Genomic DNA, 144,179 nt, shown 5'->3' with positions numbered 1-144,179 from the left:
GAGAGAGGTTTTAAGCTGCACTGCATCTTTACTCAGAAGGGAGTCCCACTGAATTCAACAGAGCTTACTGTAGTGGCATCATTCTGGCATCCCAGCTGACATGCTCTAGGACATTTTACTATGATGTTTTCATCGCATCCTTCCTCCAGGATCAAATTGTGGCTTACAAAGCTCTCCTCTGCCCACCTCCCTCTTGTCTTCACAACAACCCTAGGAGGTAGGTTGAATCAGGAAGCGCGACTGGCCCTGAGACACCCAGCTTCAGGGCAATGCAGGGATTTGAACCTGGCTCTCCCCAGTCCTAGTACAACCATAGTCACAACACCCACTGGCTGCCATTTCTTGAATTCTTAAACTTGAAGCATTCCTGGCATCCGTTTAGCCCCTCACTGGAAATGCTGCATTGTTTAAACCTTTAGATATCGGCATGCTATCTGTAGGCGCTCAAACCCTCGTCAGGATTCTTGGAGAAACTCCTGTCAAATGACTTTTCCACTAAAGCAGCCACACTGCATACTCCCTCCCTTTCTCATTGCAAATACTGCCCATGCCAAGGCGGTATTTCCCGTAACCTCAATGCCCCCCACTCACCCCCCCACCCCACATACACAACGTTCATCATTTCCGACATTGCTATCAATATAATCATCAGCTACCATTAAGCATTCCTAAGGACAGATGTCAACTCCTAATTGTATAAAGCTGTTAGCTGGATCACACTGGCTTGTTGAGATCCGATACAGTGACATTTGTGGAACCCTTTTTGCTTCATCATTGCCATGTGCACAAGATATGGTGGTGTGAGCTTGGTACATTGCACACCCCTTCAAGCAACATCATGCTGGCACAGATGTCTGTACGCATTACAGTGGGTCGGTTTTTGTTCACTGGAACACTGTGGTTTTTTTTCAGCTGTAGCTAGCAACATGCTACCTGTAAGCACTGAAGCGGAGGCAGTTCAATCCAAAAAAGGGAAATCTAAACTACTTCACTCTAACTGCAGGGCAACACTAAGGAGGCAGGCTAAAGCAAAGCAGTGATCCTGTGCACAGTGACTGGAGAATGAGCCTCACTGAGGTCAGTGGCACTTCTGAGGAAATATAGACCCGATCAAGCTCTAAGGAGTTCAGCAAAAGAGGGAGTATACATAAAGGAGTCCAAAACCTTCATGTGCCAGTGGGCACATTTGGAATTTAGAAGTGTCATGGAAACTGTCACAAAATGGCTGCCATAGCAGAATATGCCTTTTGACAAAATGGCTGCTGTGAGGGACACAGCCAATCACAAGCCACCCATTTCTCAGAAGGCCAGCTGAGGATGCTGGAAGACAGGTAACTTGTCCCAGAACCCGAGTACAAGACAGAGGTAGGGGCTGAGCCCCAACACAAGCAAACTACTCCTCTGAATGCTCACTTTTGCATACCCATACCCATTTCTCAGAAGGCAAATTTGCCCTTTCTTCTTTCTGCGAGGGAACTTGCTCTCCACATATCGCTCCCACCCTGGATCATGACTGACCGCATTCATCCACACTCCACAGGCACCTGCCCCACGCATGTGTCACACAGGCAGACACACACCCATCCCTTCTCCTCCACTGCCCTTTCCAGGTCCATTTTTTTTTAACTTTTTTTTTTTTTTAAAGCAGCCAGCCAGTCTGCACTGCAAAACCAAGTATGGGGCCACAACCAACTTGGTTTTCTAGGAGTGGCTCTGGGTCCCATGTCAGCCCAGACATCTTCTAGGGAAGTTAGAGATGGCCAGCTGAAGGGCAGCACTGTGCAGTGTGTTCAGCCACCACGTAGACATAAATACAAATAAATGATAACCGAGGTCATTCAGTAGGTGCTGGGAGAGGAGTCTGAGCCTACATACACCAAAACTCTCCCTTGAACCCATCACCATGCCCATTTTAAAGAAGTCAAACTTTTCTCTCCCCTCTCCCATTTTCTCTCACTCTGCCAACCAACTTGCTCCCCCAACCCAGTCTCTCTAAACACTGACCACCATCCTGTGACAGCCCCATCCATCCATACCTGACCCTCCTCTCATGGGCATCAACAGGAAAGGGCAAGGGGTGCAGTTGTCTGGACGAGCCATGATCTCCAGATTTCCAGCTTCCTTAAAAAAAAAACAAAAAAAAAAAACACGCTCCTAGCCCTTGTAGAACCCAAAAAATGAGGCAAAATGTGCAGCCACTATTCTGCTACCTCATTTGTGTGAAAAACTAGCTTGCTCCCAGTCTTTGGTGTTTTTAGCCAATGAATGAAGCCCTAGCAATGGTTAACACACCGACTATCGTGGTGTGTTAATCTTTCTGGATGTGTTAAGCCAGGGTGGGGTGGGAGGTTTCCTGTTAGGAAGTAATTACAACATCATAAAAGAGAATTTAGATATCTAGGATTTTAGTACAGCTGAGTTTGGGCAGTAGTGTGTCTGAAAAAAAGAGAGAGCAGCAAAGACAGGAGTTCATGTTCTTTCTAACTCAGGTCTCGTGAATAGTTCTTTTTCCTGAGGTTAATAACTCCCCCACTCCCCAGTTTGTAAACAAGAGACAATGAGGTTAGATAAAGCTCATTATTGTTATACCTAGATTGTGGGAGGAAGGGATGTGGCCAAGAAAGTGCGGGGTACACCAGTCCTGCAAAGTAGCCTAGTGTTGTTATTCCCATTTGGGAGGGCGGGCGGGCTGGAGTAGTGCAAGCCAACTCTGCAGTGTAGTCCAGTGTTATTCAGTCCCCTGGTGTGCGGGTGTTTTAGGGAAATGCAGATGGGGCTGTGAAGTTGATTGTAGCAGAGGGGGTTGCTTGTATGCATATAGCTCTAAGAGAACTTGCTATTTTAGCTGTTGCCGGAGGCCCAAGTGCAGCTCCCTGCATTTCTCTCCTAATGCAAGCCTTGGCACCGAGCACCATGCTGCTCTTCAGATGTTAGTGTTTGTATTGCATTGTAGCACTAAATAACCCTGTTGCAAAGGCACCTGGATCTATTGTGCGGTTCCTGCACAGCCTAGGAGGAGACTGCAAGCTGAGCAGTTCACACACAATAGTAATCATGCCATTCACCCATGTATGGGCCATTCGCCCAAGGGCCATACAGGGGTAAAAGGAGTCAAAGAATCATAGAAGAGTAGGGTTGGAAGGGGCCTACAAGGCCATTGAGTCCAACCCCCTCAATGCAGGAAACCAAGTCAGAGCATCCCTGACAGACGGCTGTCCAGCCTCGTCTTGAATGCCTCCAGTGTGGGAGAGCCCACCACCTCCCTAGGTAAGCGGTTCCATCGTCATATTGCTCTAGTCAGGGAAAGAACTGTGGGTTTCAGTTGTGAGAAACTCATTGTTCAGACACCAGGTCTATCCACGGAGAAACCGAGGGTAGACCTGGTATACAGATTTCAGACCCATTTCTCCTCCCACTGCTAAAGACAGACTCCACTGCTTCTCCAACCTGAGGCCTGCCAGAGGTTTTGGGCCAATTCCCATCAGCCCCAGCCAGCAAGGCCCATGGTCAGGAATGCTGGTTGTAGTCCAAAACAGCTGGAGGGCACCAGGTTGGGAAGACCGCCCTGGAGAGTTTTCACCAATGAAGGAAATGACCCCAGGCAAGTTATGTGAAGTTGTCAATATTATAATGGCAGGATTGGCATAAAATATCCAGTATGCTTTTCTTAAAGCAGCTGTACTATGTCTGTGCATTAGGGATTGTTCTCTTGTTCTTAGGGTTTGTTTTTAATCCCTCACTCCAAATAAAGTTTGTTTGGAGTTCTTGAGACTTTTTGAATGCAACACTCTTCTGCATTAATGCTGTTCAGTTCCCAGGCTCTTCTACTACTCTGTGTGGGCTTCTAAAGTTCATGGAAAGTGACGCTAAGCAATAAAGCACGCATGCGAGGAGAACACAGAGGTGTGTTGTAGCGGTGCCAGGGGCATCCCTCAAGAGGCTCACCGGGGCACAGGCCCTGGATCTTTTTTGAGCTGTGCCCCGGATCTTTTGAGTTGTCCTGACTTTTTTTTACATTTTCCCATTTACTTGCATTGGAAAACAAAAACGGCCATACCTTTTTTAGTTTGTATGATAAATATATGAACTTTGGAGGCTTAGTAGCTCCCATGGAGCTGATTGAATATTTCAGATAGTTAGGCCTGGTGGCTGTTGTGCTAACCACAGGTAAAATTTTCTTTTTTCAAAAACATGTGTAAAAGCAAAGAGCTATATTTTCCTTGTTCTTCCACATACATGCATGGAATTTGGAAACTTGGCAGCCCCCATAGAACTGATGGACCATACCAAATTTCAGGCAGTTCAGTCCAGTGGTTTATGTGCTAGTCACAGGTAAAATTTGCTATTTTCAAGAAAATGTGTCAAAGCGAAGAGCTATATTTTTTTTGTGCTTCCACATATGCGCATGGAATTTGGGGACCTGGCAGCCCCTATACAGATGACCGAGCCTGCCAAAGTTCAGACAGTTAGGTCCAGTGGCTTTTGCGCTAGCCATGTGTAAAGTTTCCTTTTCTCAAAGTCTCAAACAAGAAGTAAAAACTGTCAAGTTACCTAGGGGATTAGAGATCCTAATCAGAAGGTGTTTAAGGTGACCATTAGAAGGTCATTATCCCTAATCTCTGGTGTAGGTTTTTGAGGTGCAACCCCCCGCCTTTTCTTTTCTGCTCTTACATGCCCACTGTTGGGATCTTGACTGCAATGAAATTTTGAAGAGGGAGAAGGGAAGGAAGAAAGAGCTCCATGTGAAATACTGGTATTTCACACAGCATCTAATTTTACTGCCCCAAACTGGATAAATATTGCTAATTTATGCAATCCTATATATGCCTACTGAGAAGTCCCATTATGTTTAATGAGGCTTACCTTCAGGAAAGTGTGCATAGTGTATTGGCCCCAGGAGCATAGCCAAGTCATTTATAGTGTTAAAGGGGCCTAGAGATCCATAATGCTTGCTTAAGTTCATTATTGGTGCAATGCCCATGCTAGTAAGCCTCTGAGCATGTGCAGATGAGTCAAAAGGCCAACAACAGCCTTCTTGGTGCATTCCTTGCTAATGAGGAGAGTCTTTATCTCTGATGTGCCTGGGAAGCAGTTTGTTTACCTTAAAGCTGCAGGTGGCTTGAGAACCAAGTGCTGTTAGTTTATGCTGAGAATGAACGCTAGGGCCGCGTGCTGCTTTTACACTGCTTATTGCTAACCTGTAGAGTATAAGACCCATTGTACCCAGTGGCTCGGGGTTCAGAGAAGCTGTCTGAGCCGACCACTGGGCATGCCTATGTGCTGCAAGTTACCCTATAAAGTACTCCTTGTAAGTAAACCTTTGAGTCTGATTTATCACTATCTTGGCACTTCTAACCTAAGAGTTCAACGCCCACTGCAGGGGCCACACACATAGGATTCCAGCACATGTTACTTTTGCTGGGAGGTTTGCACCCTGATGTTCTGCATGTTTACTCAGAAAGAAGTCCTGAGTTGTGAGTATGGTACTGCAAGCTTAATACAGTGCCTACCCAATTTCGTCTAATGAACTGACTACCCTTTCAGCTCAGTCCTATGCATGTTGTGTCATTTGTGGGTTTGGGGTGTGAGGGAAAGGCACTGAGTACATGCTCAGAGTTTCTCCATAACTTAGCCCTAGTTTTAAAAACAGACTAATTGGCTGAATCCTGGTGAAGTCTTGGCACAAATGCAATTATGGGGAGGAAGATACAATGAGAGCTTGTGCGTAACAAGGAGGAGGGAGACAGCAGTTGCACAAAACAAGACATCTGCGTTTATGAAGAGTTGCTGCAGGATGGTAGGATGAGGAAGGATGGTTGCATGGAAGGGAATAGAATTGGTAGGGGGAGAATGTGGCGCATCTGGTTGGCCGCTGTGTGAACACAATGCTGGACTAGATGGACCTTGGTTTGATGCAGCACAGCAATTATGTTCTTAGAGAGTGCCTCTGAGCATGCGCAGTGGCAAAAGAAAAGCATTCTGTGCATGCTCAGAGGCACTGTGGGGGACACCTCTAATGACCTGTGCATTTTCATACAAATTACCCAAAAAACTATTGGGGAAGGGGTGAAGGGAAGTGAAAGCAAATCACTCCCTCCCCAATTGGAGAACTCCCCTTCCACATGAACTGCTGCACCTATCCTTCTGAACCTTTGCTGGTTTCTTACTTAGGGACAACTCTAGGCTGTCTGTAATTTTCAGAACAATGGTCCACAAGGAAAATAGGGCGATAAGTATGTCGGCTTTTGGAGACCTCAAAATGTCAAGGCCACCCTTGCACAAAACCCCTTGTGGCTAGCATTCTGAAATTTGGCAGACATGACCTCCTCTGATGTGGCAATGAATCCTGAAATTTTTATCCAATTCTTCCAAGGAATTAAAATGTTATTGGTAGTTCCCTTTAAAAGAAAATAAAAATATAAACTCTGCACTTATTTTTCTGACATTGGGCAGGTGTAATCCCCTTCTCTGACATTGGGCAGGTGTAATCCCCTTCTAGGAGGCTACCATGCCTGACGTTATGATCCAGTTCTGACCAAGAGAAAAAAATTAGTGCTTTTCTAATTTCCCATGGTAGTCAACAGGAAGCATAAAGACTCATTTTTCTAAACCTTGACTCAGGTTTGGTGCTGAGCTGTAGTGGTCCGACTACGAACTGGCCAGAGCAGAAGCAGGATGTTTTCCAAAACACTGAATCGGGGTCTGAGTTGAAGGGGGGGTCAGTGCACACTTCTTATGTATGTATGTGAGTAATCTATACACACACGCAAGCACACACCACACACACACACACTAGATGTGTGCCTAGATATGTGTGTGTGTGTGTGTGTGTGTGTATATATATATGCAAATTTGTGTTATGGGCCTGTGCCGGGGATCTTTTAAGCAACGCCCCTGAGCAGCGCAGTGAAGAACAACCACAAACTCCTGCAGCTGCCTGTGTCACCACCTCCTCCCACCAGTCCGAGTTACCAGGCAGCCACCAGGGGCCCTTCTAGGGCACAATCCTAGTTACGGGGCTTTTTTCTGTCTAATCATAACTCTTAGCATTCGCTGCAGCTGGTGCAGAGCACTGCGGCTCACCTGATTAAGGGCAGCTGAAGGAGTTGCGCTGGTTACCAGTTGTTTTCCGGGCCAAATTCAAGGTGTTGGGTTTGACTTTTAAAACCTTATATGGTTCCAGCCCAGCCTATCTCAAGGAGCGCCTCCAACAGCACCAGACAGGCGGCTCAACAAGATCAGCCTCGGATGGCCTTCTCTCCATCCCATCAGCCGGGACAGCCAGGAACTCCCTCCCTGGGGAACTCCGCCATGCCCCCTCTTCAATGAGCTTCCCCCACGCATTAAAAACGTGGTTGTCCAGGCAGGCATTTGGGGTGAGTTGGGGTATTTTTAGAAATACGGTGTTTTAATGTGGAATTTTGTTCTTTTAAACTGTGGTATTATTGTGCATCGCCCAGAGTGGCCGGGTGACCAGCCAGATGGGCGATTAAAAAAATTAATAAATAAAGCATTCCCAGCCAGCATGCTGGCGGGTGAACACGGGGGGTTCCAGGGCTTTCGCCTGTCTACACACGCCTAGGACTGCGCCCTAGGCGTTCTGGCCAGACTGCATCAGTATCTGCTTGGTTCGGGTTTACTAGCGTTATGGAAATGCGGTCTTTAACGGAGTACAGGAGACGCCGCACGTTTCCTTCTGCAGGGAATGAGCGCGGGGTTCGATTGTTTTACTTCTCAGCGGTCGCAGCAGCCCTCCAGGCACATTAACTTCCCACACAGACCCAGCAACTCCCTCAGTGGCGGGGCTACAAATACGAACCGTGTTCCGCGTCTCTGCCAACACCCAGCCTGCCTGGCTCCTCTTCCTCGCTTTCTGTCTTGGCCGACGGCCGCCTCCCGCAAGACACCGACAGAATTTTCTCCCCGGAGTCCGGCAAGTTTCTGGTCCTCAAGACTCGGTCGCGACACTCTCTTGTCTTCGGCCACTCAGGGGTTGGGAGGCACCCAAGAAGGGCCCCGCTCTGCCGCTTCGCCCCGAGCAAGGAGAGCCCAGGGTGCCGCTAGCGGGAGCCGTCGCCGCCTCCTCGGCGCGCAGAAACGGAGGCCCGTCCGTCGCGCGGATCCACGGCGACCCTTGAGAGCGCCTGCGAGGAGAATATAAAGCCGGCCGCGCAGCCACGTGAGGGAGGCCGCCAAAGATTGGATCCAGGTGCAGGGACGGCGGGGCGGGGCGCCCGGAAAGTGGGCCCGCTTCTCCCAAAAGGTCCTTGTGCCGCCGATCGCTCGCCATCGGCAGGGTGTTCAGCGGACGTCGGGATGGAGCGCCTGGGAGCTAGCCCGAGGAATACGCGCCAGGGGGCACGTGGCTGCTCCCTTCCCTTCCGGCTGTCCAGCGTTTGCTTTTAGCCCAGGCGTCTCGTCAGTGGCCCGAGTCCGAGCGTGTTCAGCGCCCCCACCCCACCCCACCCCACCCCACGGGGCTTCCTCCCAAGTTGAAGCTTGGCCGGGTGACCAAGCTTCCTCCCAAGCCTGGGATTGCAGCCTTCAACGCACCAATGTTAAGCACATTTGAGACGGGGAAAAACAAAAACAAAACCCGTTCGCGTTCCTGGGACCAACTCCCGAGTAAGCCCGCTTAGCATCGCGCTGTTGGCTTCTTGCTCTGCCGGCGGCAGGTCGGCTGGGGCTGTCCCTAGGGTGGCCAGGTAGGAGAAAGGGCTGGGCTCCTGCGCCCTTTGTTGCGTGGAAGAGAGGGAGTTTTAGTAGGTCTAGTAGCTTGCCTCTGGCCGCCGAGTTGCACCTCCAAAGCGATCTGAGTACGCGGAGCGGTACAGGCACGTAGCCAACCTAAAAAGTCGCGCCGGAGAGGGGCGATCGCGTCCCCAAAGTAGAGGCGGTAATTAATCTGGTTGGCAGGCCTTTTAAAGACAAAATCATAAACTTGTTGTTAGTTATTTGTGAACAATTTAGAGGGGAGCCGAGGAAATTTAGGGGAGCAGCACCACTCCCGCCCACCGGCCTGGACCGGTAGAAGCTTCCCTGCTGAATTTCTGACTGTCAAGCAGGACAGGAACCCTGCTAGGGAAGAGTTGGCAACTCTTGCCGGCGGATGAAGAGGCCTGGGTTCAGTGGGAAACACTTAAGGCAAATGGAAGGGTGCCTTGTATTAGTGAATGTGTTGAAAGCCGCTTGACTCTTAAGAGTCCTTTTGAAGTGAAGAGCAAGATATTAACACCGAAATTTTACACATCTCTGCTCAACGGTAAGTCCCATTGAGTTCAATAGGGTTTACTCCTAGCTCAGGGGGTATCAGATTGCAGCAGTGTTTACTCACAAGACTTGCTACACTCAGTGGCACTTACTCCTAGGTGTGTATAGGATTGCCGTTTAAAAATCTGAAACATTATATATAATACGCTTCTTAAGTAGGCATTCCAGATTAAAGAAACATATATATTTTAGAACAAAAAACGCCACGTTTGGGTCTTTTCTTGATTTCTACTTCTTGTTGTTCATACATTAAATGCAAGTCCTTCTATTTGAAAAATGAGATCCAACCTACCTATGGTGTGCAGCTCCTCCCCCTCCCCAAATTCCAACTAGTCTTGAAGGGTGCAAATCTGTGCATGTTTAGACAGATGGGAAAAAATGCTGGCTGGGGAATGCTGTGAGTTGTGGGTCTTTTTTCAGTCTAAACATGCATAAAATTGCACCATAAAATGCTGAAAGTGGATCTTTGGAACTAGATGATTTCTGAAAGCAGGCTTTGGTGCTTTCACAAAAATTAGAGACTCTCATATCTATGCTGGTTATCACCATCTAGCAGCTGGATGTGGATTTCCACTACCAAGAAGGAGGATTAGAGTAGATCCTAACGATTAGGGTCTAAAGCTGTGATTGGGGGCTGTTTATTTTACCTCTTCAGAAGAAAAGGAGGAGGGTTGAGAAGACAAATACCCAGCACGAAGAGAATTTAACAGGTGCTTCACAGCTGCTCAACCCAAAGTTTTAAAAGGAAACTGGGGAGGAGAGAATAAAGAGTTGCTTAACTATGTATAACATGTAATTCTCCCCTCAATGCAATCTTATTTACACTTGGCGGCGGCGGGGGGGGGGGGGTAGCCCACCTGCACCTGCACCTGCACCTAGAGGGGTTTGCTTTCAGACTAGGCCCAATGTAGATTGGGGCAGGGGACAAAAGTGCCCTTTCTTTTGGGGCACTTGTTGTGTCCCTAATTCATATGTATAACCTACATTTAGAAAATGGCTCTCTTCTGTTTGCTGCCACATAACTTGCTACCACAGTTATCAATCCAAATGGTTGGGGTCCAGACAGCATTTTTCTTATGCAAAAACAGCAGTTGCAGTCAGATCCTATGCCTTTCATTTAATGGAGCTAGGAGCTTACTCTGATATAGTCTGTGTTAATAATGGTCTCATGCAAAATGAGATTTCCCTAGTTGTAGGATATTCACTACCACATGCTGTGGCATCTAGTGGTATGTGTATTTCAGCCCTTTTGATATATGTCTGTCTTCAGGCTGAGAGACTACTGGAGAAGCCCAATTTGACAAGAACCTTTGATGTTGGTAGAGGGCCCTGGCTGCTGAACTTCCCCAGATGGGAATGCGAGGCCTGGTCTCTCAAGTCTCCTGTTTGGCTTTGTGCGGGTGGGGCAAGGCAGAGAGGTGCTATCTGTGTGCAATTTGGATTTCAAGCATTGAGATCTAGATTGTAACTTAGGATGCGGCTTTTTGGCCTTCGGAATGTTTAGAGATAACATATCAAATAGCCTGATTTCACTCTCCTAAACTGAATCAGATAACGACTAGCTGAGATGGACTATTTTAAAATATTTTGAGATGTAAAAATTAAGACAACTTGTCAAAGAGAACATAATCACCAATATACACATTTGGTGTATGTACTGAGGCATTTTAAGGAGCAATTTCCAAGAGAATCTGAAAGTAACAATACAGTATTATAGTAATACTGGTTAATGAAGACTACAGTCTTGTACATACCTACCTGTGAAGAAGTCCCATTTAATGTAGTGGGACTGTCTTCTGGGTAGATACGGATAAGATTGTACTGTTAATATAGCAAACCCCATCCAGCATTTTGAATCTTCCGTCTTCCTGTTTGGGTGGCCAGTTGTAAAAGAGGACAAGGATTTATTTAGTTGTGGAGAAGGGGGAGTTTCAGCAGGTGCAGCGTGTCAAGCTACACCAGCTGAAATTCTATCTTCCCCACAACTCTTAAAGGTGCAGGAACCCTGTCCTCCTTTGCTTCTGGTCACGTCACATCCACTGAATATTATTCAAAAAGCTTTATGATCAAAGGGCAGTTTCTTAAGGCTATAAAGATGGTGGGGCTACAGTAGCTGAGTTGTACTGCAATAATACAAGCTGTGCAAAGCAGATAAACTCTCAGGAACTCTGCTGCTAAGTGAGCTGTGCAGTTTCTCATTCTATTTGCATGTTAGCATGTCTGTAACTCAGATGTTAATGTGACTAGTCCTCATTATTAAAGAATGCCCTTTCTCAAAACAAGTAATCTCTGAATTGCACTTTTAAATAAGAGTTTTCACAACCTTTTCCGGAGATTCTACAAAAACAGGTCTCACAGTCTGCTAGGAACAACCTTTAAGATATTTGAAAAGACAGTCATTACTTTTCCATATATAGGGATTTTCTTGCAAATTAGGAGAAAGGAGGAGGTATTAAACTTTAAAAATATTGTGTGTTGGGGGTAGCCCTATGGAACCTAGAAGGAGGTTGATATGTTTATGCAGAATAGTATATTACAATGTTATTTGCAAAGGGAACCACTACTTATGGTCCAGACAAGCAACAAAGAACCACATTGGAGGCTGTGTTGTAAGGAATGTCCAACTACTCCTACAAAGCTCATGGTGAACTTACAACAGACTTCTTAACCATCTGAGACTATAAACTATCTTTATCTCACACACATCTAGCAGCTAGATTCTAGCATATGGTAAGGAATTAAAACACATTCATTCACAGGTCACAACCAATTCCAACTAGTAGCACCATTGCAACATTGGGGACATGTAATAATTTGGTTTGTCGGAAGCAGAGATGGGAAATGGATACATTGAAGAAATACTATTGTGAATAAGATGCGGATTCCACACTAACGCATCAACCTAGATCTCTACAGAAGCTATTATAACATTAGCCAAGGAAATTAAAAAGTGTCCATCAAATCAAAATGGCTAATTCACAACCAAATAAGGAGTAAATCCTGGCATTTTTAAATTACTGTACAAAAATATCTATCAATCCTCTTGGCAAGAGGACCTGAAGCTAGGAAATCATCCAAATTTGATACAGTAATAATTTTAAACTAAGCCTTCTACACCCCCACCACCCACATCACCTGGCCAAAATGCCTTTCTGGAAACATAGTAACTAAATACCTGAAAACGTTCAGGACTACTTTTCATATTTAAAATGTTTTGCCATTTTTGTAAAACATTGCAACATACATACGTCAATGAGAATAAAGATTTATGCATTTCTTAAAAGAACAGGCTTTGCTAAATATAGACTCTGCAGTTAAGTTTTGAAGCAGCACAAATACAGACACAGAATACAGAGGCATTTTTAAAACTATACAAAATTTTAAGTTGAAAATAATTGTTTATATTTTCTTTATACAGTAACATACAAAAGACCTCATTTTATGAGGCAAAGAATCAAAACATTGCTACAGCTATCTGAAAATTCAAATCTGGAAACAATTTATTACACTGAAGCTTTACAGGACTATACTAAATGAACAACTTAATACACCCTTTTTACAAGATTGACAGTTTTGTATACTCCTCAGGTCTTTGTTTTTTATTTTTTTTTAGGCAGTTTAGAGGACTGGCTATCCAACTGCATTGTAAAACTCTGTTAATTGCTTGATAACCTGGTACTTAGTTTAAGGTTGTGCAAACAAATCAATGGAAAATATTACCAGTTATTTGTGTGAAATATCTTAACTAGAACACTTTTTGCCCATTATGGAGGGAAAAAAGCAAGTCATATCAATTTCTGGGAATTTAGCAGTCCTTTTTCTACTCCTTCATTAGATTACTTTTTTATAAGTTACGATAAATTAAACATTCCAAAGATATGAACTGATTTACAGGGACTCCCAGTATCCACAAGTGTACAATAGCTATCTACCCACTACCATTCCTTTGCATATCCCATTCTGCTGCTACTTCCCAAGAACAGGAATAGACACACTGCTCTATCAATCACCACACTGTTCAGAGACTAAAATCAAAAGGCAGTAAGACACTAGTACTGTAGCTTTCAAGAACAAGAGATTGCTAACACAACCCCTTGTCTGTGTCATTTCCTTTTCACTGTTTTCAAAACATCTGTTAATAGTTGACAGAATCTGCTGCAACTAAATTTAAAATAAAGTATTCTTACTTTACATTATATGAAAACATGTCCGTATAACTTTCAGTGTAAAACAACGTATGTACTTTTATAACTAAAGATTAGCTGTTAAAGAAGATACCATATGTGCATAGCAAGTGATGAAGTCTATAGCAATGCTGGTAGTTTTATGCTGGTTTCTTCAGAAGCAGTTCAATGGATCTCAAAATATCCTTTTCTTTTCTTTTGTCTTCCAGTAGTTAGGATATTTGGTGAAGCTTATATAAGAAGGCGTTTCCACAACTACATTCTGTACACTTGGACTAAGGTAAACATTTCTCTCAGTCTCTGTTGGTGTTATTTGCAGCAAAGGCATGTAAATTTCCCATCTGGCTGAGGCCACTCTGGATGTGTGCAACATGGATCTCAACATTGTTCTGAAAACAACTAAAGGAAGAAAAACAGTTTTCAATTGTCAATGTTTCTAAAATGGTCAGCATCTTGAATGTAGTAATGTCCTTAGTTATATATAAAGATATGTGAAATGTGTTTTACTACAAGATATTACCTGAGGTTGGTGGGATCTATAGAATTCTTGATGTCATTTAATGAATCTGTTAGTGACTTAAATTCAAAGGAATTTAGATCACCTCCTTCTGCTAGGCACTAGGAGAAATTATTTTAGAAGATTAGAATTTCGAGATATAATACATATTTAGCTGTTTTACAGAATTCATGCAACTACAATAATTTTTCTGACATGTACATATGGATATATATGTCATATGGCTATATGTGACAGGGAGGCACCCCTCCTGCCCCCCCGAGAGGCAATTGGGGATGATTCTGTCTCCCAGTGCATCCTGCACAGGAGAGGGGAAACTGGCAAGATGTTAGCTGACACTGATACTCAGAAAGTATAAATGGTGGGGACAACTACAGACTAGACTTCAAGGACGAAAGCTGAGGACAAACCAGTTTCCCTCCACGAATATTGTCAGGGGTGGTACAGACAGTATTTTTATTTTAGTTATTTGTTACATTTACACCCCACCTTTCTTCCAAGGAGCCCAAGTGGCATATATGTTCCTCCTCTCCATTTTATCCTCACAATAACCCTGCGATGTAAGTTAGGCTGAGTCAGTAAATGGCCCAAAGTCACCCAGTGAGCTGCACAGCCGAGTGGGGAATAAAACTGGGGTATCCTGAGTCCCAGTCCAACACTAACTGCTACACCACACTGGCTCTATGTATGTGGGGTTTAGTTATCAGGTGTGGCAGTTGCCCATGTTTCTGAGCCCAGCTTCACTGCTTCAGATCAGCGGCGACGGTGGGCCTCAGCGGCATTCCTGTCCCCCAGTATGGGGAGTGACCTTCTTAAAGTATGTGCTTTTATTCTCTCAGTACCACTTACCTTAATCTGCAATAATATTGCTGTAAGTCTAGCAATCAAATCGGTCAGGTTTTCATTTTGAACACAAGGCTGTCCTGTTGTTGATGTATTCGACTGTCTGACAATCTCCTGAGCTTCTTCCTCACATCTCCTTCTCAGATCTGTGGGATGGTCTGCAGGCTGGAGACCTTGATCTGGGGCAAGCTGGGATATAAAATTAATACAAAATGGATTACATTTTAAGTGCTGGGTATCCAAGGGCTCATAAAGTAAGTAAGCCAATCACACACAGCAGAAAATTTAGTCTGACCCTTATGTTCCATTCAAAACAGAGGGGTTATGTCTATCTAATGTAGCTTCATCTGACTAAACATTTTTTCACTTCGACATAAATAAGAAACCTTATTGGGGTGGTAGCAATGGCCTGGTCTTAAACATACAGCGGAATGAGACAGTAAAGTACAGAGGTGATAAAAAAAATTGCATCCCTTAAGACTGCAGGTGGCAGATGCAATTTTTAATGTCCCCTGCATTTTAAAAATCCCTTTAAATAGAAAACTAATATGGAGTTGGCTGGGCTAGTGACTTTCTCCCTGATGTGCTCACTTTTTACTTGTGGGGAAGCAATTAAAATGCTCACCTACAACCTGACCTATAACAGTCCATTTTACCAACTCCTTCTCCTGCATGTGTAAATCAGTTAAGTGTTTTATCTGACTACATGATAGTGAAGTGACAGCGGCCTTTCAACAGTTGAGGGAATGTTAATAATGTAGAAGTGGAAATGTGTCATTCTGAATACACACACACACACACACACACACACACACTAGAAGTAGAGTTCTAAAATAGAACTGCAACAAAATGTTGCGGTGTGGAGTGATCCTGTTCAGGGTTGCAGCTAGCCAGCCATGCCTTCCTACCAGGATACTCCATTCAATATCACACCCCTCCCTTTTCTGCCCCGGCCCCATTCCGTATTCTGTGGTCTAAAGATTTTTTTGTACTTCTAAAAGCCTTGGGGTTCCCCCACATAGGCTAGTCTCTCTCTTGCTTCTCAGCAGCCCTGTTTTGGGTATGATTGTGTCAGCAATAACCAGCTATGATGGCTGTTCATGAGAGTGATAAAACCTGCAACATTGTATAGCACCAGATTTCCAAGAAGTGATTTGCTTTTAAGCACATTATAAATCCTTTGGCAAATTTAACTAGTTCTTTTCTCAAGAGATACTGGAGATGATGGAGAGCACAGAACTGACGTAGTGAATGGGAAAGGTGTCTGTGTGGTGGCTAGGAGGCTACTAACCAATGCATTAATTATTAAACTACAAAAGCTGCACTTGCCTACTCTCTGTCTAATTCATTCTCTAATACTAGGAAGTATTTGGGGTTGTTGTATAGTGAGAAAGGCACTCTTTTCATGCCCATGTGTACTCTCTTCAGCTGGCATTGAGAAGACGGCTTATCTTTGGCTCACATTTATTTAGACTGCACTTGCTTCTGTAGTACAACTGCATGGCTATTATGCTCTGCTTTGCACAGCTTGTATCATTGCAATACAACTCAGCTACTGTAGCCCCACTATCTTTATAGCCTTAAGAAACTGCCCTTTGATCCTAAAGCTTTTTGAATGATATTTGGTGGATGTGAGGTGACCAGATGCAAAGGAGGACAGGGTTCCTGCACCTTTAAGAGTTGTATAGAAGAGAGAATTTCAGCTGGTGTAGCTTGACAAGCTGCACCTGCTGAAACTCCCTCTTCTAAACCAGCTACACCTGATGAAATGTCCTCTTCTCCACAACTAAATCCCTGTCCTCTTTTACAACTGGCAACTTGAACAGGAAGAGGGAAGATTCAAAATGCTGAATGGGGTCTGCTATATTAACAGTACAATCCTATGTGTATCTACCCAGAAAAAAGTTCCACTACATTCAATGGGACTTTCTCACAGGTAGGTGTGTACAGGATTGTAGTCTTAATTCATTAACCAGTAGTACTATAATATGGTATATAAGGGTAAAAACACAGAAAAATGGGGGGTGTGGGCTGGAAAAATTCAGGAAAAAACATTCCCCTGCACAATCTTTGGAAAAAAACAGTTAATTTTTTTCCCACCCCCAATTTTTTTCTGGTTTTTCCCCAGGCCTTCACATCTCTAGGAGGTAAAGACAGGGTCTTGAAAGTAGTAATTCACTGGTGAGTGTAAGGAATTCTGCATCTGCCCAGAGGCACACCTTCCTTCACAGACATGTTGCAGCAAGGTATCTTTCAATGAATGATTAAGAGCAGGACACTCATTTTTCTCCTCCTGGGCTTCCTGTCACGGCCAACGTAGCCCTGAGGCAAATTCTCCACTGCAAATAGAAGGGCAACTCCAAAATAACATAGGTCTCAATTTTCTATGCAACTGCTCTCACTTTTCACTGCTGACATTAAGGAAGAGAGGAAGCATACAACAAAAAGAAAGAAGTAAGAGAGGAGGTTATGGAAAAGGACATGGAGCTCATTCTCACATGTCCTGTAAAGGGTTAACTGATTTGGGAGGGTAGTCAGTTCCAGCTTCCCCTCCCACATCTCTTGAAGGACAACTAGTTAGGATATTTCTTGTACAGTTTCCCTTTGTACCTCCATAAGACCTAGAGATTTCATTTTCTGTTTTAATGAAAGCTAGATGTTCAGAGGAGCATGTGTGTCTTGTGTAACCCTAAGGGGGGGGGGGGAGTTAGGCCTGCCTAGGCTCTCCTATGGGCATGGTCCTTCTTATTTGGGAAACATAAAACCAGAGTAACAACATTTTACCTCATAACAATACTGTTGAACTTTATGCAAAACTTTGTTTAGATCCTTATTCAGCTGTTCAAGATCTAAAACAATAGTTGCATATCTTCTCTGGAATTCAATGCCAATAGGCATAGAATAGGATTTCTGTACAAAAGACAAGGAAAACTAAATAAATGCACAAAGCAGCAATTTGATACATTTGCTTATTGTAATGAACCTTTATTGAACAGTGAAATGGGGATTTTCTTTTCTTAAAAAATGTTACATTACATTTTGAAATATTTTTTGTTTACCAACACTTAAATATGACATGATGATTTCCTAAAAATACTTGTGGCATCAGCTAGCTGCCCAAAGAAAAGCGTGAGAATACATTTGAGATCTTCAAGAGGATCTGGTCAACCATCAACCTGATGGTCCTCTCAAAATCACTTGTTGCAAATAAACCTGAATTGCTAACACAGATAATCTCTGAGCATATACTTAAACATTTTAAACCATTTATTTTCCTCTCTGTGCCAATCAGACTGATGCCCAAGAAATCCATGATTAAGTCCAAACTGATTAAGGTTCCAACCCTGTACATGCTTACCTATAAGCTCCAGTGAACTTAATCTAGTTCACATGACATGATAGCCCACGGGAGCAAGTCACATTGTGCTGGGTGCCCAACGTGCTGTGACTTGTGAACCCAGTTGACATGGGTTATTTGAAGGTTAGACAACCCTCAAATAACCCATAGCTTGTTTTAGGGTTATTTTAGGTTTGTCTAACCCTCAAACAACCCCTGTTGCCTGGGTCTGCACAACAAGCCAAGCATCTGCGGAAGTCATTCAAAAATGGCCTGACATGACAGCCCCCACAGGTAAATTAAGCCACAGTGGGCTGTCATGTTGTGCGAACTAGGTGAATGTATCTTAATTTTTGAGTAGACATGCATAGTGTTGCACTGTAAGTAGGGCAGCCATGTAAAAAGAAGAGGTCCTGCACCTTTTATAGTTGTGTAGAAGAGGGAATTTCACCAGGTGTAGCTTGTCACATAAGGAACATCTGCTGAAATTCTCTCTTCCACACAACTATTAAAGGTGCAGGAGCCCTGTCCTCTTCTGCATATCGCCACTCTAACTAAGGCATTTTAAAAGGAGGAAGATACCTATCGAGCCTTGTTACAAACTTTTATTTGTACCAAAATAGGAAAGTTAACCACAAAGGAACATCTTATATTTCTTTTCTTTTTGTGAATACTCATAAAAGCAGCTGTTTATGGAAAATTTATTTCCAAGTAATCTTGCATCATTACCTAGACTCAACGTTAAACTGAACAGTGATTATTCAGGTCAGAGGGGAGCATGGAACAATGGACATGAAATGACCATGGAAGGCTGGGGGGCGGGGAAGAGAAATTGTGGGCACCTTTAGTATTTCTAACAGTCTCTTGGATGGTTCAGACTTTTGACATTTCTCCATTCAGAGTGGTCCTGTGGATGTAGACGCAGAGGAAATAAGATCTGACATGAATGTCAGGAAGTTCCACCTGTATTCATGGACACATCAGGACAGACATTACTCCCTTCATACCGCTACTTCCATGAGATTGCTCTGTATAGAGAAGTTTCTAGCATTTTAAGAAGTGGTGACTCCTTGTTCCAGTTGGCTGACAGCATCCCCTAGTGCTCAGAATGGTTCTTAAATATTTTTTTAAAAATGTATAGCAGCCTTTGCCAACCTGGCGCCCAACAGATGTGTTGGATTACAACTCCCATCATCCCCAGCAGGCACGCCCATTAGCGTTATAGTCCAAAACATCTGGAGGGAACCATATTGGGGACAGCTGATGTATAACATCGTTACCTGAGCCAGACCTGAAATCCATTCTGTTCTGTGATTTACAGCTCCCTAGTACTTGACTGAATTTATGTTGTATGTGAAACAAGGGTATTTACCAATTTTTCTGCTTCTGTGTTCATCTCCCTTAATTGCTTGATGTGTTCCTTTTTGATCATAAGAATTTTTGATAATCTGGTCTACGGAAAAGCAGAGAAAATATTTCAGAATCAATTTAATCATTTTACTCCATTTTAAAATACATTAAGAAGTGGAAAGTTAGTAATTATAGAAAGTGTACAAATCTGGTTTGTCACAGAGATGATGCATAAATTTCTGGTATTCAAGTAATGCTTTCAAAGGTCCTGGCCTCAGCCTTGAAGAAACAAAACTACAGGTATACACAATTTTCTACACAAACGCTGATCCATGGCTCCACATCAGCCACCTCATGTCAATCCATAAGTGGGAAGACTTTTGATGTATTAAGGGCACAATCCTATGCATGTTTAGACATAAGGAAGTCCTAAAACCCCAGCATTCCACAGCCAGCTTTTTTTCTGTCTAAACATGCATAGGATTGTGCACTGTAAGTTTGGAAGATATAGCCGGAGTCCTCTCCTTTCAGTTAGTTACCACCTTTCCAGCTCATCTCCTGGATCCCAAAGGTTGAATGCCTTTGGACACATGCAATTCATGCCTTTCTGGACACATGCAATTCATTTGATTGGTTAAAGGTACAATCCTATGCATGTTTAGACAGAAGGAAGTCCTAATCATTTTGTAGGACTGTTTCTGTCTAAACATGCATAGGATTGTGCCCTAAGCCTGTTTGACTTAGATCCTTAGTCCCCATCTGAAGATGTTCTGTGTTGAATCAACCCTGTTGACCCCATGTTGTTGTAGTTTCCTTTAATAGGTTTAGCATAGGCTAGAGCTTCTTAATATTTCCTTTATTGTCAAAGCACTTTCTGCTTTCTCTTTGTCCCTTTAATAAATACCTCACTTTCAATCTGGACCTGAGGTTTTGGGGTGAGTTTCTGACAAACCTAAGGGAGTGTCTCCCACTTGCCTACCTGCCTGGACTCCTTGTGTCCAGGCTTTAAGCTTATGGAACATAAGGGAGAGAGGAGCGTCTGAGGCTTGACCAGCAGGGGACTTGGGGCGTGACTGGCAATTCCCATTCTCCTGAGTAAATATGGTACACATCAAGAGAAACACTACTTGCTGAGTAAGACTGTGTGGTGGCAACTGTAAAAAGGAGAAGGACACATTTTCAGTGGTCTGCCTTAGAGGGTTGGTGCTGGAATGGGTATCACTTACCCTCACATGGCCATCTTAGCCCTTCAGATGTATTGTCACCTCTTTCTACACAGTACCTTCAGCTTGTCTGGAACATGCATGGATTGTTCAACAACCCATAGTTTACATAATTGATAAACTATATGTTTAAAAATACACTACATGGAAAAATCTATTGCTGCAGCCACCTGGGGAAAATATTGTATGAGCTTGTGTGTCTATGCTGATGCCTGATTCTCCAGAAGTTTTACTCCTGTGATTTCTCAAAATGGGAGGGGGAAGAAAAAGCATATGAATGAGACCTCCTGGAGACTGAGTATAGTGATGTCTTGCTTCATGTTACTTCCCCCTTGTGGCTATGACTTCGTGTGGGGGATTATATATGGACCTGGGCTAGGATGCCACAAACCAAAATTAAAACAAAAACACCACATATATGTAAAAACATAAACTTTAAATGCCAGAAGAAAATGGAAGTTAATGTTATCACAAATGAATGTTTCATCTATTGTAAAATAACCTATTTTCCATTGAAACAACCATTACTTTGCTTGTAACACGTGTATAAAAAGGTAATGCTAAAAAAATGAGAAAAGTTTTAAATATTTCTTAGTGAAACATAGTTCTTATTTCTAGCTGAATATCTCTAGCTGGACTCATTTCTGTACACGTGGACAATTACTCAAAAAGTTGAATGTTACAGATCTTGATAACCCTAGACCAGAGGTGCAGAAGCTCTGGCCCATGGGCAGGCACCCCAATCCATCCCACAGAGTCTCTTGGGCTTCCTCCAAAGGGCGGGCTTGGCTCCAAGTCCTGCCCCCTGGAGAAAACCTTTGGAGGGCATTTCCTTCTGTTATCTCTACTCTGCAATTGGATACAACGGTGGAGAAGCAGGCTGGCAGGACTCGCCAGACTGGAGATAACAGCTGGGATGCCTGACTCAGCCCATGCTGGGAAGAGTGGCTACTCTCCCTGGCATGGGCCAAGTGGCTTTGTGCTGTGCTCAGGGAGGAGCTGTGAGAAGCCAGGGACTCAGCTGGCACAGCTGCTCTTCCTGATGCCAGTCAAATATCCCTTTGTCTGTGCTCAGTCCTTATTGGGTTGTTTTGAGGGGGTTGTTGGTTTTGCCCCTTAGGCTCCCCGCCCAGGTTTTTCTACTTCTGCAAATCTTGGGGTTTGAGACCTCCCCTCTTGTTTCTCAGTAGCCCCATTTGGGTTACATAACCATTGTAACTCAGCAGCTTAATTTGCTAACAGGATATATGATGACATAGAAGCCACGTCCTCTTCTTCCGTTGCTTGTCACACTGAATTTAGAATATGGTCTACCCTCTTATCTGGCATGGGACACACGTTTCCCAACAAAATAAAAGAAGAGGCATTTACAATGAGTGTCTCTGGATTTAACGATGCAAGGCCAGAGCACATCAAGGAAAGAAGGCACAATCACTCCCTGCATTTGCATGTGGGAAGTTGGGCTGTTCTAGGGAGAAAGTGCAGCCCAACTTCTCCATTCCCCTTTGTTTGGAAACAGAGCAACATTGACAATAGTGGGGAAATACTGGGCAGAGCATCAGGGAGAAGCAGTAATATTGCGAGGGTGGGGGGAAGCAAAAGGTAAGAACAATTTTTACACTCATCCACAGATCTGCAACTCTGGTATTTGTTCAAAATGCATCTCAACATGGAAAAGCAAGTGCTTTTCTTCCTCATCAGCAAACCTGGTACCAGTAAACTGAATTATCCAGCTCCTTAATTATAGGGATATGTGATATGTAATGCTAAACATACTCTTTCCTCTTTTTTCTTCTTCCCCTTGCATGCAGCAATCCCCTCCCTGCTTTCCTGGATTGAGGCAAACTAGAGTTTGCTGCTTTGTCCAAACTGGATAATTAAGGTTCAATGCTTGCCCGGCAAATCAGACTGGAAATCAGGACAGGACACTGGTTTCTAAGCCTGATTTACAGGGCGAGCACAAATCTTAATCCACCAGTTCAGATGGAAGAGCACTCTATGGTTTGCCTCAAACTAGGAAAGGAAGGAATGGCTGTGGGAGGTGGCAAAGGAAGGAGGAAGCATAAGTAAGAGCCTAAGGTTCAGGCACATAATGCCAAACCATGGACTGGTGCCATGTCTGAACCATCCCATAGTTTTAGCTAGTTATTCTAACACAAAGTAAAGTCTAACATGAGTTTAAAATGAAATACCCTCATTATTATTTCAACAGGAAACTGTGTGGAATAATCCAGAAGAGGTTGGTAAAGAAGACATAACAGGAAAAAATCAGAACAGTCCTATGTTGCATGTTTCCATTTTATACATGTTTCTACATTTATAGATAGAATAATAACCCCCGCTCCTGCCCCCAAACACTGGGCAGTATCCAACAGTGACATTCTGCAATCTCAAATAGTGCGAGTGGGGGTCTGCTGAATGTTTCCATTGCGCAAGCAGTTGCCCATTACTCTTGCACAACTGGTTGCACAACTAGTAGGTGCCAAGCAACTGTGCAACTGGTTGCACAGTGGTTTGCACAACAGGTGCAAGCAGTTGCATAACCCAAGCAGAACATGCAACCGGTCACACAATGTACTGCACAACACGTTGCACAATGCATTGCATACACATAATGCAAAACTGCTTGTGCAACCAGTTCAATTTTTGTGAACCGCCCAGAGAGCTTCGGCTATTGGGCAGTATAGAAATGAAATGAATAAATAAATAAATAAAACCACACTTGCGCAAACGTAGCTTTAGTTAGATTCTTCTCTTGCGCATAGTTCAGAACCTAGTTTCCACTAGTGCAACATCATTTGTGCTAACGGAATGACACAGTTGGATACTGCCCATTGATATATTAATATTGTACAATGGAAAATAAAGTATTTTTATAAGCAGAAATTTAGGCCTTGGAAATGTCAGAACAAAATATTTCAATTATTTATTATGGAAACATCATTTTGAATGTTTGACAGCCATGTGTGAACTAACATTGATTTAACTAACTATATTGATCTTTGAAATCAATACAGGTAAAACTGAAAGAAAAAGATTTGATACTCACCACTTGGATAAGGAATTCTACTGGAAAACCACCTAATGTCTCACTATCAGAGCCTGAAATTTTGTTTTTCCAAGAAGACTGTCCTAGTAAAGGATCGCTATCCTATACAAGAAAAAAAGTTGCATTTAACAACTTATTTCTTAAAAAAACTTTAACCTTGAATTAACTAAAACTTTAGAATGTAATGAACTGCTAGTTTTTAAAGGATTTGCTTCAAATCCTTTAAAATACAACAAATTACTAAATGAAGCACAATTTCCACTTTATGTCACTTACTGTAATTGGTGACTGGAGGGAAGGTGTATATTGTAACCGAGGAGGAGTCATAAAGAATCTAGAAGGTCGTTGTTTTTGTCCAAAGGCAGCAATTGGCATGGTTTCATGAGGTTCATTACTCTTAAGTCACAAAGGGAAAAAGTTAATGATTATTCTCTACAATTAAGAGAATGAACAAACATTTTAGTGGCATTTTGAGAAATAAATAACATATTTTAGAAATATTACTAAAGTTGATAATAGTACCATATGTATTTCATTCCTGAATTGTTTTGTGCTTAATTAAAAATATGGAAGTCATTATTTTGGAAAAAAGTATATGTATGCTCAGACACTTAAAAAAAATGAACAAACAATACTTACGAGGACTTCATAATCTGGGATTGTATGTGTTCCAAGCCCTGTCCTCTCAAAAGTTACTCTGTACGTAGCATTAAGAGTGTCAACAGCATCTATCTGCCCAGTGAAGAGTCCATCGTGGGCACCACGTAACCGCGCTAGAATCAATAATAAATATCACAATCTTAATTAGAGGAAAATAATATTTTATATCCTGCCAAGCTATTGCATACAATAATGCTACTATGTAATGGAGAAAAGCAAAGTTCACTCTGTTCCCCTGCAAATAATTCCATGCCAAGAAAAGCTGGATTCTCTTATGCAAATTAAGTAAGTTTGAGTATTACATGTTTGATTATTTTTTACAATTCAAATGAGAGGGAGAGGGGCAAGGATGTAGGATAGCGAGCTCCATCCCTACATCCTCTCTGGCTTCAGATTTCACTAGTTATTGCTTACTTAATGTAAAAGCCTATCTTCACATAGCTATAAAAGGGCAGAAGCCTGCCTTTTTAAAGGAAAAAGTCGATTATGAGGATGCTAATCTTTTGCTTAAAGGAGAAGGGTACGGCTGAGGATGAGATGGCTAGATAGTATCACCGATGCAATGAATATGAACTTGAGCACACTCCGGGAGAGAGCGCAGGACAGGAAGGCCTGGCGTGCTATGGTCCATGGGGTCACGAAGAGTCGGACACGACTGAACGACTGAACAACAAATCTTTTGCTTGTGGACCACTGCAGAATACAAAACCCTCACTGTAAACATGCACACTCAGAATTTTGGACGTTTTACAAGACAGCTACTGCTCTAGAATATTGGACAATGTTGGGATAACCCCATTCTAGGTGGCTGGTAGCAAGGCTGCTGGATACCAGCAGCGCAGAAAGCTCCCCATATTAGTGTAATGATATAATCACACTGTGTTAACTGTTGGAAATTGATTGAATCAGGTATGGCAGCTAAGTAAAGGAAACTCTGGAAGACGCTGGTCATGGACATCACAGAGAGGGATAATAGGGGCCATATAAGCTAGCACTTGATTTTAAGGTATGGACTCTCTTGTCAAGGACTAGAGAAGACTTGCAAGGGTTTGTCATGTACCTTATGGTAAGTTAGATCACTTTAGATCCCAAATCACCCAGGGAAGGTAACCCAGTGGATATGTAAACACTTCACTCCCTTATTCAAGTTAAGCTACACCTTCAGAACTCAACATCAATCAAGACATTAGCCACGTTCAGATGTCAAGGTAAACCAGATTTAAAAAAAAATTCTGGCTTACCGTGAGCAAGCCTACTTGCTATTGCTCCCTTCTGTCAGCAGAAGTGGCTAAACAAGCCAAGGACTCTCTGTCCTTGGCTTGTTTAGTGTGATGTCTGAACTGGGAACTTTGGCTTGTCTCTCCGCTGACAAGTCAGAGTCACAAGCCAAGAACAACCCTTGTCTTACAACTCTAGCTTGTCGGGGGAGAGACAAGCCAGAATTCCCAGTTCAGATATCACACTAAACAAACCAGGGATGGAGGGAGCCTGGCTTGTTTAGCCAGTCCTGATGGCAGGGGGAGCCAAACGGGAGTGATTGAGCCAAGTGCACCAGTCTGCTGGCTCGCTCATGGTAAGCCAGAATTATTTTAAAATGTAAAATAATTGTGGCTTACCATGACTTGTGAACCAGGAGATACATTTTATTTAAAGATGAAGAAAGGTACCTGTGACTTTTGTTCCTATAACTAGTGGCAATGGAATTTCTTCTGGAAGATCTTTAAACTGGGATATATCTGCCACTTTTCGCTGTTGCAGAAGTCTAATTTTTTGCCGTTTCTGTTTTAATGCAGATCTTTCCTCTTCAAAGAATGCAGAAGAACATCTACAAAACAGTAAGCAGAACTATTTTGATGTTTTTCATCTGTACTCATTTATTCATACGAACTATAGCTTGTTCCCCAAAATGTAAGACAGATTGCTTTTTTAACATTTGCATATTTGGAGAAAATAAATCAACATAATAGAGAGTCAATGGTAGGCAGAGGACATCTTACAGGACTTAAATCTGCATGTTCTGAAGATAATTGTTTGGCTTAATGTTGCTGGTAGTTCATGTATTCAAACTGAATATGTTCATGCTTTCTCCACAAACTGCAAGCATGCCAAAAACAAGTGCACCACCAAAGAAAGAGCAGTAATAGCTAACTAACATCACTATAGGCATAAGACTGTAGGTACAGCGACTAATGTTTACGATTTGGCTGTTAAAAGTGCAGTCCAATGCATGTTTACTCAGAAGTAAGAACAGAGGAGGGTGCCTCTGAAGATTACCTCAGTGCACAATTAGGTAGATATGGAAGCTTATGATCCTTCTGGTACCCCAATCTGAACCCACAAAGTACTTTAAAAGTAACCATCAGCATTTTGAATTTAAAAAGACTGGAAGCTTGTTGAGCTCTATAAGCTGAGATGGTGAGATGTTGAGCTCTATACAGGTGAGATGTATTCCCAGCAACCAGTCCTAGTTAATATCCTAGTAGCTGTATTTTGTACCTATTGCTGTTTCCAGGTGGTATTCAAAAGCAGCCCCATGTACAAAACATTACAAGAGTCTATGGTGGAGGTTACAGGGCATGGATAACTATAGCCAGGCGATCTCTGTCCAAGAAGGGACCACAGTGGGCACACCAGCCTTAGCTGTGACCCAGGTCACTTAAGACATCTGGGCCTCTAGCGATAAAGCTGGATCTGAACATCTCCAAACTGCAAACCTGATCTTTTAGGATGACTGCAGTGCCATCCAGAAGAGGTTGATCACCTCCTTCCTGAGCAGACAAACCATCCACCTTCAACTTGTTTATTGGTCCTCATTCAGTCCATTACTCATCCCGATCACCAATTTAGCACTTCCACTGCCTCACCTGAATCAGATGAAAATGAGAGAAAGAGCTGGGTGTCATCAGCATATTGATGACACCCACTTCAAACTGTGGGATGACCACACTCAGTGGTTTTATATAGATGTAAAAGACATCGAGGACAAATAGAAGCCTGTGAGACACCATAGCATAAATGCCAAGGGGCCAAACAGTAGTCCTCCAGCACTGTCTTTTGGAATCAACCCTCTAGGTAGAGATGGATCCACTGGAGGAGCACAGTGTTTTAGTTCTCAAAGCAGACAGCCTATCCAAAAGGATCCCATGGTGAATGGTATAGAAATCTGCCGAGATAGTAAAAAAAAATTAACAGGGTTGAGCTCCCCGAGTCCTTCTTCCAGCATAGGTTATCCACTTGGGAGACCAAGGCAGTTTTGATGTCACTCAGCCCTGAATCCAGATTGAAGTGGATCCAGATAATCAGTTTTATTCACGATATCTTGAAATTGTGCTGCAACCACTTGCTCAAGTACGTTGCCTAAGAAAGGGATGTCTGCGATCAGCTAATAGTTATTGCAGTCCCCAAGGAAGGGTTCTTCACAAGTGGCCTCCTAACTACCTTTGACGCAACTGGAACCGCTCCCCATTGTAACAAGGAATTTATCACCTCATGGACCCAGCTGATCCATCAAGCTAGGTGTTATAAGCCAGGACTAGCAAAGATTGAGCAGTCATGTGCTAAGCTGTACTCCTCCAAACACTTTGTCCATAAGTATGCTGTACTGTCCAAGCATTTTGTCCACAACCTCAGGGTGCAACATTTGAAATTTATCCCATAAAACTTGAATAGGTGTTGCTCTGGACACACCCCTTCATTGATCTGCAGAAATAATAAGTGTCCACGGTGAGGTGGATATGAACAATTTTATCCTTGAAGTGCTTAGTAAACATGGCACAGTGCACCTGAGGGTTTCTTCACTTCAGTCTGCAGGCCAAACCATAAATTTTATAATTCACTATGCAAATTTGCAGAATTCATTCACATAGCAGTTCCCCTAAATAAATAATTTTCATTTGGGTGCAGCAGCCTTCTCCAGTCTGGTGCCCTCCAGATGTTTTGGACTATAACTCCCAAGATTCCTGACTACTGGACATACTGGCTGGGGCCAGTGATGTGGGATGTAAATTTTTCCAGTGCTTCATTTTTCTGCAGAAAATTTTCTGTTTCATAAGTTCACAATGACTATTAGGCAAGCTTGGCAGTTTTGAATACTTTTATTTAATACTTTTCAGGTGATTATCCCTATCAAGTACAGGACAGAATACATACATATTATTGAAATACATATATGACTCAGTGAGAAATGGATCTAATAAGTAGTGACAGAGAAACTGGAGGTGCCCCAACAACTTTAGCGAAAGAGAGTTGAACTCTGTTGAAATAGGTGAGTCGTTCTCAGCACATCATGCACCATTTTTTGGGTTTCTAAAATTAACTAGTGTAGCCTTTCCCAACCTGGTGTCCTCCAATGTGTCAGACTACAACTCTCAGCAGCCCAAGCCAGAACGCTGAGTGAGGTGTGCTGGCAGTTGTAGTCGAACATATCTGGAGGGCACCAGGTTGCCCTCCAGATGGCTGAATTAGTGTGTCAGCAGTGTTCAGTACCTTTGTTTCTTTCTTACATGTAAACAATTATTACTATTAGTATTATTATTATTATTTCTATGCTGCCCCATAGCGGAAGCTCTCTGGGCGGTTTACAAAAGTTAAAACATTAAAATACAATATACAAAGTTTAAAAACTATTTACATAAAATCATATAGGCAATATATACAAACAACATATAACTAAAACCAACTTTGAACTAAAAACATTTTTTTTAAATCCAACAATAAAACACAGCTTAAAACAACACTGCTTAAAATAGTATACAAAAGTCAGCAGAAGGAACAAGAGTTCTAAAAAGGGAAGGCCTGCTGGATTAATAGCGTCTTAAATGCCTGCTTAAAAACCTTCAACGAGGTCAGCAGGCGTGTTTCAACCGGCAGGTTATTCTACAACTGAGGGGTGGCAGAAGAAAAGGTCCTCTGGCGTGTGGCTGCCAGTCTCACATTAGGCAGCTGCAGCAGAGAGCCCTCCGAGGACCTTAGGTAGCGGACTGGGACATAGGGGAGAAGGCATTCCCTAAGGTACCTTGGCCCTAGACCATGTAAGGCTTTAAAGGTAAGAACCAGCACTTCATATTTTGTTTGGAAACTAATTGGCAGCCAGTGTAAAGATTTTAATATGTAATATGATCTCCATGGGATGTCCCAGAGACCAACCTGGCTGACATTTTGTACCAGTTGGTTTCTGAACTAAATATAAAGGCAACCCCAAGTCCAGCGCATTGTAGAAATCAAGCCTAGCGGTTACCAGCACATGCACCACGGTTACCAGGTCCACATGTTCCAGGAATGGGCGTAGCTTATCAGCTGAAGTTGATAACAGGCACTTCTCACCGTTGCCTCCACCTGGGATGCCTGGAGTAGGGTCAGGTCAAGAAGCACCCCCAAGCTATGAACTTGCTCCTTCAGGGGGAGACCAACCCCATCCAGAACTGGTTGACAAACCGCAGTACCTGAATTAGGACCTTTCATGATGAGCACCTCTGTCTTGCCTGGATTCAACTTCAGCTTGTTCTCCCTCATCCAGCCCACTACTGACTTCAGGCAGTCATTCAGAGGAGTCATACTTTCCTTGGATAAAGATGTTAAGGAGAAATAGATTTGGGTATCATCAGCATACTGATAACACTCAGCCCAAAACCTCCTGATGATCTCTCCCAGTGGTTTCATGTAGATATTGAACAGCATCAGGGATAGAATGGAGCTCTGAGAGACTCCACATAAAAGTTCCTTTTTCAAGGAACAACTATCCCCGAGTGACTGGAAAACTATCTGGAACCATCCTGAGAGAAAGGAGCAGAGCCGCTGCAGAGCAGTGCCCTCAACCCCCTCAGGTGTTCCAGAAGGATACCATGGCGAATGGTATCAAATACCTCTGAGAGATCCAAAAGAATCAACAGGGATGCACTCCCCCTATCAATTCCCAGGCAAAGATCATCCACCAAGGCAACCATGGCAGTCTCAACTCTGTATCTCACTCTGAAGCTGGTTTGAAATGGTCCAGATAATTAGTTTCATCCAAGATTGCTTGGAGTTGAATGGACATTGCCTTTTTGATTACCTTGCCCCAAAATGGTAGATTACTTACCGGCCTATAATTATTGAAGTCTAGGGAGTCAAGGGTAGGCTTCTTCAGAAGCGGTCTAACAATTGCTTCTTTTAGACATGATGGAAAATTACCTTCCCTTAGGGAGGCATTAATAATATTCAGCAAAAGTTGCTTTACCAATGTAAGGGACGTACATGCTATTGTCTTAAAATCTGTACAAGTATTCCAATAAACATGTCTATATAATCGCGTTAAGTGTGTTTTAATTTTCCCCCCTCAAATATTTCAGGTCAAATACTTGCAAGCGCACCGGGACAAAAACCTGTCCCAATACATAACAAGAAATTGGGACAAAAAATTAAAATGGGGTACTTTTTTTAAAGCTTATTTGTTTATTTGTATTTAGTAAACATGCTAAATTAGTTCACTCTCTAATCATTTTCTGATGCAAACTGGAAATTTTGTGACGTGCAAAGGCCTCTAGGAAAATTAGCCTAATTTGCATATGAACATTTTCTGGAAAACCCACACCACTGACTGGACTGACTGAAGTTGAAGTAAAGAACATCTGAAGGGAACCAGGTTGGGAAGGCTGAGATACAGGACCCATATATAGTTATTTGATGTAAAAAAATAAGAAAAAAAATCACATTATTTCATTTTCAATTATAATTATAGAACATATCCTGCATTCTAAAATCTAACCCACAGCTTTTAAAAATGAATAATGCAGAAAACTTTCAAACTGTAGCCACACACACAAGAACCCACTGCCTAAAAATGTTTAACATAGCAATCCTATGCATATCTACTTGGAAGTAAACCCCACTGAGTTCAATAGGACTTACCCCCAAGTAAATGTGTATAGGACTGCAGCCTAATTCTTCAGAACACAGTAATGTTTTACCTTCGTGGCTTCCCCATTAATCGTCTGATTTTCCCCCATTCCACTCTTGTTAATTTTCTTGTTTTCAGGTTAGGAAAAGATTCTTTCAGGCAAACACAGAAGTCATTATCACCTTCAAACAGTGGCCTGTTAAAAACAGTTGATATTCTGTCACAGTATGTTCTAGTACTTTCAGAACATGTATTATGATATATTAAGATAATTTTACGTCTACATTTATAAAGACTTTTAAACATACTTAAATTTCCCCATTGAACATCAGAGAATTTTGCTACCTAAATTTGTCAGGTATGACCAATTACCAATTTGGGGTTAAGATGAATAGGTCCGAAACTACTATTTCTTCATTATAACTACAGGCAAAAAAGTTAAAACGTTAGGATGAAAAAATATTTTGAGGTTGATGCAATCTATTCAGAAATAAAACATTTTTACAGAACACATACACATTCCTATTTTTATGAGTATTACATGCAAGTTAAATGCGTAGTTTAACTTTTAAAACTCTCACTACAATAACTGTACCACTTTAAAATAAAGATAATCATCAGTGTGATATTAGAAATAATTTCAAGGTGAGATATGCTGTAATTTATCACCAAAATATGGTAGGCTAAAATGATTATACGAATCAGACCGAGAAAAGTATTTTAGCAACTGGAAAACAAATGGCAATTATTTTCTTAACTCTCTCAAATGTACGACACTGCAAAGCATTTTGTAGAAAAACAAGCAAGTTACCAGCCAAGTCAATGGTTTAAACAATATTAAGTACTGACAAAGTTACTTTTACCCATTCTTCTTAAAAGCAACCTTTACTGCATAGAGTATAGCCATGAGAGTGTTCTACCCTTAAAAGTGGCCTAAAAATAACTTTAAATAAATAAATATGAAACTGCTATATGAAAATACATATAGCTTAATTCCCGTTAATTACTTTAAAGTAAGAGAGGAAAAGTCACACATACTTATCTATATTTGAGTAGAACCACTCATATATACACCATTTGTGCGCTTTAGGAAGCTTAAGTAAATTACGTAGCCTCAAACCAATCTTTTGCGATGCTTTTTTGTCTGGTGTTGGCATTGTTACAGTAAACTTCTAGGGAAAAAAATGACAAATAGAGGTTACTAACAGATGAAAATTTAATTTAAAGTGAAATCTGTAACTTAAAATATAGTTTATTTGAATGCATATAAAGCAGTGGTGGGCAACTTCAGGGACCGTACCACTGCTACACACTGCTAAATTTCGGCGGTGGCAGCAGCAAAACAACCAGTGTTTTACTGCCCCAAATGACCCCCTATCAAACTCAAAAATATAGTATAAGACACATTCACCCTGATCTAGTTAGGGAGATCCTCACATGTAAGCAAAGATAAACTCATGATTAAGAAAATGTTCACAACAGTTTCAGACTAGTTTTTCAGTTCAGAGTATATTGGAGATTTACATCAGATCAATAGTATTTCATAGCATCTACTTTATGCCAGTTATGGATTTTTAGTAACTGTAAAGAGACTGTGGACTGGTTAAGATGTAAAAGGAAACTACAGTTTTCAGTTATGTGAATGAGCCTTGGCTCACAATGACTCTTGGGCTCACACACTCCCCCTTGCCATCCTTCTCTTTCATGCCCATGAGATCAAAAGCTTTCACTTCCAAGTAGTTCCCCATGGTATTCAAACTTGAGGAACTGGTTTGTTTTAACTCTAGTAAGCAAGAATAAGCCATAATCAAACCACTGTTTCAGATCCTGGCTTGTTTTCACTAACCATAGTTCAAGAAAACCACAGTTCCCGGAGTTTGGACATTAAAAGGAACCATGTTTAGTTTAAAAATTGGAAGCAGAAGATCTCTCCATCTGGTGTGTGAAAGAGGAGAGTGGAGGAAAAAGATGTGAGCCCAAGGCTCGCAGCAGCTCATTCAGTTGGGGGGAAACCATGGTTTCCTATTATGTCTGAACCTAACCTATTTCTCTGGTTCAGAAAAGTTTGAATTTTGCATTATATGAATAGTATGTCACAGCATCTATGTTGAGCAAACTTTGGATATTTTGCCAGCAGTTAAGATTTCTGAAATGTGGTAAAGCTTTTGATCCAGTGCAGGAATCCCTGTGGTGGAAGGGTGGGTGAGACAATTTTTGCTTATTTCCCTCCTCCCCCTTCAGCCTCCCCCACTCCATGTTCCAGAATATCTCTCAATTCTATGGAATGGTTTTTTGGGCAGTGGAAATGGCTGCAGGCAGAATCGGCAAACGTTGCTTCCCCACTTCCACTGCCAGGAACATCCCTGGAGCTCTTCTCAGGGAATGCTCCTGCCAGTGAGAGCAAAGTCTGGATCCAAGGCATAGTCTTTAATGTAATATAAATATTTTTATGATACATTACATTTTATGCTTTATTGGCTTGTTAGTAACTTATCCTGGGCCCTTAGGACAGGCTCAGCCAATCCTAAGTGGAAACTGAGAAGGTGCAGCCTACCTATCAATGAATATGACAAGTTTATAGATGAACATACCTGTGGAACCATTGTAACTCTCTGATTTCTCTTGGGTGATCTTGTACTCATTTGTCTTTCTTCTTCTTCACAAAAGGAACGACTTCGTTTTGAACTTCTGAAGGGCTGGAGCAAAAAAATAATCTGACTCAGTAGACTGAAACATTTCACAACGTGTCAGGTCAGCCCTGGTTAGTACTTGCATGGGAGACCGCCTGGGAATCAGGCTTCCTGCATTGAGCAGGGGGTTGGACTCGATGGTCTTGTAGGCCCCTTCCAACCCCATTATTCTATGATTCCTGCAATACAGCAAATGCAGGACAAGCAAGGAGATGTTTCCTTTCAGGTCATCTTCCTTGACCTACATAGTACAATTACTGTTTAGAGGCCTTTACTTCCCCTCTTATTTTACTCATTTTGTTCTTAACTGAAAGAAGTATGTCTTAAAATTTATCTAAACAGCTTGCTCTCCAGTGTAATGTCTGGTACTGGTACCAATGGTACTGGTGTAATGTCATATTTTATGCTGTTGCATTGGAATAGCTATTGGTACAAACAGCCCTCAATCATTTCATTGTGGCACAACAAATTTTAAGGCTGGGCTGTAAGAGGAGTTAAATAGGGGTTGCCATATTGAGACTCAGATTATTGGTCTGTCTGATGTGCTGGCAACAGAAAATCAAGTTGCTGGCCAACCAGTTATCAACAGGAAACCCACGAGCAGGACATGAATGCAACAGCACCCTCTCACCCATGTTCCCCAGCAACTGGTATACATAGGCATACTACCTCTGTTACTGGAGGTAGCATATAGCCATCAGGACTAGTAGCCATTGATAGCCTTCTCCTCCAGGAATTTGTCTAATCCCCCTTTTAAAGCCATCCAAATTGGTGGCCATCACTGCGTTTTGTGGTAGTGAATTCCATAGTTTGACTATGCGCTGTGTGAAGAAGTGCTTCCTTTTATCCATCCTGAATCTCCCACCAATCGGCTTCATGGGATGACCTCAGGTTCTAATATTATGAGAGAGGGAGAAAAACATTTCCTTAACCACTTCTCAACACTATGCATAATTTTGTACACCTTTATCATGTCCTTTATCTAATCCTTCTCAGATATTTCTCAGACCTAGTATGCTTCAGCTGAAGATGCTAGAGGCAGAACATCTGAGCTTTCAAAAAGCAGCTATACAAACAGTATAAAACAGGAAATGTGCTGTACCGCTACAGCCTCTCCTCAAAATCTTACGGCTGGCCTCTACTTCTAGGTTTCTAGTGACTTTCAAAAGTTCTTAAATTCTCATGTACCTAAAGCACTAGACTTTATGAAGTGAGATTAGATACCTTTTATTACTTCATTGTAGCTATTATCAAGAGGCCAGAAAAGACCTAATATATCCCATCACAGTTTTTTCTTGGCCACTCTTTTGAGTCCCTTATGATTATTTTACTCCAAGGTACCAACAAGAGAGCGGAGGACAGGAAGGCCTGGTGTGCTATGGTCCATGGGGTCACGAAGAGTCAGACACGACTGAACGACTGAACAACAACAACCAACCAGTTAATTATTGAGCAAGTGGCTAAATTCCTGAACCTGGTTATCCTCACTAGACCACTTATGATTGTTTTATATTCCTCATGGATACGAATATGATGTACTTATGGTCTGTGGACTGTAAATAAAGTTTGACTGATACTTCTCAATGAAAATCTTGACTCCTACGGATAGATTCCTCTCTACTACAACTATTAGCCGATAATGGCACCTACTGAGCACTATTCAAATTATGTGATTTTATGTGAGTCAAAGGGAAAGCAAAGTGCTTTCATGTCAATGGGAAAATTAAGCATGGATTTTACTTATCTCCTTCCACTCTCGTTTCATCAACAGCTTTGGCTGGGTTGCATCCTATTGTCAGAATCAACTTATTTAGCTAGATGTTTAGTTGTTTATTACACCCTGACCAGCTGCTGCCCAATTAGCTGCTACAACTATTTAGCAAGTATCCTGGGGAAATGAAGTAGCCTTTGCTTTATATGGTAGTATTGCTGGTTTTAGACTGCAGACCATTCCTTGTTTGTCTGGCTCTCCATCTCTGCCTGATCCACCTGGCTACTACATCTTGGGGCTACCGTTCTGACTTAGTTGCTTGCTGGAGTTCCTAAAAGTTGCTCTGGAAAGAGTGCTGGAGTTGCTCTAGCAAATATAGATGCCTTCATATGGACTGATATTATAATATCGCAGCATTGTCTGAAGATTGCGAATGTGATGTAGGAACTTGAGATACTTCACAGAGGGTGGTAGGGGCAGGGTAGGAGGAAGTTTTTCTTTGCAGAAGCATTCAGTGACTACTGTTGACAGTGCCATAATGCCACTCATGCCTGAGAGAACCTAGGTGCAGCAACACAGTGGGAGCAATTGTAGCAGGCTCTTTAGTTCCACTAGTTTCATGAAGCTAGCAGGCTGAAGGATCGAATGTTCTCCACAGCTGGTGCTTTGAAGCTGCTTACCCTGGATGTTGTGATAAACTGATGTAATATAGTGTAATGGCTAAGTGCATGAGCTAGGAAGACTTTGATTAAAAAAAATCTCAGCCATGAATTTACAAGGTGGTCTTAAGCAAACCACCACCTCTCAGCCACAGCCATTTAATCTACAAAAGGCTATTCTCAAGTGTGCACAGGATTTCTTAGGTTTCATTACAAATGTGAAATGTTCAGAGTCTCTCAAATATTTTTGCAAACATGACTGCACTATATGTCCATGAACCCAGGAAAAATGTTTACACCCTCAAAATGTAAAAAAGGCTAAAGAAAAACAAGTCTGGGTCTGGTCAGTGCCTAGATAGGAGACCACCTGGGAACCCCATGTAAACCACCTGGAGTTCCAAAATGGAAGAAAGGTAGATATAAATGTACTGAACAAATAAAATAGGTCAAAGTTGCTCCTTACCATTTCTACAGTAGCTCCTGCATTCTTGCCCTTCCAGATGGGTGTTTTCTGCAAAGAACTGAATTTTTCATTCCATGTATTGGATAAACTTCCCTCTGTTATGAATACATTATAAATTATAAATGTGGTTTCTCTCATATTTGTAAAATCAGGACAGGATGATATTCTCTAAAATCCTTTACAAATGTAAAATCAATATTCATAATATAATAATTCTTAATATTAAAAATATAACTGCATGTTATAAAATATTAATATTTAAAATCGTAATTATACTCCCAATCTAGGATTTTCTTTTAGCATATAAGTAATTTGAAGTTGTCATGTTTCGTTTTTAAGATAAGTTTACCTCTCAATGAGGCCATTTTTGCTTGAGCACTATTTGCCAAGCCCCATAGGACAGTAATAAGAACAATGGAATATAAAAAAGAGCATATGTAGGATTTAAATATTCTTCCATTTCAATACATTTTTACAAGTAGTCCCTGAGTGTTCTTCCCTCCTCACCCCAATCAGGTCTATGTTCTGGTTATATTTCCAAACTGTATTTTCAGATATAATTTCTAACTGAGAAAAGAAAAATAGAAAAGGGAATAAAACAACTGTGTTGTTATATAGCACCTTTTGAGATCTGTCCCCAGAACAGACATATTTTCATGTGTGTCCAGAACCCCAGATTTGCCATCTAAGTACTACAAACAGGTTATCAATAGGTAACAGCTTTTTTATATGCCCCCAAATGCGAAGACATGGGTTGTAATAAGGAAGGCATGCATTTGGGCACTAATTTCCACATGAGACCACCTCTTATTTAGGTTCCAGTAAGATCTTTCAGAGGGGCAAAGAGTACCTCTTTACTAATACTCTCTGAACACCAAATTAGGGTATCAATGGCATACTATACTGGTGTAGGGTATAAGTGAGTATTTTGGGTTAAAATATGGGTTGTATTGTATTATCCCCTTGTTTGTTATATTTATGAATTTAACTGTATTAAATTCTATTATTATTAACTGACCTGCTGTTTAAGTTCTGAACTGAAAGTTTGTTTACTGCAGTATTATTTACTGTTAGATAATTTTTCATATTGTTGTCTTTTGATATTGTATTTGATATTAATTCTGCATGATACTGTTAGCTTCTTTGGGCTTCCTTCAGAAGGAAAAGTGGGATACAAATGAACCACAATGATGATTATGATTTTAAAAAATAATGGTGCAGCCCCACAAAGTTAGAACTTGCTTTCCTGGAGACTCATTCAAGCATCTTTCTGAACCATTCCAATATACTTATATAAAAATAAATACATATGTACAATCAGCTCTGGGCCTCTTTCGCAGAAGTGTAGTGAAACAGGATTTAGCCTAAGGGCTTACTCACACAAGAAAATTTTCCTAAACAGACATTGCTTCTGTGTAGAACTAAAATTTCCAGAAACTTTGAAGCCATGGGGAAAAAAATGTCCCTACCCTCCATTTTTGCAGGGAGTGTGTTTGGGGGTAGATTGGACATTTGGATTTCACACTGATGAGTAGAATGCTTTTAAAAGCAGAGCTTTAAAATATATTACTGCCAGTTCTCACTACTGCAAGAAAAATAATTCGTAAGAGATTTCACTTCTCCTCATTTTTTTTTCCATTTTAAGATTGGGAGAGCCCCCAACCCCTTTCCGGAGTTTTTGTTTTGTTTTCCTGGTCTTCACATTACTACTTATGTACAGGAAAACATGTGCCATGGTTAAAACTTTATTTGGAATGGGTTTGTGGGTTAGTTTTATCTGCTGTGTTTTCTTCTGCTGGTTTTATTAATTTTATTTTCTCTGCTGTTTAGCTTATTTTATGATTGTTTAATTTTGCTGGGTAGTTTTATGCATATTATGATTCTTGTTAGTAATTTTGGATGACTCTTTTAATAGAAGAGTGAGATACAAATGTTTTAAAATTAAATAAATATAAATATTTCATTGTATACATATGGCAGAATAAACCCATGCATATTTGTCATATTATGTGCACATATTATGATGTATACTTCTGATTTTCCTACACAAAGGCTTTCTTCTTTGTAACTTTCCCTGAATCTGTTGGGATCTACTGCCATTCTCTGTGGCCAAATTTCAGCAGATTTGACTTTACCTCCTTACAGAATGAAGCGCTCTTTGAATGTGCATTTATATCAGGAGTTCATTTTCACGAATTCTACAATTTAAGAAATAAATGGGATAGCTTACCTTTCAAACTAACCAGGGCTTTTGCTGATGAACCTAAAATAACAAAACTCAATATGGTGATAAAATTTCTCACAGTGTACTCACAGTTCTTGCTGCATTTACATCTTAATTATCTTACAGAACACTCCTAACTCCCAAAGGTTGATGGCTGGAGAGTGGAGATGGTTAGGAAGGCCTGTTGGTGGCCCTCTGCAGGCCTCTGCTGGGAGTTTCCCTGCAGTAGCAGGAGGAACAGCCCTAAACTGGGTATTATGTGGTAAAGCTGAGTTTGGATCTGCATGATCCAAAGCCCCAGCTATGCCAACCCTGAAACTGGCACAGAAAATCCACAACCACTGCCGTAAGTTGTGTGTGTGTGTGTGTGTGTGGGGCGGGTTTTTTTTAGAAAAATATGGATCCACCAGTCTGAAAACTCTAGTGAAACCACCCTCCCACACCATCTGCCCTGGCCAGCATGAGACCACAGGGCTGGGGATGAGGCAGTAGATCTCCAAGTCTGCTTTTCCCTTCCACAGTTAGGATTGCTTTTTCCTTCATTTTCTGTTAATAAGGAAACATTTGGGGATGTCTACCTTACTGATTTAAGCCAGTTTCAAAGCTGTTCAACTATCATGGCTCACAACCAAGGCAGTATAATTCTAGGAATCTGCAATTCTGTGAAGGGACAGGATTTTCTATGAAAAAAATCTGAGCATCCTCACAAAGCATCCATCAGATGACTGTAGCTATGATAGTTAAACATAGTTTGAAGTGTAGTATAGAAATACCAGAAGAGTAGCAGCATTAGGGTCAATTCACACGTAATGTCAAATCACAGTTCAATCCTACAAGAGCAAACCCTAGTCCCCCATCCCTTGCCTACTCTGCTTAATTAGTTACTTCCTGGTCATGGTCAAACACTGTTTGTGATTACATCTGAACCATCAAACTATAGTTTTCACTTGCCCTACAAACCAAGATCAAATCTACGCTGGACTAGACTGTCAGTCTGGATTTATATTGCAAATCCATTTCAAAATTAAACAACTGAAGTAACATTAACTTTGCCACAATCACATCCAGCTTTCAATAAGATGCAACAGAACAATATATTGTTCTTCCATTAAAGGTACAGTACATGTGTTAAAGTGGGAAGTCTCTGTTCAGCTACTTCAGTACTACAATTTTGCAAAAATATTTCCAGTACATAGGCACCAGGTGCCAGTCCTCCAAATGGCATATTTTGCATTATTAGGGAGCTGACATGGTTCAAGCCTAATTTAATATAGACTTACATAATATGGCCTGCAACAGTTGTGGTAACGACTTTATTTATGCACTGAGATCCGTTTTTCATAGTAGAGGATGCAACAGAAAAATGCTTTTAACATCCACTGTACTCCCAACAGAACTATTTAGGTTATGTCTTCTTCAAGCTTCCCAACATATGTCCTTTGATATGAACTAAGATATGATTTCCCCTTCATGGATCACTGCCTTGTTGTGGCGAAGGGGTTTGTGTAACTCAGTGAAGCCATAAGCTATGCCGTGCAGGGCCACCCAAGACGGACAGGTCATGTGGCAACCCACTCCAGTATTCTTGCCAAGAAAACCCCATGGAACGTATCACAAGGCTAAAAGAGATGACGCCGGAAGATGAGCCCCTCAGGTCGGAAGGTGTCCAGTATACTACTGGGGAACAGCAGAGGGAATTTCCAAGTAGCGCCAGAAAGAGTGAAGCGGCTGGGCCAAAGCCAAAAGGACACTCAGCTGTGGATGTGTCTGGTGGTGAAAAAAAGTCTGATGCTGTAAAGAACAATATTGTTTAGGAACCTGGAATATAAGATCAATGAATCAAGGTAAGCTGGAGGCAGTCAAACATGAGATGGCAAGACTGAACATCGACATCTTGGGAATCAGTGAACTAAAATGGACAAGCATGGGCGAATTTAATTCAGGTGACCATTATATCTACTACTGTGGGCAAGAATCCCTTAGAAGAAATGGAGTAGCACTCACAGTCAACAAAAGGGTGGGAAAAGCAGTACTGGGGTACAATCTTAAAAACGACAGAATGATCTCAGTACGAATCCAAGGCAAACCATTCAACATCACAGTAATTCAAGTCTATGCCCCAACCACGGATGCCGAAGAAGCTGAGGTTGATCGGTTCTATGAAGGCCTACAACACCTTCTAGAACTAACACCAAAAAAAAGATGTCCTCTTCATCATAGGGGATTGGAATGCTAAAGAAGGAAGTCAAGAAATAACTGGGATAACAGGCAAGCATGGCCTTGGTGTACAAAATGAAGCAGGACAAAGGCTAATAGAGTTTTGCCAAGAGAACACGCTAATCATAGCAAACACTCTTTTCCAACAGCACAAGAGGCGACTCTACACATGGACATCACCAGATGGTCAATATCGAAATCAGATTGATTATGTCCTTTGCAGCCAAAGATGGAGAAGCTCTATACAGTCAGCAAAAATAAGAGCTGGAGCTGACTGTGGCTCAGATCATGAGCTGCTTCTTATTGCAAAATTTCGGCTTAAATTGAAGAACGTAGGGAAAACCACTAAACCATTCAGGTATGACCTAAATCATATCCCTTACGAATATACAGTGGAGGTGAGGAATAGATTTAAGGGATCAGACCTGATAGACAGAGTGCCTGAGGAACTATGGACAGAGGTCCGTAACATTGTTCAGGATGCAGCAACGAAATCCATCCCAAAGAAAAAGAAATGCAAGAAAGCAAAGTGGCTGTCTGCTGAGGCTTTACAAGTAGCTGAGGAAAGAAGGGAAGCAAAAAACAAGGGAGAAAGGGGAAGATATACCCAACTGAATGCAGAGTTCCAGAGAATCGCAAGGAGAGACAAGAAGGCCTTCTTAAATGAACAATGCAAAGAAATCGAAGAAAACAATAGAATGGGAAAGACTAGAGATCTCTTCAAGAAAATCGGAGATCTCAAGGGAATGTTTTATGCAAAGACGGGCATGATAAAGGACAAAGAAGGCAGGAACCTAACAGAAGCAGATGAGATTAAGAAAAGGTGGCAAGAATATACAGAAGAACTATAGAGGAAAGATCTGAATGTCCCTGATAGCCATGATAGTGTGGTCACTGAACTTGAGCCGGACATCCTCGAGAGTGAAGTCAAGTGGGCCTTAGGAAGCATTACTAACAACAAAGCTAGCAGAGATGACATTATTCCAGCTGAGCTATTTAAGATCCTAAAAGATGATGCCGTTAAAGTGCTGAACTCAATATGCCAACAAATTTGGAACACTCAACAATGGCCACAAGACTGGAAAAGGTCAGTTTACATTCCAATTCCAAAGAAGGGCAATGCCAAAGAGTGCTCAAACTCCCGTACAATTGCGCTCATTTCACATGCCAGCAAGGTGATGCTCAAAATCCTACAAGCTAGGCTTCATCAGTACGTGAACCAAGAACTACCGGAAGTACAAGCGGGGTTTCGAAGAGGCAGAGGAACTAAAGATCAAATCGCCAACATTCGCTGGATCATAGAGAAAGCAAGAGAATTCCAGAAAAACGTCTATTTCTGCTTCACTGACTACGCTAAAGCCTTTGATTGTGTGATTGATCACAACAAACTGTGGCAAATTCTTAAAGAGATGGGAGTACCAGACCACCTTACCTGTCTCCTGAGAAACCTGTACGAGGGTCAAGAAGCAACAGTAAGAACCGGACATGAAACAACCGAGTGGTTCAAAATTGGGAAAGGAGTACGACAAGGCTGTATATTGTCGCCCTGCTTATTTAATTTATATGCAGAGTACATCATGAGAAACGCCGGGTTGGATGAATCACAGGTCGGAATTAAGATTGCCGGGTGAATTATCAACAACCTCAGATACGCAGGCGATACCACCCTAATGGCAGAAAGCGAAGAGGATCTAAAGAGCCTCTTGTTGAGGGTGAAAGTGGAGAGTGCAAAAGCTGGTTTGAAACTCAACACTAAAAAAACTAAAATCATTGCATCTGGCCCCATCACTTCCTGGCATATAGAAGGGGAAGAAATGGAAGCAGTGACAGATTTTACTTTCTTGGGCTCCAAGATCACCGCAGACGATGACTGTAGCCATGAAATTAAAAGATGCTTCCTCCTTGGGAGGAAAGCTATGGCAAACCTAGATAGCATATTAAGAAGCAGAGACCTCAACTTGCCAACAAAGGTTCGTATAATCAAAGCTATGGTTTTCCCAGTAGCAACATATGGCTGTGAGAGCTGGACTATAAGGAAGGCTGAGCACCGAAGAATTGATGCTTTCAAACTGTGGTGCTGGAGAAGACTCTTACAAGTCCCCTGGACTGCAAGGAGGTCAAATCAGTCCATCCTAAAGGAAATCATCCCTGACTGCTCATTGGAAGGACAGATACTGAAGCTGAAGCTCAAATATTTTGGCCACCTAATGCGAAGAGAAAACTCACTGCAAAAGACCCTGATGCTGGGAAAGACTGAAGGCAAAAGGAGAAAGGGACAGCAGAGGATGAGATGGCTAGATGCAATGAATATGGACTTGAGCACGCTCCGGGAGAGAGCGCAGGACAGGAAGGCCTAGCGTGCTATGGTCTATGGGGTCACGAAGAGTTGGACACGACTGAACAACAACGACAACAAGATATGATTTCAGCAGCACCAGTTCTACCAAAGTAACAAATTTCACACTGTGCAGCTGAACAAATTGCAAAGAAAAATATTAGTATCATTTCTTTATTTTACATTATTTTAGGCCACCTTTAAGGGTAGAACCTTCTAGAGATAAGGTTAGTACAGATCAGACCATAGCCTGATGTAATTTATAACAGAAGGCCAATAGCCCAATAAGAACTGGTAAAACTATGCTATTTGTTTCCTGCCTCCCACTCTCTTCAATCCCCAATGTTTCCCCAGTGTTACAGTAGACAAGTGACTTGCCAAAAGGAAAGTGCTTTAAGGGAGCAATCCAATGGCCCCTAGACAGTGTCTGAGGGGCCACAGGATAGTTTGGATACCTGGATTGGAGGTTGAAACTCCTCTCCCCCTCACAGCTGGCGCAGAGAGAGCTGTGCCAGTGACCTTGGAGAGGAGGGAAAGGAGGCAGTTCTGTGGGCAGGGAAGGGACTGGGGAGGCCAGCTTATGAAGAATCCAGCCTCCCCAATCTCCTTCCCTCCTGCTCCGCAGAGCCCTAGCTAGATGGGTGGAAAAGCCTGTCTAGGAAAAATGGAGGGTGGGAGGAGCACAGAGGCTCTGCATAGGATGCCGGTCAGCCTCCAAGTTCGAAGGCTGACAGGCATCCCTATAGGATTGCACCCTAAAAGCATTATGTCACCACTGCTGTTCTCAGAATAGATACAAAATCAGAATGATAAATTACTTTTAGGTGACTGAAGGCCAATAGGAAGAGATGAATATGGTGATGTTTCTACCAGTTAAAAGCATACTGTGATGACAAATACAACTGATTTGTGAGAATCTTCATAGACTATTTAGGTGAATAGGAGTTTAGCCTATTCCTGTAGACCCCAAACGAATACATTTCTGCTTATATAAAAAGAGATCTGCTACTTTTCTAGGTGGGAAAAAGTATATAAGCTGTCCAGTGCTATGGTTATCTATACAAGGCTGCAAGTAAATAGGATCAGGTATAAGTCTTGCTGCTTCACAGAAATGTTGCAAACTGTGGCAATGCGCCAGTAAAGCACAATACCTATCACACTGCACCAGTGTAGCAGCTCAAGACAATGCAGCTCCAGTAGCACAGAAGTCTAGATCTAGGCCCAACATGAGCCAAATCTGAGCAGGGAAATTGGGTAGCAGAAGCAGAAGGGGAAGAGGGGGACTGATGACCCTAAGCAAAATCCTATTAAGATCAACATAGATTCTCCCCCCTGTTCCCAGCCCTGTGCAAAGCTGCAATGAAAAAAGATGAGTATTACTCAAAAATATTAGCACTAGGTCCCAAGACCCACAGGTTATAATGCAGCACAATACGATCGATCCATTTCCACAAATGGAAAAGAAAGAGAAAAAGCAGCAAGCCAGAAACATGCTGAGCAAACATCAGTCTAGCACAGACCTAGACTAAGCCACTTAGGAAGACATTACCAATTAGTTTGCAATGCTGCAAGTACTAGTACAGCAGTCATTCTTCGCTAGAACCAAAGAATCAGACTTCCAGGTTCAAATCTTAGATCACTTTCTGGGTGGTAAGTTCTATTTAAATTAATGGGACTTATTTCCAAGTAAACGTTTTTAAAGTCAGGATGCAAAAGTGGTAGACAAATATTTATCCAGTTGAATAAGTACTCTATCTTTTAAAGCAGGAAGGGAGTTACAAAAAGTGGGGTGCTGAAATTTCATATAAAAATCTATCACAAATAAGGACTGGCTAAGAGGATAATATCAGCACTGTGTGCATTCTATGTTTAAAAAAATATAAATTCTGTACCAATCCCCCCTGCAAACTGAATACATTATGTAAATTATGTATATACTGCCTTTGCACAAGTGTCATCAAGGTGGCAACATTTCAACCACTTGAACTATGTTTATCTTCCATACTTCATTCCACTCCTCCTACCTATAGATTGGGCAAGTGGGAGCCCCTGGCCTGATTCAGATTTTCATACAGAGCATCCCAAAGATACAGCTTTGTAGAGGAAGTTCTGGCCAGAATTATCATGAGTACCACTTCATGTGAATGTAGCAGTCATGTGAACTACTGCTGGAAAGCAGCACCTGTCAGCATGGTTGTGTCATTTCAGACATTACTTCATCCATGTGGCTGTGCCCATGGGGATGGTTTCAGTTTAGAGCAGAATGCTCCATTTTGTGAAGGTCAAGCATTATCTTGTTATATGCCATACTGCTGATGATTCACCCAATATATCGTCGTGCAACAACTGTGTTGTTTAAATAAATATTCATACATTTTTGTAATAGGCAAACTCCACGCTTCCCTAAGCAACCCAGCTTTTCTCAACCAGACTCATTGTTTGGCTGGGCCAACCATAAGACCCACTGCAGCAACAAAAGCCTAACAAACATTTATCACCCAATGCTTAAAAGCTAACAGCACAATATTATGCATGTCTCCCCAGAATTCCAACTGACCTTAATGGGACTTACACCCAGGTAAATGTATATAGGATTGCTGCCAAAGTTAGAAGACTCTGGCAGAAGTCCATAGAACTGTGGGAAAGCAAGACAGTTTTTGATAGAAAAGTACATGAACTCTTAAACAGATCTTTATACTGAATATGGAGGGGGCAGGGAGAACTGGGCCTAAAAAAAAAAAAACACAATACCTTACTGGTAACTCTCTGGGATCAGAAAATTCCTCAGAGATATTCCCCTGAACACTCTTCCTTTGAGCTTAGTTTTCATACCAGTCGATGAAGTAGTAAACCTGAATATGAATTGCACAACTTCAGACTGCAGATGGGAACTCACATGGCAGAATGCTCATCCGTGAGAAAAAAAACTTTTAAAATCCTACATAACCTAGACTAGAAACCTTCTCTTCGACATCTAGTTTTCCATGGGCAGGGATATTTTTTTTGTACAGGAATCATTCCATTGTATGAATCCCCACTTACAATCTGAACTGCTCAAGTGGAACACCACAGATAGTTTTAACACCTTATTTGCCATTTGAGAGAATGACTGGTTCACACAACATGATAACCCACTCTCAAGAGTTGAATGTATGCTGTCGTTGAATCGTGGGTTGTTGTTGAACTATGGGTTATCGCGTTGTCTGTACCTAGCTGTGCTAACAAACCATGGCTTGTTAACCACAAACAACCCACAGTTCACAACCCAACAAACCATGGGTTCTCTTCATTGGTTGTCTGTGGTTAACAAACCATAGCTTGCTGGTGTGGCTGGCTTCAGACAACATGCTAACCCAAGTTTCAACAACAACCCATGGTTCAAAGACAACCCGTACTCAACCCTTGAGAGTGGGTTATCATGTTATCTGAACCTAGCCAATGAAGTCTGATGCATTTCTGCACCCTTCCACAGCTGGTACCCTCCAGATGTTTTGGACCACAACTCCCAGCATTCCTGACTATTAGCCATACTAACTGAGACTAATGGGAGTTGAAGTCCAAAATGTTTGGAGGGCATCAGCTTGGGAACGGCTGCATTACAGGGACAGGAAATCTGTGGCCTTCCAGGTGTTGTTGAAGTACAACTCCCATATTCAATTACTACTGACAATGCTGACTGGGACTGATGAGATTGGAGTTTAACAATATCTGAAAGCCACAGGTTCCCAGCCCCTGCATTAAAGACTGCCAGAGCTACAATGATATGATGTTGGAAGGGTGATTGTGTGGTCCAATAAAATATCTTGAGTTTTCCTTCTTACTTAAAGCATAACTGATTATCATTCTTGGGGTAGGAGCAAATTTTGTTCTAGGTCAGAGTAAACAGCAAGCTGTGATTCCTTTCCTCTGTAACATCAGGCTTGGATGGGCTTCTCAACCCATTTGGATATAGTTTCACTAAACAATTCCATGCCACTCATTTCTGACATGGTGTTCATGCCCTCTGCTTGATGTACACATCCACCTGCTTTTGCAAGTTATTACATACCTAGATTAGGGCAGGGGTGGGCCACATGTGGCCCTCCGTATGTTTTCGCTTACAACTCCCATCAGCCCTAGCCAGCATAGACAATGGTCAGAGATGGTTATAGGCCAAAATGTATTAAAACTATTTTAACCCAGTACAGAGTTTTGATATGTGATAGTTTCTCTCTATGAAAAAGCATATCCTTCAACTATTATGTCATAACACAGAATCAGTCCAGAAACTAGCTTTCAGAATGATCCTAACATTGTAAGAAGAAAAACACATATTTTGAACACGTTTTACTAATCATAGTAAAGAGTATCCTCAAATCTTGCTTTGCTGTACAAAGCATTCCAACAGCTACACTACAAATATGGTAACTTGAAACAATTTTATTAAGCTTCTATTCTGCAGTGTGCTTGCATTCCTGGCCTCCTGCCTTTCTACCACACACATATATATGTTTGTCTATTAAATAAATATTTTAGAGTTTTCTCACTTGCTAAGGGTTTCGCTTTGTCTAAACATTTATGTTTCACACTATTCATGTACACTTAAAACCAATTTATAATTTGCCAGTAGATAGTATTTTATTATATACCTCAGTTTTCTCTTAAAGTTTGAACTTGTGTAGCACCAACATAGTTTTAGAACTGAGCATGTGGTGTGCATATTGTTTTGTATTATTACCAGATATTTTAATATATGTCTTCGGCTACCACCTACATAATGACTTTGTCATTCATGTTTATATTCATCTCCTTGATTCCATATGCACTTTACAGTGTACGTATAAGATTTGCTTTGCAAGTCTGCATCATACTTCACCAAATTCAGTAGAGTGGACTGTATAAAGGGCCACCCCAGTATCCCTGTTCCCCAGGAAGAATTTTACATTAACCTCTATTGCTGTTCAGTCTGTGCCTTCAGTTAATACTCTGTATGTCCTTTTACATAAACTTAACGAAAAGTCAAGCAAATCTTAACCAGCCCCAGGGGTGCATGGTTCTGTGGCAGTTCTCAATCCACTATGGAAGATATGCATTGGAGGACACACAGACTCCCTTGATTGGCCACCAGTGCTCTATCTAAATCAAGTGCTATTCACTCATGACACTTCTGAACACAGAATGTGCCACCTGTCCACCAGATTCAGTGCAAGTACCACCACAGTGAAAATATATTCCTGTTTTTGCTTCCCAACAGTGTCCATACAACCCATGTGGATCATACATATGGCATAACTCAAGATACAATAAATTGCCCTGGTGCTTGCCCTGGCCAAGCCAAATAACAGGAAACATATTCATCCCCACGAAGTGAACACCCACAAAAACATGCACTACCAGCCTTGGCTCTGTACTCATAGGTATTAGTATTTATTAAATTACTTCTTGACATATACAAGAAGGAGAAACTGGGAACGTGCCCTGTGTCATATTCTGTTGGTATGATCAAGAGTTAGAAAGTAAGCTTTATTTATCCCAGTTAGAAATGGTCTCCTAAGCAGCAATATGTTTCTTAGTGTAAAGGGAGAGCACATAAGCCTCCCCAAATGCACGGAAGGCTAATGTCATGTCAAGGCACAGGGTGCCCATGGCAGGACAGGGATCCCCCTCCTCAACAGATCTGCGCTGTGGTGGTGGTGGTGCTGTATTCTGTTTCACTGTCTACCTTGGATAGGTGCGATGCCAGTGCAATGCCGCCCACTGCCCTGTACATAACGCTTCTCTGCCGGGCTTGGAAAGGCGTGCTCTACTTCCTGCCCATCACGGGCACTGCCCCGGCCTGCGCCAGGTCTCGGGGTACGGCTCATCCCCGACAGGAGAAGGGGAGATTACATAACAGAGGCTTCCGGCCCTGCTCTGTTGGTCTCCCCCCCCCCCGACCCAACCCCTTCAACGCCTCCCAAAGGGAGTAGCTGAGGGGAGCGACTGGAGGGGAGGACGCTGGAGAACAGAGCTAGGCCGGCCCGGACACGGAGGGAGGAGACTGTGACTCCGGCCCCGCACAGCTCCCGCCCCGGCACCCACAACAACAGCAGCAGCAAGAGCAGCAGGCGCCGGCGGCAGCAAGAGCGACCCGGCCACTGCGGCTCCAGTGAGGGGAAACAGGCGGAAGGTCCCGCACGCCGAGCCGCGGCTTCAAGAGCGGCCGAAGAGCAAGGGCCGGCAGCGGGGCAGAGTCGAAGGGGCACAGGTCGCTACTCACTCTCGTCAGGCAGCTGATCCAACTCCGCCATCTTGAAGGAGCCGCGCCGCTTTTTCAAAGGCTGCCTGTCGCGGTGCATTGTGGGGGAGGAGACGGAGTCCTCCAGCCTGCCTGACTGGAGAAATGGGGGGGGGGAGGGGGACGCGCCAGCGGCTCGCTCAGCCTGCCCGGGCTCCACGAAAGCAGGGGCGGGAGCTCGCTCCCTCGCGCGCGCCTTGTTTTCGCAACCCGCCGGGAGGTGGGAATTGTTGGAGCTCCACGGGGAGGGCAGCTGCCGCCCTCTCACACAGGAGCGGGGAACTTCAGGAGCAGGACTGGGCAGAGCCGACGGTGGGCTGCAGCGGCCGCACCTGGTGCGCGGCTCCCTCGGGCAGCGGGTGGCACTTACCCACGTCATTCGGGACCGGCTTGTGACCCTCCCGGGCTCTCCAGTGGGAGTTGGGCAGTGTGGCGCGGGGCATGAGAGCCAGCTGCGCCACCGTAGCAACTTCGTAGTCACTTTCCTTGCTTTTTTTCTTTTATAATTTCCTTCCTTCCTCCCCGTCCTTTTTCTGACACCTGCCGTTTCCGCTATTCTCACAGTTTTTCACTTAAGAATGTTTACAGCGCAAGCATTTGTGTGTCTACTCAGGTTCCATTTTATGCTGTAGGGTGAGTGTGGTGGCAGATTTAACCAGCTTTCAATACTACTCCTGTTTCCGTATTCACAAAGCAGGGCTTAGAAGCCCTAGTCTATACATGGAAATAATGGGAATGTCTACCCTTTCCCTCTCTTAAGGCGCAATCCTATGCATGTTTAGACAGAAAAAAGTCTTTCTGCCTAAATATGCATAACATTCCACCCTTCATAATCCTGGATACGAGAATTTAAAAGCACATATAAAGCAAAAATAGCCACCGTTGCATTGTATAGTAGCCTCTGTGCATTGATCATGGAGGGAGGGGTGGGTGGTGGTAGTGAATCCAGAATCCACCGTTGGACAATGCCTTTATTAAGACCAATCAAGCTGTCATAAAAGAGTAAGCAGGCTGTTGAGTTCCCCATCAGGCTAGGATCTAGCCGCTACGTGGTACAAAAAGTGGAGAAACAATGACAAAAACAGCCCCCAAATGAGGCGGGAATGCAGACCTCATGACCAAAAACATCAGGCCACATTTTTAGACTTTTTTCTTTTCCTTGCCCCTGCTTTTTGTAGCTCCGAGCCTGCTGAGGAGTTACGGAGAACTCAAAAGTTTGCACATACTCTTGGGACATTTTGCTTGGTCCTAATAAAGGTATTGTCCAACAGTGGACTTTTTTTTTTTTATTACATTTATTAATCGCCCATCTGACTGGTCACCCAGCCACTCTGGGCGATGTACAACCCACCATAAACAATTTAAAACAATAAAATTTTACCATAAATTTTTTTTAAAAAAAATACCCTAACCCACCCCAAATGCCTGCCTGAACAACCATGTTTTTAATGCACGACGGAAGCTCATTAAAGAGGGGGCATGACGGAGTTCCCTAGGGAGGGAGTTCCACAGAGTGGGGGCCACCACAGAGAAGGCCCTCTCCCTCGTCCCCACCAGTCTAGCTGTCCTGGCTGATGGGACAGAGAGAAGGCCATCCGAGGCTGATCTTGTTAAGCGGCCTGTCTGGTGTTGCTGGAGGCGCTCCTTAAGATAGGCTGGGCCGGAACCATATAGGGTTTTAAAGGTCAAAACCAACACCTTGAATTTGGCCCGGAAAACAACTGGTAACCAGTGCAACTCCTTCAGCACTGGAGTGATGTGATCTCGCCGGCGGCTGCCTTTAATCAGGCGAGCCGCCGAGTTCTGTACCAGCTGCAGTTTCCGAACCGTCTTCAAGGGTAACCCCACGTAGAGCGCATTACAGTAGTCTAAACGAGAGGAGACCAGGGCATGTACTACCGATGGGAGCAGATGGTCGGGAAGGTAGGGGCGCAGCCGCCGTATCAGATGGAGTTGATACAGCGCTGTCCGGCTCACAGCTGACACCTGAGCCTCCATGGACAGCTGGGAGTCCAAAATGACCCCCAGGCTGCGGACCTGGTCTTTCAAGGGTAGCTGTACCCCATTCAACACCAGGTCAACATCCCCCAGCCTCCTCTTGTCTCCCACCAAAAGTACCTCGGTCTTGTCAGGGTTGAGCTTCAGCTTATTCCTCCCCATCCAGCCACTCACCGTCTCCAGACATTTGGACAGGGATTCTACGGCCAACCTTGGTGAAGATTTGAATGAGAGGTAGAGCTGAGTGTCATCTGCATATTGATGACACTGCACCCCAAACCTCCTGATGATAGCCCCCAGTGGCTTCACATAGATGTTAAATAGCATCGGGGAGAGGATGGAACCCTGTGGCACCCCACAAGTAAGTGGCCACGGGTCCGAAACCTCCTCTCCCAGTGCTACCCTCTGGTACCTGCCAGAGAGGAAGGACCGGAACCACCGCAATACAGTGTCTCCAATGCCCAACCCCTCCAGGCGGTCCAGGAGGATACCGTGGTCAACGGTATCAAAAGCCGCTGAGAGGTCGAGGAGAACAAGGAAGGAGCATTCACCCCTATCCAGAGCCCTCCTCATATCATCCACCAAGGCGACCAAGGCCGTTTCTGTCCCATGCCCAGGCCTGAAGCCCGACTGAAATGGGTCTAGATAATCAGTTTCTTCCAAGTGTGCCTTCAACTGCACCGCCACCACCCGCTCAATCACCTTGCCCAAAAATGGCAGATTTGAGACTGGGCGAAAGTTGTTCAGAACTTGAGGATCCAAGGAGGGCTTCTTTAAGAGCGGTCTTATCACTGCCTCCTTGAGGGCTGATGGCATCACTCCCTCCTCAAGGGAGGCGTTCACCACCGCCTTGATCCCCTCACCCAGTCTCTCTCTGCAGCTCATAATGAGCCAAGATGGGCAAGGATCAAGTAAGCAGGTGGTTGGCCTTACAGATGAAAGCACCTTGTCCACTTCATCAGGAGGAAGAAGCTGGAACCGATCCCACAAAACCGGTTTGCCACAGGCCGCCTCTTGCTCACTAACTGTATCCACAGTGTGCAGAGTAACACACCTAATCTGATCAATTTTATCTGCAAAGTGCCTTGCCAAAGCCTCACAGGAGGCCTTAGAATGCTCCAGTGGTTCCGGAGCCACAGGACCGACCAGGCTCCGGACCACTTGGAACAGCCTCCTGGGGCAGCACGCTGCAGACGCGATGGAGGCAGCATAATATTCCTTTTTTGCTGCCTTCACCGCCACGTGATAGGCTGAAGATATAGCTCTAGCCTGTGTCTGATCGTCTTTGGAGCGAGACTTCCGCCACCGGCGCTCTAGCCGTCTCACCTCCTGTTTCAGAGCTCGTAACCGCGGATTGAACCATGGTGCAGTCCGAGCCCTGTTCAGGGGGAGAGGGCGTTTCGGAGCCACCCGATCTAATGCCCCAGTGATTGCGGCATTCCAGCCACCCACCAGGGTCTCGACCGAGTGGCCGTTGGCATGCCCCAGAGAATCCCCAAGCGCGTTCAGGAATCCATTTGGATCCATAAGACGCCTGGGGCGGACCATTTTAATGGGTCCTCCACCCCTGCGGAGGGGTTGTGGAACCGAGAAGTCCAATATCACCAGATAGTGATCTGACCATGACAAGGGGGTGGTGGATATACCCCCGACTTCCAGATCACTCCCCGCTTCTCCAGAAACAAACACAAGGTCTAGTGCATGACCGGCTACATGGGTGGGCCCAGTTAGAATATGGTGCAGCTCCCAGGAGGCCATGGTCTCCATGAAGTCCCGAGGTGCTCCTGTGAGGATGGCCTCCGAATGTACGTTGAAGTCCCCCAACACCAGTAAGTTAGGGGACTGTACACGCACATCAGAGACCACCTCAAGCACCTCGGCCAGGGAGTCAGTCGTGCAGCGGGGTGGACGGTACACGAGCAGAATCCCCAGACTGCCCTTCGGGCCCAACCTCCAGTACATGCACTCAACAACCTTGGTCTCCCGGAGAGGGGGTCTGGTGAAGACCAAGGACTCTCGGTAGATAACAGCCACTCCCCCTCCCCGATCCCCAGCCCTCGGCTGCTGTCCATACGAAAATCCAGCTGGACACATGGCTGCAAGGGTTGGAGCAGCAGCCTTGGCCAGCCAGGACTCCGTAATACATGCCAGGTCTGCACCCTCATCCAGGATCATGTCATGGATGAGGGAGGTTTTCTGGGTAACAGACCTGGCATTGCAGAGCAGCAAACGAAGGCCAGAAGATGGGGTCACGCCTCCCCCAGCCATCCTTTGGCTCTGGACAGGCCCGGAGCAGGGGACAGATACTACACATCTCTCCCTTGTTCCCCTTACCTGGCATGGCCTGCCCCTAGCGCTCCACCAGCGCCTGCCGCCCAGCCTCGGTATGTTCTGGCCCCCAACACTCCCCCCACTGCCTCCATCAGGTGGACACATGCCCCCTCGCTCCCGCCTATCAGGCAGGCTACCCACCCCTAAAAACACAACAAAATCCCCCCCAACAAAATAAAACAAACAAACAAAAACAATTAAAATCCCCTTAAAAATGCCAGGCAGGAGTCCACAGGGAAGGCCTGGTGGCGGTGGTAGCGGCGACGGCGGCAGCAGGCCCAGCGGCTGCAAGCACGCCTCTTCCCCGGTGGTGGTGGTGGTGGCTTCTCCTGCAGGCCCTGGCTCTCCCAGGCCACCTCAGCCAGCCAGCTTATGAAGCCCCTCCAGGGAGGGGCAGGTGGAGCAGCACAGCTGGCTCGGTACCTGGGGGCCTGGTACCCCATTTAAATCCATTTAAACTTTGGATTTAAAAGCATGTTATTTTGTGATTGTAAGCCTGATTCCTCAGAAGCAGTTATTTCCTGGTAAGTGCTTCAGCACTGCACCCTTCAGTGCGCTGAGTTGCCACTAATGCACAATCGTGGTGGTTCCCTTCCCAAAATGGCAGATTTTATGTCAAATCCGCCCCCACCTCCGCAAAACCATTTCTGAAAACAAGACCAGCACTGCTGGATCTGAGCAAGGCCTATCTATTCCAGCATCTTGTTTCCAACAGTGACCAACCAGATATTTCTGGGGAACCTACATGCAAGACAAGAGAGCAATGACACCCTCCCACTGTTGTTCCCCAGTGAGTGATATTCAGAGGCCAGCTGCCCTGATCCTGGAGGTACTATATAGCCCAATGGGTCAGAGAATACAGCTCAAGCCCCACATGATATACATAAGATTATATGATCCAGGACTTAAACATGTAGAAGATTTCCTAGAAAACATTTTAGCGATGGGGAAGGTGAGGCTAAAGCCTGAGAGATAATACACAACCTAGGCACACATCCCTCCCTCCAAATATTAGATGCTAGAGTCAAAGAATATGAATGTTGCTGCTCCCATGGCCTGTTTGTAAGTTTCTCAGGGGTATTTGGCTTGCTACTTTTTTATGCTGGTCAGCTTTGGAATGATTCTAGGATTGCTTTATTCTGCAGATGCTGTTTTTAGTTGCTGCTATGTTTTTAAATGTTTCAGTGTTTTACATTAAGATTGTATGTTTGTTTTGTAATCTATCATGAGATTTGGGTTCTATTGGAAAGGGTAACCCTGAAAGGCAGTCTATAAATAAGTAAATACAAATACTGTTGAAGAGAGTGTGGCATTATATGGAGATACATGACTTGCCTATGGCCCAGACTACACTGCGGAAGTGTGAGACCAGAGTACAAAAGACCAAGTTACTTCTTTGAACCCACATTTGCTACTGCAACATAACACCCATTTCACAAAAGGCAAGCTGGTTAATTTTCTCAAGAACCATCCCTGAAAATCAATTCCTTCCATTAATTCCTGCCCCCCTGACCTCCCCCAGAAAATCACCATATAGGCAACTTCCTATATTAGATCATCTTTCTACAGTGTTTGATGCTGTAAAATATTGGTGACATGTCTTCAGGACTTGTCAGGTATTCATAGGACATATTTCCTAGCAGGAAGAGTTATGGTAAGTAACAATACCTACATACAAAATTTGTAAATCCAAATATGTCACTGTTATTCAGAAGTAATTCCTACTGACTTCAGTGGAACTTACTTCCAAATAAGTGTGTAGCGTTTGTGTAATATGCAGCAGGAAGGGAGAAACAGCTGTATCGTGGTGTTGAGCATTGAGCATTCTAACCCTTGAGCATTCTAACCATTAGAAGGCATGAAAATTCTATTTATCAAATTGATAACAGGACATTTAATACAGAGAATTGCCTTGGTGAAGTATAGATGCTGTCTATATTTCAGGTAAATGGACTAGATGCTGAGACTCAGTCCAGACAAGATAGTTTGAGGGTGGTTTGTCTGTCCAGTTCATGGTATTCAGCCTGCTCTGGAGGGGGTTGCACTCCCCTAAAGCTTAAGGTTTGTAGTTTGGGGATGCTGTTGGATCCATTGTTGTCACTAGAGGCACAGGTGGCCTTCAAGTGCCTTTTATCGGCTTTGGCAACTACAGCTCTACCTATACAAAGACAACCCTGCAAGTTATTCACACTCTGGCAACTCCTACTTGGATTACTGTGATGCATTGTATGTGGAGCTGCCTTTCAAAATGGTCCAGAAACTTCAGTTAGTATAAAACAGGATAGCTTGACTGTTAACTGGGACTGATTGACACCATACTATGCCAGTGCTCTCTAATCTGCATTGGTTACCAGTGTTTCCAGGCACAATTCAAAGTGGTTTTAACATTTAAAGCCCTAAATGGCTTGGGGCAGGTTTCCTGAAGGAGTGTCTCTTCCCAAATTTACTTACCTGGACTCTAAGGGCATCATCTGAGGCCCTCCTCCAAGTGCCCCCAACAAATGAGGTTGAGGCAGGTGGCTTTAAGGTCTTTTCAGTGGTGGCAACCTGTTTATGGACTGCTCTCTCCAGAAAGGCTCGCCTTGCGCCTGTATTATGGTCTTTTCAGGATCAGATGAAGGCATTCCTATTTCCACAAGCATTTTAAGAACTGCTTTTAGATCTCTATAACTGTTTTATTTCTTGCTGGTTTTGTTGTTGTTGTTCAGTCATGTCCAACTCTTCGTGACCCCATGGACCATAGCACGCCAGGCCCTCCTGTCCTCCTGGAGTGTGCTCAGGTTCATATTCATTCATTGCATCAGTGATGCTATCTAGCCATCTCATCCTCTGCCCTCCCCTTCTCCTTTTGCCTTCAATCTTTCCCAGCATCAGGGTCTTTTCCAGGGAGTTTTCTCGTTGCATTAGGTGGCCAAAATATTTGAGCTTCAGCTTCAGTATCTGTCCTTCCAATGAGCACTCAGGGTTGATTTCCTTTAGGATTGACTGATTTGACCTCCCTGCAGTCCAGGGGACTCGTAAGAGTCTTCTCCAGCACCACAGTTCGAAAGCATCGATTCTTCAGCGCTCAGCCTTCCTTATAGTCCAGCTGTCACAGCCATACATTACTACTGGGAAAACCATAGCTTTGATTAGACGGACCTTTGTCGGCAAGGTGATGTCTCTGCTTCTTACTATGCTGTCTAGGTTTGCCATAGCTTTCCTCCCAAGGAGCAAGCATCTTTTAATTTCATGGCTACAGTCACCATCTGCGCTGATCTTGGAGCCCAAGAAAATAAAATCTGTCACTGCTTCCATTTCTTCCCCTTCTATATGCCAGGAAGTGATGGGGCCAGATGCCATAATTTTAGTATTTTTAATGTTGAGTTTCAAACCAGCTTTTGCACTCTCCACTTTCACCCTCAACAAGAGGCTCTTTAGATCCTCTTCGCTTTCTGCCATTAGGGTGGTATCGTCTGCGTATCTGAGGTTGTTGATAATTCTCCCGGCAATCTTAATTCCGACCTGTGATTCATCCAACCCGGCGTTTCTCATGATGTACTCTGCATATAAGTTAAATAAGCAGGGCAACAATATGCAGCCTTGTCGTACTCCTTTCCTAATTTTGAACCAATCGGTTGTTCCATGTCCGGTTCTTACTGTTGCTTCTTGACCCTTGTACAGGTTTCTCAGGAGACAGATAAGGTAGTCTGGTACTCCCCTCTCTTTAAGAATTTGCCAGTTTGTTGTGATCAATCACACAATCAAAGGCTTTAGCGTAGTCAGTGAAGCAGAAATAGATGTTTTTCTGGAATTCTCTTGCTTTCTCTATGATGCAGCGAATGTTGGCGATTTGATCTCTAGTTCCTCTGCCTCTTTGAAACCCCGCTTGTACTTCCGGTAGTTCTCGGTTCACATACTGCTGGTTTTACTTGAGCTTTATTATGTGCTGCACTGTTCTTTGGTACTACTTTGCTAATGTTTTATTGTGATTTTATATCTTATTTTTTTATGTACTCGCACACCACCCAGAGAACTTTGGTTATTGTGTGGTCAAAAAGTTTAAGTAAATAAGATGACAAATGCCACAGTTACCACCCACCACCCCACTTATACCAGTTACAACACTGATTTCCAGTAATCATTTGAATACTACCATGTGTGGTGGGAGCAGGAGAGCCCTGTCTGTGATGGTCTTCAAATAGAAGCTGGAATTGAGAGTTGTAGCTTTTATTTTTTAAGTCAATGGTACATGAACATTAAATTTGCCTCTCAGTTTGGAATACCTCTTCTAAGGGATCCTCTATATCACATCTCATACCAAGAACAAATTGTCTTGGGCTAGGGAGACCCAGATTTTTAAAACTGGGCCACTTCCTAATGGTTGGGATTAAGCAGGTGTTTTGTTTATTTCAGATGTACCATAGTTCTTTAATACTTTATTTGATATGAATTGATTTTTACCTTATGTACTCTGAGTCCTTGAGACAGACCAGCTAGAAATCCAAATATACCTTAATATTTGAACCCAGAAGTCCTACTACCATTCTCCTCAGGTTTCAGCAAAACATTTCGGTACATTTCAGTTTTCAGCAATACAACACAGTTTCAGGAATACATTTTCCCCACATAAGAAAAAAGCATGCTCCCTTGGTCATACTGACCCAAGGATCAGGCCCAGCCAATCTGGAGAGACTCTAGCACTCCCCCAAAATGAATCCAATCTGAAACCTCCCAGATACCAAAATGTTGAACTAGCTGTTTGGAACACTGGAAAATAGAGCCAAGGGAGCCATTCCTGAACCACTACTATGTAAGACATGAATGGGTGGTACACCACTAGTTCAACAGCTGTTGCTTGGCTATGTATGCTCTGCCCATCTCATGGTTTATTACTCCGGCTCTCACAACTTTTTTTCTTGTCTGCTTGTGACTGACTGGCTTAGGCATTCCAGCAGTCAGCCATGTCCTGTGTATATGCTGCAATTCTGCTGAAGAGCATCAGAATCTCAGCCTTTATTTTTAAGATGTTTCTAGGCCATAGGGTTGTAAACAGTAGTAGCTGGTGCCCATTGGCGTGGATGGGGCAGAAGGCAGCTACAGTAGGAGAAACTTACAGTAGGAGTCACTGTCATCTGAAGCCACATTTCTCTGCTTCAGTGCAGGAACCCATTAAACAGAAAAGAGAAATTGCATGGAGAGAAGACTTAATAAAAAATGAAAAGGACATGGGGTAGGAATTAAAATATGTTTTAGAGTTTGGTAAGTACACATCCCCCGCAATTGCTCCCACTCATCTAGGCCACCAGGTAAAAAAGAAAATTCTGTTCAAACATTAAAACAAACCAAATTAGATAAATAGTGAGGGCATCCAGAAAACAATGTACCTACCTTAACAGTGTTGACTACTGCCTCCTGCAGTATTTCTCTCCTCTAGTTTTATGCACATGTGGTTAGTATTTTAATAAAACAAACACAGATGATTGGGCTATGGCCATCCATTTCCCAAAGTAAAAAGCTGCTGCTGTCCTTTAATAACTCTGGGGGGTGATTATGCCCATATATGGGAATGAGATGAGCAGTCTGGGAAGACACCCTACCTTACTGCCTGTTGCCAAATGGCTTCAGGGTACATTCTAAACATGTTCCATAGCCCAATGTGTAGGAAATGAGAACACAGCCAGCTAGAACCGAGGATTGGCTGGCTTCGGAAAGCTGTGCGTGTGCTCTGCACTCAAACGTGTAAATTATTTTCGGGGGGGTGTGTCTCTTTTGGGAGGGTCATTGCCTTCCCTGCACAAGCTGTAGGACCACCACTGGCTGTGCAGATAAGTTTGAAAGTATGTGGCCAATACTTAGTGAAATCTAAGAAGCTGAAAGCCTTGTGCAGTAAGATTTTCAGAGGGCTTCAGTTTCCATGACATAGTTCTTTATTCTACTCCTGCTAAACACGTGGAAAGGCAAAGTTAAGAAAAGGTCAGAGACAGAATAGAAAAAAAATAAAAATAAGAGAAATCATACATGCTTGCATAGTTTATACAAGTCTCACCACTCAAGCTTTCATTGTTATTTGAGCAGAATTCTAATTTCTTGTAGCACACAGCCCTGACCTGCGAGTAATCAGTTTAAATGTTTGAAGCTTTTGTGTTGCACATAGATGACAGTTGTGCGATGAGGGATGTAGATCTTTTCCAGCTTAAAACAAAAGGTAAGTGGAATGCTCAGGTTGCTTAGATCTTTGCATGTGTGAAGCCATTTTTGATAAGTATGCATTAGTTTATTTACTTCAGTATTAGCCTATTAGAAAAACAAAACAAGCATAAAACTGTCACATCATTTTTTTTGGTAAGTGCTATCTCCATTTGCAAAGAGTGGTGTTTCCCCCCCAGTTTTTAGTCATACACACATGAGCCAGTATCCAACAAGCCGCTTACACTCCAGCCGATTCTCCTGTGCCCCACCAATTCCATTGCGCAAGTGGCCCTCAGTGCTTGCGCTACAGCGATTTAGCATTTCCTAGAGGAAGACCCAAAACGAGCTGAAACACTCATTTCTGCTAGTTTGAGCTTTTTCCAGGAAGTGCTAAATCTCCCTTGTAAAAGCAGTGGGTCCCAATTACGCAATGGAATTGGCGGGACCCACTGCTTGCAGAAGGGAATCTGTGGGGTGTAAAGAAAACAGCAGGGCATAAGCGCCCCACTGGATACTGCCCCTAGAGTATGATGTGACTGGCTTAGGCAGGTGTGTGGAAAACCTTACAGCAGTATAATATCCTCCAAATTCTCTACCCCAAGTTGTGAAGATAAATCCAGCAGTTGAGCTCTATCAAGCGGAGAGGAGGTACGATCGATCACAAGGTGTCCTGAGTCAGTAACCAACAGACAGCCAATCATCCTAAACGAAACTGCGGTGGTGTTATGTGGCTGCGCTGAAAGAAGTGGGCTGGGCAAAATGAAAGGCATTGTCTATCTGCATGAGTCTACTGGCCCACAGACCAGTCACTCAGATTGGCTGTCATGCTGCATTTGGAGGTTCATACATACGTTAATGTCCCTCTTCCTATACCTTTTCTCTAAGAGACTAGCTGACGACTAAGCCTTCCCCTGCACTCCAGTTTCATGTGGTGTCCTTTTGATCTAGAATGGGAGCTCTCCCATGCATAGGATGGATGGACCTGGCCCCTGCAAGACTACAAAGGCCCCATAACATCAGCTCCTGTGACTGTGTGGTCAGACTGTTGCTCTGTGGAAGTTCCAGTCCCAACGTGACTTATGAAAGGGGAAGAGCGGAGGTATTTTTGGCAACCTTGTTGTGAGTGGTTGGTAGAAGGGATATGGGAACTGTGTTTGGGTGATGTCATGGGGTCACCTGTTACTGACTGCTGCTGGTTGAGCGTAGGATCATGACTGGGTTACACAAGCATTATTCCTGGTACAACACTGGACATACAAGGGCCACAGAACTGCATTGAAAGCAATTAAAGTTTTGTAGTATAAAAGTAAAGATTTAGTATGAAATTAGCTTTTATTTTTACTTCAAAATAAACACGTTTAACATTTATTCATAATAGAAACTAAGGAAGATTTGTTTTTTTAAACCAAAATGTTTGTAAACAGTTCTAAATTTCTTCTCCCTGCCTCATTTACAAAAGGCTAAAATCAAGGGGGGTGTTGTTTTTTGGTCTGTCAGTTAAAGGACACACAATAGCCCCAAAACTAGAATGGGCCAAATGAGTGAAAGGCGGGGGGGGGGGGGACCAACAGAAAATGTATCATACTATTCAGTTTCATGTGTTGTTGCACATGTGTGTTAAAAAGTCCTTACTAAACTCAGATTCAGCAAAGCCCTGTAACTTCTTTCTTATATCTCAGCAGTGGGAGTCAATGCTTAGGTATTTCAAAAAGTTTTGCCATTATTAACTCTTCAACAGATTTATATTTTGTTCACCAGAGAGATGTCTTATAGTTGAACTTCAGTTTCAGCAGGTACTTCAGATTTACCTGAGCAATATCATAGACAATATATCTGAAGGAAACAGCAAGTTAAGGAAAGGCATCTTAAAAGAAGTTTTGTGAAGAACATTCATGTCATGTGGATGCTTCAAGTGTTCGTAGCACCAACAAGAACAAACAGCTGCTTACTTTAACTACTGCTTTCTTTTGTGTATCCACATATACGAGCAGGTGCACACACAGGCCACTTTTCAGACCTTTCTAAAAAGAACTCCTGATGAGTTCTCCTGCTTCTTCCCTTAAAGTTTGATGTATTTAATTTGTACTGTTAATTTGTATTTAATTTCATGCAGTGCATACAAAAGTGGTGTACAAATATAAAATATTAAAACTTTAAAAATACGAATAAAAATAATTAAAAGCCTCATTACAAACTGTAGCTCAGCCACTCCCCCAAACAAATGTGTTTTACTAGTCTTTTGAAGTTGGGGAAATGAGGCAGAGTGGGGCACACTGAGGCGGCCATTCCATAACTTCTGGTGTCACAGCCAAGAATGTTCCACTCTAGGTTGACATACACTCTCCTGGGATAGGGGGAAGAAAGAGTGGAAAAATATTCCCTTTGGTATGCCAGACCAGAATGTTTAGGATTTTATAAAGATCAAAACCATCAATCTGAAAGGGGCCTAGAAGCAAACTGGCAGCTATCGTAACTGCAAGAGGACTAGCGTTTTGTGTTCCCTATACCCAAGTCCCAGTCAAGATAAAGGTTGAAACCCTGCCAGTCAGCATAGAGAATACTGAGCTAGATGGGCCAGTCACCTGTCTCAGTGTAAAGCAGCTTCCTATATTCCTAAAGGATGATGCATTCTTACCATTGTCACCAAGGGAAGCCCCATGTAGACCACGTTGCAGAAGTCAATCCATGAGTACCAAAGGATGGTTGATTGCAGGACGGTCCCTATGTCCTCCAGGAAGGGAGGGAGCCAATACATCAGCACAATTGATAAAAAACCCACTAAAGTTGCCTCCTGGCAAGCTAGCACAGCTGGGTCTGGAGCACACCCATTGTCTAGGTTCAGATGACATGCTGTGGCTCGTCGTGGATGATTTAACCCATGATGTGTCACGGCGCCTGTAGGTGCCACATTGTATCTTGAGGGCTGTCTTGTCCTAAAGCACACCAGCACATGGTACAGCCTCACTATGGGTTAAACAAGCTCATTGAGAATATGTTCTCATTTTGGGTGCAGGCATGGGTATGGGGGAAAAGAGTGCCTATCTCCTCAATTTCCTTTCATACCAAGCTTTGCATGGAAGCTCACATACCAACATTAAAAGGTCAACATTCCTTACGGATGGCAGCCTTCAGCTGCCTGGAACCAGCCAACATCTGGGGACAGACTGGCAGTGATTATGGTACAATCTACACTCCTAGAAAGATGCTGTTCAAAGGATACTCGTTATACAGAAGACAGGTATTGCTAACTCCAGATGGAATTCCATTGCCTAAAGGAACATCTATGCCATCAAGAGACACAGTGGCTGAGGGATCTGGTGCCGTTTTGCCCAAGCCTACATAGGATGAAGAGCAAACAAAAAAACCCCACACAAATTCAACTTGACAAATTCACATTTCCATGAATAGCCTTATAAACTTATCTGATCTGTAAGGCAGTATTTATTATTCTGGCAGATAGTAAGGGCATTGGGAAAGGACTATGTTCTTGCTTTATAACAGAATCTTAGTGCAGATTCAGCCAATCTAAGCCCTATTCAGGCACTCCAAATCTGAGGATAGTAAACATATGAGAAGGGAGAGTGTACTAGCTAAACCTTCCTCCATTGTTGCTTTCATCGCCCTCTACAATGGAGGGAGACTTTGTGAAGAAGAGAGCCTCCTTTATTTGTGGGGGCTCTGTACACTATTCAGAACACACTGTCTAGCATTTCAGATCTCTCCTCTTCACAGTTGCCCTCCGTGTGTAGAGGGATGAAAGCAAAGATGGAAGGGGGTAGGGCTCCCTCTCCTCATGTGTTTACTGTTCTCAGATTTGGAATGCCTGAATAGGGCTCTAGTCTTAGTAAATAACCACTAGAACCGTTTGCCAAGAATGTCTATTTGTATGTTCTGTAAATACCCCCCCCCCCCAATTTCCATACACATTTTCAGCTGTCATAGAAGCTGCTGGGTTATGGATCAAACACTTCAGGCACTATTCAAACTGACTCCGCTTGAGCTCCCCACAACAGGTTATGAAAAAAAATCCTTCAAAGAGACACTTGCAATGAAAACATGTGCATATTTACTCATAAGGAAGTCTCACTGCTTTGAATGGGGCTTGCTACCTAGTAAGGGTGTTTAGGATTGCAGCCTTATAACTGAATTTCTAAAATTATTTTACCTAGCATATTCAATATTATTTTGGATTGGTTTTTACTTCTTTCCTCCTCTATCTGAAAAATGAAAACTTGTTTCCCTCCTTCCTAGGAACCTGCGTGTTTCGCCTAAGGATGGAGGCAGTTCTTAGTGACAGCTGGTTTTTATATTTTCCAAAGTGGGGGCTCAATCATGGTTTGTCTTTTCATCCTAGCAGTCCTAGGTGCAACCCGAAACTATCACAGCACCTGGTAGAGACTAATTTGAATGTCTGCAGCCTCCTCTCACATCCTATCTTACATCTGTCTAAACGCAGACTCTGTGGCTTCAACATGTATTTTAATATTTATTGTGAACCGCTGAGGGATTTTATTATATTCAGCAGTATACACATGTCACAAATAAATGATAAACATCTGCCGCTTTATCCTTCTCCCCTCACCTCTTTTGTTTACCACATAGCCTGACAGGGAGAACAATCCTATGGCTCCTAGACAGCATCTGGGGGGCCATATAATAGTTCGGATTCCTGGATCCGAGGTCAGAGTCAGTGCTCTGACCTCGGACCCAAGAGTCCAAGCTCCCCTCCCTGCTGATGTGGAGAAAACCATGCCAGTGACCTTGGAGAGGTGGGAAAGGGGGCGTTCTGTGAGCAGGGAGGGGACTGGGGAAATTCGGATATGAGTTGTCCCCTGCCTTCCCCAGCTCCCTTCCCCTCCTCAAAGCCCTAGCTACATGGGCAAAAACACCCGACTAGCAAAAATGCAGAGTGAGTGACACGCAGAGTCAACAATCGCCTCTGTGTTTCTCCCACTCTGCCCGTCAGCCTCCAAGTTCAGAGGCTGATGGGCATATGGATAGAATTGCGCTATCAGAGTTTTGGAGAACTTGAAAGCTTGCATGCTATTTTGTGACCTTTTGAGTTGGCCTAATCAAGGTTAAATTACCCCAATATGGATTTTGGAAATCTTTCTAATACAGAAAGGCATGTCAAGTTGTGATTGTTAAGTCGTCTCCAACTCTTCGTGACCCCATGGACCATAGCATGCCAGGCCTTCCTGTCCTCCGCTCTCTCCTGGAGTGTGCTCAAGTTCATATTCATCGCATCGGTGATGCTATCTAGCCATCTCATCCTCTGCCGTCCCCTTCTCCTTTTGCCTTCAATCTTTCCCAGCATCAGGGTCTTTTCCAGAGAGTTTTCTCTTCGCATTAGGTGGCCAAAATATTTGAGCTTCAGCTTCAGTATCTGTCCTTCCAATGAGCAGTCAGGGTTGATTTCCTTTAGGATTGACTGACTTAACCTCCTTGTAGTCCAGGGGACTCGTAAGAGTCTTCTCCAGCACCACTCTCGGGTTAAAAAATGAATAGATCAAGGATACCCAGCTATCTTTGTGGCTGAAGAGGGGATCTGAACTTGTACTTTGCCATATTTTCAAATTCCCAGATCTCTGTGGGACACCATGTAACCTTTGATGTGCTAATAGTATTACTTTCCATTTCTGTCATCTCTTTGGTTAAAGTTGATTTGCTCTCAGCTGAAATTGCCTATTCAACTATCTTCATGGGAGGGGTTAATGTAAGATCATATTAACTTAAATAATTATAGAAATTACTCAACAGTGCACAGTAAGGCATATCTTTTTTCACAGTGCTTAAATAATTTAGCTGGAAGTCCAGCACCAGCCTTGGATACTGCATCAAATTTGTCACTCACACTCTCTCAGACAAAGTTTGCAGCAGTATTTTCAGTGGGGTTTTACCTTTGACACTGTGTTTTCCTTTTGGTAGCTTGGTTATGTGGGAAGCGTTTTTCAGTTCATACCTAGAAAACAGAGAAGAAGAGGATTTAAAGCACTATATCAAAGAAGTTTAAACAAAAAGGGCTCTCTGTGGGTAATACTGGTTTCACGGTTACATCTGACAAACAGGTTTAGCTTAATGAAGTTATTTTATGTTAGAATGCAACACATCAGTACGATTTGCCACACTTTAAAACTGGCATTTTGTTGAAGTCAGTACAAGCATTTGTACTTCCCAAATAATCCACTGCACAGATATACAGAATAGAAACTTTCTTAAAAGTAAATCAAGCTCCAATTGCAGATTAAGAACCTTTGAAGTTATGGGTTACCACGGCATATTTAGAAAAATATTCAAAAACATTTTACTCACATGTTCCCGAGGGCAACTTCTCCCAGCATGATTAAGCCTATTGGGTCAGTTTGAGAAGTATGGCAATAGTTGGCACTCTTGGACACCATATCCGCAAAGTAGATACCTTTACCAAACATGTAGCCCGTCTAGAAGGAACATAAAATGTGCAGCTTAACAGGAATTTTTTATTTAATTTATATTCAGTCTTTCTGTCCCCAAATATGGCACTCAAGGTTGGTTACATTGCTTTCCCAAAAACCACCTAACCAGAAAAGTCTGATGAGAAAACAGTGCTTAAAGACAGACTGCAAATCCCTGTCCAGTGAAATGTAGTTGAAAATATATGGCTAGTATATAAAGTGACAGGGACAGGATTTGAGGCAGCAGGAAATTGTGCCCAGAAGCATCCCCCACAATAGTTCTGTGGATATGTTTGCTCATTCTTGGGGTCTGACAGATTACCACATTGGAAGTCAATAATTTTTTCCCCTTCTAGATCAAATTAGGCAACGATTCTGCATTTAATGTTATTTACTTTCACCTCCACCTATGGAACGCAATGCAGCTTTCTTGATTCAATAATCTGGATCTCTTATGTCTGGTTTGCCATAATCGGGATTTCATAGAATGATGTGTCAGAGGCTGGTGAACAGATATTATTGCCTCGTAGCTGGGAGTTGGATGAGGTTTCCTTTTGGTCCCTTGCAAGTCTATGAATATATGTAAAGAGTTGTTCGGGGATGGTGGGGAAGAATATATTGCATGTTTCAGCGGAGATGGGTCTCAGTTTCCCCACGCAGCATGATTTAGGAGGTGACGAGAGGAATGCTGCAATTAAAATATATATATTTTTAAAGGTTCTTGTTTCTAGTCTGAAAAAATGTTTACTTGCTTTCCTTTTATAGGAGGGGCTGACAAAGCAGGGGCAGACCGCTCAGTCCATCCTCCACCAGACCCTCTTATAAATAAAAAGCTGGCAAGAATTTTTTTTTGTAGGTTCATATATTTTGGGACCCCTTCATGGATCACTGCCTTGTTGTGGCGAAGGGGCTTGCGTAACTCAGTGAAGCCATAAGCTATGCCGTGCAGGGCCACCCAAGACGGACAGGTCATGGCAGAGAGTTCTGACAAAATGTGGTCCACTGGAGAAGGAAATGGCAACCCACTCCAGTATTCTTGCCAAGAAAACCCCATGGAACGTATCACAAGGCTAAAAGAGATGACGCCGGAAGATGAGCCCCTCAGGTCAGAAGGTGTCCAATATGCTACTGGGGAAGAGCAGAGGGTATTTCCAAGTAGCGCCAGAAAGAGTGAAGCGGCTGGGCCAAACCCGAAAGGACACTCAGCTGTGGATGTGTCTGGTGGTGAAAAGAAAATCCGATGCTGCAAAGAACAATATTGTTTAGGAACCTGGAATGTCAGATCAATGAATCAAGGTAAGCTGGAGGTGGTCAAACATGAGATGGCAAGATTGAACATCGACATCTTGGGAATCAGCGAACTAAAATGGACAGGCATGGGCGAATTTAATTCAGGTGACCATCATATCTACTATTGTGGGCAAGAATCCCTTAGAAGAAATGGAGTAGCACTCATAGTCAACAAAAGGGTGGGAAAAGCAGTACTGGGGTACAATCTTAAAAATGACAGAATGATCTCAGTACGAATCCAAGGCAAACCATTCCACATCACAGTAATTCAAGTCTATGCCCCAACCACTGATGCCGAAGAAGCTGAGGTTGATCGGTTCTATGAAGACCTACAACACCTTCTAGAACTAACACCAAAAAAAGATGTCCTCTTCATCATAGGGGATTGGAATGCTAAAGTAGGAAGTCAAGAAATCACCGGGATAACAGGCAGGCATGGCCTTGGTGTACAAAATGAAGCAGGACAAAAGCTAATAGAGTTTTGCCAAGAGAACACGCTGATCATAGCAAACACTCTTTTCCAACAGCATAAGAGGCGACTCTACACATGGACGTCACCAGATGGTCAATATCGAAATCAGATTGATTATGTCCTTTGCAGCCAAAGATGGAGAAGCTCCATACAGTCAGCAAAAACAAGACCTGGAGCTGACTGTGGCTCAGATCATGAGCTGCTTCTTGCAAAATTTCGGCTTAAATTGAAGAACGTCGGGAAAACCACTAAACCGTTCAGGTATGACCTAAATCATATCCCTGATGAATATACAGTGGAGGTGAGGAATAGATTTCAGGGATTAGACCTGATAGACAGAGTGCCTGAGGAACTATGGACGGAGGTCCGTAACATTGTTCAGGAGGCAGCAACGAAATCCATCCCAAAGAAAAGGAAATGCAAGAAAGCAAAGTGGCTGTCTGATGAGGCTTTACAAGTAGCTGAGGAAAGAAGGGAAGCGAAAAGCAAGGGAGAAAGGGGAAGATATACCCAACTGAATGCAGAGTTCCAGAGAATAGCAAGGAGAGACAAGAAGGCCTTCTTAAATGAACAATGCAAAGAAATCGAGGAAAACAACAGAATGGGAAAGACTAGAGATCTCTTCAAGAAAATTGGAGATCTCAAGGGAACGTTTTGTGCAAAGACGGGCATGATAAAGGACAAAGAAGGCAGGGACCTAACAGAAGCAGATGAGATTAAGAAGAGGTGGCAAGAATACACAGAAGAACTATACAGGAAAGATCTGAATGTCCCTGATAGCCATGATAGTGCGGTCACTGAACTTGAGCCGGACATCCTAGAGAGTGAAGTCAAGTGGGCCTTAGGAAGCATTAGTAACAACAAAGCTAGCGGAGATGACAGTATTCCAGCCGAGCTATTTAAAATCCTAAAAGATGATGCTGTTAAAGTGCTGCATTCAATATGCCAACAAATCTGGAACACTCAACAGTGGCCACAAGACTGGAAAAGGTCAGTTTACATTCCAATTCCAAAGAAGGGCAACGCCAAAGAGTGTTCAAACTACCGCACAATTGCGCTCATTTCACATGCCAGCAAGGTGATGCTCAAAATCCTACAAGCTAGGCTTCAGCAGTATGCAAACCGAGAACTACCGGAAGTACAAGCTGGGTTTCGAAGAGGCAGAGGAACTAGAGATCAAATCGCCAACATTCGCTGCATCATGGAGAAAGCAAGAGAATTCCAGAAAAATGTCTATTTCTGCTTCATTGACTACGCTAAAGCCTTTGATTGTGTGGATCACAACAAACTGTGGCAAATTCTTAAAGTGATGGGAGTACCAGACCACCTTACCTGTCTGCTGAGAAACCTGTACGAGGGTCAAGAAGCAACAGTAAGAACCAGACATGGAACAACCGATTGGTTCAAAATTGGGAAAGGAGTACGACAAGGCTGCATATTGTCACCCTGCTTATTTAACTTATATGCAGAGTACATCATGAGAAATGCCGGGTTGGATGAATCAGAGGTCGGAATTAAGATTGCCGGGAGAATTATCAACAACCTCCGATATGCAGACGATACCACCCTAATGGCAGAAAGCGAAGAGGATCTCAAGAGCCTCTTGTTGAGGGTGAAAGAGGAGAGTGCAAAAGCTGGTTTGAAACTCAACATTAAAAAAACGAAGATCATGGCATCTGGCCCCATCACTTCCTGGCATATAGAAGGGGAAGAAATGGAAGCAGTGACAGATTTTACTTTCTTGGGCTCCAAGATCACCGCAGATGGTGACTGTAGCCCTGAAATTAAAAGACGCTTGCTCCTTGGGAGGAAAGCTATGGCAAACCTAGACAGCATAGTAAGAAGCAGAGACATCACCTTGCCGACAAAGGTCCGTCTAATCAAAGCTATGGTTTTCCCAGTAGTAATGTATGGCTGTGAGAGCTGGACTATAAGGAAGGCTGAGCGCCGAAGAATTGATGCTTTCGAACTGTGGTGCTGGAGAAGACTCTTACGAGTCCCCTGGACTGCAAGGAGGTCAAATCAGTCCATCCTAAAGGAAATCAACCCTGAGTGCTCATTGGAAGGACAGATACTGAAGCTGAAGCTCCAATATTTTGGCCACCTAATGCGAAGAGAAAACTCTCTGGAAAAGACCCTGATGCTGGGAAAGACTGAAGGCCAAAGGAGAAGGGGACGGCAGAGGATGAGATGGCTAGATAGCATCACGGATGCAATGAATATGAACTTGAGCACGCTCCGGGAGAGAGCGCAGGACAGGAAGGCCTGGCGTGCTATGGTCCATGGGGTCACGAAGAGTCGGACACGACTGAACGACTGAACAACAACAACATATTTTGGGAGTTAATACACAAGACTGAGGCAACTGTTTAGTTTTCATCACTGTGTCTGCTTCATTCTCTGTTATGCTTTTAGTTTTTAAGCTAAAAGCTTGTCACTTGGATTTTATCTGCTGTTCTGTTCTTTGATGTTATTGCTTTTTAGTTGGTTGTTTTTATATTCTTATTTGCTGTTAGCTACCTTTGGCACTCTCTGTGAAAAGGCAGGATGATGCTTGCAGTAATAAACATGGGGTTGGATTCAGAGTTACATGTGCCTAACGGGGCTGGCGGAAGCAGGCTTTCCAGCCACCTCTCTGGCGGAGCTTGACCTCCAATGTTACACAGAGAGTCAGAGGACCCTGCTGAATGGGGCGGGCTGTGGTGCAGGAAGCTGAGGGGAAGATCCCACAAAACTGGGCAGAGGCACCTTCCATGAGCAGAAAAGGTGCCTCTACCCAATTTTAGGGGATCTTCCCCTACCTACCCAGCTTACTCCATTCATCAAGGTCCTCCAACCCTCTGTGTAGCACTTTGGGGAGGCTGCTATGGGGAGAAGGGAAGTCCAGTTCCACCAGCCCCATTACACACAGGTAATTCTGAATCCAATCCATAATAAATTTAACTTTCTTGCTGGTTTCAAATGTCAGATGAAGACTGCTTTCTTTTTTATAAAAAAGGTGGAAAAGAATGGTTTTAAATAAACAAAAACAAACTTTGCCAGGTTCTAAATCTTAAGGGAAAGGACCTATTTCTTATGGCAAAGACACGAGGTGAGCCCTTACGAATGCATTATCCATATGCCTAGTTCTTCTTCCACTCTAATGGAGACGGGCTATGAGTCCGAAGACTAGAGGAGTAACTTCTTGAGTATAGCTTACTGAAGCATGGAGGCTGGGGATGATGGGGGTTGTAGTCCAACACATCTGGAAGGCACCAGGTTGAGGAAGGCTGACCTAGTTGTTTAGTTATTTAGTTTCTTGCTATTGGTGAGGCTACAGACCAAGAGTTTCAAGGTAGAGAATTTAAAACTTACTGCTTCTCCATGCCACCAATTAGCAAAGTAGCTTTTTACATACCACAGGAGCTTCAGGTGGAGCTATTCGGAGACCTTGTGACAAGATGCCAGCGAAGTTGGTAGCACGAGAACCATGCCAGAGCAACTGACGATTGTGTAACTCTTGGAATGGTTTATAACGCTGACTTTCTCCCTCACGCTCTATCTTGAAAATCTTTGGAAGGGGTAATAGAAAAGAGAAGAAGGATTTAATGTGTGTCAAGACAGCATTCGTTGAAAAAGAATTTGATCTGTAAAAAAACCAGAACTACAGACTGTTACCTGTGCTGGGTATTCATGCATGTGTGTAGACACAAACAAACACGCACACGTGTGTGTGTGTGAGAAACGCAAATTCACATTTTGTAAATAAAATTTAGACTTCAAACACTCCCTTCTCTGGGAAAGTTAGGATTTTCACAATTGCTTTTGGCAGGGGGTAGCTGAAAGATGGAAATGTTTAATGCCATATTTAATTTTAGCCACTTTACAAAAAGATGGATCATAAGGAGGGTGTTGCTTGCAGGGACTTCTAACTTGTCTTATGCTAGCTTTGATTTTAAAAGTCTATTGCAGACCCCCAAGGAGAGCCTTAGGATGGGTTCAGGTCTGCACTCTTGACAAATTTCATCAAATTTCACTTTTGTCCTTTACTATCCCAGGACTAGCAAGGACCAAACTGGACCTTACACTAGAGACCTGTAATTGAATGTCCCCACTTAATTTCTTCTCTTAAAAGCAGCCAGAGGGGGGCTGGGGGTTGGATTGGGGATGCAAGGTGAAAAAAATTATGTGGGGAGATCCAATCACAGATGTAGAGTCTAGCCTGGCCCCACATTTCCCATACATGTCTACTCACTTCTCCAAGAACTGTAAACTTAGGCTTAACTCCCCCCTGCCCTCCGTTCTGCTGGTTTGTACCTATTCTGCTCTACATACTTCAATACATTTGATACAGATTTCTGGGGAAAGGGGGGGGGGAACCTCAAGGCAGAGTTTTGAATGACCCTGGTTTAATTTTGACTAAAAGAAACACGCACTGAAAATTAACACAGTGTCAAGGTGGATAGATAGATAAGTGCAACAACACACACTCACTTATTCAAGGAAGAAAAGGAAAGGACAAAGCTGAAGAGGCAGTGCAGATGTTACACAATCCATCCTTTAGCCTTGGACAAGGGATGGGGTTTGGAATTATGTTTCCTCCTCATAGACTGCCCCTTCTTAACTAAGCACAGATTGTCTTGACTTGCCAGCCCTAATAACGGGTTACAGCAGACCAGTACACACATAACGAGGAGCTACTGTGGGTGAATGTTGCCATGCCAGCCGCCATTTTGAAAATTCAAGCTGTGGCACGGGCACACCACAGCTTGTTACATGTGAACCTGGCAGGGCTGGGTAGTTGGGGTGGTTAACAAGCCACCCACAACCTTAAAACAGGCCATGGGTAGTTAATCCATGGCCTGAAACAGGCCATGCGTTAACTACTCCAACAACCCAACCCCACTGGGTTCGGATGTAACAGTAAGGTGCAGTGGACCCGCACTGCAGCATGAATTTTTAAAATGCAAAACGGCAAGCCCTGAGGGGAAATTCACCCATGGTGGCTTGCCGTCATGTGCGAACCAGGTCAGTGGCTGGATTGAACCGTGGGATGTTGTGCTGTGTGAACCCGGCTGCGCTAACAAACCATGGTTAACCACGAACAACCCACAAAGGTTTGTTGGTTTGTTCTTTGGTTGTGAACTATGGACTGTTTATGGTTAACAAATCGTGGTTTGTTAGTGTGGCTGGGTTCACGCAACACAACAATCCACGTTTCAATGACAACCCACATTCAACCTGTACTCAGCCATAAGAACATAAGAAGAGCCATGCAGGATCAGGCCAAAGGTCCATCTAGTCCACCATTCTGTTCACACAGTGGCCAACCAGCTGTCAACCGGGAACCCACAAACAGGACATGAGCTCAACAGCACCCTCCCGCCCATATTCCCCAGCAACTGGTGTACATAGGCTCACTGCCTCTGGGACTGGAGACAGCACATAGCCCTCAGGACTAGTAGCAATTGATCGCCTTGTCCTCCAGGAATTTGTCCAACCCCCTTTTAAAGACATCCAAATTGGTGGCCATCATTACAACCTGTGCTTGCGAATTCCATAGTGTAACTATGTGCTCTGTGAAGAAGTACTTCCTTTTATCTGTCCTGAATCTCCCACCACTCAGCTTCAGGTGATGACCCCTAGGTTCTGGTATTTTGGGAGAGGGAGAAAAATGTCTCCCTATTCACATTCTCCACACCATGCAAAATTTTGTACACCTCTATCATGTCTTCCGTTATCCTCCTTTTTTTCCAAGCTAAACAATCCCAGCTGCTGTAACCTTCACTCATAGGGGAGATGCTCCAGCCTCTTGATCATTTTAGTTGCCCTTTTCTGCACTTTTTCCAGTTCTACAATATCTTTTTTTAGGTGTGGTGACCAGAACCGCACACAGTATTCCAAGTGTGGTTGCACCACAGATGCACCATAAGGCCAGTATGATATTGGCAGTTTTATTCTCAATTCCTTTTCTAGTTATGCCTAACATGGAGTTTGCCTTTTTTTACAGCAGCTGCAGACTGGGCTGACATTTTCATCAAGCTGTCCACCACAACCCCAAGATCTCTTTCCTGGTCAGTCACCACGAGCTCAGATCCCATCGGGTTATACCTGAAGCTGGGATATTTTACCCCAATGTACAGCACTTTACACTTGCTGACAATGAACCGCATTTGCCATTTAGATGCTCATTCTCCCAGTCTGGAGAGATCTTTTTGGAGCTCTTCACAATCCCTTTTTGTTTTAGCCACCTTGAATAATTTGGTGCCATCAGCAAACATGGCCACTTCACTGCTCATTCCTAATTCCAGATCATTTATGAACAGGTTGAAAAGCATTGGTCCTAATACAGATCCCTCTGGGACCCCACTATTTACTTCCCTCCATTGGGAGAATTTACCATTTATTCCTGCTCTCTGTTTTCTGTTCTTTAACCAGTTACTGATCCATAAGAGGACCTGTCCTCTTATTCCATGACTTCTAAGTTTGCTCAGGTGTCTTTGGTGAGGGACTTTGTGAGAAGCCTTCTGGATGTCCAAGTAAACAATGTCTACCGGATCACCCCTGTCTAACTGGCCTGTAATTTCCTAGATCCCCCTGGATCCCTTCTTGAAAACTGGTGTTACGCTGGCCATCTTCCAGTTCTCCAGTATAGAGGCTGATCTTAGGGACATTTTGCATATTTTGGTTAGAAGATCAGCAATTTCATATTCGAGTTCTTTGAGAACTCTAGGATGGATACCATCTGGGCCTGGTGATTTATTTGTTTTCAATTTATCAATGAGGTTGAGAACTTCGTCTTTTGTCACCACTATTTGCCTCAGTTCCTCAGAGTCTCTTCCTGAAAACATCAGTTCAGGCACAGGTATCCGTCCTGTATGTTCTGTAGTGAAGACAGATGAAAAGAATTCATTGAGCTTCTCTGCAACCTCCATGTCCTCCTTCAGTACTCCTTTAACTCCATTGCCATCCAACAGTCCAAATGCCTCCCTAGTTGATTTTCTGCTTCTGATACATGGATGGATGGATGGATGGATGGTCTTCTTGTGTGAAGCCAGCTAATGGCATGAGTATTAACCATGGTGAACACTAACTAGGGTTCTATCTTAACCAGGATTTGACACCATCTGCAACACACTATTTCAAATCCTGCTCAAGACGGAATCCTGGTAAGCACTAACCATGGTGCCAACAAAAACCTTAAGCATGGTTAAGACTCTGTGGGTGTCTGTAGTCATGGTGGCCAATTCCTCCACATTCCTATTTTCCTCTCCAAGCCTCAAGGCCTCAAATCTGGGGGGAGGACCTTTAAATACCCATTCCCAGTTCCTTAAGCATGGTTAAGGAGCATAGTTTGCGCCAGCCGCAACGTATAGGATAGTGTAAGATCAGATCAAATCACAGAAGCGCTTGTATTCCTTTACTACAAGTTTTCACACAAATAATACAGTTTACAAAGGTTAGCTGCTCTGCACACTGTTTAAAGTATCAAACAAGAGAGTAAAAATAACCAGTTCTAAATTTTAAATTCCAAATGTCTTCAGAACTTACCTCCATGACTTTCAAGTCATATGCATTGTGGGTACTTGCATGAGTGTTCTTAACGTACTGCTTTATGATCTTGGCTTCTTCTGAGTCTTTGTCTATTACCTATGAAGGAAGTTGACAAGAAGAAAAATTGTCTTTGTACAACTTAACAATGATTTCACGATGCCATTGAACTGGGCGGTTGGGTCTTACCTTCTCAATGACCAAAAACTGTCTGGTTTAAGAAGTGCATAATCAGTATGAGACTGGAGTGGATCCTGTACAAGCAAGTTCAGAATCCAGTCAATTTCACTTTGCTTTTAGTGTGTGACTCTCAGGGTAAAGTACTGTTCTAACTGCTAATTCGGGCTTTGAACATCACGGCATGGACAAAGTTGTTTTGTTTTTTTTAATGCTGGAAGGACAAATGAGGAACAGACATAAAAGTGCAATATTAAACATGTTCACTCAGAAGTAAATGCCAGTGTGTTCAATAGGGCATACTCTCAGATAAGGCTGTACAGGACTGTAGCCACAGTCAGGTAAGAAGATGGAAAGAGGTCAAAGGAAAGAAAACAGAGAACCTGTAGTGTCTTGGAGAAATTTGGAGTGGCTATGGGGAATGTCCATGCTTAAAAAACCAAGGGGTGTGTGTGTTTTCCAGTGAGATGTCAAGAGAAGATGGACCTGAAGCTGTCTTCATTAGATTTAAGGGACAGCTGTCAGGTCAAAAATGTGCAACCCGGTCCTATACGTTTTTCCCCCAGATATAAAATTCCCCTGTGTTCAAGGAAGCTTACTCCTAGGGGAAATATACATAGGATATCAGTCTTAAGAGACCACTGGGTGGGGACTTCCATCCATGCTGTGTAGAACTCTCTGACCTCTTACTTAAAAGGAATTAGATTGATTAAGAAAAGCCAAATTGCCAGAAGAGCTCCAAAACCAGCTTAGCTGCAGTAGGAAAGCTGGTTCCTTTTACAGATTAGTCTTTGCTACTCTTTGGATACTCAGCTGGGCTTTCAGGGCTGACAACAGCATACCTCAGAGGACCAAGGCCCTAACCCTCACTGGTTCTGTTTCTTTTGCTTTCTGTCTCTTGGAGAGAGCAGTCAACCCAGTGCTGCCCAGAGGGAAACCCACTGAGATGCACAATGGAAATAAAAAGCTTTACAGAGGTGTTGTACTGTAATGAAGATGGACAGGTTTGAAACGACAGGGAGCACAAAAAATAAAGTAAAAATAAAATGACAGAATGCAAAACGGTTGACTTAGTGTTGAAAATGAAAATGCTGGAAGGTAAACTTTGTCAGCCATGGGTAATGAAGTGAATGGACCCAAGCTTCTAGGTAATAATAGGAAGTTTTCACCACACACGACCACAGGTTGAAATTGTTACACATGTCTGGTATCTTCAAGCAGGTAATGAAATACACTCTTCAGATTTAGCCACCCAAACCTGCCTGGTTAAGTTGGAAATAAAACAGTTGGTATCGAGAAGAAGACCTTTCCACTGCCTTCTTTCCCATCTTTTTTTTTTACCTTGATATCTGTTTTGAGCTTTTCATAATTCACATCAATTGGATCTTTATCTCCATCCTGACCACCGCTTCTGAGTAGGCTGTAGGCAACCTCAATGTCAAGCAGATTGTCCAGCATGTCCACTTTGGACTTGATAAACAAGAAGATATGGTTATGGTTGGCAACGCACTCGTCAGCGCAAATGGATACTCTGCTTCCTCATGACAGCTAAGAGACTGATATTACAACACTGGAAGGATAAATGCTCACCTCTTATGATGCAATGGATTGAAGACCTTACAATGCTTTCAACATTTGAATGGGTGGTGTCTATAAGTATGGATGCTTATTTGGATATTTGGTCTGCTTTTGTTGAAGTTTATGTATAGTTCTTAGAAGCCTGTGTTTTCTCATTCAGATCTCTCTCTTTATATCTCTATATATCTTCAAATATGTATATAGACAGAAATCTATGTAGCCACATTGTTCTCCCCCCCCCCTTTTTCTTTTGTCAAAATTCTACAATAAAAAAATAAGTTTAAAGAATGGTTGGCAATGCAGCTACTTTATGGCCTTAGGATGTTTTCATGCAATAGATTGTTTGTGACCTTACAGTTTTAAGGTATTGCTAAAAAAAGCCAGTTTCAAGAACAGCAACTCCCTCCTAGGTTGAGTGTGGATTGTTTTGAACCCTGGGTTCTTTGTTGAAGCGTGGGTTAGCATGTTGTCTGAATGCAGCATGTTTTCCACAGGGTAGGTTATTGTGTTGTCTCAATGCACCCAGCGTGGCTTGTTAACCACTCTGAACAACCCAACAACAAGCCATGGCTTCTCAAGGTGGCTTGTTCAAGAAAATAAGACACACTGCATGGGTATCAAGCCACCCTGGCTGCATTCAAACACACTAACCCATTATTCAACAAACAACCCACGGTTCAAGGCAACCCACACTCAGCTATTGGGTCTGAGTGAGCAGGCTTGTTCAGACAATTAGAGGGGGAAATGATGCAGCCTCTGTTGTTTCCTCTGCTCCTGCCAGTCGCACAACTGGGATTATCTTAAATACCTGCGCCGCGTCACAGGTTGCTGTGTCGTCCAAACCTGGCATAGAGCGCGGGCGTGGTCCATTTTCACTCACTCTACAACCCATACTGCAAGCCGTAGGTTGTAGGGTGGGTGAAAATGTATTACGCTTGTGCCACACACTGGGTTTGGACAACACAATGTGAGTAATTAGGGTAATCCTGGTCATGTGGCCGGCGTGTGCAGGGGCACCAACCGACACTGCATTGCTTCCCCCACTGATCTTCCAGACACGGGCGATGTGTTGTGTGAAGAGCCCTAGTATAAGACAGCTTCCTATGTCGTCCCAGACTTCATATATGGAACTCAGGGCTGTGGACATGGTTCCTTTCCTCCCCTACCCCATTTATCCTCACAACAATCCTTTGGGTTTGGATTGTTTGGATTTGGCTGAGAGATGGTTCCTCGCCCAAGGTCACCCAGCAAACCTTATGTCTAAGCAAGGATTTACTCCCAAGCCATTCTGGTCCAACTCCAACGCTCCACCCACTGCCCCAAAGAGACTTACAAAGTCAATACTGGGTGCAACTAAACTAAACCCACTAGCTTGATATTTCTATCCTGAAATAAATATATTGGAACACGATTTATGCATTTTCTGTGATTAAGCGCCCACATGTCAAAACCAAGTTTGGCAACTGGTGTCCAAAATTCCCCATCAATACCTTAATGTAGTCTACGTTGTTTAAAAGTGGAGGCTTCTTCATCCCAAAGTCATGAGGGATGAGAGTATAGAAGCGATTGGAGAGATCCAGTATCTGCGAATCTGTGCCACCATCAGAAACTGCCTACGCAAGGAGGAAAAAGCAGCAAAGTAAAGAACCTGGGCAGCAAGAAGTTCGTGCACTTGAGTGATTTGGCTTAGAAAAATCTAGTCCTCATTTAGGCTAGTAGATAAAAACTGTAGTAGATCAAACGTTTTGAAAAGTTTCCCCAATCTGGTGCCACCCTGGCTGGAGATGACAGGTCCCTTCCAACCCTACTATTCTATGAAATGCTCCTCCATGTAAAAATAATAGTAATAAATAACTGCACACAGAAAGCTGGTATGTTTGGTTGATGGGGTCTGGTCTACTCAGCTCCTTGTTGTATTGAACTGTTCACAGGCAGGGAAATTTCTAGCACAAGGAAGCACAGCAACATGGAGTTTCTCCATGTTAATGGTGAATAGGAAGATTTTGCTGTGTGTGCACGCATGGCATGCCTTTGTCACAGCAGCGGTGAGGAACCCTCCAGATGTTGGAGTCCAACTCCTATCAGCCCCAGCCAGCATGGCTAATGGTTAGTAATGATGGGAGTTGTATTCCAAGAATGTCTGGGAGGCCACAGGTTCCCCATCCCTGTGTTTGGGAGACAGAGATAGACAGACTAGTCTACTCAGAAGCAAGCCATTTTGTGACTGGCCAGGACAGCTGTTTTGTGGTGGTGCCCACAAGTTTCAAAATTTTCCAAATGAGCCCACAAAGGTAGGGGATCAGTGATGTAGCCCTTATTTCATTTCATTTCATTTCATTTCATTTCTATATCACCCAATAGCCAAAGCTCTCTGGGGGGTTCACAAAAATTAAAACCAAAGAGCGCACAATAAAACAATATTGTGTTACCTGAAGGATCGTCTCCTCCCATATGTGCCTGCCTGGACCTTAAGATCATTGTCAGCTGCCCTTCTCCGTGAGCCCCTGCCAAAGGAAGTGAGGCGGGTGGCTACCAGGAGGAGGGTTTTTTCTGCTGTGGCACCCCAGCTCTGGAATGAGCTCCCTAGTGAGGTTTGCCTGGCACCTACATTGTATTCATTTCAGCGCCAGGTGAAGACCTTTTTATTTTCCCAGGCATTTTAGCATTTTAGCTTTCTAGTCTTTTACCTTTCCTGTTTATACTGTTTTTTTATTTTATTTTATTTATTTAATTTCTATACCGCCCAATAGCCGAAGCCGTCTGGGCGGTTCACAAAAATTAAAACCAAACAGCACACAATAAAACAATTGAAAATATATAGAACATTAAAACCACAATATAACAATACAACCACAATAAAACCTAGCAGCAGTGCAGGAGTTTAAAATACAGATTTAAAACAGCTACGCTAAAAGTCTAAAAAGCTAAACTGCTTGGGAAAATAAAAAGGTCTTCACCTGGTGCCAGAAAGAATACAATGTAGGTGCCAGGTGAACCTCACTAGGGAGCTCATTCCAGAGCCAGGGTGCCACAGCAGAAAAAGCCCTCCTCCTAGTAGCCACCCGCCTTACTTCCTTTGGCAGGGGCTCACGGAGAAGGGCCTCTGAAGATGATCTTAAGGTCCGGGCAGGCTTATATGGGAGGCACTTTATCTGATGAGGTGAGCCAAGAGCCCCTAACGATGCAGGGGCTTTCCCATTTAATTTTAACTCAGTTCAATGTTTGATCAAATTCTTGATCATGCAAACCAACCAGAGTGAATCAAATTAAAATTATTTATTTATTTATTATATTTATATCCTGCCTCTCTTCCAAGGAGCCCAAGGAAGCGTACATGATCCTTCTCTCCATTTTAAAAGGGTAAACAGTTTAGAGAAACAGGCCCAAAATGGCTTTTACAATTGTAAACAAACATTTTGATTACATTTGCTTAGGACTTGGGATGGTCTTTGGTAATACCCAGAACAGAAAGCAGGAAGCCAAGTACACATTTGGGCTCAACCCCAATTCCCATTTCTGCTCCCTTGGTGTGCAGTGAAGAATACTGCCATCCTATAGGATTATTAGGGCCTGGCACTGTTGAATTCAGCAACAGCATCAGTTTATAAAAAGGTGTCAATCTAGCTTAACTTCAGTTGCTTCCCCTACCATACACTTAAAAGGCTTTAGTACTAAAAGGACCAAATTAGGACTATTCTGCTGCTGACTGTGGAGAAGCTATGTTTGACATAGTCAAACATAGCTATTCTGATGAACAATAATAACCTCTTCTAGCAAGGACTAGAACAGAATAAAGTAACTCTTTGACTAGATAGCCAAGCGTATGTACCTTACCTTTATTAAACGGAGACTTTTTAGAAAAAGAAATGTAATTTGTAGAGGCGGCGGCTGGGGAGGGGGAGAAAGAGTGCTGAGAACGCAGTTGACTCCCAGCCTGGAATGTCTTATGAACTCCATTGTCACAAAAGCTCTTTCTTTTATGCTCACCTGCTGCACCTCATTAAGTATGGAGTATGCACTCTGGATCTGCCTCTTGCTTAGCTTCCCCAAAGGCATCTTCTGGAGGTCAATCTGACAATGAGATAAGGGGAAGTAATTAAAGCAGGACTTCATTATCTGAAAGCATTTAGGAGATCAGTAGCCCAAAGGATCACTTAATAGAAGTAGCATGTTAAATGAAGAGAATCTAGACAAGCTTTTGCATCGCTTTCCAGAGAGTAGCCATGTCAGTCTTTTGAAGCAAAAATAAGGAGCCCTATGGCTCATTAAAGACCATAATAGGCAATATATTACCAATAGGCAATCTCCTGGGACACCCCTCCCACAATGTTTGGCTCTGAGAAGGACCCCCTTAAAGCCAGGCTTTTTTGGCCTGGCCACCTTTCTGAAGAGGTGTGCCAGCTGCTTCTTCAGCCAAGACAGCTCTCCAGAGCACAGCTGCTTCGGAGTGTTCCGCTGGCTGCCCTCTTTCGGTGGCAAATACCACAGTGGGAGAAGGGCTGGCAGGGCAATCTGGAGCACCAGCTAGACGCAGTGGGCCTTCCGGTGGGGACGTCATCCTGCCTCATGGAAGGGCCAGCCCTCCTGATAGAGACAATGACACTGTTAATGGTGATTATGTCTGTATTATCACCCAGCAATGTTTTGTAAAAGAAATGGTCAAGGTAATCACCACTATCTGTACTTATTTGTATCTGAATACTCTTTGACAACACAGTCTATGTCTCCCTCCCCATACCATATACCTGGTATATCTATAGATCTGCTAATTTGAGGTTATCACTTCATGCAGCTGACGAAAATGACAGTGTCCATGGAAGCTTATGCCAGAATTATTATTTTTAGACTTTAAGATGCCACAAGATCCTTCATTATTATTAACAGGGGTCATTCACAGTGCAGCTGTTGCCGATAACACAAACATGCTGGCATGATGGAAGCCAAGTAACACATGTATTGTGATAAGAATCTTTTATCCAGATTCAAGGTTCTGGTGATTTTGCACGTGACAGAAATCTCTATAAAAGCCTACTTAACATGGTCTGACCGTGGAGCTGCTATAAGATTCTAAAAGGACTCTACCTTTTAAAAAAGGAAATTTTAAACGCACAATTACAAACCATTCCAACAAGAAAAAAAGGCAGAAGATAACAGAGCACGCTAAAGTAGCTTCACAAAAAGCTTAGAGATGACCTGAAAACAAAAAAGGACACATGTAGGAAGTGGAAGGAAGGACAAGCAACGAAGGAAGAGTACAAGCAGGTAGCACAGAATTGCAAGGATGGCGTCAGGAAGGCTAAAGCTGAGACCGAGCTGAGGTTAGCGAGGGATGCTAAAAACAACAAAAAGGCTTTCTTCAGATATGTGCACAGTAAAACACAGAGGAAAGAAATGGTGGTTCAACTATTCAATGAGGATGGCAAAATGATAACAGATAACAAAGAAAAGGCAGAAGTGCTCAATTCCTACTTTGGCTCAGTCTTCTCCCAAAAGAGGGTCTATGACCCCCCTGGCAAAGGTGAAGTACAGGCTGAAGGGGCGGGACTGCAGCTTGAGATTGATAGGCATATGGTCAAGGAACACCTAATTGCACTGAATGAGTTCAAATCTCCAGGGCCAGATGAACTGCATCCCAGAGTAATAAAGGAACTGGCAGAAGAACTCTCAGAACCACTGTCTATTACCGTTGAGAAATCATGGAGGATGAGTATAGTGCAAGATGACTGGAGGAGGGTTAATGTTGTCCCTATCTTCAAAACGGGCAAAAAAGAGGAACCTGGGAACTACAGAACAGTCAGTCTAACATCAATCCCTGGGAAAATTCTGGAGCAGATTATAAAGCGATCAATCTGTAAGCACCTTGAAAACAATGCAGTGCTTACTCGAAACCAACATGGATTTGTCAAGAACAAATCCTACCAGATGAATCTGATCTCATTTTTTTATCACGTCACCTCCCTTGTGGACTGTGGGAATGCTGTGGACATAATACACCTCGACTTCAGGAAAGCTTTCAACAAAGTGCCCCATGATATCCTGATGAGCAAACTAGCTCAAAGTGGGCTAGATGAAACAACGATCAGGCGGATCCACAGTTGGCTACAGAATCGGACTCAAAGAGTGCTTATCAATGAGATCTTCTCAAACTGGGGAGAGGTAATGAGCAGGGTACCGCAGAGCTCAGTCCTGGGCCCGGTGCTCTTCAACATTTTTATTAATGACTTGGAGGAGGAGGTGAAGGGAATGCTTATCCAATCTGCAGATTTGCACAAAATTGGGCGGGAAGCAAATACCCTGGAAGACAGAAACAACATTCAAAGTGATCTTGATAGACTGGAACGCTGGGCAGAAAACAACAGAATGACATTTAATAGGGATAAATGCCAAGTTCTGCACCTAGGAAAAAGAAACCAAATGCACAGTTACAAGATGGGGGATACGTGGCTCAACAACACTACAAGCAAGAAGGATCTTGGAATTGTTGTCGATCACAAGCTTTTGCAGCCAACAATGTGATGTGGCTGCAAAAAGGCCAATGCTATTTTGGGCTGCATTAACAGAAGTATAGCTTCCAAATCCCAGGAAGTACTAGTACCCTTCTACTGAGCCCTGGTTAGGTTTCATCTGGAGTCCTGGGTCCAATTCTGGGCACCACACTTTAAGAAGGATGCAGACAACCTGGAGAGGGTTCAGAGGAGGGCAACAAAGATGATCAGGGGACTGGAAACAAAGCCCAATGAAGAGAGACTGAAAAAACTAGGCATGTTTAGCCTTGAGAAGAGAAGACCGAGGGGAGATATGATAGCGCTCTTCAAGTACTTGAAAGGTTGGCACAGAGAGGAAGGCCAGGATCTCTTCTCCATCATCCCAGAGTGCAGGACATGGAATAATGGGCTCAAGTTACAGGAAGCCAGATTCTGGCTGAACATCAGGAAAACTCTTCCTGACTGTTGCAGGAGACATGATGGGAGGCACAGGAGAGAGGATATTCATCTAAGGGGCAAGCACAAGAGGAGGAGGAGATGAAAGGTTAGGCAGGAGTGCACAAAAAGGATAATCAAACATGCACAAGATTATGCACACTGGAGGCATTCAAGATGAGGCTGGACAGCCATCTATCGCAGATGCTCTGACTTAGATTCCTGCATTGAGCAGGGGCCTGGACTAGGTGGTCTTGTAGGCCCCTTCCAACCCTTCTATTCTATCATTCTTCAGTGAAGGGTTGCTTGTTCAAAGAGGGCCACTGCTGAAAACTGAACTTCTTGTAAAAATTTCTCAAATCAGAGCAAAGATGTGAAGAGGGTGTGTGTGTGGGTGTGTGTATTTTCATACTGTTTAAACTATGATGTCCGTCGGCTCTGTTAGTGAATTACTTTTATGATATTTTCTTTGTTTTGAAGTTTTACTGAAAGCTACATTGAGAGTCATATGGTGGAAAAACTAGATTAATATCAATAAATGTGTTTTTAATCATTTAGCTTGGGCTCTCTGCTCCCCCTGGACTATAAGAAAGGCTGAGAGCTGAAGAATTGATGCTTTTGAACTGTGGTGCTGGAGAAGACTCTTACGAGTCCCCTGGACTGCAAGGAGGTCAAATCAGTCCATCCTAAAGGAAATCAACCCTGACTGCTCATTGGAAGGACAGATACTGAAGCTGAAGCTCAAATATTGTGGCCACCTAATGCGAAGAGAAAACTCCCTGGAAAAGACCCTGATGCTGGGAAAGATTGACGGCAAAAGGAGAAGGGGACGGCAGAGGATGAGATGGCTAGATAGCATCACCGATGCAATGAATATGGACTTGAGCAGACTCCGGGAGAGAGCGGAGGACAGGAGGGCCTGGCGTGCTATGGTCCATGGGGTCACGAAGAGTCGGACACGACTGAACAACAACTCTGCTCCCCTCTTCAGACACAAGAAGCTAAAGAAAGCCCAAAGATACTGGTAGATCTTAGGGTGATTTGCCGTAGATTGCCAAGGATTTCTGACCAGTGGTGGAGTGGTAAATTCTGAAGTGCAGCACTCATCATGAGAGTCCCCACAGCCACACCCCCAGGGAAGGGGAGTCCAAAAATTTAGTCAGAGGTGTTGATCCCTTCTAGCAGTTTCTCTCCACTGGGAGAAGGTCTTTTGTAAAGCTGATGGGTCTTAATTGCCCATTCAAGACCAAGTCACCCCAAAGTACTCCGCATTGCATCAGGGGACAATATATTGTTGCTGGGAAAATTCAGTGAGAATTGCAGTTAAGCTCGGAGGGAACAGGGAAGCCTGAGAGGGTGAGGGGCAGCAGATGACATCAGCATCCCTTCGAATCAAAATGTGTCGGAGCTGCGTCCCTGAGAGCCCTGGCTTCACTGCACCACTGTTTCTGACTCCCAATGGTTTAACAAGCAACAACAAAATGACTCCCAACCCCCTGCCCCCAATTATATTGCTGAAATTAACAACTGGGGTAGCCAGGAGTGGATTTTTGTGCAGAAGGACTGTGAGTTCTCTTCAGTTTTGGATCTCAAAACAACTTCCTGGGCACAGAATTTTTTAATTTGAGGTGTATTTATTTTGCATCTGCCTCTGGCTGATGGGTCTCAGGTTTCTAGGGAAAAAAACAAAATAGAACCCACAAGCCTAAAGTTTGCCCATCCTTGGCTTAGACCAAGTACGTGAGTACAAAAACAACACCTTTCTTCTGCGAAAGAAAAATCATCGTGAACATCTGCAAAGGAGGCAAAGATTGTTTGGGGGCTAAAAGAAATGCCTGTTGTTAGTGTAAGAGTGTATTGCTGCCACTGCCATATGTCAACTAAATGACAACATGAAAGCGGTTAAGCCAAAGACGATTAGTAACCTCAAATTCCACCATAGCCTTCTTCATGCTTTCCACATCAAATATCATCTTAATAAGGTCCTGGACTGGCTTGGGAAGCTTGGATTTGGTGCCTGCACTCACTGTCAGTTTCTTCACCGCCTCCTCATCCTAAGGGTGAAAAAAAGAGTGCACGTGAGAACAACAAACATGCACAGATTAGGCAGCAAAAACACATTTTGATTAAATTATGCTTGCTAGAGACAGAGTACACATGGAGTTCTCAGTTAATCTCATAGATCAGCAGTTTCCCAACAGCATTTAAATTTAAATCTAACTCTCTCTATTTTAAATCCACTGGTTCAAGAAGAAGAGTAGAGCATGACATTATTTTTATTTTTTTCTGAAGAAATACTGATTTCCAACTGAGTCCGATTAGGATTCCAATGCTTCGGAAAATTTCAGCCCTCTTTTTCCAGGGCTAGTTTATTTCCATGTACGTTATGCACATCTGACCAAACACTGAACATTGGGGTGCAGAACATCGGGCCCACAGGCATATCCCGACACACACCTCCCCTGGTCCCCATATCCCAGTTGCTATCTCCAATATGAGATGGGAGATAGCAGTGGGGATGTGGGGTGGCCAGACTTGGGGAAGAAAAACATTAAAAAGTGTGTGTGTGTGTGTGATGTCGGGGGGGGGGGGTCACAGGCTGGTGGGGGGCAATGCGCCCCCAAATAACAGTTCTGCACCCCTGCTATACATCAACTGGGGGATGGGGTCAGGGAAATAATCAAGAACTAAAGTCAGCATTACTCAAATGTGATTTTGGCCTGCATATATTTAGCTTTATATGTCATCATCCCAAACACCCTCAATACACACATAGAGCAGCCCCCACCATTCGCTGCTAAGCTGGTGTTCAGGGGGGCCAAAATAGAACAACCTTGCTAGCTGGTCATTATTGCTTCAATAACAGAGCCCAAACTTTTCAGGCCAATCCCTATAGGTTTTTTGGATATCCATCTTCAGCAGACACAAACTACAAGATCATCTGAAGGAGTTCAAGGTAAGAATACATGAGATTTTTATGCATTTGCTTTCTTCATAAAATAAAAGGACAGAACCAAAGAGAAGGTTTGGGGGAAGGGGGGGAGGTGTTACATATGTGTGTGCTAATTCAAGCTAAACACACTTACTAGAGAGTAAGCCCCATTGAGGCTTACTCACTTCTGAGCAAATGCGCATATAATTGAGCTGTCAGTGTTTGGTACAGTGGGGCCTACACTTGCTGTTAGGTCCCCTCCTAAACAACTCAAAGTATTTCCTGTATGCATGAACTTGACGAACAAATGGTTTTCATTTTTTTGAACAGGATCATCACGTTACCTGTCCATAGTCTATTTCCAGAGGGTAGAATTTTTTGGGATATTTGGTGAAATGTTTGGAATGCCAGGAGTTGCCTGTCTTCTCCTCATACAAGTCCAGGAAATGTTCAATGGCTTCTTCTTTGGATGGCATCTGCTCTAGCTTGTTGCTTCCAATTACTGTGCCAACGCGACCCCAAGAGCGGAAAACCCAGTATCTAAAAACGAAAGGAAACGGGAAAAGGCACACACTTGGGATTAATCTAGCCAGATCTCGAGGGGAACGTGTTCACACAAAGCTCCTGTAGTCCACGTGTGGAATCCACTTCAAGCAGCTGAGCTAAAGCCATCTGCCTACTGTTCTCTTTACAGAGTTTGATTATGGCAAAGTGGAATAGAGACAGAAAATACAGCTGTACAGAAGTCCCTCAAGCATTTATGGATTTAGGCGCAGCACCAAGAAAGATGGAAGTAAAAGAAAGCCCAGAGATCCCACTTGAGGTTTTGCAAAATAGGTAGTGAAATCCACAAAGCATGGAGTGATAAACCCTCTCTGGGAGGCAGGGCCATTCTAAATTGCCTCAGTACTACATCCAGAACCTTCCTCTTGGATAATGCTACTGTTTAAGATTACAGGCTTAAGCCTTAGAAACAGAGGATGCTGTTTTGGTCCCCCTATTTCCTACGCCTTGCTGTCTGAGACAAAGGACAAGATGCCCCCAACTTCATTCTACATACAGAAGCCAACTACACTGGCAGCTGAATCTTCGTTCCACCCTGGCAATACAACAGCATCCGCCACTGCTCCTGAAGGCAGCACGCTCGCAAGGGCAGGCCATGTGGCACTCAGCTCTGGTCTCCAACACCGTGCTGTCATTTCCAGTCCTCCATCACCTGCTGCCTGAGGTGGCCACATCACTCTGCCTAATGATAGGGCTGGTCCTTCAGGGAGAAACCTTTCTCTCAGCTCAGCTGCTTGTTGTATTTCTGCCACAGGCTCCCATGTAGCTGCGGCACAGTCCTTCTTCAATGTGTCCAAGCTTCTGATAGCCGAGGCACCCTTTTCCCACCGGAGTAAATTGGGAGACACAGCTTCACTCTTCCTAGCCTCAGGTTCTCCCTTCCTGCCCTGTATCTGTGCAAGTCTCACCACCCGGGTGTGTCCTCATATAGGAAGGAGGCAAACCCAGTGGAGTGACTCACAGAGACACCAGGGTCAGCCTCCTCCGAGAGTGGGCAACCGTACTGCGTTGTTGCTTTGGGAATGATCCGGCGCTAAGAACCATCCACTCAGAGGCTCATTGGAAGGACACAAGGGCAGAGCAGCAACTCATGCAGATGCACAGCAGGCGGCCTTCTCCGTGGCTTGATACTTCGGGTTCACAGGAATCTTTATTCGACGCATATCTCAAGGCACACAAGCAGTTTGCTCATAGCACACACTTTGGGAATTGCTGCCTCATTTAAAAAGCGATAGCAAAACAGAGCACGACAGAGCCAGTTTTTCTGCTCCTCCTCGAAATGAAAAGCAAAAATAACACAAAGCCCAGCAAGAGAAGCAATGAGCTTGCATCTCCCAAACAGCAGAGTGACCCAAGATTAGAATGGCTTCCTGCTGGAGACAGAGATAAATGTAAACCTAGTGGCACAGTGGAACATGGGATCCTTCCATAAGTCACCCAGGGGAGCCAGGCAAGGCAGAGGATTTACCGCTGAGCAGAAATGGTGATGGCATCTCTGCCAAAGCAAATGGCATCCTTGCCAACACCAAGTGATGTGACTTCCAGCAACTTGCTGTTAAGCTTGGTCAGCCTAGAGCAGCCTCCCCAACCCTCCAGATGTGTTGGACTACAATTCCTAGTATCCCCTAGCCAACCTGAGGGCCTCCAACACATTTGGAGGGCATCAGGTTGGGGAATCCTGGCCTAGAGAAAGCTGCCCTAGGAAGAAGAGATGTTCCATGTTTTGGAACATGGCTGCTGATTACTGTCAGGAATTTCTTCATGTAAGACCACTGGGAACTCCTAGAGCAATGCTGCTTCATCTTTTTGAACCTAATGATCCCGGATTCCTGCAAAAAGACCTTCTTAAGCAATTGTATATAGCTACAAAGTCATGTATAGCATGTAACTGGAAGTCCCCAAAGCAACCAACTAAAGAGCAGTGGATCGATAAAATTTGGGAGGTTTTGAGTATGTATAAACTCACTCCACAAGTGCAGCAAACAAGAATGGTATTATGGCACCAAGGTTTCCATTCATTTCCTGTGTTGAGCACTTCAAACTTTTGACAAAGTTCCAACAAAGTGCAGTTGTCTGTATTTTTTCTGATTAACATGCACAAACACACAAAATGACATACACTTACACACGCTCCTTTTATATGGTGTAGAACTTGTATTTTTGCTTTCATTAGCTATTGAGCTCCTACTTAGGTTGTTTTATTGTGGATAGTCTATAACAGATATGCTTATGGAACAAGAGTTATAATTAGTGAATTCCTTTCTTTCTTTGGTGATTGCGATTATTATGTACATTCTTTTTGTTGCCTTTGTTAACCTTATTTTGAAATAAAATCAAATTTCTTGAGAAAAGAAGAAGAGCTTTGAAGGGCAGGGGAACACATGCATCCTTGCATGCGCATGCACACCCTAACCCCCCCGTAGGGAGGGGGCCAGACTGGGAGGAACATAGAGCCGTCCGAGGTCTTTACAATCAGGGCCAGTTACTTGTCTAATTCAGGGGTGCATGATCTGCAGTCCCTGCAGGGACTTTACTGCATCTCCCCCAAGGGTGCCTTGACCCCTCCCCTGCCTGTACTCACTCCTCCTTCCCCCAGAGATCCTGATGATCCCCCAAGATTCCTCTTTTCCCACTGCTCCTAGCAGCAAGGAAAACAGCAACATGAATCAGGACTGCGGGGAGGGGGGGAGGCTCTCCACTCCCTTACCCTGCCACCAAGGATGCTGAGGCCTGTGTGTGCACCTGCAGCCCCCAAACCACATGAGACCAGGGGGGCAAAAAGGCTGTGGAGCCCTGGTCCAATTCCTAATACAGCCTTCCCCAACCTGGTCCTCTCCAAATGTTTTGGACTACAATTCCCAGCATGTGCTCTGGAACTGCTGGCTGGGGATGATGATAATTGTTGTCTAACACATCTGGAAAACATCAGGTTGGGGAAAGCTGTTCTAACAAACACAGGACTAGGTCCAAAACATATACCAAACTGGCCAACTTCCCACTTTTCTTCAGCCATTGACACAAAACCTCTTTAAAACATTTATTCCCAACAACACAGAGATCATTTATTCCCAACATTCTCAAACACTATAGCCCAAATGTAACAGATAAGTGTTTTTTTTAAAAGAAGGACCCATAGTTCAGTATGATTCAGTAGATCAATCAAGCAACGCTCTAGTCAGGGAGGGCTAATTTCAATAATAAACAGCTGGAAGTGAGAACAAATAGCTATTTTGGTTCTCGTGTTACTGTAACAAATGAATAAGAAAATATTAAATATGATTCCTTCCAATAATTTGTGGTTGCTTTTGCTTAACAAAGAATTTAATTCTATTTTATTTTATTATCCACATTTCCTTCAATATCCCCAAAGAATTGTCTATGTTGAGATTTGGGCAATATAGACATTTATAGTGCAGTCCTATGTATGTCTACTCAAAAGTAAGCCCAATTGAGCTCAATAATACTCCCAGGTAAGAGTGTAAAGGGCTGCAGCCTTAGCACAATCCTTGCAGCCTGTTACTCAAGTCAGTTAAGGGAAGGATTATTTGATCAACTAAAAACTCCTCAATTAACCAACACACGGCACAAAACAAACACAGTATTCCTCCACCCACCCTCAAGAAGTTAAACTAGCCAAAGATATTTTCAGTGGGTGTTTTTCTCCAAAACAGAAGCTGCAGGCTTTCAACTATACCTACCTGCTGATCAAGCATAACAAAGGCAGATGTTGAACAAAGCAAGAGGCAATCAAATTAAAGCTCCTTGATTGGATTATAGGCTACTAGACCTCACCCAAGACAGATAAGAATGCTTCAAAGATGACAAAGGGCCTTGTAACACCATAATGACTAAAAGCATTATTCATAGTTATATTAAAGTAATCATCGCTCTCTGTACTTTTTGCAATCAATTCCCTCTGAAAACAGTTTACATCCCCTGCCCCCGCATGTATATATAAATCTTGCATGTATATATAAATCTGCCAATTGGAGTTTAACACTTAATGCAACCACAAAAGCTTATGCCAGGATAAATGACTCTCTGTTGTTTTTGCTGCAACAGGCTAACACGGCCACTCCACAGGAAACTATAACACTGTTATTGTCGCATAAGATTTCACGGAAAGCAACCCACTTCATTGGATGCATAAAGTGTTATCCTCAATTGGCACAGGACACACCCACGCCTAAACAGAAAGGGGCGATGTAAACAGTGGGGCTGAAATCAAAGATCTTTCTGTGAAATGCTGACATTTCAAATCATTAACATCACTGGATTGGATCCAGACTTGGGGCGCGATCCTATGCATGTTTACACAAGGCGAAGTCCTACAACTCCCCCCATGCCCCAGCTAGCGTGGCTGTCTAAGCATGCTTAGAGCAGAGCCACGGAAACCAATGAGACTTAAGTTAGTCATGACTGCCCCACTGATTTCAATAGCTCTACTCATGACTAAAGGTACAATTGTATGCATGTTGGCTGGGGAATGTTGGGAGTTGTAGGACTTCTTTCTGTCTAAGCATGCAAGAAATTGTGCACTAAGTTTGGATCCAATTCAGACAACATCTGGGATGGCTTAGCTAAGAAAAAAGGCAAGTAAGGTGGGGGGGGCATGACAGAGGTGTACAAAATCATGCATGGTGTGGAGAATGTGGATAGGAAGACGTTTTTCTCCCTTTCTCATAATACTACAACCAGGGGTCATCCCATAAAGTTGATTGGTGGGAGATTCAGCACAGACAAAAAGAGTACTTCTTTACACAGCACGTATTAAGCTATGGAATTCGCTAACACAAGATGTGGTGACGGCCACCAATTTGGATGGCTTTAAAGGGAATTAGACAAATTCATGGCAGATGAGACTATCACTGGGTACTAGACCTGATGGCTATATGCCACTTCCACTATAGAGGCAGCTGCTGGGGAACATGGGTGGGAGGGTGCTGTTGCACTCATGTCCTGCTTATGGGTTTCCCATGGGCAGCTGGTTGGCCACTGTGTGAACAGAATGCTGGCCTAGATGGATCCTTTGTCCAATCCAGCATGAATGTTCTTATATTATTAACCCAACAATAGCAAGCAGGACAGTGACCATTTTCTCCTACTGCAAGTTATATTTTAGCTGGCTTTTGGTTTTTTGAATTTCCTTTTAGTTTAATTTTTAAAAAATTGTGCATGTGTTTTTAACTTGTGTTTGTGAGCTACCTTGAGCTCATGTGGGGTTGGAAGACTGGATACAAGGGATTTAATAAATAAACAGATATTCACAACAGCTTTTACAGGTGATCACCCAGTTTTGTTTGCTGTGCTAATTTAACACCTGTAGTAGGACAACAAGCTTTGCACAAGTATGTCACAGAGTCTACCTCTTGCGTTTCATAGCTTCTTGCATTCAGGTTCATGAAAGCTTATGCCATAGTATAACTCTGTTTAGAGAGCATTCCTACTGCCCCTAGACAGAATCTGTAGGGCAACAGGACAGCTCGGATTCATGGATCCGAGGTCAGAGACAGAGCTCCGACCTTGGACCCAGGAGTCCGAGCTCCCCACCCCCTCGCAGCGGGTGTGGAGAGAACCGCGCCGACTGCCTCTCCGATGTCACAAGGGTGACCTCAGAGGGAAAGCAATGGGGACATGCTGGTGGGTGGGGAGGGGGCGGCTTACACCATATCCCCAGCCCTCCCAAACCTCCTTCCCCTCCCTGATGCCTCAGCTAGATAGGCATAAATGCCCATCAACTAAAATACACCTGTCTAGCAAAAATACAGAGTGGGAGGAGCACGGAGGTGAAGATCGCCTCTGCTGCACCTCCGGCTCTACTTTGGATGTCTGTAAGCCTCCAAGTTCAGAGGCTAATGGCCATCCCCATAGGACTACACCCTTATTCTTTTAAGGTACAGTTGGGGAATGTATGAGCCTCAGGATGCTGCTGGACTGCAGCTCCCATTGGCCCTAGCTGGCCCTAGTCAGAATAGCCAATAGCGAGGGGTGATGGGAGTTTGCAGTCCAACAACATCTGGAGGGCCACAAATTCCCCATCCCTGCTGTAAGGAGACACAAAACTGACAGCACAATCCTATGCATATCTAGTACCACCCGGTTTAGTGGGGCTAACCTCAACGTAGGTATGTAGAGGAGTGCAGCCTGAATGTTATTTTTGCTGCAACAAACTTAATAGGGCTGGGCTAACAAAGCTTAAACCGGTTCTGATTTCATGTGACCCTTTTTGGAGCAAGGGGAAAAAAGAGAATTTAACTTTTTGAGTCCAGCAGTTCTGTTCAGGTCTCCAAAAATCACTACTAATGCAAAGAACAAATAAAGTAAACCCAAGCTTCATTACTAGATCCAAGCTACTATTCCTAATTAGAAAGGAAGAAAAACCAACCTGATTTCTCGGTCATCTTCCAGCAGCTGAAGCTTGTAATAGGAATTTGTCCCTCTGACAATATCAACTAGGCCAAGAGTAGCACTGAAGATTTTACCACCTTTTTCAAAGACATGAGCAGAATCTTCCAAGCCTGTTTAAAAAAAAAAAAAAGACAATGAAATAGGATTCTGGGACCACGGGCTATACTTCCTGGAAGATGGGCTGTTGGCTAGGGATGGGTTGCACCTCACAAAGGCTGGGAAGAATGTGTTTGGCCACAGCATGAAGAACTTCATCAGGAGGGCTTTAAACTGAATCCTACGGGGAAGGGAGATGTAATGTTGGGGGTAACAATGGACGTAGGCGCATGCACTGCAATGGAGAGAACAGCTCTGATAGCGCCCAATAATAGTCTTCAGACACAGGTAGGAAGAAAGCCAGACTATGAAGCACATGGTCTTCGATGTCTATATACTAATGCCCAGAGTATGGGAAACAAACAGAACGAACTTGAACTCTTAATACAGGAGGGAAATTATGACTTGATAGGTATAACTGAGACTTGGTGGGATGACTCTCATGACTGGAATACAGCAGTTGAAGGATATAACTTGTTCAAAAAGAACAGGAGGAACAGAAAGGGAGGCGGGGTTGCACTGTATGTGAAAAATACATATCTCTGCACAGAAATACAGGAGGAGGAGCTTGGTAGCCCCATCGAGAGCATCTGGGTTGAAATAAATGGAGCAAAGAATAAAAGGAACCTGGTGGTCGGAGTCTACTACCGGCCACCCAATCAAGGAGAAGACAAGGATGAAACTTTTGAAAAGCAAATAGCCAATGTTTTAAGGAAGCATGATGTAGTAGTAATGGGGGACTTCAATTTCCCCGATATTTGTTGGGAGACAAATTCTGCAAAACATGGCCCCTCCAGGAAATTCCTGACTTGTGTGGCGGATAACTTCCTCCTACAGAAAGTAGAGGAAGGAACTAGAGGATCGGCTATCCTTGACTTGATCCTAACCAACAGAGATGACTTAGTGGATAAAGTAGCAGTTACAGGAACTCTGGGGGAAAGCGACCATGTTGCACTTGAGTTCTTGGTTCTAAGGGAAGCAAAAGCCGAGTGTACTCGAACGCGTACCCTGGATTTTAGGAAAGCTGATTTTAATAAACTCAGAACAATGATCAGTAAGGTCCCATGGCAAGCAATGCTAGCGAGAAAAGGAGTCCAAGATGGGTGGGAACTTTTAAAAAAGGAAATTCTCAAGGCACAATCACAAACAATTCCAACAAGAAGAAAAGGTGGAAGACAACAGAAGAAGCCAATGTGGCTTCACAAAAAGCTTAGGGATGACCTGAAAACAAAAAAGGACACATATAGGAAGTGGAAAGAAGGCCAAGTAACAAAGGAAGAGTACAGGCAGGTAGCACAGAATTGCAGGGATGGCGTCAGGAAGGCTAAAGCGGAGAACGAGGTGAGGTTAGCGAGGGATGCTAAAAACAACAAAAAGGCTTTCTTCAGCTACGTGCATAGTAAAAGGCAGAGGAAAGAAATGGTTGTTCAGCTATTAAATAAGGATGGCAAAATGATAACAGAGGACAAAGAAAAGGCAGAGGTGCTCAATTCCTACTTTGGCTCAGTCTTCTCCCAAAAGAGGGTCTATGACCCCCCTGGCAAAGGCGAAGTACAGGCTGAAGGGGCAGGATTGCAGCTTGAGATCGACAGGCATATGGTCAAGGAACACCTCATTACTTTGAATGAGTTCAAATCTCCAGGGCCAGATGAACTGCATCCTAGAGTCATAAAGGAACTGGCAGAAGAACTCTCAGAACCGCTGTCTATTCTCTTTGAGAAATCATGGAGGACCGGGGAAGTGCCAGATGACTGGAGGAGGGCTAACGTTGTCCCTATCTTCAAAAAGGGTAAAAAGGAGGAACCTGGGAACTACAGACCAGTCAGTCTGACATCAATCCCTGGGAAAATTCTGGAGCAGATCATAAAGCAATCCATCTGGAAGCACCTTGACAACAATGCCGTGATTACTCGAAGCCAACATGGATTTGTCAAAAACAAGTCCTGCCGGACAAATCTGATCTCATTTTTTGATCAAGTCACCTCCCTTGTAGACCGTGGGAATGCTGTAGACATCATATACCTCGACTTCAGCAAAGCTTTCGACAAAGTGCCCCATGATATCCTGATGAGCAAACTAGCTCGAAGTGGGCTAGATGAAACAACGATCCGGTGGATCCACAGTTGGCTACAGAATCGGACTCAAAGAGTGCTTATCAATGGGACCTTCTCAAGCTGGGGAGAGGTAACGAGTGGGGTACCGCAGGGCTCAGTCCTGGGCCCAGTGCTCTTCAATATTTTTATTAATGACTTGGAGGAGGAGGTGCAGGGAATGCTGATCAAATTTGCAGATGACACAAAATTGGGAGGGATAGCTAATACTTTGGAAGACAGAAACAGAATTCAAAGTGATCTGGATAGACTGGAGTGCTGGGCAGAAAACAACAGAATGGCATTTAATAGGGACAAATGCCAAGTTCTGCACCTAGGAAAAAGAAACCAAATGCACAGTTACAAGATGGGGGATACGTGGCTCAACCACACTACGAGCGAGAAGGATCTTGGAATTGTCGTCGATCACAAGCTGAATATGAGCCAACAATGTGATGTGGCTGCAAAAAAGGCAAATGCTATTTTGGGCTGCATTCATAGAAGCATCGCTTCCAAATCCCGGGAAGTACTAGTTCCCCTCTACTCAGCACTGGTTAGGCCTCATCTGGAGTACTGTGTCCAGTTCTGGGCACCACACTTTAAGAAGGATGCAGACAAACTGGAGAGGGTTCAAAGGAGGGCAACAAAGATGATCAGGGGACTGGAAACAAAGCCCTATGAAGAGAGACTGAAAGAACTGGGCATGTTTAGCCTTGAGAAGAGAAGACTGAGGGGAGATATGATAGCACTCTTCAAGTACTTGAAAGGTTGTCACAGAGAAGAAGGCCAGGATCTCTTCTTGATCATCCCAGAGTGCAGGACACGGAATAATGGGCTCAAGTTACAGGAAGCCAGATTCCGACTGAACATCAGGAAAAACTTCCTGAGTGTCAGAGCAATACGGCAATGGAACCAATTACCTGGGGAGGTGGTGGGCTCTCCCACACTGGAGGCCTTCAAGACGAGGCTGGACAGCCATTTGTCAGGGATGCTCTTACTTGGATTCCTGCATTGAGCAGGGGGTTGGACTCGATGGCCTTGTAGGCCCCTTCCAACCCTACTATTCTATGATTCTAGGGCCAGGGAGAAACACATTTTGCCCTTATTCAAATTATGTTGCTGTTTTTAATTAGATTTCTTAGCTGTCTTCCTCAAAAAACACTCAAGGTATCTTACAACAAAATTAAAACATACAAAATTCAAAACAGCTAAAACAATTATCCATTAAAATACCACCATCCCATAAAGAAACATCCCAGCAGTGACAGCCAACATGATTCAACTGATGCCTTAAAGAGCCCATCATATGCCATCAAATGCCTAGAAATAGAGAAAGTGTCAACCTGGCACTGAAAAGACAACGATGTTGGTGTCAGATGGGCCTTGCTAGGGAGAGTACTGCACAATCGGGAGGCCACCACTGAAAAGGCCCCTCTCCCTTACTGCCATCCTGCAACTTCCCTTGGAGGCGGCACGTAGAAGTTGATCATAATGTATGGGCAGGTTCATGCTGGGAGAGGTGCTCCGTCAAGTATGGTGGTTCTGAGCTGTATGTTAACTTCAGCACAAGACATGCACATGGGAGTACTGGAAGACAGTTTTCTCCCCTTCCCTTATTCACATAGACAGGCATTTCAACACTGTCTGTGATTTATTATTTATTTCATTTATTTATGGGACTTTTGCCCCTTTCCACTTCACCGGGATAGCTTAGGGCTGCTCCTGAACGTGACATGAAGACTACAATGTCTTCGAAACGCCTGAAGCAGGAGGCAACACCTATTAAGCTAATCACTCTTATAGCAAGATGACAGAAATCAACACAAGGCATCAGAATAAAATGTGACAAGATTTCCCAGAGAAAGGTATGGGAGGATCCTCATATGAGATGAGAAGGGAACTCACAGTCCAGCCCAGTCCCTTGATCTGAAGCTGGATTCTTCAAATGTAAACTAACATCAGCCAGTACGCTCTGAGGATAAGGCTGTCAGTGGCTACAAGTTATGATGGCTGTCAGTGGCTAAAGTCATATTATCTCTAGTATAAGAGGCAGTTATGCCTCCCCATACCCGTTACTGGGGAACATGAACAGGAGGGTGCAACTGCACTCATGTCCTGCATGGGGGCTTCCCGTAGGCATCTGGTTGGCCACTGCGGGAATAAAATGATGGACTCGATACACCTTTGGGCTGATCCACCATAGCTCTGCATAGCTCAGATCAAGTCAGCCTTCTTGTGCCCCCCAGATGGGTTGGACTACAACTCCCAACATCCCCGGTGTCCTTGCTAGTGGGGGATGCTGGGAGTTGTAGTCTACCTCATCTGGAGGGCACCACGTTGGGGAAGGGTGTTCTAAGAAATAGTACAGGCCTGACCTATACCAAGACATGTTTGGAGAGAGTAACTCACTCTTGGATTATACAGGAGGGAGATTCTGAAAAGAGTGAGCTAAGAGCCAGCAGTGGGTCACAAAAGCTAAGAGCCAGCAGTGGGTCACAAAAGCCTCGTGCAAGTCTGCCTAGAGGATGGTGCCGGGGTCTACTGGGAAGACACGGGCACTAGGGTCGTGGTGAATGGTCCGTGTATGGTTTCTGTCTCCCAATACAGCTGCTGCACCACCAAGAGTAATTGAGGCATCAGTCCAGCTCATTTGGTTTCTCTCTCTCCCCCCTGATGCACAGCCACAGGGACTTACTGTCCTTGCTCCAGCCCGCCCACCCCCACCAGGTGCTAACCTCCTTCCTTTGCACTAGGAAGCACCACACCAGAGCTGCTGCATTGAAAACCCAAAAGGTGTCCCTGCAAGCAACCACTTTCGAGTTTGCAACAAAAGGTGCCTTAGTACAGGATACAGTGCTAAGAAGAGCAGCACTGTAAGCTTCGGGGGGGGGGGGGGCATGTACACCGTTCACATACAGCACAAACCCTTGGCAAACCATGCCCAATGACAGGCTGGATGTTTACAGATGGTGAAGCCTCAACTTAAAGACGTTCCCAGTCCCAAAGTTAGCAGAACGTGCTTGTTCACAGGGTATTGGAAAGATTCCAAAATCACCTGAATCAGGGTCCACAGCGGCACCTCCTTTAACTGTCAGCTTCATTTTCTTTTCAGACTTGCTTGTCCCTGTACAAGAGACGGGAAAAAGGTAGTAAGTATTTGCTGCTGTTGTAGGGATGCAATGCTGAACTGATCAGCTAAAAAGAATACCCCTTGTTAAATGCTCAGATTATAAAAATATACTATAATACACACAGAGACAAATATTTAATGCAGGTGTTTATGAACACTGTGAGTGGCAAGCGTCATCTTCAAGAGGCATTCTCCCTCCTCACACACCAAGATGACACCTATGTGTGTGCATCACCTCAAAAAAATTCCTCTTGCTTCAGAAATGATTTTACCCATATGCAAATTTATGCAAATCCTATGCCTGTTTGATTGTCCTATGCAGCCTTAAATCAATGAAGCACTGACATTTATTTAATCAGGTTACAGTCCAAATCTGTTGTTAATATGACCCCCCAAATGGCGAAGTTTTCTGCTTTCAGACAAAAGCAAAGAACAATTGTATAAAAGGTAGAGAATAAATATCCTGTCTGGATTCATTAGCTGCAAGGGAATTCTGCATCAGGGCTAAAAACCTGCATGGAAGAGCCATTTCACTTCCACTGTGAAAAGAAAAGCAAGTGAGGAAGTCACAACAGTGCCTATTTATTGCACAGTTTGCCCACCTGGCATTTCAGAGAAAAGTCTCCTTTTCTACACTACTTGTCAGGCAGGCAAAACAAACAATAAATAACCACTGTTGGGACTTTCTCACTTGGTTGTCTTTTCATAATCAGAGAGCCTCTCTGCTGTTTTTCTTTTTCTTTCTTCTAGGCAGCTGTGAAATCTAACCTGGCCGTTCTACTGTAACATTATAATCTGGGGTTTCAAAACAGATTATTGGTTTTGTCAGACCAAATGAAGTTATATCCTTATAACTCAGGCATCTGGTGGAGTTCAGTCTTTGAGCTTATGCCATAATAAATGTGTTAGTTTTTCTTTCTGACTTCAAATTATAGGTTAGTCTACTTCTTGGAGTAGACTAGCCTATAATTCTGGGAGTTGTGGTTCGAAAGATCTGGAGGGCACCAGGTTGGGAAGGCTGTTCTACAGGGTAGACACCAGATCAACTGGATACAAGTCCATTCCTGCACAGAACTCTTTGAGACCTTCCAATGGAACTAGCCCTGAATTGAAATGGCTTCCCCTTATTCACCACCCCCATTCTCAGGTGGTGAGCTGAGGGCATCCGTTCCTGTGGTTCTTTGGGGGTGACAAGGCCAAACCAGTCTATGGGAGGACTTTCTTACCTTAGCATCAGGCCGGCTTGCTGCCCCCCGTCCCACGTTTTACTTGTTAGAAGCCACTGCTTGTGAGTGTGCTGAGGAGGGCTGCTTCTCTCTCCTCCCACCCTCGGTTTGGAATTAAGGCCCCAGGGGTCGGAGCAAGACATTTCGGTACTGCAGTTTTAATGGTAAGATGCAGGCGATGAGAGGAAGCCACAGCCCTGACAGGTAGCAGCTTTTAACAAGTTTTTAAATAAATTAATAAATACAGCCACCTTGCAGCTAAGGTAAGCAAGCACTCCTGCCACTAGTTTAGCCCCTCCCATGCCCCCGGAATGGCCTCTTTAATTTCAAGGGCAAGCCAAAAGGGACCCCACTCTAAATACAATAAACACCCAAAGCAGTAGTGACAAGACGGAGGGCTGCGTTGAAGACCTTTATTTGAGGTAACCTAATCCCATTTCTTTATTCTACCTCACCTTGCTCTTCCTTGTTCTTCCCAATGCTTTTCATGTTTGAGTGTCCACCAGATTTTCCTCCCTCAGGCACCTTTTTGTGCTCCTGCTTTACTTCTGCACCCCAGGAAGAAAGAGCATGAAGCGACAGAAGCTCCTGAAAGCCCTTGCTGGAGATTTTCATGTCCTGGAGGAACTCCTCCGAGACCACACGCACCTGGGCCTCCTTCACTTCTTCCATTTTCTTGTTCATTTTCTCAATTTCCTCTGAAAGATTAAGAAGAGGTGGTGTAGGGGAGAGGAGAGAAGAAGAAAAGTAAAGCATGGGATGTCACCCTTCTTATGACTCTATGCATCAGAATGCCCCAGTTACTTTTGCAACGGGCAGAAGCCTATAGCTCAGAAGCAAGAACACAGGAGGAGCCCTGCTGGATCAGACCAAAAGCCTATTGAGCCCAGCATTCTGTTCCCACAGTGGCCAACCAGCTGTCTGAAGGAAGCCCACAAGCAGGACCTGAGTGCAAGAGCACCGTCCTGCCCATGTTCCCCAACAACCAGTATTCAGAGGCATATTGCTTGTGCTTTTCATTTATCAGGTCCCAGGTTCAATCCAGCACATACAAACACAGGAATCTGCCTTATACCAAATCAGACCATTGGCCCAGCTAGCTCAGGATTGTCTGCACTGACTGGCAGCCACTCTCTAGGGTTTCAGGCAGGAGTCTTTCCCTGCCTGTCCCCAAAGGAGCAGCAGCTGCAGGGAGCTTGCTTCCCCCCTCCCTGCCGGAAAGAACATTCAGCTCCAGCAGCCAGCTGCCCCGGGACTGCAGAGCTGAACGGATGGGAACCCTCTGGCCCCATCCATCCCAAGGGGAGTAAAGGTGGTGTGGGTTTGGGGATTTGTGCCTATGCTTTTTTTAAAAAAAACAATCCATTGTAAGCCACCTTGAAGATCACTTACAATGAAAGACAGGTGTCAAGAAATCCGTTTTGTGTGTTTTCTAGCCGCCTGAAAAATCTCTATTTCATGAAGGTGGGCCTGCACACACTCCTTAAACCAGTTGTGTGCGTTATCTCGTGCTGCTCTGGGTTCAAGGCCCTTCAATTCTTGCCAATTAGACTGACTGATTTCAGCTGGGCTGCTGCAGGAGCTCCCCTCCCCCGCCCCAGAAAGCTTATGAAGGCTGTTCAGCCAGCTGGTGATTGGCTATGGGGGCTCACCCCACATTTCTAAAACACTGCTAGGTATAAAAGAAGGGGGGCTACGGCTGCCCTTTATCCTCGCCTTCGTCTTGCTTTTGGTTTGTGACTCTCAGTATCACAGTTTGGGCTCTGTCCTGTTTGAAGACCCACACCAGGTGCATCTAGCCAGGTTTGGGTAGCTTTGTTGTTGTTGTGTTTACTCGAAGTATTATTTCCAAAGGGTGCTCTGCTTTGCTGTGTGTTATCGCTGCTCGCTTTCCCTTTCATAAATAAACTTACCACCTATCACAGTGGAACGTGTGCGCTTTATTCCAATTAAACCTTGGCCCTAAGTCCAGAGCCTTCTGCTTGGTTATTGCTACTGTTTAAGGTTTCAGGTCTAGGACTTTGAGAGTGCCAGCTTGGGCCCTTATTTCTTAAGCCCTAGGGGTGTCCTGTAAGGCCTGAGAGCCCCGTGGCTCAGGCTGAGTTGGATGTAAGGGGTGCTGGCAGCCTACTTTGTTGGGCTGCTGTTCAGCCTGAGCAACCCCTCAACCCTGCCTACACTGCTGGGAGCTAGGGCAACCCCCTCCCCCCCTTCACAGCAGGACAGAAGTCTTCTAAATACGTACGCACACAAGCAAACCCTACCTGGAGATGCTGGGGATTGAACCCAGGACCTTCTCCAGGCAAAGCAGGTGCTCTCCTGCTGAGCCACAGCCCCTGCCAGACATCTCCAGAAAAGCCATCCCAAGCCAAAGAAGAGCAGAGAAAGAGCTCCCCCTGCAACCTCTGAGAGTGGCTTCCAGTTGCAGGAGACCTGCCTGGTGCCCTGCAGATGCCTTGGACTGCAAACCCCATGGCCATGCTGGCTGGGGAGAATGAGAGCTGCAGACCAACGCATCTGGAAGGTGCCAGGATGAGGAAAGTCCAAACAGTCTGAATCTCTACGAGGCAACTTCATGCTGGGGACCAGTGGAGGCTGGTGCCTCTGATGTCAGTGGGGCAGTGCATCCACTCCGGCTTACAGTCAGAACTCTAAAAGAGCTATCCTTGGTGGGTGGCAACCCAGAGAGGGAGCCTTTTCCACTTGTGGCACCCTGCTTCACAGAGGCTCTCCCCTGAGAGGCTTGCCTGGGGCCAACTGCAACACCATTCCAGTGCCAGGTGGCTGCCAGGCGTTTAACATTTAATACCAATTGTACGAGGATTGTCTGCTTTGCTGAAGTTTTATGCTGTAGTTTTACAGTTTTTCTGCTCTGTTGTTCATCTAAGAATAATTTTATATATTGAAGTTTTATTATCTTGACAGTACACCATTCCGATAACTTTGCCAAGGGATGATCTCAAAAAACTAACTCACGTGCTAGCAAACGTCAGCTATTGGATGGCATAGAAATGTAATAAATAAATTCATAGAATGTACATTAAATGCTGTAAATTTTCTATATTAAATCTTATCCTATATACCAGGGGCCCCCAACTCTTTGGGGACAGTGGACACATTTAGAATGTTGGGAGAGTGTCATGGGTGCTCACACAAAATGGCTGCCATGGGGACTTGGTCATTCACAAAATGGCTTCCACGGTGGTTGTGGCCAGCCACCCATTTCCCAGCAGGCAAAGTAGTAAGACTAAAAGAAAAATTAACTTCCCCAAGAACGTAACAATAAGGCAGAGGTGGGGTCTGAGCTCCTAGATGCAAATGCACTCCAAACAAAGATGGCACTGGGGGGCACCCCTTTGCTTTGTAGCATGCCAGCCTCCCAGTTGATATAATATTTAAACGTGAATCCTTAGGTAGCCAAAACAGCCCCATCCACCCAGAAGAGGGGGGTTAGGGGAACCTCCAGATTTGCAAAAGTCTATATTTTAAAAAGTAAGAAAAACAAACCAAGAGGGGGGAACCCACATATTTCAATGAGGACTGAGCACGATCCATGGACATACAACGCTGAGGGTCTGTTTGGGGGGTGGGGGGAGGAACATGGAAAACCAGGGAGGAGAGTGGAACAATATCCTAGAAGACGGCATGGCTGACACCCTGAACAGGAGCTGTTTCCACTTCCGACTCACCTAAAGCCTACTGAAGGCGGTACAATGCTCCACGGCTTTTCTAGCACGTGATTTTTTTTTAAAAGGGAGGATGTAAGGTTTTAAGAAGCAAGAACTGAGCAGGAACAGTGAGATTCAGGCACGTCTCATGGGCAAAACCAAAAATAGTCAACAGAAGGTGAGAAAATGTATAGCTTACTGGCAAAGGAAGATATATTTAATACAGAAGTTAATATCAGAGCAAACAGCATTGTTATATCCATTTAAAGCCACTCATAACCACGTTTCCTTCAACTGCCAATGAAAAGGTGTTGATATTTTCCCTGCCTTCCCCTCAAATTAGTCAAGAGCTGTTTTTATTCTAATACAGAGCCAGGTATCCAGCTCTCTTTCCTCTCCCAAGCCCAATCTGTTCTAACACGTCTCCTTTGGGGAGTTTCCCTGTTTCCTAGTGACACGAAATACAATTACTCACTTTGTGAGCTGATGCACAGGTCAGCTTTATTCACAGAAGCCGTCACCTTTCCCCCAAGTTCTTCAATGGCAGACTTGATTTCGTCCTTGTTCTTTGACAATTTCCCAAGGATCAAAATCTTCATGCTACTTAATGGTTGATCTGTTTAGTCAAATGCAAAGCTCATGATGAATAGATCATAAGGGGAAAAGGGAGGAGAGAGGGATAAAACCAGAAGAGAGACAAAACTGTGTACGCATTCAAAATAAAGATGTTACACCAAGATAATCCAATTTATATGCCAAGAAAGTGTATGATTTGTTTAGCATGCACAGATACAGGAATGGCAAAGTGCTTGACATCTCATAAAACCCTATATGGCTTGGGACCAGGCTACCTGAAAGACTATCTTCTCCCATATGAGCCTGTCTGGGCCTTCTTTCAAGACCACCGCCTTCAGAAGCACGTTTGGTGGTGACACGAGAGAGGGCCTTCTTGGTGACTGCTCCCAGGCTGTGGAGCTCCCTCTCTACTGTCCTTCCACTGGCAGACAAAGACCCTTTTATTCAAACTGGCTTTTGGCATGTGAGTCTGTTGGGTTGGGTGCTGTTTTTATTCGGTCACTGCTGTGTTTTTATTGTATATTAATGCATTATTTTATTGTTGTTTTAATCACGTTTTATTTATAATAAGCTGCCTTGAGTGCCATTTTTCTTGGTAGAAAGGCAGCATACAAATCAAGTCAATCAATCAATAAAAAAAATTAAATCTCAGACGTTGGACCCATACAGCTTCCAAGATTTTTGTAGGCACTGCCTGCTGCAATTTCAAACTTTATATTTGCATCATAAAGGACTAGAATCTTGGGTTTCTTTTTTTAACCTAAGATGCAGTTCTCAGGATCTTGAATTCTATGGCCATGACCATAATTGCACAAACTACAACCTATCAGAGTATCAGTCAACCAGTTTTGTCACATGCCACTTCACGGCACTAGATTTTTTAAAAATAAAGCTTCTATTTATCAAAGCTCCAGATGATTGCTATGTTTGGTTTCATGCTCTGACAGAACACAGGTAAGACCCCACTATCGAGCCTACTCTGTGGCGGTGAGGGTGGCAAAGAGGCAGTTCTTTTCCACCAGCATTGCATCTTCTCAGTGTTGCCTGGCGGAGCTTTTCCGAGTGGTTCGCGGCCTGTTACATTCTGGGCCAGGGAGAGAGACGGTGGAACCCTCGGTAGCACGCTGTGACGAGTTTGCGTGGCACTTTGAGGATAAAGTCACTCAGATTCGTCATGAACTGGACACCACGATTAATGCAGTTCCATTGGTAGAGGCGTTCAGAGCACCGTCTGGTCCAGTTTTATTGGATGAGTTTCAGTTACTGAGGCCTGAGGATGCGGACAAGGTGCTTGGCCAAGTTGGATCGACCACTTGTGTGCTTGAACCTTGCCCTTCATGGCTTATTAAATCAAACAAGGAGGGGTTGTCCGGCTGGGTCCAGGAGGTTGTAAATTCCTCCTTGAGAGAGGGAGTGGTGCCTGCCGCTTTAAAAGAGGCAGTAATTAGACCACTCCTGAAAAAGCCTAACCTGGACCCAGAGGATGTTAACAATTATAGGCCAGTGGCCAACATCCCCTTCCTGGGCAAGGTGCTTGAGCGGGTGGTTGTAGGACAGCTCCAGGCACTGTTGAATGAAACGGATTATCTAGATCCATTTCAATCGGGCTTCAGGCCTGGTTTTGGAACGGAAACTGCCTTGGTCGCCCTGTGGGATGACCTCTGCTGGGAGAGGGACAGGGGGAGTGCGACCCTGTTGATTCTCCTGGACCTCTCAGCGGCTTTCGATACCATTGACCATGGTATCCTTCTGGATAGGTTGTCTGGGTTGGGAGTTGGAGGCACTGCACTACAGTGGTTCCGCTCCTACTTGGATGGCTAATTCCAGAAGGTGGTGCTGGGGGATTATTGCTCTGTGCCATGGCAATTGTGCCATGGGGTTCCACAGGGCTCTATTCTATCCCCCATGCTGTTTAACATCTACATGAAACCGCTGGGGGAGGTTATCCGGAGGTGTGGGCTGAGGTGCCATCAATATGCGGATGACACCCAGCTCTACCTCTCTTTCTCATCAAAACCAGGTGAGGCAGTGGCTGTTCTGAACCAGTGCCTGGGCACGGTAATGGACTGGATGAGGGCCAATAAACTGAAACTCAATCCAGACAAGACGGAGGTACTGTTAGTGGGTGGTTCGTCTGCCCGGCTAGGTGATATTCAACCTGTTCTGGAGGGGGTTGCACTCCCCCTAAAGGATCAGGTTTGTAGTTTGGGGGTGCTCTTGGATCCAGAACTGTCACTTGAGGCACAGGTGAACTCAGTGGCACGGAGCACTTTTTATCAGCTTAGGCTGGTATACCAACTACGCCCTTATCTGGACAGAGATAGCCTAGCTACAGTTATCCATGCTCTGATAACTTCTCGTCTGGATTACTGCAATGCGTTATACGTGGGGCTGCCTTTGAAAACGGTCCGGAAACTTCAGCTGGTCCAAAATAGGGCAGCAAGATTGTTAACAGGGACTGGCCTGCGAGCTCATATTACGCCAGTACTTTTCCAGCTGCACTGGCTGCCAGTCCATTTCCGGGCCTGATTCAAAGTGCTGGTGTTAACATTCAAAGCCCTTAACGGCTTGGGGCCAGGTTACCTGAAGGATCACCTCCTCCCATATGTGCCTGCCCGGACCTTAAGATCATCGTCAGCGGCCCTTCTCCGTGAGCCCCTGCCAAAGGAAGTGAGGCGGGTGGCTACTAGGAGGAGGGCTTTTTCTGTTGTGGCACCCCGCCTCTGGAATGAGCTCCCTAGTGAGGTTCGCCTGGCGCCTACATTGTACTCTTTTCGGCGCCAGGTGAAGACCTTTTTATTTTCCCAGGCATTTTAGCTTTCTAAATTTTTATCTTTGCTGTTTTAAATCTGTATTTTAAACTCCTGTACTGCTGCTAGGTTTTACTGTGGTTGTATTGTTATATTGTGGTTTTAATGTTCTATATATTTTAAATTGTTTTATTGTGTGTTGGTTGGTTTTAGTTTTTGTGAACCGCCCAGAGAGCTTCAGCTATTGGGCGGTATAGAAATGAAATAAATAAATAAATAAGGTATTTTTCTTGTACAAAGAGGGGGGAAATCACAGTAGCTTATTTTGATCGCACAAACCAGGTCATTGAGAACATTGTTGCAGTTTTTTTAAATATTTCCCTTGAGAACATGCCCCCCCAGTAGAGTCGCTTATTTAAACTGCAACGTGTGCAGGGCACGATTTCCATAATCCCTGCCCAGGCACAGCAGTGCAAGGCACAGCAATAGATAACCCATAGGGTTATTTAGTGGAGGGCTGTTTCCCCCTCTAACAAACCATGCCACCCAGGTTTGGATGATACAAGCCACGTCTGGGCAGTGATTATGGAAATCACGCTCTGCACGCACCTGGCACACACTGTGATTTAAATAAGCCACCATGGCTTAAATAAATGAGCCATGGTGGCTTATTTTGATAATGCAAACCGGCCCAGTGTGTTACAATGCAGCTAAAACATTCACAATATTACTTTATGCATAGTAAATATGATTTTGTTCATGCAATTAGTAGGGTGTATGCAGGTTTACAGAGCCTTGTGTGGTGCAGAGGTAGTCAAGACTGGGGAAGGCAATGGCAAACCACCCCACTACAGTCTGCCATGAAAACGCCAGCGCAAGCGGCGTCCCTCTAGGGGTCAGTAATGACCCAGTGCTTGCACAGGAGGAACCTTTCCTTTCCATGCAGGTTTGTCCATAATTTACCTAACTGGAGAAGCACTAATTAGATGAGAATACATGGCTTATTCCACTTCATTGATCACTGCCTTGTTGTGGCGAAGGGGCTTGCGTAACTCAGTGAGGCCATAAGCTATGCCATGCAGGGCCACCCAAGATGGACAGGTCATGGTGGAAGAGTTTTGACAAAATGTGGTCCACTGGAGAAGGAAATGGCAACCCACTCCAGTATTCTTGCCAAGAAAACCCCATGGAACGTATCACAAGGCTAAAAGAGATGACACCGGAAGATGAGCCCCTCAGGTCGGAAGGTGTCCAATATACTACTGGGGAAGAGCAGAGAGAATTTCCAAGTAACGCCAGAAAGAGTGAAGCGGCTGGGCCAAAGCTGAAAGGACATTCAGCTATGGATGTGTCTGGTGGTGAAAAGAAAGTCCGATGCTGTAAAGAACAATATTGTTTAGGGACCTGGAATGTCAGATCAATGAATCAAGGTAAGCTAGAGGTGGTCAAATGTGAGATGGCAAGATTGAACATCGACATATTGGGAATCAGCGAACTAAAATGGACAAGCATGGGTGAATTTAATTCAGGTGACCATTATATCTACTACTGTGGGCAAGAATCCCTTAGAAGAAATGGAGTAGCACTCATAGTCAACAAAAGGGTGGGAAAAGCAGTACTGGGGTACAATCCCAAAAACAATAGAATGATCTCAGTACGAATCCAAGGCAAACCATTCAACATCACAGTAATTCAAGTCTATGCCCCAACCACGGATGCCGAAGAAGCTGAGGTTGATCGGTTCTATGAAGACCTACAACACCTTCTAGAACTAACATCAAAAAAAGATGTCCTTTTCATCATAGGGGATTGGAATGCTAAAGAAGGAAGTCAAGAAATAACCGGGATAACAGGCAAGCATGGCCTTGGTATACACTCTTTTCCAACAGCACAAGAGGCGATCTACACATGGACATCACCAGATGGTCAGTATCGAAATCAGATTGATTATGTACTTTGCAGCCAAAGATGGAGAAGCTCTATACAGTCAGTCAAAACAAGACCTGGAGCTGACTGTGGCTCAGATCACGAGCTGCTTCTTGCAAAATTTCAGCTTAAATTGAAGAACGTAGGGAAAACCACTAAACCATTCAGGTATGACCTAAATCATATCCCTTATGAATATACAGTGGAGGTGACGAATAGATTTAAGGGATTAGACCTGATAGACAGAGTGCCTGAGGAACTACGGACGGAAGTCCATAACATTGTTCAGGAGGCAGCAACGAAATCCATCCCAAAGAAAAAGAAATGCAAGAAAGCCAAGTGGCTGTCTGATGAGGCTTTACAAGTAGCTGAGGAAAGAAGGGAAGCGAAAAGCAAGGGAGAAAGGGGAAGATATACCCAACTGAATGCAGATTTCCAGAGAATAGCAAGGACAGACAAGAAGGCCTTCTTAAATGAACAATGCAAAGAAATCGAGGAAAACAACAGAATGGGAAAGACTAGAGATCTCCTCAAGAAAATTGAAGATCTCAAGGGAACGTTTTGTGCAAAGATGGGCATGATAAAGGACAAAGAAGGCAGGGACCTAACAGAAGCAGATGAGATTAAGAAGAGGTGGAAAGAATACACAGAAGAACTATACAGGAAAGATCTGAATGTCCCTGATAGCCATGATAGTGCGGTCAATGAACTTGAGCCGGACATCCTCGAGAGTGAAGTCAAATGGGCCTTAGGAAGCATTAGTAACAACAAAGCTAGCGGAGATGACAGTATTCCAGCTGAGCTATTTAAGATCCTAAAAGATGATGCTGTTAAAGGGCTGAACTCAATATGCCAACAAATTTGGAACATTCAACAATGGCTGCAAGACTGGAAAAGGTCAGTTTACATTCCAATTCCAAAGAAGGGCAACGCCAAAGAGTGTTCAAACTACCGTACAACTGCGCTCATTTCACATGCCAGCAAGGTGATGCTCAAAATCTTACAAGCTAGGCTTCAGCAGTATGTGAACCGAGAACTACCGGAAGTACAAGCTGGGTTTCGAAGAGGCAGAGGAACTAGAGATCAAATTGCCAACATTCGCTGCATCATGGAGAAAGCAAGAGAATTCCAGAAAAACGTCTATTTCTGCTTCACTGACTACGCTAAAGCCTTTGATTGTGTGGATCACAACAAACTGGCAAATTCTTAAAGAGATGGGAGTACCAGACCACCTTACCTGTCTCCTGAGAAACCTGTACGAGGGTCAAGAAGCAACAGTAAGAACCAGACATGGAACAACTAATTGGTTCAAAATTGGGAAAGGAGTATGACAAGGCTGTATATTGTTGCCCTGCTTATTTAATTTATATGCAGAGTACATCATGAGAAACGCCGGGCTGGATGAATCAGAGGTCAGAATTAAGATTGCCGGGAGAATTCTCAACAACCTCAGATACGCAGACGATACCACCCAAATGGCAGAAAGCGAAGAGGATCTAAAGAGCCTCTTGTTGAGGGTGAAAGTGGAGAGTGCAAAAGCTGGTTTGAAACTCAACATTAAAAAAACGAAGATCATGGCATCTGGCCCCATCACTTCCTGGCATATAGAAGGGGAAGAAATGGAAGCTGTGACAGAGTTTACTTTCTTGGGCTCCAAGATCACCGCAGACGGTGACTGTAGCCATGAAATTAAAAGACGCTTGCTCCTTGGGAGGAAAGCTATGGCAAACCTAGACAGCATAGTAAGAAGCAGACACATCACCTTGCTGACAAAGGTCCGCAGAATCAAAGCTATGGTTTTCCCAGTAGTAACGTATGGCTGTGAGAGCTGGACTATAAGGAAGGCCGGGCGCCAAAGAATTGATGCTTTCGAACTGTGGTGCTGGAGAAGACTCTTACGAGTCCCCTGGACTGCAAGGAGGTCAAATCAGTCAATCCTAAAGGAAATCAACCTTGACTGCTCATTGGAAGGACAGATACTGGAGTTGAAGCTCAAATATTTTGGCCACCTAATGCGAAGAGAAAACTCTCTGGAAAAGACCCTGATGCTGGGAAAGACTGAAGGCAAAAGGAGAAGGGGACGGCAGAGGATGAGATGGCTAGATAGAATCACTGATGCAACGAATATGGACTTGAGCACACTCCGGGAGAGAGCGCAGGACAGGAAGGCCTGGTGTGCTATGGTCCATGGGGTCACGAAGAGTCGGACACGACTGAACACCACATGGCTTATTATTCCACAACAAGCCAGTAGGTGGCAGTAGAGGACCGCAAAATGCTAATTTCTTCAGTTCTGCCTGTGCCCTTCTCACCATCCGATGGGGATAAACCTCCTGAGAACATGACTAGACAAGACACCATTGGCCATGTTTCATACACAGGAGGGGGTTTGGGGGAGAAAGAGGATCAGTAAGTTCTAATTCAAAATTGTTTGATCTTCTGATAAATAACTCTTTTCACTAAGTAGAAAGGTGAAAATTGAGCAAAACTGCGCAAAATGGCATGTTTTCTTCCATCAAATCAATTTCTTTTTAGTATGAACATTGGATTGCAGGCCATTTACCTGCCGGAGCAGCTGAATTCCCTGTAATAGGAGCAGAAATGACTGGAGGAGGTGCTGAGTTTGTTGAGGCAGCCTCTGGAGGGAACGCTCTATCCTGCCTTTTAAATTTGAATTTCTTTAGATATGTGATTTCTTTGAACGCCTGTGTTGCAACAGCATACAAAAGAAAAGTTAACACAAAAGATTAGAAATCCCAAGGCTAACACAGAGATACAAGGTGAGATGCTAGATTCAGAGAATATTAATATTTACTATTCAGAAGGTTTCTTTCCATCAGGGGTCAGTAGAAGGTAGATAGGGACCTGCTGGCAGATCTGAGTGATTTAAAGTAGATCTCCAAGGGTTTCTGATGCCAAATAGTTTACAAATTTCAAGTAAAACTGCAACTAAAAAAAAGGAAAATCTCTGCCACAGCTGACCCTGCACGAATCGTGTTTTTCTCAGCCCTGGTTGATGGATGGATGGAGGAAGACATGCGAGAATTCCCCCGTTTCTTTGGCCTTCCTTCCATCAAAGCCATTGCTGCAGGTGGAGTGGGTGGTGAGCGGGGGGGGGGGGGGGAGTAGCCAGCCCAGTTTTCTGTGTTTGGCCCTAACCTATTTTCACTGGGCTGGGGGTGAGAGGGCAAGAAGAAGGGACCAGGGTGCCAAGCAGTAATGGGAGAGAAGCTGGGGAGAGTGGGCTGCTAAGTGTATTGGGTGGGGAGGTTTTGTAGAGGAAGGGGGTGAAGCCAAAAGAGGTGGAAGAGGGCAGTGGCAGAAGGAAAGTAATGGCTGGAAGGACTAGAACAGCCTTCCCCAAGCGGGTGTCCTCCAGATGTGTTGGACTGCAACTCCCATCATTCCCAGCCAGCATGGCCAATGCTGGCTGGAAATGATGGGAGTTGCAGTCCAACACATCTGGAGGACATCTGCTTGGGGAAGCCTGGGCTAGAGCTTCCCTTCTCCCAAAATATGCCCCCCCCATCCACTCATGCAATTAAATACACCTTTGCCTCATTCAATAATAAACAGGAGATAAACATGCCGCACTCCCTACCTTGGGGGTGACCCACTCTTTCCTATTGGGGGTCTGTGTCTTGGCAACACATTTCGTCCAAGCCGTGATGTCCCCCGTGCAGTAGTAGGCGTCGCTCCTGAACACAAACTGCCCCTTGCACTCCTCGCAAGGCAACAGTGCTCCAAAGGCCATCCCGTCAGCAACACGGTCCAAGATCTAAAGTGACGAAACACACAAAAAAGAGAGTCATGCCCATTTGTGGCACGGTATGAAGCCAGACATTCACGGAGCCACAGATGTTCAAGCCTCTTGCAACCTTGTGCTGTAACAAGGGCGGGGAGCCTCCAGCCAGTGGGCCAAATCCAGCCATTCCCCAGATGGTCACACCCCCTTCTCCCTTTCCGCCAATTATTTGGGGGGTTCCCAGCTTTTGAACGGTGTTTGCCGCTTTCTAGAAGGCTGAAATCCTTCTCCCGAGTCTTATATACATGCAGTTTAGCTTTAAGCTAAAACATGCTGGTATTTTGGGTGTTCTGGCCCTATTCCTTTTGCCTTTGGCCCCGCCCAGTACTGGAACGTGACTGCTGAGAGCTTCTCCGAAACTGAATCTGCCCCTGAGGCTAGGAGGGGTTCCCCCACAACCACTGCCCCACCCCTGCAGTAAGATGACCGGGATGCATCTCTTTCTAGGTTTGGGACTCATGAGAAAGAGGAAGTGAACAGGGTTCAGGATTGTGCCTTTACACTCCCTCTCACTCTCTCTCTCTCATTTTAAAGACCGCTGCCTCCAATGCAGTGAAGCACACACGAATGAGAGGGAAGAATCAAGCCACTGCCCACGCAGTACACTGTTGCAGTGGAAATGTGTCTACATGGGTCTTAGCATCTCCTGGCAAATTCTGTATGCTCATGATTCAAAATCCTCTTCATCTGGACAGTGGGATAGAACCAGCACCCCACTGAGCCAATGTTTCCAGCTTTCCAGAGAATTTCCAATTACAAGAGCTTTGGATCATTTCCAACTGGTCTGCCATCAGAAGAAGAATCAAATGGTGAAGTGCGACATCTTGTTGTCAAAGAGCTGGATGCGCCCGATCTTGTCTGATCTCGGAAGCTAAGCAGGGTCAGTCCTGGTTAGTACTTGGATGGGAGACTGCCTGGGAATCAGGCTTCCTACATTGAGCAGGGGGTTGGACGCGATGGTCTTGTAGGCCCCTTCCAACCCTATGATTCTCGCTCAACTGCATCAGCACTTTATATTCTAAGAACCGTAATAGACCCTAAATTTTCCACAATGGTTTGACATGTGAGAGATCAGTTTACCAGCAACAGGCTGTCTTTTGATCATACACTGCTCCCCATTACGCTTTACCTGGTTTCATATCCCATCCCCAGGCACAATTACATCTATGCTGAATCAGAGGCTGACTACTTGAACCGGAAAGGCAGAATGATATTAAAACTTCAATACCTGAGGGTGCAAGCCATATTGCTTGAGGTTACGACACAGTAGGCTTTCACTGCAGAAATGTACATGTCATTGGGCAGTATCCTACATTGCCACTGAGACTCCGCAGAACCGTCTACTGGTGCAACAGTTCCTGAAATAACTGCAGAAGCGAGCGGAAATGCGCACTTCCAGAATGGGACAGGTCAGTGGAGCTCCTGCAGCTCCATTCTGGGAATGAGTGTTGCCATTCATTTCTGGTTGTTTCAGGAACCACCAGTTCCTGTTGCACTAGCGGTCGGTTCTGGTACCTAGCACACAGGCAGCGTAGGATAGTGCCCGTTATCATTTATCTAAGTTCAACTAAATATGCACTGAGCATTAACACTTGGAAAAAGTGAACACAGTCAAAATGTCAACTAGAACAGGGTCCAACTCACAGCAGATTCCCCAGAAGGAACTCCCTGTTTGTTGGCTATGAGGAGCTCTTTCAGGTCATTGGTGGAACAGGCTTTCTTCAACTCATCTTTGATGTTCCAAATCAATTCTGTCTGATCCTGTAGATGCAAAATAGCGGAGCTGAGATTTCCTTCTTAACGGAACCATTCAACAACAGTACACGCAAGCAACATGCTGAGCAACGTGACCCCCTTAGAGGCAACATAGTATACCTCTGCTTTCTGGGTATGTAAGATGTTACCTTATATATGGTGAAGATGGAAAACAGAGATACATGAGACAAGGTCAGCTATGTGAATTACACACTGTGAGCAAAGATTATAACAAGAATACCTCGCTCCAAAGGCCTTACTCCTAATCAAACAGTAAGGCTGTGCCTGGACTGTCTCACTTCAGACCGTGGTTGGGAGCTCACATTATTAAATGCTCCTCTCTTTATAAAAATGCTGCCGCATCAGTCAAGCAGATGTTGGGGAGAAGGGCTCTAGCTTAGCAAACCAGTACGTCAGAGAGATGCCATCTCCATGCCATGAGACCAACAAGCAGTCTGAAATGGTATAACCCAGACTCCAGTCTCAATGAGAACTAGGTCTAGGTCACAAGGAAAACAGCCCACTGGCAACTGTTCCTATGTGATCCCCACTGCTATGACCAAAATAAAAAAGGATATTTGTCAAAGGTTTGTGCTAAGAACAAACTCAGTGAGAGCCAGTTCTTACAGTGACCTGGTTCGCATGATCTAAACAGCCCACCGTAGCTTATTTAAATCACAGTGGGCTGCAGTGCATGCTGGTGGTCATTTTGAATATTCAACACCTGGCCACAGCTTGTTGTGTCATGTGAACTTGGGGACTGTGGATTATGTGAGGATTAAACAACCCACACATAACCCATGGTCTGTTGCTGGGTTATGTGAGGATTGTTTAAACAGGGTGGGCTATTCTTATTGTACAAACCGGCCCAATGTGTTTTCATAACCCAATCAGATCACACACATATCAAGTCCATTATAAATGCATACATATCAGCACTTCTCCCTCTAAGATAAAAAGAGCAAAAATTAGGAGAGATCTGCTTGATGGACATCTAATAGGAAAATAGGATGACTTATACGAAGGGCAAGGAACCTTTTTTTGGTCTGGGGGCTGGATTGTCCACCGAACTAGTCTAGCAGGTAGGATGGCATCAAGGGGGTAGAGCTAGAGGTGCCCCACTGTGTTGTGACATAAACATATTATTGTCACAATTAACAAAACGTGCCCCATTTTTTTACTCTCAAATTTGTATCGGATTCCATAATTAGCATCTGTAATATTATACTCACGGCTCAATCTGATTTTCTCTTCTAAGGTGTTGGGGTTCTAAGTTGCTATGCTTATAAAGGCTTGCCCAGTTATCTTTCTTTTAAAAAGGAACCAAAAAGCGAGAATACATTAACCTTTCCATATTCCCTCTACACAGCCTTGCCTCTTGGAGAATAGAACAAAGTCTGGCTTATGATTCTGGCTATCAGGACAGCAACAAGCCAGAGACCTTGATTTAGATGTAACACTAAACAAACCATAGATGGAGTTTCCCTGGTTTGTTGAGCCGCTCCCACTGGTAGGAACTGCCAGGAGCAATCAAGCAGCAAGCACCAGCAGACTTGCTCATTCATTATAACCCATAATGTCCCACTGCTTTTGAATTCTCCCCTACAAGGACCTCTATGAGACTTGTTGGTCACAAACAAACAAACCTTCAGCAGCTTCTCCTGCTTGGACTGTTTTTCTTTCTCCTTTTTGGGTTTCTTTTTTGAGATCACATTGGCATCCACCTCATCTCCTTTTCTCTTTCTGAAAGAGAAAGAAAACATATACTAAGAAGAGTTACGCAAAGTTATGTCATTGCATTTCCTAGATCTCGAATGGTTTCACTTTATAATCAACTGAATACTCAGCACAAGCTTTTTCTTCTTTTTTTCAGCTTCATGTTCATTCTTCCATTCCCTCTTGCAATATTTTCCATAAACTTGTGAGCTACTCTTTGGCATCACATGGAAGAGCATCAAATACTGAACACTTTGAGGCATGGAGAACTGAGTAAGTAAAATGCACCTACTGAGAACATCACACAAGAAGATTATGAGAGCCTGCAGTAACATTGTCCTGGCTGGCTGCCCTCACCAGTGTCCAGTGCCAGGATGATCTGACTTGGAAAGACTTATAGGGTGCTCCCAGCCAATCAAGGCCTGGGAGGTCTCATAACTTTCAGAGTAAGAGCTAGCTCGGACATTCAAAATCTTCTCCACACTATCCACCATGACTGTCCTTGGGAACATCTTTGTGTGAAGAATGTACTATGTAATCTGAGCCTTCTGTAGATACCACCATAGGGTTGTATCCAGTTAGTCCTACTTAAGAGTAGGCCCATTGCAATGAATGGGGCTTAAGTCAGACTAACATTGGATACAACCCATGATTTTTTGGCAGTGACATCCACAAGAGCAGCAGCACATTTTTTTAAACCCCCAGTCGTAGAATGCATATTACATTCTCTACGCAAAGGTGTCTCCAAGAAAAGGCAGTGCAGGTGTGTGCATATGCATTACTGATGGAGATGATTTTGACTATTTGATTCAACTCCAAGGTGGAAAACATTCAAAACTTCTCAGCCTTGGGAGAAAGAAGAGGAAGAGAAGGTCTTCATGAAAATGGTTTCAGAATGCACCTTCTGAAGCACTTCTCTTTGCTCCTGTATGGGTGGTGCTTTTCCTTCCTCAAGCTTCCAGGCCAGGCACCTGCTTGAGGTGATTCTGTGTATCCATACCTAAAAGGCTTCAGATTCTGGTGCCTGGAGCGCCTCACAACCAGCTCTCTAAGCAAAGCCATCCAATACCATAGCCCTCCAAAACCACCCCGTTCTTCAAACGTTAGTTCATTGACTGGTCAATCTCCTCAGGATGCCATCTTGCTGCTCTATAAAAAGACCGCAGTTAATGGCATCACAACCGAAGCCTCTTCCCTGCTAAATCAAAAGGTGTTCCCCAAGAACTTTTACCACTTGCAAACAGTTGCTGCGTGGGCTAAGGCCATCTGATATCTAATCAAGATGCAACAGCCTGAGGAACCTGCTAAGGGCCCATGGAGTGCTGAGTCTTCTTCTCTGCCACTGCATTTCTATAGACCAGACGGAAAAGGGAAGGAAGTGAACTGGGACCTCAGAGTCTCCCTCAATGCCTCATTTGGTCCTGGGTGCAAACATTTGCCTATTACAAAAAGAAGTTGCTTGCACAATCTAGCAATTGCTAAGCCCTGTGTATGTCACTAATGCACTGGAGGTTTTCAGTGGCTACCTGAGCAAAAACAAAGAATCCAAGTGATTTCAAACTAGCAATGCAATGACAAATCAGGCTGTTTGAACGGTGTCACCATGCTAAAGCGATTTCCCACTGTGATTCTAATATTGTCTTTATTTATTTGATTTGTACCCTGCCTTTCTCCAAAAATGGCACTCAAAGTGGCTTACAATTACTAATAAAAACTTGATAAAAAATAAGCAAATACATTAAAAAAATTAAAAACACAACAATTTGTGTTTCCCTTTCTAGAATAACCTGGCAGACAAAGGTAGTCTAATTTTGCAGATCTTTTATGGGATGCAAGAGGATTACTTAAAATGCATCCCCCTTAAAAGCAAAAGCGAAGTCCACAAGACAGAACATTTACAGTCAATCCTCCGATCAGGTCCAGATGCTGTAGCAAATGTTTTGTCCAGCTTCAATTTCATATGCTGCCCTGGGCAAAGCAAAGTACGAGCCTCAAACGGACCGACACATGGAAGAAAGCATGCAAATCTGATCCTTCTACCATAAGCAACAGCTGACAAGTGTGAACATGATACAACAGTGGCTTCCCTGACAGAGGCTGGCACAGAATCAGCTTGCTTGGTGCCACGCCACCATCAAGAGTCAAAGCAAGGCTTGTATACACATTCTAGGACTTCACAGCATGTGGAGAGTTTTGGCAATCCAGTGCTTTCATTAAGAATGTTCCTAGACCTCATGTTTCTGGATTTGCTCTAGTTTACCTTCTGAAAGTAACTGGGATTTGATAATGAAAGGTGCCATTATATATCTTTTAAATACACAAACAAACTTTCCCTACGATGGTTAGAACTTGTTTTTTTTAAAGAAACAAAGAAACCCCCAACACTCTCCCGCGCAAAGTCCCCCCCCCCCCCCCCCGAATTCTACCTATGGATAGCACAAAAGGACTTCAGGAGCCACCATTTGTTCTTTGGGGCACTTGTTCCAAGACTATGCAACAATCTTGCATTCCCTATCAGTAACCCAAGTTCTTATAGTTCAGGGCAGGTCAGCCTGATGTTCAGAAAAATCTACAGGAAGAATATTCACCAAATATATCATGAGCACCGAGGTCATCAGATGAGGTGCTCCTAGCGGTTCTACATGGACTTGTGGTCCATTTGGAGTCCACTCAAGAGTACAACCTTCAGTGTAGCAGCTCCCTCTCTGTGGAACTCCCTGCCTATTGATGTCAGGCAGGCACCAATGTTTTGTTTTCAGCGCCTGCCAAACTAAGCCTTCCCTGATTTGGCCAACCACATTTCTATTGACATAATCAGATATTAAATATTTTAATTCTATATTTTGGTTCTTTTTTCCCTTTCCTTTATGGCTCACCGCTCAGGAGTCTTGTTAGATACAAAGAACTATATAGATCCGGGAAATAAATGAATACTTCCTAGCATCAGTGTTTTAGAACAGCCTGGCCCACAACTGCCTGAGCTAGAGCTGCGACAGTGTAAACTGTCTCCTTCTGACGTATCGAACATACCCTTCATTCTTGATAGCAGGTAGCTGCTTCTTCAGAGTCTCTTTGTCTTCAGCGTTCAGAAGCCCGAAGCCCAAGAGCTGAGAGGCACTAAAGGTAGCAAGAAAACCCAGATCTGCTCTCTGGCTGACAAAACAGGTCAGGTGGTACCAATTATCTATCATCCCCAACTGGGGCTTTTCAGGATGCACCATTTTCTTGGAAATTCTAATTTGACCCTGCGGTAGATAAAAAGGAATAAAGATACCCTGAAACTGTATGTGTTACTGTTTCAGTAGGAATGTTGATATGTCAATTCAGAGTAATGCATTTAGTTTTTTTAAACACAGGTTTGATGGTTGAAGTAAGTGGTCCCCAACATTTTTTTTTAATCTGGTTGTCCAGCAGTGTTGTTTTCAGTTTAGTATATTCTTTTAATATCACCTTGTATCCTGAAAGAACCTGCTCACTGTTCTCTAAGTAAATTAGGCTGCAGTCTTGCTCAGCAAATATACAGTCTTCCAACCAATGAAGAATACTTTTGAAATCTCAGTCTTAAGTCAAATGACAATTCGAGTGAGGAGTCAAAAATTCACTGATTAAATGAAGCGATTAAAGAAATACTTTGAAGTCCCTGAAAGCTCTACAATTCTACATAGTGATATGAGTAATTGACAGAAGGTCAAGCAGATTAAAATCTATCTCATTAGAAATGTAAAAATATTTTATAGAAAAAAGGACAGAGCACTCCCAGCATACAGAAAAATAGTATATCAAGGAAAAGACTACGCTAAAGATTGGTTGTCTTTATATTGGGAGTTTTAAATGCACTTCCATCTCCAACCAGATGTGCTATAATCCAAGAAAACATTTTATCAATTCTCCTAATCATAGGTATTATTCCTGAAGCATTAGCAGGAGTGGGAGAAGAAGGAGAAGGTGAAATTGCTGTGTTCCTCCTGGACAAGAAGACAGTTGAACTTTGGATCTCACTGGCATGTTATGAATATTTTAGTTTTAATAATAATAATTCCAATTCCTATTTTGTGTTTAGATTGACCACCAGTGAATTACACCTAAAAGACATTCAGTTAACATAGTACTTGAGAGCCAATGTGGACAGAATGGGGGATTTGGACCAGGGAGATCCCAAGTTTAAATCCCTGCTCATTTGGTAGCCATAAGAAAGACAGGAAGTTATCTCACAGGAATAAGAACATAAGACAAGCCATGTCAGATCAGCCAAAAAGGCCTATCTAGTCCAGCCTTCTGTTCACACAGTGGCCGACCATCTGACAACTAGGACATGAATACTATAGCACCAGCCCATTCGGGCGAGATTTACTGCCTCCAATACTGGAGGCAGCATACAGCCATCAGGATTAGGGGCCATTGATAGCCTTCTCCTCCATGAATTTGTTCGATCCCCTTTTAAAGCCATCCAGGTGGGTGGCCATCACTACATCCTGTGGAAGTGAATTCCACAGTTTAACTATGCACTGTGTGAAGTACTTCCTTTCATCTGACCTGAATCTACCACTGAATCAGCTTCATGGGATGGCTCTGAGTCCCAGTATTATGCATAACTCTCCCTATCCACTTTCTTCACACCACGAATAATTTTGTACACCTCTATCATGTCCCCCCTTACTTACCTTTTCTGCAAGCTACACGGTCCCAAATAGTCATGAAGGAAACAAGACACAGAATATATCAGGCTTTGTAAATTAAGAACACTCTATTTTACGCACGCATGCACACACACAGATTAATATCTGGATACCTTTTCTATCTTCTGTTTACAGCCTTTGCAGGTACTTCTGTTGGACTTTGCATATTCTGCTGCAAAATCATTTAAACTCCTCTCACCTTTGCCACCTCCCTCTTGGTCACCACCTTTGCCTAAAAAAAGAAAGAAAGAAGATGACTTCCAGGTTCTGATTTGGGCAACTGAAGGACACAGGGATGAGCCACACGAGATGTAAAACAGGTTTTATTACTGATGGTGCCCCCAGCCCAGGCATTAGTAAAAGGGATGATGGGAGTTTCAGTCCAACCCTTCTGGAGGACACCAGGTTGGGGAAGGCAGCACCAAGCCCATTCTGTAGACCATTTCCATGGGCAAGAGCATGTTGGAGGTCTCCTAAGAGTGTCCTCAATTTTTAAAGTCAGCTCTCAGCATAGAACCAACAGGCATGTCAACATGAAACCAGCCTTGGTCATTATCTTGGCTCACATAGCAAGTGTGACAGTCATCGGCAATTCACCTACCTGTTCCAGCACTGCCACTTTCTATGGATTTCTTAATTTTCTCCTGATCTTCCCAACGCAGCTCTGAGAAGCCATCCACATCGGTGTGGGACACCAGTCGAGCCCGCTTCCAGAAACAAGTATAGTGGTGCCAGTGGGGTACTTTGCCATCAAACATGGGGGACTGAGAAGGAAGGGGAAAAATTCAGGCACAAAGACTGAGCTCCCCCACATTGCAGAGAGGAAAAACAATGTCATTATGTCCCTCTGTATAATGCGTTTACTGATGGTAGTTACAGCCTCCCTTCCCCAGTGCATCTTCCCACCCTACTTCATAGGACAGGGGTGAACAACATGGTGCCCACCAGATGTTTTGAACGACGACTCCCATAATCCCTGACCACTAGCCATGCCGATTGGGCATATAGGAGTTGTAGTCCAAAACATCTTGAGGGCACCAGGTTGCCTATCCCTGTGACAGGTTTACCAGACACTGCAGAGGATGTTTCATTACTAACCTGGCCACGTTCACATGAATAGTTCCTGCAGTTTTAACTTTTGGCTCCCATCCTCATCCAGGGCTTATTTCACATATGCATATTGCTTTATGTCATATACCAGCATACTGTAGCTTAAAGCTCTTACTGCCAGTAAGATGCATTCCAACCTTTTAGAATGGGGGAAAACTACGTAAAAGCTGGGAAGCCATCAAACCAGATCAGTGGTTGGTGGAAAGAGGGTGGGGCCAGAGGAAAGGAGCCAGAGGGCTGGATAGGGGCTCCAGGATGCTGGATTTGGCTCCCGGGCCTGAGGCTCCCCGCCCCTGATCTAGAATGCCCCTTCCGCAAATGGAAGGGCTCCTGCTGTTTGTGGACAGGACTGATTTTTGCTGATTCCAGGTTATTTCTACACCGCCCAATAGTCGAAGCTCTCTGGGTGATTCCCAACAATTAAAACCATAAAATACAACATAAGATACACTATACACTTTAAAATTGCAATGCAAAATAGAGGTAAAAACCAAAGTAAAACCTAGCAGCAATGCAAAGACTTAAAATACAGTAACAGATTTAAAACAGGAACTAAAAGACTAAAATAACTAGGGAAATAAGGAGGTATTCACCTGGGAAAGAGTAAAACGTAGGCACCAGGCAAGCCTCTCTGGGAAGCTCATTCCATAACAAAAAAACTTATTTGTAGCCACCCACCTCACTTCCTTTGGCAGGGGCTCCCAGAGAAGGACTGCTGAGCACAATCTTAGGGTCTGGGCAGGTATATATGGGAAAAGATGATCCTTCTGATAACCTGGCCCCAAGCCATTTAGGGCTTTGAATGTTAATACCAGCACTTTGAATCGGATTTGGACATGGGCTGCCAGCCAGTGCAGATGGAAAAGTACTGGCCTCATATGATCATGGTGGCCAGTCCCTGTAAATCTTGCTGCACTATTTTGGACAAGCTGAAGTTTCCGGACCATTTTCAAAGGCAGCCCCACAGATAACGCATTGCAGTAATCCAGATGAGAGATTACCAGAGCATGGATAACTGCAGCTAGGTTATCTCTGTCCAGGTAAGGACGTAGTTGGTGTATCAGCCTAACCTGATAAAAGGTGCCCTGTGCCACTGAGTCCAACTTCCGCCACGCTATGTCTTACACTGTTCCAGATGGTCCCCAACCCTCCAGAGTAGTTTCTTAGGGGGCACAGGAAAAGGAGGGATTGGCAAAAATGGCCTCCCTCCCTCTTCCACCAGGTAGCATCCAATGAGTGGAGTTCTGGTCATAGGAACTCTGGATCCAACGCACAGGATTTCCAGACTGGTGGATGTGCAATCTGACCCCGACAACTCTGCCTGTGATCTGTGATATTGCTGTTTCTCACAACAGCCACACATGTGTGAAATTAGAGGAATTATAACTGAGAAGACAGTAGGAGCACAGATTCCTATTCAAAGGTACATGTACACCTGATCTGTTTGTTCACATAAACATTACCAGACTGGACCCACACAGCCATTCCCAGGATGTCCCTGTCCACCAGACATAAAATGACTTATTTATTTCGGTGTTCTTTTAAAATCCCGCCTTTCCTAAAAGTTCAAGAAAGGCACTCCTAAAGAGAATACAGTACTGCTTGTGTAAATGGAGGCCTTATTTTAGTTCCTTGACAACATAAAAGGATAGGTGCCAGTAGGTACTACTGCTTACACTCGCAACTTGACCTATTATTTGTAGGGAGGTAGGAGTATTTATAGGGAGTAGCTTCATCCTGAGGATATATCCTTCACTTCAGTCTTGTTTTTAGGGTGCTTCCAGAGGAAGCTTTTATTGCACCAGCCTCATTTGTGGAATTTTACAGGGGTCCAGTTGATGTCATCTTCAGTTTGGAGCCCTCATGCATTTGTGCATCGCCTTTCCCTGTCTTTTTTTCCTCACCAGGGAAAAAAGGAAGAAAAGACTGAATAAGCCTTTTGATTGCTAGCGATAGTAGCTCTCCATCTGGAAGCACCCGTAGCCCTATGAAAGGGTAGAAAAAGGTGCAGGTAAAAAGTTGTCACCTCAAGATAATCACAAATGAAAGCACATGGTTCTACAGATGTGATGGCTTGGGAAAAAACCTGGGTAAACCTGGAAAAAAACTGGGGGGTATGTTTTACCCCACATTTCCCAAAAATCTCTGGAGAATAAAAAAAAAAGCATAGGGTTTCCCTCAATTTTTTTCTGGTCCCTCCCCTGCCCTGCCATTTTTCCTGGGAGTTTTCCAGCACATCTCTAAACAGCATGGAGTTGGGAGATGAGTGCACACATGTCGAGTATCTTAGTGCGAGATGAAAGCAGTAATAGCGAAAATGTCCTGCCTATCTACAGTCAGCAATATATCATGTGTAACCAGAATGCACTTAGGGTAAGATAGCCTAAAGCCCTATGAAACATCCCATCTCCCATTGAGGCTCTTGAAATGCTCCAGACAGGAATGTAATCTAATTTCGCTGATGAATGACTCACAGCAGAAGTTAGGCTTATGTCATAAAGCACCTGAAGTATTATAGCACAGCATGGTGATCCATTATTATTGCAGAAGAATTTCAAATGTTTGTCTAAAAACTGAAGGGTGGCCAGCAGCCTATTCAAAATTACATCTCCCTACATAAAGACTCTTCTGTTCCCCTAAAAAGGAGGCAGCACCTCTTGTACTTTAAGTGAGAGCCAGTGTGGTGTAGTGGTTAGAGTGCTGGCCTGGGACTTGGGAGATCTGGGTTCTAGTGGAACTAGGGTCTGAAGCTCACTGGGTGACTTTGGGCCAGTCATTCACTCTCAGTCTATCCTCCCTCATAGCATTGTTGTGAGTATAAAATGGAGAGGAGGACTATGTAAGCTGCCTTGGGTTCCCTGCAAGAGGAAAAAAGGTGAGATATATATGTAATAATAATAAAAAGGTCCTACTATGCAAAAGCAAAGTTAGTTAAAACTGACCCTCCACAAACACTCACCCCGTACCCATAGCACACTCATTTAGATTAAAAACTTGCCCAGGGCACCACAAATTCTTACTTTAAACAAACATATTTTTTTCTTTCGCTATCATCTACTTCAGAATGTAAATGCCCCAAGTTCCCTAGAACAGAGGACTACAACAGTGTCTTTAGTATGGAGTACAGAACAGTGTCCGGCTGGCGTCGTTTCTACCAACCTACTCTCCCAAATCTCTACGCCAACATTCAGCTTCAAGGGCCCACAAAGCAGCTCACCAAAAAAGAAAGAAGCACAATTTACATAAAATAATAAATAGACTACAACATACAGAACAACATAGCGATAAAGCCAACAGTCCACCATAATGTATTTCCCCTAGGACAGGGATGAGGAACATGCAGCCCTCTAGATATTGTTGGACCACAACTCCCATCATCCCTTACCACTGGCTATGCTGGCTAGGGCTGATGGGAGCTGCAGTCCAACAACATCTGGAGGGGCACATGTTCCCCACCCCTACCCTAAAACAAGGCAAAAGTTCAGATTTTTATTCACTTCAAGACAGAATCTGACCAGGTCAGTTGAACCCACAATCTTTTCTCTGACCCCTTTTCATTTTAAGCTTGTATCACACCTATCTATCCCTCCCCACAACCCCAAGAAGCTTTCAGCTAGTCCAGTCTCCCTATTGGCCTGTTACAATGCCTCTGACAACTCACTTGCCCTACCCACTCCTCAGCAACTCACATTCTAATGCTGTAAGCATAACTCGTACAACAAGGCTTAGTTATGTTCGAAGTGGCTAAGATATCAGGAAACACCCACCAAAGCTAAAGAGCTCTTTCACTGGATTTTTTCCTGCCACTGTGGTGAAGAAAATGTTGGCCATCTTTCATAGAAGCAAACAAAGCCATTATTGAGAATATGGGAAAGGTCTTAAAAGATTAAAAAATGCACAATCAAATAATACTTTCTTCACTTAACACAACCATCTCATATATTTCTAACATTGTCCTAGTAATTATGACAAAACAGTTTTGAGTCTCCTTGTACTTCAATCCCATTGTACTTCAATTATGTAGTAATAGAATTGCACCCAAGAATTTACTAGAGCAGACTGAAAACAACAAAAAAGTACCAAAAAACTTTTCTATCTTCAGGAACACTTTCAATATCAATTTGTCTGCTGCAGAATGGAATGTCCACCTGAGTTTCTGCCACAGAACCGCTGCATATTACAAAGAATTCTGGGACACATTCTGGGGTGTATGTAGAACTCATCCATGCACACTGGGCAGGAGTACAGCCTAGAATACACCCACTACTCCTATTTCATCAGCACACGGCAGGTCTGTAGCTGTCTTTCAGGGAAACCTGTCCAACATTCCCGATCTGATCACAGAGGACACCTTGATAAACTTGCAATGAACATCAGGGTCCCATGGAACAATCTGAAAAACATGGTACTTAAGAACTATTAAATTGAACAGAAGAAAGGATGTTAAGCACTGTGATTACATTTAATGGATACAAATTAAAGCTGTAATTATGTTTTTCTGACTATTGCATCCAAATGTTGGATCTATTTAGATCACAATATAAAAGGTTCCCACTTCCTTACTTGGTTATTCTCAATCGGCCAAAAGAGACCATCTGTAAATCCTCCGAAAAAATTATCATTCGACCTCAGTGATCTCTTAACAAGAACCTAAACTGTGTACTTTGCCCTATATTAACTGCAGAAGACTATCTTGTCTAACCCACTGAATGTTTTTCATTGGTTGCCTAAATGCTTCCAGGCATGATTCAAGTTGCTAGTTTTGATGACATTTAAATGCTTCAGGGCACAATCCTATGCATGTTTAGACAGAAGAAAGTCCTACAACTCTCAGCATTCCCCAGCCAGAATGCTTGGAGTTGTAGGACTTTCTTCTATTTAAACATGCATAGGATTGCGCCCTAAATGGCTTGGGCCTTACGTACCTCAGAGAATATATAGTCTGGTATGAATCTCTCCACTCCCTAACATCATTAGGAGGTCTTGCTGCAGGGACCTTCTCTGTTTATTGCTAAATAGTGCATACTCTCAAAACAGCCCCAGGCCTGAAATAGCTGCTCACCAGCAACAGGCCACATATAGTCACCAACACAGGAACCACACACAGTAAGCCAGGATTCTCCAGAACCCTGGCTTATTGGGAACGATAAGAGTGCACTCTGCCCACTCCTTCCTGCTTGGCTCCTCCTGTGAGAGAGAGCAGCATGGGACAGCTCATTATTCTGTTTTACAGGATTATGATTCTGGCTTGCATGGGGAGAGATGAGCTGGAATTGACATCACGCTAAACAAATAATGGACAGAGGGTCTGTGGTTTGTTTAGCTGCTCCTGCCTGCGAGAGGAATCAAGAGGAAGTTATCAGGCTTATCGTTGCACCCAAACCTGGCCATTGTCTGCATTTCTTACATTTCATTCCCCTCTGACCTCACCGCTAACATCTCTTTTTTTCCCTACATTCATGCGTGCATCTATCTGCCAGCTCTGGATAACATTCAATTCATCTGATGAAGCGAGCTCTGGCCCACAAAAGCTTTTGCCATAACAAATTTGTTAGTCTTTAAGTGGCCACAAGATCCTTTGTTGCTTTTGCTGCAACAGACTTAACACAATTACCCCTCTAGAAAAACCACATTTGGGTTAGGTTGGGTGGGTTGACCAGAGAAAAGTGAGATTCGCATCCCTCTTGTGAATACTTCTATACCATGTGCAATTCTTATTAACAATGGATTTGTTATTCTTTATTCAAGTCTCCACAACATCCCCAGGGCTAGTGCGATTCCTTGTTTCTACTGCTCAGGCTTAAATATGAAATGGGAACAGGCAAGACTGCTTACTCTTCTGATGACATTCAGAGATGTCACAGGGAAGCTGAAAAGGCCTAACATCTCTCATTGAGAATGAAAATATGCAGGTATTGGTATATGCCAGACTTCCCCAACCTGATGCCCTCTAGATGTTGTTGGGACTGCAACTCCCATCACCGTCTGCCAGCATGGCCAATGGTCAGGAATGTTAGGACCAGGTTGGGGAAAGCTGGTGCATGCCATAAAGTTCTTCTAGGTACAATAAGCACAGGGGCATGGGACATTTGAGACGTGACCAAAACCTGTGGGAATACAGTTTACATCCATACCACACGAAATAGTATCATTCTGCAAGTCATTCTGAGTCAAGACCAGCATCTCCAACATCTGGTGATGATAATTAAAGACAACACACCAAATCTACACTAGTATGCTTACTTGGTCAATCCTAATTTATTGAAGCAGAAGTGATAACATATGTAGTGAGGAATGTTAGGAGAAAATGTCTACAGGCATCAACTTTTACGAAAACTTCTACAAAAATTATTTTAAATTAAATTTCAGTTCTGACATGTCTTTGTTTCACTGAACAAGAAAATGACACACAATATTGTCAGTGCCAATCTAGTTTAAAATCTTCGCTGTGTTCAACTTGGGGATTAACCTGAGTCAAGGCCAAGAGGCCCACTGAAATTTGCAGCGTCAGTCCCCAGCTGCAGATTAAATATATAGCAGGGTCTTTACATTCCCTACAAGTTTCTTACCACCTATACAGCAAAATTCAGTTATGTTTATGTGATCAATTTCTTTAAAAAGACTGGACTAAGGACCACTGCCAGTAACTGGAGTGATCTCTAAAACATGAGTACATTAGCCAAGACTTTTCTGTACAGATAATAAGCTGTCTGGGAAACAGTGAACAGCTGCCAATGAGAAGGGACATGATGAGTCTCCCCATCCCTCTGGAATTATAGGCTGAGCTTCCAGTCTAAGTAGCCTCTGGATCATCGTATGTTAAATCAGTGTTTCCAAGCCTAATCCGACTGATTTGACAGCCAAGATTCTCTTGGCCAGAAACATTTCACAAAGCGACAAGAACTGATCAAGCAAGGTGTGAAGACATACTTCCAATGGTAATGACTCAGACTTCTATTAAAAGGCAAATTAGTAGCTAAAAATAAATTCAATTTGCCCACATGCTGCTGCAGGTAACAAAAGATCTAGGTCACTACGAAATAACTGCCTTAGAAGCAAATCTATTAAGATAATTTCTAATAGACTAAATAATACGAGCGAAGAAGTCATAGAACAGTAAGAAAAGAGTGAACTTCCTCCAGCAAAAAGGCAATTTTGAACACTAGCCTTTCCCTTCTGGATCAGCTTCAGTATAGAGGTCTCCAAGTTCCAGAGTGATTCATTAACGGTTGCAACCGCTAATTCCATACTGAAAGACTGCTTTTGAAGACTTTCTTGTGAATGAAATAAGCAATCATGGAAGCAACTTTTAACTTGTAATGATCCTCCGCCCATATAAAATAAATGAAGTATAAACATTTGCAAAATTACAGAAATGGTTGAAATATTGGGCCTGTTCGCGCAATATTTCAATATGACAGTCCACCATGGCTTAATATACATGCAGGGGCTGTCACATCGTGCCTGGCACCTACGGGCACCATTTTTGAATGGTGCCCTGCTTGCCATGGCCTGTCAGATAGTGCAAACCCAAGAAGCAGGGCTTGTTTGAGGGTTGGACAACCCTCAAATAACTCATGGCTCATTTTAGGGTTATTACCCTAAAACAAGCCATGGGTTACTTGTGGGTTGTCTAACCCTCAAACAATCCCTGCTGCCTGGATTCACGTGAAATGACACGCCGCAGCAAGCCACCCACCCATGGGCATCATACAAAAATGGTGCCTGGCACAACATAACAGCCCCTGTGAATAAACTAAGCCATGGTGGGGTGTCATGTCATGCAAACCAGGTGAATGTATGTTGGATAAGCATGTTAGATTTTTAATGGTTTAAACAAGATGCACTATACAAACTTAAATATTGTAAGTTTTGTAATCCTGCTTTATTTTGATAGGTTGCTTTAATAACCGTTTCCAATAACCAATGTTTGTACATGTGCATGCATGCACACACATACCTCTAACAAAAGTCTCAGAATCATAAATAATTCTCAGGCTGAAACAAAATCAATGAATAAGTAGGCCAGATGGTCTGTGAAAGAGGTCGAGAACATCTTTTTTCCTAAACCACTAACTTGCATCTGTTTCCTCACAATCATCATTTATTCAATTCTCCTACAAAAATAGGAGGTGACAGTTAAAGTACAACATAATATCTAACCTGTGGTTGCATCTCTTTCCGACACATTAAAAAATCCTGAACATGTGTCTTGTTGGAGGTTCCATTACACTCTCAACTTCTACTCCCATTTCAGCAAATACATTACACTGCATCATTTTAAATGCCTTTTTATGCCATTCAATTTTAGTAACAAGTTAACACACACACACACACACACACACACACTCTGTGTGCTGCTCTCCCAACTTACCCTTCTACATCATTCAGTTTCAAGGATAATACTCCCCTAAAGATACCAGTTTATGAAGTTGGCTTTTACACTATATAACCCACAAAGGACACAATGATAGGATACTGATCTGGGTTCAAATCTCAACTGTCCCATCTATTCATTGTTGATGGCCTGGTTCAGATGTAATTTCAGTCTAATAGCATTTTTCACATGCTGCAAGTCAATACTTTTGTGGTTTCTTAAACCATAGTTTCCCACTACATCCGAACCAGGAGCGCATAGTTTACTGGCCTGGTGTGTAATCTGAGATTAAACAACACAGTTTCTGAGTTCAGACCTAGCATGAAATGGTGTTTTAAAGAACATTGCAGGTATTGAGTTACGGCAGCCTTCATTAAATTGGTACCCTCCATATGCTTTGGAATACAACTCCCAGCATTCCTGAGCTGGGGCTAATGTGAATTGAAGTCCAACATTTCTGGAGGTACCAGGTAGGGGAAGGCTGAATTATGGGATGCAAGAGAAAGGAGGATGAAAGGGGAGGAGGGAGCAGACAGGCACAATGCTCATTCGCTATCTAGTAAAACGCGAAATCCTATGCATGTTAGTCCTACAATTCCCAGCATGCTCCTGGGGCATGCTGGGAGTTGTAGGCCTTTTTCCTGTCTAAACATGCATAGACTTGTGCCCTAAGTTATAGTTTATTAGACTGAGACTTATGTCTGAAGCAGGCTAATATCTGCCAATATCTCATACACATAACCGTGTTTTTAGTCATTGTAATACTACTGTTATACCATTAGAATGGTTTGACTCAAGGGGGGGGGGGCAGGGAACCTGTGGTCCCAGGACCACAAGTGGCCCTCTGACTAATTTCAAAAGCTGTATGCAAGCCAGCAGTTCAGTTCTCTGGTAAGAGCAATTCATCTCTTCCCTGGCAGCCTGCTGGGCAGGGAGAAAAAGGGAGGGGGTGGCAACAAGAGAGAACAGGAGATGGCCCCAGCCTGCCACCAGTATGTAGCCCCTGACAGATCACCCCTGAGAGAATGTGGCCCTTGACAGAAAACAGGCCCCTCACCCTTGGTTTAACTCATATCAGAATTGTACTGATAACCACATACCATCATGTTTCTCAAGCACTGACTTATAAAGCCAGTACGGTGCAGCTGCTGGAGAGCTGCATTTCAAGGATACCTGATCAAAATAACTCAGTCAAATATTTAAATCATTTAAGGGCGCAATCCTATGCATGTTTAGACAGAAAAAAAAGCCTACAACTCCCTTCATGCTGGGAGTTGTAGGGTTTTTTTCTGTCTAAACATAAATAGGATTCTGCCTTAATATATTTAGAGCAACAACAAAGGAGAGAGAATTGGACTAATTACAAAAAAACCAAACCCTACTACTGCATTCTAGCCTGATGTTTCCAGAATTCAGTCCTTCCCAGACATCTGGCACAGCATTACACTAGATCACGTCAAGGTGCCTCCTCCCAACAAAATACAATGAACTGTGTTGTGGTCTTGACTCCTGCAATCGTTGCCACTGTGATAACTTGTGTTCTTTCTTCCTGAACCCTAGAGAAGCTAGTTGGGCTTTGTGGAAGGAAAGGCAGCAGGGAAGAAGTTTTCTGGAGAGAACTGCAAAGGATGGGGAGCTGGTTCCTATATAAGTTGTGTCCAAGTGTGAATATCACTCATGCAGGGCTGGGATGCAGGGAACCCTCCCGCCTGCTACTATGTCAGATCACATCATAATGCACTTGAAAAGGTAAGGTGGCACTTACAGAAATAATTGACCACAGTCAAATATTACTTGGTTGCAGTATCCAGTCAAACAGATCAGTGCTCTGAGATAGACTTGCCCAAAGCCATGCAAAGTGCTTCAAAGCTACCTGAAAACCAAAGGCATACAATCCCAATGCAGTCTCTTACAGCACCTCTGATTGAAAACCGAACTGGGTCTTCACGCCATTTTCTGACGCAAAAATCCACAAGGCTTTCACAGTAGAGGTGACAAGGCCTAGAGCACCCAGTGGGCAGAGGGGCATTTATAAATATAAATACGTGAAATAATAAAAATATATACAGAAACACTATTCAACATCCATAGAAAACCAGGATTAACAGTGGTTTTCTGTAGCCTTTTTAAATCTCTTTGGCAGACTTCCCTGACCTGGTGCTCTGCAGATGTATTGGACTACAACTCCCAGCATCCCCACCCCCCATACTGGAGGCACCAGATTGGGGGAGGCTGCCCTGTCACAAGAATACGAAGTACAATACACTTCCTGTTCCCCTACAACAACATCTAAAGCTGCTCTCTGTTATGAAGCTAAGGTGCTGCTGTATACTTCCTAGAAAGTGGGCTGCAAATTTAATACTGATCCACAGCCCACAGATCCAAAAGGCTATTGCACATTACACCATTTCAGAATTTAATTCTAAAGTTGGTGTATAATCAATAGTTGTGCTATTTTTATACTGTGTCAGGAGGCATCAATCATAACTCCAGATTTATCCCTATGGAAGCAAACCACCAATAAGACAAAATTCCGGCACTAAACACTTATATACAGGGCCTCAGTCAAACACCTACAAGAGGAGAGAAATAGTGACCGCAGAGATTCTGTGGCGAAGTATGGGGAAGTTATAAGAAAGTATTAGCTCAAGCCATACTATACATAAATAGATCAAGATGGACTAGACATAAACGCACAACTGAGGTTCCAAGCCCTCGTCGTTGCAGAGACCACAGCTTGAAATTCAGTGGGGCGTAGCTCCGGGTAGATACGCGGAGGACTGCACTGCAAGTCACGCCTTACGAGCGCTGAGAACCCAAGCAAGATCTTAGAAGTATTGGGCTCAGCCTTCATCTTTCACTTGGAGAACGGCCACCTACGTAAAGAGGCATCTGCCCACTGCAGGCAATGGCAGCGAAACCTTCCCCGCGGCGACGAAAATCTCGCCCATCCGGAAGAGGAGGAGGGCGTGCGGACGAGCGCCTGGCGGCGCAAACTAGGTCTACTCACAAGAACGCCCCACTGCGCCCAAGGGTTGCAGCCCAAGCCTGCCGTGCACCCCAGCCGCAGAAGGGCGCTGCTCAGAGAGCGGTTTTCAAAGGAGGAAGCCAGCAGGAGCTCTGCAAAGAGCGAAGCCGGGCCTGAAGAGGGCGGCTCCTCCGGCCGGGCGCTCCGCATCCCCGCGCTGCCTTTGTCCCGCGCGTGGCACATGGCCGGGAAGGGGGGGGTCGGATCGGGAGGGCTGCTGCTGCTGGGCGCCAGACACAAAAGGCGGCGGCGGCGGCGGCCCCTGCACCGGCGCCCGGAGCCCCGCCAGCCAGCCACAAAGGCGCCTAGCCGCGGCCGCAGGCAACGTGGCGCGCCCGGGCTGGGCCGGGCCGGGCCCCGCCTGCCAAGCTCGGGCGGGTGGCGAAGGCAGAGTACCTGCACCATGAGGGCCAAGCGCAGCGAGTCCTTGGCGATGCTGTCGCCGCATTTCTTGCAGGAGGCTCGGCCGCTCTTGGCGTACTCGGCCCGGTACAGCTTCTCGGCGGGCTCCGCCATGGCTGCACCACGCCGCCGCCCGCGAGGAACGCTGCGCGCGGCGAGGCTGAGCGGCTGGTGCGGATGGAGGCGAAGGGGCGGCGGCGGCGGCGCCGAGAACCAGCCGGATGGCTACGCGGCCAGCCTCCCGCCCCGCGCAGCCGAGCGCAGAGCGCTCGACCACAGCGCAGCCTGGCCCAGGCTCTCTTCGCCTCGGCGATCGATGGCTCGCGCCTTTCGGGTTTTCTCCCCCCCCCCCGCCGCTTTGGAGCGCCGCCCGGGCTGATGGGTCTGTCTCGAGAGCGGCCCGAAGTCCCCAGCCCGGGCGGCCGGCGGTCCTCGCGCCTCTCGGCGGCGCCTCCCGCAGGCCTGTGGCCCAGCCGGGCGGCCTCTCGGTTATCCGCGCGCACGGCCCTCGCCTTCTTTCGCGCCAGCCTTAAACTGCGGGCGCCTCCGCATGCGAGCCGCAGGTGCTGACTTCTTCGGAACTGCAGGAGGGAAGCCGAGGGGAAAGCGCCTCCAGGGATGGATGTTTTCTCGGGGATGGACCCCGCTAAATTCAGCCTGCAGTCCTGGGGTAAAAACCCTACCTAAATCCTACTTAGAATAGTCCCATTAAAATGGATGGGACTTAAATTAGTCATAACTAAGCCCCGTGCATTTCAGGGGGTCTACTCAGAGTTGGATTGATGTTGGATTTTACCCTGGCTGCGCACCTACCCTATTGAACACAGTGGGGCTTACTTCTGAGTAAACATATATAGTATTGCACTATTTTATTTATTTGTTACACTTATATCCCACCTTTTTCTCCAAGGAGCCTGAGGTGGTGTACATGACTTCTGACTCTTCATTTTTATCCTCACAATAACCCCGTGAGGTAGGCTAGGCTGAGAGTCAGAGACTCGCTCAAAGTCATCCGGTGAGCCTCATGGCCAAGTGGGGACTTCTTGAACCCAGGTCTACCTGGTCCAACACAATAACAACCACATCACACTGGCTCTCATGCTTGGGCTTACTTTCAGGTTAATTGTGTACAGGATTGTACATAATTGTACACAGGCTGTACATAAGCCTGTGTACAGGCTTAAAGACACCTTGAGATTAATTAAACACAGTGGGTTGGGTGCAGCATCTGCCTTCTGCAAGGAGGTGGGGAAGGGCTCCATGTGTGGAAGGCCCCTACGCTCAATTTTGGGGGATCTCCCCACATCAAAGCCCACCCCATTCAGCAGGATCTTCTGACTTCCACATCTTCAGAGGACTGGAGGGGCTGCTGTGGGAAGGGCGGGGGGGAGTCCACTTCTGTCAGCACAGTTGAACCAGCATAAACCTGGATCCAGCCCAATGAGATCTACTTCCAAATAAACATGCATAGGATTCATCTGCTTTGCCTGTTGCAGCAAAACAACAAACAGCGAGAACTCTAAAGGAAGCAGCTAGAAATAGCTCCTTTAGAGTTGACTGGTTCTGACTGAAACCCAGAGCAGATTCACTGCCCCACTGATATCGGAGCTACCAGCCTCCACAGTAAACAATCTCTTGTGAAACCTTAAAAGACTAACAAATTGAGCTTAAGCGTTACTATGATAAACAGTGGTGTAATAGAGCCTCGGGTCACAGGGACACAGCACTGGCATATTTCGATCAGCAGGGTTGCTGACATGATCTGCCACCCCCCTCAGACTTCCCTGTTCCTTCTGAGCTTAGCTGCAATCTTCAGAGTAGCTGGGGGGAAATTAATTTCCCCAGGAACAATATATTGTTCTCTGTGGCAATGCAAAGTGTTGTGGGATGGCTTGGTCTTGAATGAGCAATTAAGGGCGTAATCCTATGGCCGCTAGGCAGCAGCTAGGCAGTCATAAGATAGGCCAGTTCCCGGAAACCGACCTCGGAGCCTGCACTCCAAGGTTGGTTCCCTGAGAACCTACCTCCACCCTCTCCTGCACTGCCTTGTAGGCAGCGCAGGTCAGACCCGTGTTCCACACTCATAAGAGAAGTGTAGAGCGGCGATAACAGGGCATTCCTGTGGGTGGGGCAGGGAGGGTGGATGCGCCATTCCAATGCTTCCTATGCATCATCCAGTGTCCGCCTCCCCGCCCCGCTCCGACTTCCCACGGCTAGACAGCCAAAATCGACTGTCTAGCCACAAATGCAGGGTGGCTGAAGCGTGGAGGGGAAGATCCCCTCCACTCTGCTTCTGCCCTGCATTGGATAGGCAGTCGCCTCTGAACTCAGAGGCGACTGCCTATCCTGATAGAATTGTGCCCTAAGACCCATTAACTTCACAAAAGACCTGCTCCTGGTCCAGAGGAGAACTTCTAGAACTGGTTTGTGGATGTGGATCAGCACAGCTGCCTGAACGTTTGGCCTCTCCTCGGGGCTGCGGCACTGGGGACTCTTATGAGGAGCCCCAGCACTTTACCACTAATTATAAAACTTCATATTGTTATGGAGAAATCTTTCAGGATCACCCCAGGGAGTCAGGTGGGTGAAGAGCAAATATTGTACCACTTCTGTCCACCCCTTCCCAGCTGCTGCTGTTCTTCATTGTACTGGATTGCAGTTCCTCCAGAGGTTCCTTGATTTTACAGAACACATGAGGGGCGGGGTGGGGGGTATCAGTGACACATTCCCATGCAAGTGGAAGCATGCGAGATCATCTTTGCAGCCAAACTGTTATTTATAACATGAATACCCTGGGGAAATGGTATTCGCAGCACTAAAAAACTAGGTGAGAATCCTGCAAATTGTGAGACAGACATGTTTCATCTAACAATGTCCTTATTTAGAGCAAATGGCTGAAGATTACTGAATAAGGGTCCATAGTGTCCCTTCACTGCAGAACCGAGAACCGAGGGAATCTCTGGTTTATTTCACGTGTGCTGCAGTGATGTGTCACTAGACGATTACTTAACAGCTCTTTGCAGATGGACGTGCAGAAGGTTTGTGCTAGAAATAAAACTGGGTGGTTTGAAAACTGGCATTCGATCTGTGATTACTCTTTTCCACATGGAAGTTATCATTTGTCATTGCAATCAAACGATGGATGTGCATGTGTGTGAAGTAAGACTGCCGCAGTGGAGACATAGCTACAGGTGAAAGCAAAAGTGTCTTCAAACATGGGTCACTGCCAAACACCTGTAAAAAGTAGATGTGAGAGGGTAATTTCTAGCAAGCAGCGGGAAGGAGGCTCTGAACCCTTTCCCTGACACCACTTCCGTCTGCAAACCCTCCCCCATGGTGTTTCTCTACCCTGCCCATGACTGCTCATGTCCGGTTTAGGAAGTCAGCTAGAGAAATCCACAACGAAACCTAATGAGTTCGGGTTTTTATGAATCCAGCTCATGGATTCTGCAGTGGACTGGCTTTTCCCTGTTGGGTGGACTTGCAAACCATTTTTTATTTGCTTTCCAGAATTTTATGCAAATTTTGTCGTAGAAAAATACGCGATTAAAAAAACCACAGCCAAAAATGTGCATTTTCCCCATAGGCTAAAGTGTGAAAATGCACATTTTATGGGAATTTGTGCATTTTGGGGGAATTTGTGCATTTTTGCATGTGTGAGTTTGCACAAGTTCAGAAACTATTAAAAAAATCTGATTCCCTCAATGGGTGGACGATGGAACGAAAGGCGCCTGACATCCCACGAAACACAGACGGAATAGATTTTACAGCATCATACATCCCTAAACTCAGCTGGCAAGAAGAAGCTACAGGCTGAAGAATGGGTCAGCTGGGGCCTCTTGAAGTTGGCATCCCCGCTACACAGGTGTCTGACGGTGACCCATATTTGAAGACGTAGGCCTGCTTTTGGCCAGTGTAGTCCTGCACTACGCTTTTGCAGAATAAGGCAGCCCACAAGGGAATGTGCCTGGTTAAAGAAAACCACTGTCGTAAGCGAAATAGTGCCAGCATGGGCAGGAGTCAGCAGTAGGAAGAATAGATGGGCCAGGCCAAGGAGCCCGTGTCCTCGGCTCCTGAAGAGACCATCAAGGGGCTGGGAGAACTGGTGGGGCAGCCCCTCCCCCACCTGTTCAGGGGCTACTTGAAGACCTGCCTGCCCTGAGGGAAGGCAGAAGAGATGAAGCCCAATCCAGATAGCTTCTGTCATCAGCTCCGTAAGCAGGGGTGCAGAACCAGAATGGGGTGGGAGGCCAAATTTCCCCCTACCAGGCCTTCCGTGGTCAGATGACATCAATGGGCATGGCCACACCCACTGATGTCATTGCCCCACCCACCCCTTTTGCCTCTGTGCTCTGGGAAGCAGAAAGTTCTGCAGCCCACCGCACCCCCAGAGCAACTCAGGAAGTTTCTGCCAGCAAGAAAGGTTCCACATCCCTGTCCTTAAGGGACCATTGGTGGCCTGCGACACTTCTGCCATTCTATATTTTATAGCACCGGTTTGATTTTAGTATTTTAAAATTTTCAACTGCTTTAGGTCCCTTGGCAGAAAGGTGGTACGAAAATGAAATAAATAAGGTTCCTGACATGTCAAAAGCACAGATTGTGTGGTAGATTAAACGCAGTGAAGGCACAGCCTCTGTTTCAGATTTTGCTGTTGCTGCGTCCTTATTGCAGTTTCTGAACCATCTTCAAAGGCAGCTCCAGGTCATGCACATGTAGCGCAAGTTACGTAGCGCAGAAGTTATGTAGCGCAAACGGCTTGTATCATCAGAGAGTTTGGATTAGCCAATGGTGAAGGAACATGGGAGTTGTGAGCCAACGCATCTGGGAGGCACTAGGTTGGGGAAGGCTGATATAGTTCTGCTGTTTAGTTGCAAACTGATATGTTTTAATTGTTATAGCAACTGATTGTTGTTGTTGTTGTTCAGTCGTTCAGTCGTGTCCGACTCTTCGTGACCCCATGGACCATAGCACGCCAGGCCTTCCTGTCCTGCGCTCTCTCCCGGAGTGTGTTCAAGTTCATATTCATTGCATCGGTGATGCTATCTAGCCATCTCATCCTCTGCCGTCCCCTTCTCCTTTTGCCTTCAGTCTTTCCCAGCATCAGAGAGTTTTCTCTTTGCATTAGGTGGCCAAAATATTTGAGCTTCAGCTTCAGTATCTGTCCTTCCAATGAGCAGTCAGGGTTGATTTCCTTTAGGATGGACTGATTTGACCTCCTTGCAGTCCAGGGGACTCGTAAGAGTCTTCTCCAGCACCACAGTTCAAAAGCATCAATTCTTCGGCACTCAGCCTTCCTTATAGTCCAGCTCTCACAGCCATACATTACTACTGGGAAAACCATAGCTTTGATTAGACGGACCTTTGTCGGCAAAGTGATGTCTCTGCTTCTTACTATGCTGTCTAGGTTTGCCATAGCTTTCCTCCCAAGGAGCAAGCGTCTTTTAATTTCATGGCTACAGTCACCGTCTGCGGTGATCTTGGAGCCCAAGAAAGTAAACTCTGTCACTGCTTCCATTTCTTCCCCTTCTATGTGCCAGGGAGTGATGGGGCCAGATGCCATTATCTTAATTTTTTTAATGTTGAGTTTCAAACCAGCTTTTGCACTCTCCTCTTTCACCCTCAACAAGAGGCTCTTTAGATCCTCTTCGCTTTCTGCCATTAGGGTGGTATCGTCTGCATATCGGAGGTTGTTGATAATTCTCCCAGCAATCTTAATTCTGACCTGGCGTTTCTCATGATGTACTCTGCATATAAGTTAAATAAGCAGGGTGACAATATGCAGCCTTGTCGTACTCCTTTCCCAATTTTGAACCACTCGGTTGTTCCATGTCTGGTTCTTACTGTTGCTTCTTGACCCTCGTACAGGTTTCTCAGGAGACAGGTAAGGTGGTCTGGTACTCCCATCACTTTAAGAATTTGCCACAGTTTGTTGTGATCCACACAATCAAAGGCTTTAGCGTAGTCAATGAAGCAGAAATAGACTGAGAACTACCGGAAGTACAAGCTGGGTTTCAAAGAGGCAGAGGAACTAGAGATCAAATCGCCAACACTTGCTCGATCATGGAGAAATAGCAACTGATTACTATGCATATTTGTTCAAGAAATAAATGACTTCGAGAGCTGGAAACTTGATGTACAATTATCTATCCAAAATAGCATTACTGACAAGACGTGGTGTTCATGAGCACCCACAAAATTCCCCATTTTTTAAATATACGTACATGGATTTGTATATATCTATAGCAACGAATACATATGAAAAGCCTATATATGAAAATACAACTTTCTAGGAATTATACATATCTTTGCTATTTCTTTCCACTCAGTCCCTTTCCTTGCTATTTTTTTCCTTTCCCCATCCTTAGCCTTCTTCTTTGCCTCTCTTTCTAGTCCTTAGCCTTGCTTTTTCTTCCCCTTTATCGTACTCTTTCTCTCGACTCCCAGCCTCTAACCTCACTTTTTCTCTCCCCCACCTACCTGTTTACCCCTGCTTCTAGCTTCTACCCTCGCTCTTTCTCATCCCTCTACCCCTTTGCTGTGCTATTTCCCCCTCCCTCCCAGCCTCACTATTTCTCTCCCCCTGCCCACTGTTTTGATTAGCCAGGCCCGCACAGCAGCCATTATAGGAATAGCCACATTTTCCATGGGAGCCATTTTGTGGTGGTGCCCACAAGTTTCTCGAATTCCCAAATGTGTCTATGGGTTCAAAAAGGTTGGGGACCCTTGAGCTATATAATGGATATGATGGGTCTAGAAAGACAGATTCACTTATTTGTTTTGTTTGATTTGTGACATATTATTATGTATTAAGGGAAACATAATTAAAAAACAAGAAGATGGCTGTCACCAATATACAGGATCCAGTAGCCCAGCCTTCCCTAACCTGTAAGCAAACCTGTGTTTTTGAAACCACCAGACAGTAAAGGCTGCTCTTGAAGAAAGACCTCTGCACCTATCTGTCTGATATTTGGCAACCTTCAACCCCCTCAGAAAGGGCAAGTATGACTGAAAGTTTCATCCAAATTCTGTAAAGAAATGGGAAAGCTATAGGCAGTTCCCTTATAAATAAATAAATAAATAAATAAAGGCTGTTTACACAAAAAGCCCTGCACCTATTTGTCTGATATTTGGTAGGCTTAGGGAGCAATCCTAACTAAATAGGCAGTCGCCTCCGAAGTCGGAGGCGACTGCCTATCCAAGGCAAGGCAAGAGAGGCACGGGGGGGGGGGATCATTCCCTCCGTGCCTCCCCAGCCTTGCTATTTTTTGCTAGACAGCCATTTTCAGCAGTCTAGTGGTGGGGGGCCAACCAGGAGAGGAAGCAGCCGCACAACACATTGGACGTGTCATACGCACAACTCCGCTCTCCCCTCCCTGCAATGCCCCCCGGAATGCCCCTTTTCAGTCGCTCTGTGTTCCTCTTACGAGCATGGAGGACAGGACTCCTCTGCGCTGCCTCTGAGGCAACACAGTCAAGGGGGGAAGATCAGTTTTCTGGGAACCAACCTCAGAGCATGGGCATATCCTATGGCAGTGTCTAGTGGCCACAGGATTGCTCCCCCTATCCCCTTAGACGGGACTACTATACCTGCAAATGTCATCCAGTTATGTCAAAAAGCAAGAGATGTAGCCATTTGTTGATTTCCCAATGACAGTCAATGGGAAAATATGAAGTGATTAGGCCTCTGAAGTGTTCCAAGCCGAATCAGGTTGTTTTCCAAATTGCTGAAGCAGAGTCTAAACCAAATCTTGCAGCTGGTGGGCACCCCTAGTATATAGTCATCATGACTAGTAAGCAATGATAGCCTTATCCCAGGGGAGGGCAACTTGTGGTCCTTCAGATGTTTTGGCCAGCAGCCTCCATCATCCCTCACCATTGGCTATGCTAGCTAGGCTGATGGGAGCTGTAGGCCAAAACATCTGGAAGGCCACAAGTTGTCCAGCCCTGCTTTATTCTCTATTTATTTTATTTTTATTTTATTGCATTTATACCCCGCCTTTCTCCCTCTCGCAAGGAACTCAAGGCGGCTTACATTATCCTCCTCCTCACCGTTGTATCCTCACAACAACAACCCTGTGAGGTAGGTTGGGCTGAGAGTCTGTGACTGGCCCAAAGTCACCCAGTGAGCTTCCATGGCCAAGTGGGGACTAGAACCCGGATCTCCCAGCTCCCAGTCCGTCACTCTCACCACTACACTACACTGGCTCTATGAATTTCTCTATGAATTTGTCTAAGGGCACAATCCTATGCATGTTTAGATTGGAAGAAAACCCTACAATTCCCAGCATGCCCCAGCCAGCATGATGTCAGGGTGGAAACTGAGCCAATAGAGCCCCAGAGCAGTTCTGATTCTGAGGAGGAACAGTAATCCATGGGAGAGGAGCTCGCTCATCTCTCACAAGCACAGCAGCTGGCAGAGATTCCTCCTGCCAGCATTCCTGATAGATAGATAGTGACCCTGGCAGTGAGAGAGCGCTGGAGGGGGGCTTTCTGGACGCTCGGCGCAGATGCAGGGAGCGATGACGGAGGGCGTAGAAAAGAGGCGTAGCGCTCGCTTGGCGCGCAAACAACGGTTGCATCCCGAGGACCCAAGGGAAAGAGGGAGGATCTCTCCCTAGCCCATAAGTTCAGGGTCTTCCCATGGCTCTCCTTGAAACGGGGACCAACTGCCTTACCTGGAGCTTAGGCTACTCTGCTATCTTTCCCCAGTGCTGTTCCTTGCTTTGTCGCTAGTGATTAGTATATGAAAAAGTCATAAAGGAATAAAGGAATAAAGTCTCAGAAAGAATTCCTCGTCGTCTGTGTCCTGAGTTGGCTATTGGTGGGGACTGCAAGAGGCAGCTAGGGTGCTCCTGACACATGGCTGGTTGAAGGGCTGCTGAGTGTTGTAGGACTTTATCCTGTCTAAACATACATTGTGCCTTCATTCTTTTTAAAAGTCATCTAAGTTGGTGGCCATCACCACAACTTGTGCAAGCAAATTCCATAATCTAACTATGCGTTATGTGAAAAAGTACTTCATAAAGTTGCAGTTTTCTCACAACAAGCTGTACCTAATCTAATTTCCCTGCAACTATTAAAGGTACAAAAGCCTGTCCTGTGCGTTTCATCACTCTACCAATTGATTTATGAAGGTTGTATGGATAGTGTCATTATATAGCAGAGTCACTAGGTGGCA

General features: G+C 44.2%; 2 protein-coding genes and 1 long non-coding RNA gene across 4 annotated transcripts; 1 reads left to right on the top strand and 2 right to left on the bottom strand.

The window, feature by feature from the left end:
* Nucleotides 1-7,647: 7,647 nt before the first annotated feature.
* On the top strand, nt 7,648-35,573 carry LOC146360018 (uncharacterized). Its single transcript, XR_014786913.1, has 5 exons — nt 7,648-9,262; nt 13,664-13,734; nt 26,227-26,268; nt 33,975-34,058; nt 35,335-35,573. It is a non-coding gene; the product is annotated as an uncharacterized LOC146360018 (long non-coding RNA).
* On the bottom strand, nt 12,462-50,360 carry LIN9 (lin-9 DREAM MuvB core complex component). 2 transcript variants are annotated; one of them, XM_084828645.1, is made up of 15 exons: nt 49,845-50,306; nt 39,061-39,093; nt 36,831-36,925; nt 33,899-34,003; nt 32,346-32,479; nt 31,378-31,503; nt 26,101-26,258; nt 24,413-24,546; nt 24,050-24,169; nt 23,774-23,875; nt 19,524-19,604; nt 17,599-17,724; nt 14,821-15,003; nt 13,975-14,072; nt 12,462-13,853 (listed from the first exon to the last, which is right to left on the bottom strand). In XM_084828645.1, the coding sequence occupies exons 1-15, from the start codon at nt 50,239-50,241 to the stop codon at nt 13,748-13,750; spliced, it is 1,998 nt and encodes a 665-aa protein (XP_084684771.1). In that variant the 5' UTR covers nt 50,242-50,306; the 3' UTR covers nt 12,462-13,747. The 2 variants fall into 2 exon arrangements, with proteins under 2 accessions (XP_084684771.1, XP_084684772.1); XM_084828646.1 differs by having other exon boundaries at nt 12,517-13,853; nt 50,233-50,360.
* Nucleotides 50,361-61,649: 11,289 nt separating this feature from the next.
* Nucleotides 61,650-135,246, bottom strand: PARP1 (poly(ADP-ribose) polymerase 1). The gene is made up of 23 exons (XM_084828644.1): nt 134,993-135,246; nt 122,683-122,845; nt 122,195-122,313; nt 120,436-120,650; nt 117,336-117,432; nt 115,579-115,695; nt 113,731-113,907; nt 112,693-112,834; nt 105,353-105,493; nt 101,665-101,907; nt 99,909-99,977; nt 94,645-94,777; nt 88,040-88,235; nt 86,689-86,817; nt 81,831-81,914; nt 79,334-79,456; nt 77,607-77,735; nt 76,089-76,187; nt 71,956-72,108; nt 66,675-66,802; nt 66,263-66,324; nt 63,583-63,697; nt 61,650-62,195 (listed from the first exon to the last, which is right to left on the bottom strand). The coding sequence occupies exons 1-23, from the start codon at nt 135,110-135,112 to the stop codon at nt 62,114-62,116; spliced, it is 3,036 nt and encodes a 1,011-aa protein (XP_084684770.1). The 5' UTR covers nt 135,113-135,246; the 3' UTR covers nt 61,650-62,113.
* Between the last annotated feature and the right edge of the window lie 8,933 nt (nt 135,247-144,179).

This window comes from Heloderma suspectum, chromosome 1 (genome assembly GCF_057233095.1).
Source record: "Heloderma suspectum isolate Gila_16-S chromosome 1, 16-S_ref, whole genome shotgun sequence".
NCBI classification, from domain to species: domain Eukaryota; kingdom Metazoa; phylum Chordata; class Lepidosauria; order Squamata; family Helodermatidae; genus Heloderma; species Heloderma suspectum.
Note: the sequence above shows the minus strand (reverse complement) of the source record. Positions and strands in the feature narration are given on the sequence as shown.

What these genes read in the sequence shown, in the direction of transcription:
- LIN9 (XM_084828645.1), bottom strand. Translation starts at nt 50,241, where the DNA reads ATGACGTGGGTAAGTGCCACCCGCTGCCCGAGGGAGCCGCGCACCAGG. An exon ending in GGATCAGCTGCCTGACGAGA is followed by an intron (nt 39,094 to 49,844) that starts GTGAGTAGCGAC and finishes TTGTTATTTTAG; the next exon opens with GTTCATCAGCAAAAGCCCTG. An exon ending in TTCTACTCAAATATAGATAA is followed by an intron (nt 31,504 to 32,345) that starts GTATGTGTGACT and finishes TGTTTTTAACAG; the next exon opens with GCCACTGTTTGAAGGTGATA.
- PARP1 (XM_084828644.1), bottom strand. Translation starts at nt 135,112, where the DNA reads ATGGCGGAGCCCGCCGAGAAGCTGTACCGGGCCGAGTACGCCAAGAGC. An exon ending in GAATTCAGCTGCTCCGGCAG is followed by an intron (nt 105,494 to 112,692) that starts GTAAATGGCCTG and finishes TTGACTAAACAG; the next exon opens with ATCAACCATTAAGTAGCATG. An exon ending in ATGACTTGAAAGTCATGGAG is followed by an intron (nt 72,109 to 76,088) that starts GTAAGTTCTGAA and finishes CCCCTTCCAAAG; the next exon opens with ATTTTCAAGATAGAGCGTGA.